General features: G+C 42.5%; 2 protein-coding genes, 1 long non-coding RNA gene and 1 pseudogene across 8 annotated transcripts; 2 read left to right on the top strand and 2 right to left on the bottom strand.

Moving 5' to 3' along the window:
- The first annotated feature begins 38490 nt into the window (after positions 1-38490).
- On the top strand, positions 38491-39534 carry LOC308550082 (glutamine synthetase pseudogene; annotated as a pseudogene). The gene has a single exon. The product of its transcript is annotated as a glutamine synthetase pseudogene (transcript).
- An 88-nt stretch (positions 39535-39622) lies between these two features.
- LOC308557367 lies at positions 39623-41529 on the bottom strand. The gene is made up of 3 exons (XR_013998820.1): positions 41430-41529; positions 41038-41178; positions 39623-40453 (listed from the first exon to the last, which is right to left on the bottom strand). It is a non-coding gene; the product is annotated as an uncharacterized lncRNA (long non-coding RNA).
- An 84-nt stretch (positions 41530-41613) lies between these two features.
- SRP14 (signal recognition particle 14) lies at positions 41614-53629 on the top strand. 3 transcript variants are annotated; one of them, XM_081119781.1, is made up of 7 exons: positions 41614-41707; positions 41851-41923; positions 42360-42472; positions 44751-44783; positions 45504-45567; positions 47147-47224; positions 50133-53629. In XM_081119781.1, the coding sequence occupies exons 1-6, from the start codon at positions 41684-41686 to the stop codon at positions 47176-47178; spliced, it is 339 nt and encodes a 112-aa protein (XP_080975907.1). In that variant the 5' UTR covers positions 41614-41683; the 3' UTR covers positions 47179-47224; positions 50133-53629. The 3 variants fall into 3 exon arrangements, with proteins under 3 accessions (XP_080975907.1, XP_080975908.1, XP_080975909.1); XM_081119782.1 differs by lacking the exons at positions 47147-47224; positions 50133-53629 and having other exon boundaries at positions 45504-45926; XM_081119783.1 differs by lacking the exons at positions 44751-44783; positions 47147-47224; positions 50133-53629 and having other exon boundaries at positions 41617-41707; positions 45504-45926.
- EIF2AK4 (eukaryotic translation initiation factor 2 alpha kinase 4) lies at positions 46455-136463 on the bottom strand. Of its 3 annotated transcripts, XM_081119752.1 has the most exons (39): positions 136092-136463; positions 121388-121500; positions 118489-118591; positions 114076-114228; positions 112511-112591; positions 110953-111101; positions 109049-109164; positions 105279-105436; positions 103552-104087; positions 98538-98644; positions 97753-97910; positions 94863-95299; positions 94116-94185; positions 91322-91405; positions 89295-89417; positions 87388-87492; positions 85475-85532; positions 84288-84367; positions 81536-81637; positions 80226-80279; positions 76827-77063; positions 75539-75614; positions 75021-75142; positions 72171-72220; positions 71044-71212; positions 69598-69714; positions 68095-68160; positions 65023-65193; positions 64512-64646; positions 63012-63119; positions 62257-62385; positions 60697-60783; positions 54094-54206; positions 51354-51412; positions 50167-50264; positions 48882-48950; positions 48309-48353; positions 47082-47200; positions 46455-46544 (listed from the first exon to the last, which is right to left on the bottom strand). In XM_081119752.1, the coding sequence occupies exons 1-39, from the start codon at positions 136233-136235 to the stop codon at positions 46487-46489; spliced, it is 4959 nt and encodes a 1652-aa protein (XP_080975878.1). In that variant the 5' UTR covers positions 136236-136463; the 3' UTR covers positions 46455-46486. The 3 variants fall into 3 exon arrangements, 2 of the variants coding, with proteins under 2 accessions (XP_080975878.1, XP_080975879.1); XR_013997596.1 differs by lacking the exons at positions 46455-46544; positions 50167-50264 and having other exon boundaries at positions 47157-47200; XM_081119753.1 differs by lacking the exons at positions 114076-114228; positions 118489-118591; positions 121388-121500; positions 136092-136463 and adding an exon at positions 113942-113999.
- Positions 136464-137512: the final 1049 nt, after the last annotated feature.

The following is a 137512-nucleotide window of genomic DNA, read 5'->3' as shown; positions in this document are numbered from 1 at the left end:
TCTGCATTTGTATTCTGTATAACAAACTATCCCAAAATTTAACAGCTTAAAACCACAAACATTTATTATCTCACAGTTTCTGTGGGTCAGGGATTCAGGAGTGACAGCCCAAGGTGACAGCATGCTGAGAGTCGGGTGTTAAGGTGGAGATTCCTGGAGCACCCATTTAGTTTACACAAAGTCTGCTGTACAAGCTCAGTGTGTGTGTGTGTGTGTGTGGGGGAGGGTTGTACGGGGGAGGGAGAGAGACATGTACATGGTGATATAGTGCAGCAGGTGGTCTCCTGCCCTCCACTCAGCGAACATGCGCTGCCTGTAACGAGTGTGACACAGAAACATGCAGGACGGCCCTTCCCTGGCCTCATACCACGCCAGCATCTTACCACACTCAAAGATAGGTTTTCTGATCCAGTATGGCCCTGACTGCCAGTGGTCTCCTCTGCTGCTCAGCTGAGGCAACAGAGCTCTCTTCCATGCTGAAGGAAAAGCTAGCTGGCTGGGGTTTCCTGAGAAGTGATATGTTTGCTTGTGCTTCATGGGTATCTGAAAAGACTTTTAAGGACAGTTTTCACATCACGTGATTTTTGCCTTACAGGAGGTCTTGGACCCAGTTCCTGTGGAAAATGAGACTCCATTGGACCACTAAACCCAGTCATTCTGCCCTTAATCCCCTGCTTCCCAGGAGAAGTGTGTGTCCTCCTAAGTGGGAAGGCTCAGAGTGGAATAAGAATTGGAATTGCCCTGAAGGGAGGGTAAGAGTAAGCAATGTCCTGTCTGGCTGGTGCTTTTGCTGCCATTCAAGAGTCCCCTGGCTCCATGCTACATTGCAGGTGGATCTGGCACTAGCATTTGAATTAACACCAAGCTCTGCCTGTGAGAGGAGACAAGGTCCATCGCATGAGTCAATAGCACTGGCTGAGCCCCTTATCATGAGCAAGACACCACCCTATACCCATGCACAGATTTTAAAGAAACAGGCCAGCCTTGGCCACTGTGGCTCAGTTGGTTGGTTGGAGTGTGGTCCTGTACACCAAAAGGTTGCTGGTTTGATTCCCGGTCAGAGCACATGCCCAGGTTGTGGACTCGATCACAGGAGGCAGCCAATCAATGTCTTGCTCTCACATCAATGTTTCTCTCTCCTTCTCTCCATCTCCCTTCCTCTCTCTAAAAAAAAAAAAAAAAAAAAAAAAATCAATAAAAAATATTTATTAAAGAAAATAAAATAGGCTACAGGATCCCTGCCCTCAAAATTATATCCTAAAAGAAATCCAGTTGGTATGAAGCAGTGGAAACCCCACCTGGAAACCCCACCTGACTAGGATTAAGGAGACACTGTCACTACCTGGCTGAAGGACTTTAGGCAAAGAAGTGACTTTACCTTTCTGGTCCTTGGTGACCTGTAAAGTGGGGTAGGACTAGACTGCGTATCTGTGAAGAATAAATAGTACAAAAACTTACAAACCCACCCTGGCTGGTTAGCTCAGGGCACATACGAGAATCAACCAATGAATGCATAAGTGAGTGGAACAAGAAATCAACGTTTCTCTCTCTTTCTCCCTTCCTCTCTCTCTAAAATCAAAAAACCCCTTATAAACCAAAGCCTATTCTTTCCTCTTTCTGCTCCTGACTTTGCTCATACCCCAAGAAGTTACCTCTGCCTCCTAGACATTTCGCGCTCTGAGTACCATGCAGGAGGGCAGTGCGATCTCTGGATGCACCTGTGTTTCTTATTCTGCATTCTGGATTTCAGAGATGCGTGCTGCTCCTTCAGCATACTCAGACTGAAGCTGTGACAACTGCCTGGTGCTTTTGGAGACCTCCCCATCCCCACACAGACAGGGTATATGTGGCCACAGTTGTCTTTGCAACCCTGCTATCTTATCCAGCTTAAAGTGGGTAATGAGCCCTGGAGGGTTTGGCTCAGTGGTTAGAACATCAGCCCACGGACTGAAGGGTTCGATTTGGGCCAAGGGCACGTACTTCAGTTGCAGGCTCCATCCCCAATCCCCGGCCCCAGTTGGGGCACGTGCAGGAGGCAACCAATCAACGTGTCTCTCTCACATCAATGTTTTTTTTCTCTCTCTCTCCCTCCCCCTTCTACTCATTCTGAAAAGCAATGGAAAGAATATCCTCAGGTGAGAATTAAAGAAAGAAAAAAAGTGGGTAATGAGCCTGGGGGCCATTTCATAAACTCAGGGAGGAAAGGAGCTCTTGAGGAAGGTGTCTCAGGATTCATGCTGAATGAGCTGGTGGGAAGCAGTCAGTCACTGGAGGTGTAGGAGAATGTGGCCTGTTGCCCTAGGAGTCCCAGGAGCTGTCAAGTGCAAAAATCTGGGCACTTTGGGCAGCCCAGATAAAAGGTTCTTGTTTTTCACCTGAGTGAGTCCAGGATTCTGCCCAGTGACTCAATCTTTGAAGTGGAGAGGGTTCAGTGCCTGGTGGCAACCTCATTTCTGACACATCATTACATTTGCCAAGTGCCCTTGAGCATCAGGCACCGATTTCATAGGTAGTGTGCACGTGTGTGCACACACACACACTCAAGTGGACTGGGTACTGTTTTTTTTTAATTATGTGACACAATTTTTTTTTTGGTTAATCCTCACCTGAGAATAGTTTTTTCATTGATTTTTAGAGAGAGTGGAAGGGAGGGAGAGGGAGAGGGAGAGAGAGAGAAATGTTGATGTGAGAGAGACACATTGATAGGTTGCCTCCCACACATGCCCAGATTGGGGTTGGGGGTCAAACCTGCAACCCAGGTACATGCCCTCAACAGGGAATTGAATCCAAGACCCTTCGATACTTGGGCTGGTGCTCTAACCGCTGAAGCACACAGGCCAGGGCAGACATACAATTTTTTATTTAATGTTATTCTCTTTAAAATTTTTAAAATTAATTTTAGAGGAAGGGAGAGAGAGAGAGAGAGAGAGAGAGACCAATGCAAGAGAGAATCACCGATCAGTTGCCTCCAGCACACCGCACATGCTAGGACCGGGAATTGAACCAGCCACCTTTCCATGTACTAGACGACACTCCAATCAACTGAGCCACACCGGCCAGGGTGGAGTGTTTTAAATAGCAACCACAGAAAAATCCATCAGCCCCAAGTCTGGTAGGTCAAGCCTGGGGTCAGTGAGGCTCCTGCCAGCACTAGGACTTGGTACTACATCAACATGCTGATGCTAGCTGTCATCCCAGCAGTGATCCCTCCCTGAAATGTAGAGAAGAGCTGGTGACATTTTGTCAACTGGGGAAACTGAATCCACCTGTAAGACTAGATTTCAATCCATCAGGACTACCTTTCACTGCTGGCAGTCACCATTTACTAGTATAATTATCACCATTTTCATGACCAGTAAGTATTAGTGTGTGAATGGCTCCGTGCATGTCTAGATAGACTAAAGGCTCCTGGTGGCAAGAACTGGTCTGCCTCATTCACTACTGTATCCCCACCGTCCAGCAAAGAACTTGACACTTGCACAATGCTCAGAAATCTTTGTGGAAGGAAGGAGTGATGAGTTACAATTGGAGAAATGGGGTGAGTACTGGTGTGATGTTCAGCAAGGGATGCCACCCACTGCCACGTTTATTTCTGAACTACTCCTGAGGAGTCTCATGGATCCAGGCTTTGAGTGAACTTTGTTTCCTTTTCTTCCCCCTGCCAAAGTCTGAAAGTCAGATTCTGCAGACTTTCAGGAAATTTCACTTGCTCACTTCAAAAACATTCAATTTGCAGCAATATGTGGGCAGAGGTGGGATTGGGGAAAGAGCACATTGGCACTGGGGCAGGTGGGCTCTGAGCAGTGTGGCATAGTGGACCAGGCTGAAGACCACCTGCCTCACTCAGTATTGACCATGAGCAGAGCCCAAGCTCACCAAGGGCCCATGGGTCCCCAGCACCTTGGTGAATGATGCTGCGGATGGGCTGCTGATGCCTGAGAGTGTAGCCAGGGTGGGCTGAGTCAGCAGCCTGCCAGCTTCCCTCTTGCAGTGCTGTGCCAACCACTATCCTCCCCCTTGCTGCGCAGGGCCAACCAGGAGGAGATGTGGTCCAGGCTGCCCTGCTCTCTTCTCTGGTTTATCCCAGCCATCCAAGACGAGAGGGGGAGGAGCTGGGGGGAGCGTTGGCACAGGAACAGCCTGCAGTGTTTAGATGTTAGGACTCCAAGGAAGTTCTATTGGATTATCTATCAACCCCCACCCCCTCCCAGACATTGCTTTTGCTTCCAGTTGCTTCAGCCTGCCTCGTCTCAACACTGGTTACAGGAGTGCCTGTATTTCTTTGGCAAGCCAAGGAAGCTCTATTTATTTTTTCTAAGTTCTTTACTCTACCTACCATGAGCCACAGACAGAAGCTCTCCCCATGGAAGCCTCAGAGCCTGACACAAAGAGTTAACCTCCCTCCAGTGGTATCCTATCAGACCCTTGAAACCTGTGTCAGCGCTCTTTCCCTCTCCCCCTGCGTTTAGCCTCGGGACTGCCAATCGCTTGCTCCCTGCACACAAAGGCTCCTCTGTTTCTGGCCAGGCTGGAGTCACATGCTTTCACTCTTAACCCCAGAGCTTTAAAACTAAACACCCACCCTCTTTGGCCCCAGATGACCCTGTTTACGTCTGCTGAGCCAATTCCAAACAGCAACAGTAGTGAAAATTCTGTAGGGAGAGACTGCTTGACTATCGTTGTAAGAGAACAAATCTTCACTTTGTATAACATGAGGACTTTAAGATGTTTTGGGAAACAACTCAGAGGAAAAAAATACAAGGAAGCCAGCAACTTGCCCCAACTTGTCTATTTTCTAAAATATCTCTTTCCAGAGACCCCAGGGGCTCAGGTTAAAGCTCTCAAGAAACAGAAATGGTGAGCAGAATTTTAATGGTCGAGAGGAAGAACATTCTGGATTTTCTTATTAAGATCCTACTATGTTTAACCCTTAAGAAGAGGGATATTTTCTTTCCTTTTTAATTAGTTTTTTTTTTTTTTTTTTTAAGGATATTCTCTTTGCTCCACATCACTGAGGGTAGGAACGAAAGATTCCTTTCTTTGGTTTAGGGGACTGACCTGTGAAACTACAGGGGCTTCTGGAGAGGAGGTCTGGACTGTTCCAAAGGTCTAGGTCAGAAGGACTTGTGTTTCTGTTTTTCCCCTAAAGATTCCTTTTCTTGCTTTAGCCCATGTTAGCCATGAAGGAAGTCAAGTTTCCTTTGATTGTTCTTACCCTGATCAAAGTGGTAGAAATTGAAGGGAAAACACCAGAGTCCAAAAATGCTGGTAACATTGGAGGCCCCAGATTAGCTATTTGTAAACAGTTCAGATAACAGAAATGATCAAGTGCCTGTTGGTTTCATGTTCAACCCCAAAGAAAGAAGTGGAGCCAAGCAAGCCAGTGCCATGTCCTAGGGGTCAGTGAAATCCCTTAGGCAAGAAATAGCAAATAAGTTTCATCTCTAGTGATGATACCGAGAAACTGGCAGCCACCTATGTTGGGGAGGATTCTCATACTACCACCTCTTGGTTAACAGAAAAGAGTGCTATGACCAATGAGCAGTGTCTGCTGGGCATGGGAAGAGGAAATCACAGCATATATTTGCTATCCCTGCCCTAGTACAATGTCAGAAAGTTGGATTCTGGTACATATGTTAAGATAAGTAGAAAACAGGCAGTTCCAGAGAGGAAATGGTAGACAGGATGAGAGAAGACAGTAATTATGGCAGAGACAGTGGTGCTTGCTAAACATTGTATTTAGTCCTTCATGTTAGGTGGACCATGTGACAAGTTCTGAGCAATAAAACATAAGCAGAAATGGTGTGTGTCACCCCCAGGCTGGGGCAGAAAATACCCTTATGCCATTCTATACTCTCTCGTCCCTTGTTCCATTGATTAAGGAGGCCTCTTGTTCCAGATAGTGCAGGTACAACATAGTGTAACTTCTGTCACCCTGGGTCCTGAGGATTATGTGGAACCAACCTGGAATGAACACAGCCTAAGAGAGAAAATAAACTTTTTTGTGTCCACTGGAATTTCAGAGTTACTTTATTACTGCAGCATACCCTGCCCTATCCTGACTAATAAGTATAGTAACCAAAGGGGAACAGTTTTTTTTTCCTTTTTCTTTTTTTTCTGCCCATATTTGAGATTATTTCAAAAATATGAACTAATAGAACCTTAAAAATCATTTCCGGTGTGTATATGAGTTGCCTGTCCTAAAAATGCTGTTTGAAGTAGTAATTACAATCCTGAAAAATAGTGAAAATGTATTTATTTTATTTTAAAAAATATGTTTTTATTGATTTTTAGAGAGAGAAGAGAGGGACAGAGGGATGGAAACATTAATGAGAGAGAAACATTTATTGGCTGCCTCTTGCACACTCTACTGGGGATAGAGCTGGAAACCTAGGCATGTGCCCTGACTGTGATTCAAACTGTGACCTCTTGGTTCCTGGGCCCACCCTCAACCACTGCACAACACCAGCCAGGCTGAAAATGTATTTGAAAGTATAAGCAATATATAAATATGAACTATTTTAAACATTAGTACTAGTACTTACTTTAACAATATTACCATCACTGCCTGGGGCCAGAGAGGATGGTGAGAAGGCTCACAGACAAAAAGGGGAAGAAAGGGCTTCAGATTTATGAAAACACTAATGTTAGGGTACTTGTGCTAGAGAAATCCAGATATAAAAGGTAAAAGAGACCTTGACAATTTAATCATATGTCAAAGGACTTCTTAGGGGGGAAAAATGCTGATTACCCCCTGATTGCAATTAACAAGTATTTCCATGCCAAGATCTATTCACCAACCTCTTCCAAAATGTTTGTACAGATGGTTTAGTTTACACACTTGTTAAACACAGAGCTTGTTGATCAGTTTTCTTATTTTCTTCTCAACTGCTATTCTTCCTTATTTCCCATCACAACTCACTCTTAGTATCTGTACTACTATGCAATTGCCCAGTCTATTTTCTCTGCTCTGCTGGCGACTTCCCATTCCTGTATTTCAGAGCCCTGTGAAGTGCTCGCTGTGACTATAACCACTGAAGGTTTTGCTCATGGTTCTTAAGCTTTATACATCTTTGTTTCTCTGATTATTTCTTTGGGAAACATTTCTCTAAGTGCAATTTCTGGGTCAGGGATATAAGGAACACTAGCTGCTCTATTAGATTAGCCTCCCCTCCCCCCAATCTTAAAGACTTAACACAAAAAAAGTTTATTTCTCACTGTTGTCTACTGAGGGTGTTTGGTGGGTGGCCTTTGATGTGGTGGTTCAAGGATTCAGGCTCCTTCTAGCTTGTCACTTGGTCAACTTCACAAGTACCTTCAAAAGCCACTATAGGTGGGGAAAGAGAGTGGAAAAAGCACATCCGCTTGGAAATGACACACACCATCTTCATTCATTTTCCGTTAGTGAACACTAGTCACATGGTACCACACTTTCTGCAAGAGGAGCTGGGGAATAGTCCCTGGCTGGGGGGCACCTCTCGGCATCACCTGCACACTATGGAAGGGTGCATAATTAATTGGTGTACAGATAACATTTCTGGCCACAAAAGGTATTCCATGTGCATTAATTCTGCAAGGAAAGTCCCGGGCAGTGTTGGGTTGCCAGATTGACTAAGACAGCTAAAATTCCTTCCTTTATCGCTAGACTCAGTGAATCACTTTGATTCCAGTGGTGTGATTTTTGTGCTCTGTGTACCGCTTTCTCTTCCACTTTTACCCAGTATCTTGGCAGTCTTGCTTAAGGGGGTAATTTTCACCCTACTCCTCTTCTCTTTTGGGGGGTAAGAATTTTTGCTAACTGCCCTCATGTGCTCCTCAGTTTGCCCTTTTCCTGCCCCAGGGGCCGCCCCCCTTTCTCCAGAGCCTGAACAGATATTCCTCTGCCAGCTGAGTTTGCTCCACAAGGGCTCTCTCTGGAAACCAGCCCTCTTTATTCTTTGGGGATTTAAATTTTCAAAGCATGTTCTTGCTGCCTCTCGGCCTTCTGTTCACCTTGTCTCCTGGCCTGCTTACAGTCCTACCTATTTAGTCTGGTCCCCAGGTCTGGGGAGATGCCCAGTTTGTCTCTAGCTGGCTTCAGTGCTGATCTTGAAGGGGAGACTTGGAGCCCTTGGGCCTGGAGGCTCTTCTGCAGTGAGTGGTCATGTCTGGCATGGGAACAACAGGAAAGGCACTTCTACCCCCCGGGTCCTGTAGACTCCTTCTAATAGTTAGAGGGGGAAGAGGGAGAGCAGAGATGGAGGAGCTATGCTAACTGTGTTTACACACTTCCCTGAGCACTATAGCAGGTTTTCTGGGGCAGTTAGAATTGACTAAACAGAGTGCTGAGCAACACTACTGCCTTGGGAGAACCAGAAAACTCCCAGTTTGGGTCAGATTGACTGCCACACATTCTGGAATTGGAGGCACCCTTCTTAGACCACTGGGATCCAAGGTTCTTCCCAGTGAGCAGTCTCAGCCACCAAGCTTCCTCCACTGGAAGGCAGCAGGTGGGGCAAATTTCCCTTTGTCACAGGCCACTAGGAGGTATGTCCAGGAGAAGCAAATTATGAACAGTCCACCACCTTCTTTCAGAATTGGTGATGCAAGTGCTCTAATGAGAGCTGCTAATGTTCTAGCCCCAGGAGCTCTCTTTCCCTGCTTCTCCCTCTCCAGTCCTCTGAGAGTCTAACTCCACAGTGGGGTGCTCGCAAAGAGGCCCCAAAGCCAGGCAGTTGGCTGACTTCTGACCTGCCTTGTGCTTCAGATGCCACCCCTTCCCCCCACACATACACACACCTGCTTTCAGGATAACCCTCATGAATGGACCTTTTTTGGTGGGGGAGGGAAGAAGAAAGACCAATTTTCTCTAGAGAGGTGGGGCAGGAGAGCAGCCGAGAGAGAGCTGCTCCATCTGGAAAGGAAACCAGAGAGGAAGACAAGAGTCTCTGAACTTTTCCCACTGAGCTGATAGGAAAATTGCAAAAACACCCTCCGGCTGGATCAGGATGCAAAGGGAGCAACCAGGAAGGCATGGCTCCTTTGAAGGTTCCCCGCTCTGCGTGAAGCGGGGCTTCTGGAGGGAATGCCAGCTGGAGTGAGGAGCAAGCCTGCCTGCTCAGACGACCCCACACTGGAAACAGGCCCAGTGGTGCTGTTGTGTTCCAGGTGGTCACCAGAGCCACACAAAAGGGGGATGTAAAAGTAGATGCTGAGGAGCTGGCTGGGGGTGGGGGGTGGTCAGGAGAGGAATTCAGGGTGTTCCGAGAGGGAGAGTTAAGAAAGGAAAAGGCCATCCAGGATCCTGGGGAGACTGTGCTGGTGAGGACCAGCAATGGCCCAGAAGGACCAGATCAGGAAGGTCAGTGCTGGCCTCAGGCAGAGGACTGATAGGGTATAAGCAGAATCCACTATAATTTGTAGGACTCAGTGTGAAATGAAAATGTGGGCCTCCTGTTAAATAATTATAAAGAACCCTGGCAGGTATGGCTCAGTTGGTTGTGTGTCATCCTGTGCACCGAAAGCTTGCTGGTTTGATTCCTGATCAGGGCACATGCCTGGGTTGCAGGCTCAATCCCTGGTAAGCAGCCGATCAATGTTTCACTCTCACATTGATGTTTCTCTCTTTTCCCTTCCTCTCTCACTAAAAAAATCAATAAACTATTTTTAAAAAATTATGAAGAACTTTAAGATGGCAACAGCAGAGTATTAAACCAAGTGCAGGCCCTAAGCACAGGACCCTCTGGCTGCGGCTGCTCAGGTCACATGTGTGTGAAGCCAGCTCTAGGCATGAGGTTCTTTAGTGTGAGAGGTCTTCAAGCTCCTGTGTAAATGATGCCAGAAGGACGAGTCCAGGCTATAGATGTGAAGGCCAGGGGTGAAAAAAATTCAAACTCCCTGAGTCTTTGGCTTTAAAAAATATTATGGAAAATAAAGACTCTCCATTAACAACACATTTTTAACTTTTTACAGGCCTTCACATCTCTAAAACCATATAACAAAGGTGACAATTTTATGAGCCAAGTTATGCATAGCACGTTTTATGTTCCCCAACGACCTAAGTGTTTTTTGTGAGTCCTTAAAGGACTCTAAAAAAGTAAGTGTAGAGAAGGAAAAAGAATTGTCTGTATTTCTTTTTATTTTTTAAAAATATATTATTGATTTTAGAGAGAGAGGAAGGGGGAGAGAGAGATAGAGAAACATTGATGTGCGAGAGAAACATCTATCAGTTGCCTCCCATAAGTGCCCTGACCAGGAATTGAACCCATAACCTTTTGGTCCATGGGACAACATTCCAACCAACTCTGCCACTCAGCCAAGACAAGAATTGTCTATATTTCTATTTATCTATCAAATATCCATATTTCTTTTCCTTCTTTCCCCTTCCTCCCTCCCTCCCTCTCTCCCTCCCTCCCTTGACTGGGAATCGAACCTGAGGCCCTTCAGTGCTTGGGCTGACACTCTAACCACTGAGCACACCAGCCAGGGCTCTTTTTTTTTTTTTTTTTTTTAATTGATTTTAGAGAGAGAGGAAGGGAGGAGAGAGAGAGAGAAAAAAAGTTAATCTTATTTGCCTCCAGTATGCACCCTGACTGGGTATTGAACATGCAACCTGGATATGTGTCCTGACCAGGGATCAAACCCTCAACGGGACAACAACCGAGCCACACTGGCCAGGGCTATATTTCTTTTAGAAAATCATCCCTTCCACCATTCTTTCTTTTAGTCCAAAATGTCTGAACATTTCTCATCCCTAGTCTAGACCAGTTTTGTTTCTTGTCACTGTGTCATCATTCAGGTTGAAGGCCACAATTCCCCAGTGTTGTTAGAGCTGATGTCATTTGGTGGGCCATACATTCATTCTCCCCACCACTACCCCCCCAAGTCCCACTCACCTTTAGCTAGTCAGTCATTACACACATCAAACACCCTTTGAGAACAGAGCTCATGGGAAAGCATAAGATCTGGTCCTAGAACTTGAGGAGGGAAGCAAGGGAAACTGAGGGTTGAAGGAAGGACAGGAAGTGGCATGAGACCTAACTGCTTTTTCTCAACTCTGGGGTGGTTCGTTTCAAATGACCCTCTCACTCCCTGGTTCAACTTCCCTCTCTGAGTAATGGGGGGTGGGGGGATTATAACTGCCTTTTGGGATGGGATACATCTCCACCTGCAGCTCCGAAGATGTAGGGTGATCAGGCTAGAGCAGGCCCTGACCTCCCTGCTCTCCACTTGTGGCCTTGGGGAGAAGGGACTGTCACTTTGGGCATGTGGCCAGGTGTTTTCTCGGGAGAGATGTACTGACCATCCCCTCAAATTTGGAGACTGTTCCCAGTGGAATGATTTGTGTCCCTGATGTCAGGCCAAACCTGCAAAATCTTTGCTCAGCAAGACTGTGAGACCATGGATCTCCTCAGGATAGACTGAGGAGCCAACTTGAGAGAGAGAGATGTGTGGTAATGAAGAGTTATACTATATATACTACATTGCCCAGGGGAGAGTATCCAAGGAGAGTCTGGGAACTAGAAGTAAGCTTTAAAAAGCAAAGACTTTCCTTTCCACCCAGCTAAGCCCATGTTTGTAAACTGAAACACGGATATCTTCTTAGCAGAGAAGTGAAGGGAACCAAAATTTTGTCACCTTGAAGCTGCCTTTGGGATATTGATTTTAAGCCATTTATTAAGAAAAAAGACTCAGAAAGAACCTTTGACCCTCCCTCCTTTCCTGCCCAAGAGATTCAAACAGAAAAACCTGCTTTAGGAAGGGAGCCTTGGCTTCATGACCCTGCGAGTCTTCATCCTAGCATCAGTCAGGAAGCCCCCAAGCCTGTTAGCTAGGTACCCACTGTGTCCCGCTGTTGGAGTTGTCTAGCAAGAATTTTCCTGCCATCCACATCCAGCTCTTCCTCAACTGCCTGTAAATCGCCCGTTCTTACTTTTGACATCTAATGCCCTGCCCTCTACCCTTTTCTCCTTTGTCCAAAAATGTCATATATAAACCCACTACTGCCTCACTGTCTTTGGAATTTTCATGCTTATTTGAATTCCCATGCACATGTATTAAAATTTTATTTTCTCCTGTTAATCTGTCTCTTAATTTCATGATTAGCCCGGCCAGAAGAATTTAGAAGGCGGGAGGAAAAGTTTTAATTTTTTTTAGCCCCCATAGAAGCTTAGGAGAGCCCTTCAGGTTGACTCCCCTGCCTCCTGTCCCATTCCCTCCTCAGGATGGAGTTGCTGAGGTGCAGCACTGCCCAGTGGCCCCGCAGGGTTTTTGAGGGACAGGAAAAGAAAGACCTCATGGGGCCCCAATCTGGAGACGAATTCAGGCCCCTTCACCTGCTCTTCCTGCTGACAGACACCAGCCAAGCTTAGCAACCTCCGCAGGTTCTCGGTCCTCGCCGCTGCCCATCCCCCACCCCGCCCCAGCCCGGGGCTGCGGGGCCACCGAGCAGCCTCCCGGGCAGCCGGGGACAGGAAGAGGCCGGATCGGGGGCAGTCCCCCGGGGAGGGCTGAAGGTCAGGGCCAAGAGTCGGGGGGCTCACCAGGCGGCCCCTCCCCACTGGCCGTGACGGCGGCCCGCTGGAGCCCGGCCAGCGGGTGGCAGCGGGCGCCCGGGGCAGGCCCAATGCCCTCACGGCCAGGGTGACTGAGTCTGCCAGCTGCGGGGCCCGCCCGTGCCAAGTCTGCCCTGGCTCCGTCTAGTCGTAATCGATGCTGGCGCCAGGCCAGGCCCCCTGCCAGCTCCGGTCACACTCGGCTAGCGCGCGAGGCCCAGCCCATTAACTCCTCGCCAAGGCCCATTGTCTGGGTCCCTGCCCGGTGGTTTATTTACTCCGGGCCGGACTGCTGGGGCTGCATGGGGGGCGGGGCCGGGCGAGGGGGGGCAGAGCCCGGGCCGGGCGGGCGGCGGGGGCGGCGGGCAGAGCCCCAGGCTGGGCACGCTGGGGAGGGGTTTGTTTGGGTCTTTTCTTTCTTTCTTTCTTTCTTTCTTTCTTTCTTTCTTTCTTTCTTTCTTTCTTTCTTTCTTTCTTTCTTTCTTTCTTTCTTTCTTTCTTTCTTTCTTTCTTTCTTTCTTTCTTTCTTTCTTTCTTTCTTTCTTCCTTCCTTCCTTCCTTCCTTCCTTCCTTCCTTCCTTCCTTCCTTCCTTCCTTCCTTCCTTCCTTCCTTCCTTCCTTCTCTCTCTCTCTCTCTCTCTCTCTCTCTCTCTCTCTCTCTCTTTCTTTCTTTCTTTCTTTCTCTCCTCCCTCTCTCTCTCTCTCTCCTCTCTCTCTCTCTTTTTCTTTCTCTCTCTCTTCCTCTCTTCTGCCCTTCCCGCGCTTCCCGCCCTTCCCGCCCTTCCCGCGCTTTCCGCCCTTCCCGTCCTTTCCTCCCTTTCCTCCCTTTCCTCCCTTCCCTCCCTTCCCGCCCTTCCCTCCCTTCCCTCCCTTCCCTCCCTTCCCTCCCTTCCCGCGCTTTCCGCCCTTCCCGCCCTTTCCGCCCTTCCCTCCCTTTCCTCCCTTCCCTCCCTTCCCTCCCTTCCCTCCCTTCCCTCCCTTCCCGCCCTTCCCGCCCTTCCCTCCCTTCCCGCCCTTTCCGCCCTTTCCGCCCTTTCCTCCCTTTCCTCCCTTTCCTCCCTTTCCCTTCCTCTCTTCCCTCCCTTCCCTTCTGTCTGTCTTTCTTTCTTGTCTGTCTTTCTCTCTGTCTCTCTCTGCCTCTCTCTCTCTCTCTCTCTCCACATCACAGATTCCCTGTTTAAGTCAGAGCAGGAAAAAGGCACTTCCAGAGGCCACCCCGGTACCTTAGGGGTAGGAGCAGGCGCTCCTTGGAGTCCTTAACTTCCAGATAGTGGCCATCAAATCCTTTTTTTTTTTTTTAAGTTGGCATTTAAAAATTTTCATCACAAGCTTAAATAGTTCCAAAGAATATCCTTTCTAGCATTTTATGAAAATGGATTTTTTTTCATTTCTATGTGCCTTTATTTGATTATATATTACAGTCATTATGAGAATTCAAAGAAAAATTAATATTGATATTTTAAAATAAAAATTTTAATATCTCTTTTAAATGTCCAAGAGAATATAAATATCATAGCAAATTGACATCCTTCATTATCCATTTTAAAAACTGAGAAACATGCCTGGCCGAGCGTGGCTCAGCGGTTGAGCGTCGACCTAGGATCCAGGTGATCGGAGTTCGATTCCCGGTCAGGGCACATGCCCGGGCTGCGGGCTCGATCAATGACTTTCTCATCATTGATGTTTCTATGTCTCTCCCTCTCCTTTCCTCTCTCTGAAATCAATAAAGATATATTTAAAAAAATAAAATAAATAAAAATTGAGAAACATACTAATTCTTTAACAGCTAGAAATTTACATTGGTCCTTTCCTTCCATGAGCTTGTATTTCCATTCCACCCTTATATAAAAGGTTACAGTTTATCGTAATGTAATACAGTTTTATGATTGAAAATCTTTTATTGAGTAATATGTATCAATACAATTTTTAGTTAAAACTTTCTTTGTAAAGCTCTGTTAACAATTTTTGTTATGATTTTAGTTGTTACAGTGTTTAACACTCGATTGATCAGAACAATATAAATAATTGTAAAATTTGATAAACAACTATTAAACATAAAAAGTAAATTTTTATTGGAAATACATCTCTTAATAAGATGGGAAGGGCATATTTTCTTCCCAATTAGTCCATGCATATGTGGATGACTATTACTTATTGCTAGACTAAAGGTTTAGCATTTATTTTATTGCCATGTTTTATTTCTATAGAGTAAAACGTTCAGAAACATTGTTCAAATAGATGATAGATAGATAGATAGATAGATAGATAGATAGATAGATAGATAGATAGATAGATAGATAGATATAGATAGATGATAGATGATAGATAGATAGATAGATAGATAGATAGATAGATAGATAGATAGATAGATGATAGAAAAATAAATGGAAACCAATGAGTTTTGTTACAGAAATGCCATTCAATTCTTTGAACTTCTTCCAAGTTATATGCCTAATATTATCAAATTGTTTTTAATGATGTATTGACAATCTGATTAGTGTCTCCTTCAATTTTGTTGAAAGCAAAGAATTGGAAACCACCTGACTTACAAAAAGACTTGTTTACTCCATCTTAGAGTGACTCAGAGTTCTTGCCCACAGTGGGGGTCAGAATAGATGAGAGGGGCCACTTTCTCTTGTAAAACCCTCTATTTCATCAGGTATGAAAGGGGATGCCTTGTCAAAGGCACCTATTTAGAAAGATCACTTTGAAGAAAGAGTACAGAAAATTGAGGATCAGAAAATGGGTTTCCTTCAAATTCTCTTGACTTACAGTCCCTTTTGAGCGCTCCTGGGGTACAAGACCCCAATTTTACGACTAACACTGGAAATTTATTTGAGAGCCAGAACTTAAATTTTGACTCCTCTGCTAGGAGTGAGTTCCAAAATAGATATGACTTAAATAAACAGTTGCCTGGCATCCAATCAATCACCAAAAAATTGAGAGGCAGCGCCCCCAGATATTTGTACACTTATAACTTATATTACATGTACTACTACTGTCAACCCTTATGTTATGTGGATTCAACTTTATTTTAGATTTTAAAAACATAAAGTTTAGTTTATTCCCTACCCCCAGTGCATTGTATTGTAAACCTTTACAACTCTGTGCTCTAGAGTTTTTACTCAAAGTTGTTCTCAAAGCCCAAGGGAATGTGGGGGGAGGGGGAGGGAATGTGGGGTGGAGAAGGAGGGAATGTGGGGTGGAGGGGGAGGGAATGTGGGGGGAGGGGGGAGGGAACGTGGGGGGGAGGGGGAGGGAATGGCACTGGAACCTTTAAAAGCCTGGAGCTTCCAGTCCCTCAGTCAATATTTACTAAGATTGTGTGCCAGGCACCTTGCTGGGTTCTGAGAATACAAAATGATAAATCTCCTGTTGCACAACAGTGTGAACATAAATTAACACTATTGAACTGTGCTCTTAATAATGGTTAAGATGGAAAATTTTATGTTATGTGATTTTTTTCCACATACACAAAAAGACACAGTCTCTGCTCTTAAAGTGATTATAGAGTTTAGCGAAGGAAACATAGAATTTGCTCATTTGTTTATCTGGCAACTTTTAATTAATGGGATGCCAATCATGCCCAGGCCCCGTGTGGGTCCTGGGGAGAGGCCTATAAGTAAAACCAGGCATAGTCCGTCCCTCAGAGAGCTGACGGCCCGTGACCAGGCGGGAATGCGCCCCTGCACTGCCCAGGACAGCACCTACTAGCCTAACACGCGCGGCTGTTTAAAATGAAATAAAATGTAAAATTCGTACTCCAGTCTCACTGGCCACATTTTGAGTTCTCGGCAGCCACAGGTGGCTAATGCTACCATGCTGGAAACACATGCACAGAGAACATTTCCATCCTTGCAGCTTTTAAGCACTGTGTGTGGTCACCACAATGAATGGAATGTGCCAGAGCATCATGTTGGACCATTGTCAGCATATCCAGTGTGACGGTGGCAATTTGTAAAAGGTTTTTCCTCCGGGTGGGTACAGCTCCATGCCAGGGATAAGGCGTGGGGAGCAGAACGTGCTTCTGCACCTAAGAGAAGTCAAAATCTCTCGAACAGGGTGCGTAAATCACCATGTCCTAACCAGGTCCCTGGAAGTGAAAGAGCTGGGAACTCTGAATTCTGGTCTAATCTAGTCTCCCACCATACTCTCCCACCAATGTGGCATGTGGCCTTGCTAATCTTCCCTATCTCTGCACCAGCTAAATTCCCTTCAAGGCCCAGGTGAAACATCACCTCCTTTCTCCCCAAAGCCTTTCCTGAGCCCTTTATCAGGCTAATTAACATTTATTGAGCACTTATTGTATTTGTGTTATGGACAGCAGAGCGTGATAGTGCAGCCACAAGATGAAAATGGAGTCTTTCAGTGTGAGTGATTTTAAGTCCCTAACCACATGGCCAGCATAGTAGCTTCACCATCGACAGCACACATTCATCAGGCAATAGAAAGCTCTAGGATCCTACACATTCCCGCTCCCAACCTGCGTCTTCTGGAGAGCAGTAATTGTCTGAAACACCTTTGTCCCCATCTCCTGCCTCATGTCACACATGAAAGACACCAGGAAAAGATTCATTGAAGGAGTCCACCCTTCATACCCCAATTGTCCAACCTGAGAAATGGTGAGGCTAACACCAGCTGACAATGACTTAAAGGTCTCTAGAGATTCTCTAAAGAAGCTGGAATATCAATAGCCACTTACCTGGCATAGTTGTCAAGAACACAGAGATGTAGGTAGGTCTCACCCTTCCCATGCATCAGAAGATCCACCTGGTGCGGCTGATTCCAGGAAGGGTGGCTCTTGCTGCCTGGGTCCTGGAGTGATGGAGATGCATCTCAGCAAAACACTTGCTGCCTGCATCTGGCCAGCTGCCTCCTTGACCTCGCAGAACCCGCTCAGAGTTAGACTGTGATTTCTTCTGTTTCACAGCTGGAGCTTCAGGCAAGGCAGCAGGAAGACTCATCCCTGTGCTGGTGCTGGGGATGCCATGTGGCCCAGTCAGCTTTGGAGAGGGGCCTAGGTTCAAATCCTAGTTCTGACACTGGGCAAATAACTCAACCCCTCTGAGCCCATTCCCATATTTGTAAAATGGAAAGTAATATCTGCTTCACAGGTTGAGGGAACTAAATGACAATAAATCTCTAATGTATGATTTAGAGGTTAAGATCCTGGCACTGTTGCTTCCTGGCTGTAGGCAAGTGACTTAAATGTTCTGTGCCTCTGTCACCGCATCCCTAAGGGAGAATCATAGACGTTAGTTTAGAGGGTCTTTGTGAGGATGACTTAGTGCCAGACACATGGCAAGCACTCAGTGAATGCTGGCATTTATTGTTTCACTTTTCAACAAGGGAAGTAAGCAAGGTGTTCATTGCTATCCCTGCCCAGTAGGTCAGGAAGGATCAGATGCATCCTACTCCAGGACTTCAAGTCCCTGGCCAAAACGTTGTTCTGGCTGGTTCCCTGGCCAGGCCCCAGGCTCACGGAACTGCTGGCTGGATAGTGAACAGCCCATTCCTGAGCCATGACCGCTGGCTTTTTTTCCCTCCAGAGGGCCTGGGGAGCCTCTCCCAGTCAGACTGTGGCTTTGTCACTTGTCCCTGCTAGAGTCTTCCCCACTGCCTGTGGGAAGTTTCCTCTCCTTACTCATGTCTGAGGTTCACTTCAATGCCTACACCCTTGGTTGCTTGGGATTAGAGTGGCATGGGACAGTACAAGAAACATTTTGGAGCCAGAGAGAATGAGAGCATGCCTTGGTTCTGCCCCCCAGCTGCCCTGACAGCAGGAGAGTGGTTGATATATAGGGGGCCCAGCAGGAATAAAGCCTTGGCTAAGTGGTACAGAGACTGAAGAGAAAGGAGTTCGTGGAAAAGAGAAAGAGAAAGGCCAAGATTTACAGAGCTAGAAGAGACTCCCTTTCCTTTCCATTTTATACATAATGAAAATGATGCCATTTTTGCCCAAAATGATGTAACTATTTGTAGGAAAGTTTGGGACAATCATCTAGCCTCTTTAGTGTCCATTCAGCTTTCCTTCTGATACCCAATGCTGCCCTCGCCTCCCACTCTGAACAATCGTTGTCTGGCAACATTGCTGCCTCACTGTCACATACCACCCAAGGGCCCAGGCTGGAGGAGGGGTGTAGGATGAGACCTGTTACCCACCTTGCTTTGAAAGACCATCATGATAATCCTATCGCACCCTGCATCCCTCTTGTCCCCAGTCACCACCAGACACCTGGGGATCTTGGTTGTTCCCATCCCCCAGCTTTTCACTCCCTTATAGCTCTGCAATGCCTTAATCCAACCCATCCTTTCACTTTGCTCTCTAGAACTCATGGTTTATCATCATCAAAATCTCCCCATATACCCAACCTTCTTTTTGAGCATTCCTTCACCTTCCTGCTCTAATGGAAACCTCTCTGGTCCCCCAAACACAACTTTCTCGCAGCCACCTCCGCAGTGGTGATTTCTTCTCCTACATCCCTCATACTAATGTGTCTGGAGGCGAAGCATTATCCTCCCTGCTCCTCATGGCTATTTCTAGGATGTTCTCCTTCCTCATGCTAAAACTCTGTATCCTTTGAAGGCCATGTCATGGGACCAAACCAGTCACAATCCCTTCTGGACATTTACCATCATCCTTTAGGCCATTCCCACTCATTCACAGAGTATTCTAGTGCCTGGCTCATGATCTTCCTCCTTACCACCACTCCATCATTTTTCAAGACCTTAACATTCATTCTTACAGTCAACAAATATTGCTGAGCACTTAGTGCCAGGTACAGTTCTTAGAATTGAGAATATAAGAGTAAATCAAAGAAAAAATGTCCCAGCCCTCAAGGTACTCACATTCTTATGGGAACAAGAATGATTAACAAATACATAAGGGCTGCATAATATTGTGTTAGGTAGAGATGCTTCAAAAAGAGAAAAAGGCAGGTGAAGAACTAGTGGGGCAAGGGGATAAAAGAGCTATCTTAGAGACTACGGGCAGGGACAGCCATCTACAGAGATGACCCTCCCAACACCCACCACTCGTGGTCTTTGACCTCCTCTCTCCACCAGTCTTCCCACCTCCCACCCACTCTCATGGCCATAACCTATAACTTAGCGCTTCTAAACCCCCCACTCTCTGACCACCACTTCCTGTGTTTAGATCATTTACTGTTCTTTGTCTCCTTTGGGACCTCCAGGCCACTGAACTCACCCTTTTCACTGTCCATCAGCCCCTCCATCTCTTCATTAACCTCCCTCTCCAGCTTGATTCTGTGGCGTGTGACAATGACCACTCCTTTGGCACAAGCCCTCCACTTTCTGGGCCCTTTCCCTTCAGTTGGACTCTTCTGACACACCTCAACCTGCTCAGTCCCTGCGCCCTACCTACTCTGCACCTGCACTGAGTAGCTGAACATCACTGGGGAAAATTCACAGCCACGCTGACTGGCCGCACTTCGCATTTCTGACCACAAACCTCAAGTGGGCACTCAGCTTGCCCAGTAATCCTGCCGTGTTTCTCTACTAAATTCACTGCCCCACTTTCCAGATGACTGTTTCGCATCTTCTCCTCTCTTTTCTAGCCCTCAACACCTCCTCTTTGCTCCCCACTGTTAGCAAAGGACCTTGTTTATTATTTCTGTGAGAAAATAGACGCAGTCACATGAAAAGTACCTGTCTTCTCACCATCCGGTTTCCTCAGGTGCCTGCATCTGTGTCCTACTCTCTCTGCCTTCCTTTCCTACAACCCATGGCCTCCTCTCAAAATCCGGGCCAGCCCCTCCTCCACTTGTGCGCCAGATTCCGATCCCTTCACTTACTCAAGGACTGCCCCAAATCACCCTTTTCTTTCCTGCACTATCCAACTGCCCCGCTCTACCAGATTATTTCCTTCAGTGTATACATGTGCTGTAATCTCTCTCATCTCAAAAACAAACTCTCCTTTGACTCTATAGCCTGTTCAGCTCCTGCCCTGTTTCCTTCCTCCCACATGCTCACCCCCAGTCCCTCTCAGCCACTCTAGCCAAACTTTTGTCTCTGTCACTGCAATGAAACTGCACTTGTCCAAGTCCTCAATGACCTCCTGTTGGCACATCCAAAGGTCAGTTTCCTGTCATCTCATTCAGCCTCTCAGCGGCATTTGCACAATAGAGAAATTGCTCCTCCTTGAAACACTGTCTTCACTTGGAGTCCAGGACTCCTTCACTGGCTCCTCCTTGTCTTCATCTTTAAATGCCAGCATGGTGTGGAGACTTGTTTCCTGTTTACAGTCTCTCCCTGCTCAGATCCCATCTAGGCCTTTAAATGCCATCTAGAGGTTGGGATCTTTGAGGCAATGGGGAACAGAGTAGAGAATGAAACAGCAGTTCCAACTCCAGAACCCCTGCCTGGACGTGAACCCCTGCTTTGCCCCTGATGAGTGGTGACAGTGTTATTAAATAACCTTTTGTGCCACAGTAAGATGGCATCTTACATGCAATCTCCCAAAAGCAGAGTCTGAGACAAAGGCTTAGGTGTCAATAGTCTATCTGGGAACATGACCCAGGGAGCAGGAACGAGGAGAGGAAGAGTGAAAGAAGGCTAAGGGGTTGTGTTAATGAGTTGGCCTCTTCTATGAGTGACTGTTGCTCAATCCTGCAGGAGCTCTCCTCATAGGATTGCGGGCCCTTAGCATACATGATCATTTGCGTGGTGATGACTCTGACCCTGATATCTTCCCTGCCTGGTGGGCATCTCAGAGGCCTATCATGTCCAACACACAGCTCTGATTCCCTGTTCCTCCTCTAGTCCAACTCCTCCTTCAGTTGTCTTCGTTGTGATTTAGTGGCCTAGATTCATCTCTATCCCCCACCCCTCACATCCAATCTACTTTTAAACTCAAAATATACCCCAGCCTGACCTCTTCGTTAATTTCCATCATAAAGCGACCAGCCCTGGCCAAGTCACCATCCCCCTGCCTGGCCCATTGCAGCAGCCTCTCAACAGTCTCCGGCCTCTGTTCATGCCTCCCTACAGTTTATTGTCCTGTTACTCTCCTGATTAAAGCAGCCTTGCAACAGCTTCCTGTTATCATTTTTTATAACAGCTTTATTGAAATATGATTCACATACCATGTAATTCACCCATTCAAAGCATACAGTTCAGTGGCTGTTTAGTATGTTCACAGGCTTATGTGACCATTACTATGATCAATTTGGGAACATTTTCATCACTGCCCATTTCCTCCCAACCCTCCCAGCCCTGGGCTAATCTACTTAAGAAATGAATCTACTTTCTGTCTCTGTGGATTTGCCTATTTTGGACATTTCACATAAATAGAATCATGTAATATGTGTCTTTGTGACCAGTGTCTTTTTCCTGTCATTCTTAAAATAAGAACCAAACTCCCTTGCAATAGTCTGGAGCCCACCAGAGGCTCCCCAGTCTGGCTCTCCCAGCCCATCTCCTCCATCCTCAGCAGAGCAGGGCCCCTCCTTCGCCCTCAGGCAACCCTTGCTTGGCTCTCTCTCTGCCTCAGGTCTGTGTATGGGACACTGCTTCTCATGATTCAGGTGTCTGCCCAAATGCCACCTCCTCAGAGAGAACTTTCCTCTTTTCCATAACCCCTCCCCACTGCCAGCGCCTGCCCCTTCCCCTTACTATCAGAAATATTTATGTTTGTTTCCCTATTTACTTACTGGATCTCCCCCTTTACACCTCCATAGGATGGGGATTTTGTCCTGTTCACACTTGTATTCTCGGCACCTAGATCAGAGCTGGGCACATGGTTGATGTTTGGCATTTGCTGCACAAGTGCTTGGGTGATGCTCCTAGAAATCCCATTGAGGAGTTTCCACAATTCTTTCCACCCCCTAGAACAGTGTGAGACGCCTTCAAAGTTACAAGTTCTTCCTTAGGTCTAATGAAGCCCCAGCATGTTACATTCATTTTCTTTTCCTGCTGGGTATGGTGGTCTTTACGCATACATGTCCCCCACAACCACCACACACCAGCTAAACTCTCTGCCCTCAGGCTTTCCTCATAGATTCTCTTCTGAAGTCCCTTTGCTCTCCTAGGGAGAATACCCCACTTATCTCCTGTGAGGGTTACCGCTCCAACACAAATAAAACACCACGGCCTATTTGCACACCATCATCGGCCAAGCTCCGGGCTTCTGCTCTGCACTTGGTCTTCTCCCTACCTTGCTTCTTTGGAGCCCTGATGTTGCCTTCTTTCTTCCTCTTTAAAAATCTCAGCTTGGTAGGAAGATGGGCCTTTTCATACATTGTTGATGGAAATGAAATGGCACAGCCTCTGTGGAGGACAGTGTGGAATATCTTTCTAAATTACGAATGCACAAACCCTTGGACCCTGGGTACCTGTTCACATCTGAAAGGATACATCTGGCCCTTTGGGACAAAGGGCTGGAGACTGGCCACCTAGTGCGGTCAGTAGAGGACTGGTTTAGAACAAGGAGCACTGTGCAGCTGTAAGACATAGAAAACCCTCAATGTGCGGATACAGAACAATCCCCAGGACATATTGTCAAGAAAAACCATGATTATAGTAAACTACCTCTTGAATAATAAAGAGAAAAACTAAGAAAATATATTTACATTAAAAAATACTGAAAAGTTGGGATCTTAGGGGAAAGTTAGGAGGAAACTTTATTGAGATTTTATGTCATTTTTGTATGTGACTGTATTACATATTTAAAAATAAAATAAATAAGTTACAAACATATTTTAAAAATCACAGTCTTATTTGGGGGCTGCTCATCTTCTAAGGATTCTAAGATCTTTCTTTTAAGAAATTGAAAGTGCTCAGTAGTCATGGTTGGGAGCAGATAGTAACTTCTGTGATGTTGGCTGTGACATCTGGGTGTGGCCTGTCAGCTGACAAGAATGGGACCCGTTTTATTCATCAATGTGTTCCCAACACCAGCACAGTGCATGGCACACAGTAGGCACTCACTAAATATTCATTGAATGAAAAACGAAATAAACACATGAATAGAAAGATTCCTAAGTCAGTAATGGAGCAGTTCAGTCTTGGCGAAAAGTCCAGACTGATAAAAAATTGTCAGGATGGATGAATGTGAGCAAGGAAGAAAATGGCAATGCTGTTTTTAAGTCAGAAATCAGAAGGTGGTGCTCCAGATGTGCGCCATAGCTCTCCCAACAGATTTCCGGGAATTTTCTAGACACCTGGGGTCTGGACAATCGTAATGAGCAAATGCTCAATAGAGTGTAATAACAGCAATAAAGCAAAAACAAAAACAGAAACCAGTGAAGGCAGGATCACCTTGGGCCGTCTCATCTAGCCCAGTCTCTCCGAGCTTAGTGCTCTTTCACAGGGCTTCGCCTCCCTATACCAGCGGGCAAACCGGGAGCAGGGGCCAACTCCCAGCCACACTGCTTGTGGCCACGTGGCGCTGCTGAGAGCCGGCCAAGCACAAGTCTGGAGTACACAGTGGACTCCTGGCACTGGCAAGAGTTGTTGGCATCAGTCATACCCCTTTCGGAGTGTCAGGTTACATGGAAGCCAAAACCAAAGCTTGCTCAGTGCCTGCCCTGCACGCACCCTTACCTCCTCCAGGCCTGGCTGCCACCTTGCAGCTGGTCTCTTCCTGAGGCAGGGGACTGAGGACCGAACTGCAGCTTCTGCTGAGCCCTCTCCTCCTCCTCCCCACATCTGACTCAGGGGTTTTTGCAGATGGGTAGCTCTGTTTCCTTTCAAGCCTCCTTTGCCAAATTGCCCTCCCTCTTTCTATCCTGGTGGGGGTAGCTGTCTGAGGGGGAACATGGCTTTTTTGCAGATTGGAGGCCACCGAAGCCCTGAGCAGGAGGCCACAGGGCCTCACAGGGAAAGTGTTAAATTGAAGCAATTTGCCTGGAGCTGGATGTGAGATTAGCCAGAGCCCTGCGCCCTGTCACCACCGGGTGCCTGTCAGATTCCTGCCTTCCCATCCCTCCGTCTCTCAAGCCCTGGCTCTGGTCTCAAGTGATCACCCCTTGGCTGTGACCTGGGGTGGAGCACCCCATGAAGCATCAACCACATGTTCCCCTGAGATTTCAGTGCATGCCCAGTGGCCAAAGATGGGGCAGTGGGCAGGCTGTTATCAAGGGGTTGAACCTGGGGGCCCTGCTAACTCACTGTAGGGAAATGTCCCAGCAGGGAAACTCCCACGCTTTTTCTTCATTGCCTCATAATGAGTAGTGTTCAGAAGTGTCTCTTGAGCACATATGTCTGGCCCAGAGGGCAACTGGGTATCTGCCCAGGCTCTGTGACAACCTACCCTTGTCTAGGCCAGACAGAGAACAGAGCCTGCCAGAGGCCTAGCATTGAGGGTTCAAGGTTGTCTTGACCAACAGAGGCCTGGCCCTGCCAAATCTCACTTCCTCCTGTTCCTTCCTGTCCTTCCCACTCACCTCTCATACTCAACTCACCCTCTCCTTCAGGAGCTGCACTCCCTCCCCTCCCACAGGGCGAATGCCAAGCCCACACTAAAGAGGCCATCCTTCCAGAAGCCAGTTGAAGTTGGAGCAAGGGAGGGGTTGAGAGGCCCTGCAGAGGGGGTCTCTGGCCACCTCCCAAACTGGAATCTCTGCCTTTGGCTTTAGCGAGAAGCCCAGCAGACCCTTCCCAGGACTGGTCACTCAACCGGAGCACTCCTTGTGGCAGGTCCAGGTCAGAGGGCAGCAAGACCCTCTCATGCCACCCCCAGCAGCTGGACCCTGGTGAGGAGCCCCTCCCAGACGCCTCAGGCCATGGGGCCTCTCAGGTTCCCTCAGAGGGAGGGGGCTGCTGCAGAGCCAGCTGCAGCTGTGGGAAACCACACACCGCAGCCTGCAGGTGCAAGGGGCCTGGGGGAAGGGGAGAGGATTAACTATTTCTTAGGAGCAAAGTCTTCTCCATTCTTCCATTCCCGAACTGTGGCTTCCCCACGATGCTGGGTACCACTCTGGAGAGTGTGGGGTGGATACCCGGCCACAGAAAAGCCAAAGAACTTGTGATCTAAGGATTCAATTGACAAGCCCCTGCCTAAGAGGCCCTGACACCTGCAGAGAGAGAGAGAGACTAAGGCATGGGCTCTGACTCTGGCCCAGCTTCGGAGGCCACTGAGAAGCCTTGGGAATCATGTCCCTTTTCATGTCTGGCTTCCTGTTCCCCTGAGCAATTCCTTGTCATGGGACCTGGAGGAGGGTAGAAGGGAAACTCATCCTCAAGTGTGGCACTCACACCCACCCGGGTGTGCCCACTGAGGACCAATCGGAGGCCAAGCCTCAGAGGCGGGGTGGGTGGCTGAGCAGATCTGTTCCCATTCAGCCCAGGGCCTCCAAGTGGTAACGATTAGTGGCAAGTAAACCATGGTTTGGACACTGCTCTGGGGTTGTCAAAGGGCCTGGAAGTCATTCAAAGGGAAAGCTTTCACTCGGTTCCCAGAAGGGCTCCTTTCAGCTATGCCTGTCCCCAGGGCTTACTGCAGTGCTAATGCTGCCCATCTGCCTGCCAGTCTGCCTGGGTTGGTCTGACTTCTCACCCTGCCGTTCACCTGCCTGCTGGTGGAGTACCCACCAAGAGCAGTCTTCCGGCAAGAGGCCCAGGAGGCCCAGGGTCCTATGGGAAAGGCCAGCCTTTCCCTTGTTTTGGCCTCCCCCTTCCCCCCAAGTATAACTCATCCTCTACATTCTTGATCTTTCCTAAATACGAGAAAGGTAACATTTCCTAGGAGGAACTGAGTTCATTCTGCACACATGTCTGAGCACCAACTACTTCTCAGGCTGTGCTAAGGCTTGCAATGTAGAGACGCGTCCTTGCCCTGGAGGATCAGTCTGGGGGGGGTAGACATTCACACTATTCACAAAGATAGACAGTTGTGCTCTTCCAAGAGAGAGACATTCACACTCTACTCAGAGAGATGGGGCCTCTGGGGAGGGAAGGCACCAAGCTCCTCAGGGACAGAGAATAGGACAGTGATGATAATGGATGTCTGCTGAGAGCTCACAAACATTGTACAAAACACATAGTGCTGGTTGCTTTGAATGAAGCAGAGTGAGGAAAGGCGAGGTGCTCGGGATCAGACTGGGAATGTTAGAACAGGAGTCACAATATAGGGCGTTAGGGGCCTGACTGACCCAAAGGGCTTTGGAAATTTAGAGCCGGGTTGCTTCTCACTGGGGCAAACAGGGAAGGCTTCTGGAAGGAGGTGCTATTTGAACAGGAGGAATGTCAATAGGCTGAGTTGGGGGAAGGCGGACCTATGTCCTGGGGGCCTTGGTGCCAAAGCAGAGACTGGGGGATGACTCCTCCTTCTGGGTCAAACACCTGGGAGGAAATTAAACATATAAAAAGGGTGAGAGATTCTACCAAGATACTAAAGTGAGGGAGTTGTCTCTACTGCTTTTCCTTTGCCTCCACTTCCTTAGGAGGGAGCCAGTGATTCCTTCTTCTCTTATCCATCAATTTCTGACCTTATAAGTTTGTCCCATCCTACCTTTCCATCCTCAGCTTCCCCTTCTGTGCCCCAGTATTTTATATATATATATATATGTGTGATCTTTGTCCCCTTTATCTGGCACAGCACTTCATAAACACTTGTTATTTCCTGAGTAATAGCAGTGTCTTTGTTATCCATAACCAGCCCTTTCCACCATACCTGAGTTTATGCTAATGAATGACTCAGGTGGGCCCTTAGATACTTTCAAGTGAGGGGCTGGCCACCTGGAAAGACTGTGGGAAGGTGTGATTAAAGGGTTAGAAATTTCATCCCCACCCCACTCCCAACCTCTGCGGGGAAGAGGGAGACTGGAGACTGAGTTTAATCACATAGTCAATGATGTAATCAATCAATCATGCCTATGGAATGAAACCTGGTATGACAACCCCCAGCACTGAAACTCAGAGAGTTTCCTGGTAGGTGAACACGTGATGTGCTGTGAGGGTGACACACCTGATTCCTTGTGGAAAGGGCCTGGAAGCTTTGCACCCCCTCCCCCCAGACCTTCCTTATATGCCTCTTCCCCTTGGCTGATCCAGAGCTGTATGTCATAATAAAACTCTAATTGTAAACACAGCGCTTTTAGTGAGTTCTGTGACTTATTCTAGCAAATTATCGAACCTGAAGGGGCGGGTAGTGGGGGCCAAGTCAGACAGAAGGATGAGTGGCCTGGGGACCCCATTTGCATCTGGTATCAGGAGTAAGGGCAGTCTTCTTGTGGACTTTGCCCTTTAACTTGTGGGATCTAGTGCTAACTCTGGGTAGTTAGCATCAGAATCGACACTGAAATGAACTGCAGGACAATTGGTGTGACTCAGATGGTGTCAGAGATGTGTCAGTAAACCAAAGAAAGCTCCTTACAACCTTCCCTATAAATCACCTGCTTAACCCCTTCTCCTGCCTGAAATGTCTCCTCCCCTTCCATGTTCACTAGTCTCAGTTTTTCCAAATCCTTTTTTCCTTCAAAGCAGCACCTCCTTCACAAGCTGGTACTAGAGGTGCTGCTTTGAAGCTCTTCCCTGTTCGCATGACCTCCCCCACCCCCACCCCCCACTCCCCCGTGGCCAGAGAGCATGTGTTCTGAGGAAGGGACCGAGGTGCTTGGAGTGCCCTGAGAAAAGGGCTTGCCTGCTCTCTGCTCCTTGACTGACAGAGGAGAAGGCTGCGCTGGAGGGAGGAGGGCCCTGGCCTGGCCGAGCACTCCACGGAGACGAAGCCTCTCCTCCTCGCTTTTTCCTCTGTGCTGTGAGAAGCAGTGTCTTGGGATGGGCAAGGGTGGGAGGTGGGCTCTGCGTCTCCCAGCACCACTGACCTTGATGGTAAATACAGAGTTTTGGCATCTTCTCTATTGTGATTGCCAGTGCTCACTCAGGCCAACAAACACACACCCTCTTGCTGTGCATGTTCGCCTGTGTGTACACACACACACTGGAGCGTGCCAAGCCTAAGCTGCAGTTGAGAAGCAGCACACATAGGCTTGGTCTGGCCTGTTTCTCCTCTCCCTTAGCTTTTTGCCAACATTGGTCTTGGCAGTGTGCAGCCCTGCAGACTAAAAGCCAACGGAGACTGGCGTGTTCCCCTCTCCCACTTGCTCTCACCCTTCCTTCCACTCTACACACTCCACATGGTACTGCAGCTGCCTCCAAGAGCCTAGGGTTTGGGCTCTTTTTTAAACAGCCCAGAAAGAGTCTATTTCACCTAAACCACATGGATAATCTGGTGGGAGGCTAGGCCTCTGCCCCACCCCACTGGAAGATGACCAGGTAGACTCATAGCAGCTAAACTGGGCCCTTCTTCTCAGGGGCTGCTGGGGCCTGGGAGGCAAATATGGGGCTTTCAGAAAGTGAACGAGAAGGCATTTAGGAAGCCCACGGCCTTCTGCCATATCCCTGCCCACGGGGAAGTGGTCTGAGCTGCCTGGCCTAGATCCGGCCTCAGAGAAAGCCTGGCTCCTGTGATATTTGGAACTCTACCTTCCCTGCCTCTTCCAGTCTCACCCCTCTTACAGCCTCTCCCAGCATACCCCCAGTCCTAGAAAGATAGGATTTAAATGGTTGTGCCCAGTTTATCTATAACTGTGGCATGGGAGGTTTGGTCCCCAGCTGAAGGAATTTTAAGGAGCAGCTGAAGTGAGGAAGAACGTTGGGAGGGCTGGGATCTTTCCTCCCTGGCACTACCACACCCACCTCTCTGCTCTTAAGCACGTTCCTTGTCCCAATTCCTTCCGAATTGGGGAGGGGGCTGTGACTGAGGAACTATCTGGGAGGATTCTAGCTCTTCACCAAGTGTTGGGGAATCTTCTTCCATAAAATTATCTCTTCTTGAGGTATTCTCAGTCCGACAGACCCACATCTCTTTATCATGGGGATCTGGGGAAACAAAACCCACTTCAGGTCCTAAATTGAATCTAATTCCATTTTATCTAGACCTCAATCAGGTTCTCATCTTAGTTTCTCTCCCAGGTACCCCAGCCCCTGAGAGTCACTTCAGCAACCTGAAAGCTACCTCACAACATTGGACTCACATTTTTAAGCTGGAAGGCACCCTTGAGCTCATCAGTTCCAACTCCCCATGTTACAGGGGAGGAGACTGAAGTCTACCAGTGGGAAATGACTTGTCCAAGGTCACACAGCTTTTTAGTGGCAGAATTAAGATGAGAACTCACTTTGACTTCCAACCCAGTGCTGTTTCCACAAAGCCACACCACTTAGCATCCCCACTCAGTTCAGAGTCTGGGACCTAGGGATGAGGTCTTTATGAAGGATCAGTCCCTGTTGTAACCCCACCCCCTGAAACACTCTTGTTTTGTGTTCCATTGACTCAGTAAAGTGCAGCAGGGCTCTGGGGTGGGAGGAGGCCGGGGTGAGGGGAGCTGCTAAGCCTTGTCATGGCTCTGCTGGGCTCTCTGCGTGGGCCGATGAGGGCTTGTCCAAACGGACCTGGGCGCAGGTGTGGGCCCTTTGTCCCCAGAGCTTCCTGAAGAACAGTTTGTTCTTCAGGGGCTACAGCCGGGGTAGGAGAGTGATTGACACCATCACAGCCCTGGAGTCTGCTGCAGCTGCTTCCTGTTGTCAGAGGGCTCCTCCACTGAGGGGCTGAGCTCCCTGGCCCTCCTTTGCCTCCGCCTAGCTCTCTACGTGGTCACCTGCCTCAGGAGGCCAGTGACTTCCCATGGACACAGAGGAAGACCATGTTAAGGACTGAGAGCTGAAGAAGGACATGTCTCCTGACCAGGCACATTCCCAGCCTCACTGCTGTGCAAACAGTGTCCTGTCCCCTGAACATGCATGTTCATTACTGCCTCATCTCCCCTTCCCTGCCTGGAAGACTTTTCCCACTATCTCTGCAGACCTGAATTCTCCCCATTCTTGGGGCCCCCTCAGCCTTGTTCACAGTGACTTACCCCTGCCCCCACCCCCACTTGGTCCTAGGCTTGTCCAGCATGAGAACGTGGGCCCCAATCTCACACTGCCTCATTTTGTGGTTTGACATTTCACCTGGGTTTGTTTTGTCTCCTCTTGAAGGCTTAAAGACAGGAAAATTTGGGTCCCTAACCACTGCCTCTTACTTCAAAAAAGATCCCTTAGGGAGCAGAGCCCAGAGCTGAACTATTGTAAGGGCATAATAAATCCTCGCTGAATGTCCCAGTGTCTCTGTCTTGGTTCCTGCCTAAATTTCGGTCATGCCAGACTGGGCATGGAGGAGGAGGGCGATGGCTGGGGCTTCCTTCTCCAGAATATTCTGCTTGGCAGTCACGTTGCCTCATTATAGGAAGCTGACCAAGGCCTTGCCCCTCTCCAAGCTTGCTCTCAGGTTCCCTCTGACTAATAATGAGAGTTGTGGGGCTGGTCTGAATGAACCACCTCTTGTCCTACAAAGGAGTGTGAACGCTTGCAGGTGGATGGCAAGGGAAAGGGAAGGCTGGTGGGTACCAGCAAGGCCTCCCCCACGTCCTCTCCAGGGCACCCTTCATAGAGCACTCATAGTGGGGCTCTCCAGCCTTCATCTCCCTTCCACACCCCAAATCTCATGTAGGGCCTAGTTCATTCTACCCAGGGGATCTGAGAGGGGCTGGGGTAGGGGTAAAGTGAGCAGTAACCCTGGACTCTCAGCCCAGTGCTCTTCCCCCATTGTGGAATGGCCTTGGATGGGGGCCAAGCAGGAAGCTGCCTCCTATAGCCTCTAATGTGAGTCCTGGAGCCTGGGGTGTGAGGATGGACCTCAAGCTCTTTCCTTCCCGAGGGAGGGCTGAGGCTAACACAGAGCCCACTTGCTAGGAGACAGACTGAGCTGCCCTTGGCTGATCATGAGGGGCCTATGCTTTCCCTTTCGCCCCCTGTCCCAGTCCCATGGGGCTTTCAGAGGTGTGTGAAGGGCAGTGGAAAGTGCATGGGCCTGGGGCTCAGGGCTTCCAGCCTCTACTCTGCCATTACCAAGCTTTGTGAACTTGGGTAAGTCACTTCCCTTCCTGGGTCTCGCTCAGTTTTCTTTTCTTTTCTTTTTTAAAAAATATATATTTATTGATTTCAGAGAGAGGAAGGGAGAGGGAGAGAGAGACAGAAACATCCATGATGAGAGAGTCATTGATCGAGCCCACAAACCAGGCATGTGCCCTGACCAGGAATCGAACCCTGATCACCTGGATCCTAGGTCGATGCTCAACCTCTGAGCCATGCCCGGCTGGGCTCGCTCAGTTTTCTTACTTTTTGGTAACTAGGTGGTAAATGCTTGGTCCGAAAGATCTTGGAGGCCTCCTGCAGCTTGATGCTGTGACTCACTGAAGTCAGTGATTCATGGATGTTATTAGCAGGACTTGGCTCAGATCTGACGAGAACATGTTCATTGTGTCTGTCTAGGTTCCCTACATAACTCTGCATCTGCTGGTCCTAGAGCAGTGGAGTGGCTTCCTTGGCCAATCAAGGATGAATGATGACAGGGGCCAAGAGATGAACAGCGTCTGTTACTTTTGGGAGTTAGGACACCTTAGTAATTTGTGCAGAAACTCTGGCTTTATAATTTCCTGTCTTTGACTTCTGGGCAGGAGATTTAAAATTCTGGGACCCCCTAATCAGCATGAATAAAGGGGCCTTTCCTCCTACTCACTACCCATGGAAGTGGGGGAAGGAGGAAGGCAGGAACAAGACAGAGTTCTTTTTGGGTTGGAGGGCAGAGTTCTTCCAGCCTTACTGGGACTGTTTGAGCAGTAACAATGCCTGCTTTTCTTGGTCTCAGTTTCCCCTCTGTGGTGACCCTCCTCTTCCCAAGTTTCACCAAGGAAGAAACCATCACAGGGGAGGACCTGTGAAAGATTGCATGTGTCCTGAGTGCCACTACCCAGTTCTGTACACGCTGACCTTCTAGACATGTGGGGTCGGGGCTGTCCATGGGGGTCCACCTTCAGATTCTTTTCTTTGTTTAATATTGCTTAAGTTGCCTCCAAAAATGGAGTGTGTGTGACATATGTAACCATTTGTCATGAACATATTAGCATGGCTTCGCTCCCAGATGGGTTGCTCTGCGCAGTTAGCTGAGGTTAGAGAGAGATTGGGGTTTTGGTGGGGGTGGAGAAGAGGGGGTTTCGGAGAATGGAATGTTTGTACTCAGGGCAGTGCTTGAGTAGGAGGGGAAATAACAATGAAACCTGGCCTTTCACCATGCTTTCTCACTATAACAACCCACAGCAGTGTGAGGAAGACACTCCTACTTGACAGTTGAGGAAATGGAGGCTCATCGGTACTGAAGAAGTGACATTCTTTCAGAGACACAGCCGGAAGGTGTGGGGCCTAGAACCCAGGACTGAGGACCCAGGAGGCAGGATTTGGCCTGTGTGGTGGTGGGGGTGTGGGGGTGTGGTTGGGATGGTGGTGGACAGGGGCTTGGGATGCGGATCCATATCAAGGAGGAGGGAGAGGAAGATGAGAGGTGGAGAGTGGACTCCCAGGTTTTTCTACTCTGCCTAGGCCTGGCCTCTTTTCTGACTTCCCACCGCCTCCCACAGCTGAAAGGCCCTGTGGCCAGCCTGGGGTCCCTCAGGTTGTGCTCATTTGCTGTTGTTTCCCAAGGCACAGAGACAGCGCAGCATGGTTGTTGGCTCTGAAGTCAGTGGGCCTGGGGTTCAAATCTCTACTCCACCCCTTACTAATTTTGCGACCAGAGGCGCGTTGTGGGTTCACTTCTGGTGCCTCAGTGTCTCTGGCAGGAAAATGGATGTAAACACCGCTTACCTCACAGGACTATTATGAGAGCTCAAGAAAGAAGATATTTAAAGCACTAGTAGTGGGCCTGGCACTTAGTAAATTCTCAACAAATATAAGCGAGCTATTATTATCTGAGAAAAAATTCAGTCTCAACGCAGGTCTCCATCATCTTCTCGTGACTCCAGAGCCTAGAGCTCCGCGGCTGGCACGAGTGGGTGCTCATTTAGTGCTCGTTCAATGATTGAATGAGTGATAATATCCCTTAGGCAGAAACTTCTAGCTGCAGCAGAAATGACTTTGAGAAATAATGACCACAACCTTGGGTATGAGTATGGTCCAAGGTAATGGGACAAACGCTCTGGGAGCCTGGGGCTGCCCGCAGCTGCGCTTGTCCGGCGAGGTCAGGGCGTCCCCTGCTGGCCCCGCGGAGCGCTGCAGGCAGGGCTCCCGGGTGCTCCCGCCTCTCCGATGCCCGCCTGAGGGAGGGCATGATGGCCTACTTCCCCTATTTCTCTGTGAACAAAGGGAAGGCCAGTGCTAACCACTGACACTCGTGGGCTGCAGAAACTTCCCTAGGGCCCCCTGAAGGGGCCAGGACAGAGAAGCGATAGCTCTTAGAAGTTTGGAAGTGGAAGTAACTTTAGCAATCTACTCTAAGTCCTTAATATAATGGCGAAACATAAAAGAAATGCATCTATTTTGTGCCTACTATGAGCTCTTTACATACATTGTCTCACTGAAACCTGAAAACAATCCTTTGGGGCAGGTACTGTGCAGAGGAAAGTTCAGGTAAGTACCTAGCTCAAGGTCCCTCACAAAGTCAGGGACCAGCAGCAAACCCAGGCTCCCTGACTCCCTGTCCAGTGCTCTCATGCTGTCTCTCCAGGGCACTAGAGCTGGGACCTAAACCCAGAAGTTCATCCCTAGGGGTGGGGGGTGGCAGAAGTCCCTGGAGCCCTGTATCTCCCAAGAAGACACATGGTGAACACTTGTTAATCAAGTGACTGATAGAAAGAATAAAGGAATTGGTATCTTGGAGTGTCTGGGTGGATTCAGTTTAAGGAGTGTGTTGCCATGGCTACAGGGAGGTTATTCTCTCACTCTGGGCACCCAGACATCTAGGACACACCCTCAATTCCCTCTGGCCACCCCTCTGGCCTCCTCTAGGATGCCACCACCAGAGCTAACCCCTTCCCACAGAGTCAGGAGGTCTCCAGGCCTTAGGACCTCACTCCTGACACCCTGAACCCAGACCTGCCAATGCCATTCCCTGCTGTGTTTCCATGACACTCTCCCTCCTTCCTTCATTCTGAGCTGACCCTGAAGTCAGCACACTGGGCTACAGTGAGGCAGTTCAGAACCCGTGGTGCCCCTCAGAGTGAAACTGGAAACCAGCACAGTATCTGGCAAGGTGGGCACTAATCCATGCTTGTTGTCATCGTGACCTGCTTCTGTAGAACGAATCCACCTTCAAAAATACCAAAGGGAACAGCTGCCCTGGCCAGTTTGGCTCAGTGGCTAGAGCGTCGGCCTGCAGACTGAAGGGTCCCAGGTTTGATTCCTGCCAAGGGCACGTACCTCGGCTGCAGGTTCCATCCACGGCCCCAGTCGGGGCGTGTGCGGGAGGCGGTCAATCGACGTGTCTCTCACATCAATGTTTCTCTCTCTCTTTCTCTCTCCCTTCCACTCTCTCTGAAAAGCAGTGGAAAAATATCCTCCGGTGAGGATTAAAAAAATAAAGAAAAGGAAAGGGAACAGCCAACTCCAATCTAAGGGACTGGGGTGTAATAATGTACACTTTAGCTCACTTACCCCTCCCCAAGACACAGTGAGGTAGGCACTTGAATTATGTCCCCATTTTACACATGAGGGAATTGAAAGACAGAAGGATCTAAGTAAATTTGGAATAAAGAAATTAGCAGGTGTTCCAATGAAAAACCAGGCACTGTTTAGAGCACACCCTTCTGTGCCATCTGATTATAGCTTTTCATTTCCTTTGAGCTAGTTTGCAACCCTATAGATTGTAGAGAACTGATGGCAGTGCTAAGGATCAGTCTATGAATATGCAAATGATTCTGTTCAACCTTCCTCTCTAGTGAGAAATTCAATTTTGCTTCCATTTACAAATTCATTTCAATACTCCTGATCTATAAATGGTCTGTTCTTTCGATTCACCTTGAATGAGCTGTAACATCTCCCAGGTTCCCTCATTAATAATAAAATAAATAGATCTTAAATATGTGTATGAGGGTCATTTCACCTTTTGTAAAAGGGTGACCTTTTAATAGAGGTGATGTAATTCACTTCCAGTCACTTAGACAAGGAGAGGTAGAGCTGGGATTCAAACCCAGGGAGCCAGGCGGCATCTGTGTTTATAACCATCACTCTATAGTCCAGACACTGCAAAGCTTAAGTGCATTAGAGTAACCACAGCTGTAAATTAATCAACTCCCACCTAAATAAGACCTTTGAACCTAATTCAAACCCTAGCCCTAATTAAAACCTAATAAATTCAATTGTACTCTGAGGAAAGGACGCCTGTGACCACAGCGTTCTGAAGAGATGATCTTAGGTGGTACAAGCAGGACCCTTCTCCAGGCTCTTAGGCCCCAGGCCCCTGGGGAGTGCGGGCGTTCTCTCCCGGGCCTTCCTGCAGCAGCCCCGCACTTGGGGGGGCAGCTAAGGCTGGCCAAGCAGATGCAGGTGCTCTGTGCTGAGGGGCTCCCGGTTGCTGGGTGTTGCTCCCCGTGCTTCCTAGGCCTTCCTCGGTGCTCGCCGAAGGCCCCAGGAAGTGGGAGGGGATTTGGGACACATTTTCATTTCCCAGTTCTCTTAGGGTGAGTGAGGGAGAAGGGGCCAGAAGGCACTTAGCTCCTGCGACTTGGAGACTGTGACGCAGCTTCCTGCCTCACATACTCCGCTCCAAGGGCCCAAAGCCCCAACCTAGTTGCAACGTGGGGTTTTGTGTGCTTGACATTAAAATTTAACCATGTCTTACTGATAGACTCTCAGTTTCATTGTTCACTGAGCTGCCTTTATCCCTGACTGGTCATTAACAATCCATTTTTTTCCTCATTGGGGAATTTATTTTTGGATCTCTATTTTTAGAAATTGTTTTGCTTCATTATTGCTTTATTCATTTTTTTAAGTTTTTAAATCTAAAATTATAAATTTAACCACATTATTTTGTTCCATAGTACTCATTTTTATGATTCCTTTTATTTATAGCAAATGATACTGTTTTTTCATTTATGATGGTGATATTAAATAAAGGTTAGTGTAAAATGAGTGAACCTGTAGAAAAATGTTAACTAAAATACAGTAGCCAAAATAAAAAAGGTGGTATCCAAATGATGGAAAGTGGCTGGTCTATAAATAATAACTCTATTTATTACTGTTCATTGGGAATTCATATGTGCCAGCCCCAATGCTATGCCATCCACAGTAGCACTGTCCAGTAGACTCTGTGATGACGGGCATACTCTATCTCTGCACTATCCAGATATGTGATTATTGAATCTTTGAATTGTGGCTATTGGGACTAAAGAATTGAATTTTTTTCTTTTCTTTTAATTATATAAACTTAAGTATTCATACTTGCCATGTTAGACAGAGCAAGCCTAAGAGTCTCAATTATAGTGTTCTATAAAATCTTTATAACATTTATGAAGTATTATTGTCATTTTGCTGATAAAGAGATTTAAACCTTCTGAGGTTACTTGAGGTCATATAACTGATAAGTAGTAGAGGTGGGATCTGAACCCAGATCATTCGACTTTAGAACAAGTGCTCTTTTTGTTGTTGTTAATCCTCACCAGAGAATTTTTTTTTAGTTGATTTTAGAGAGTGGAAAGGAGGGAAGGGGAGAGAGAGATAGAGAAAGGAAGAGAGAGAGAGAAGAAGAGACACACACACACACACACACACATCAACTGGTTGCCTCCTGCATGCACCCAACTGGGACCGGGGATCGAGCCTGCAACCCAGGCATGTGCCCTTGACTGGGAATCAAACCCAAGATGCTTTGGTGAGTGGGCCAATGCTCTAACCACTGAGCCACACCAGCCAGGGCCAGAACAGCTGCTCTTAATCACTTCCCACAGAAAATTAGAGCCCAAAGAATACTCTGTCAGTAGTTGAATTGTACTGGGCCAGGGATGATGCTAAAACTGGCAGACTTGGATACTGCTATTACTAGAGTGGTTTATTCTGTCATAGACGGCCTTGAGATATCACCCAGGGGCCAGCATAACTGTTAATTCTGGAATGGAATTGAGGTGTGACTGAGACCATGGGAAGCACTGAGATGTGTCCAATTGAGAGTAATCCTGATGAAGCTCCAGATGAATCATGGCCTCCAGGCTCTGTTCTCTTATAGGGTAGGACCATTTCCTTTACTCTGGTGCCCCCAGCACCAACCCCATGGTTCCAAAGAATATCACTCAATAATCATAGAAGCTCAGAGCAAAATCATCATTTAGGCCAACCCTCAGATCACCTAAGCATTACAACTGGTTCCACTTAAATTCATAATGTTCTCTGACAATCTGATAACACATCTCGAAAATGTTTACTTTCGGATAATTTCATGCTTTATTTCAAATGTTCAGCACCCTCTGCCCACGTTTCATCCTAGGCTGATGATCTTTTGTAGCAGATCTATGCTGGCTTTTGGTTCTCCAGGATCTGAACCTATTTGTAATCCCCCATTGTGTGGTTCTTGGTGAAAGGCAAAGAAAATAAAAGGGTCAGAGGGTCAGAAGTCAGAGGGGTCACTTTCTCACCCGAGCTTAGGACTTAGACTCAAGCATATGACCTAGGGTTGGCCAATCTGGGACTCCCAATCTGGGAGTCCTGAACTAGAGAGTTCTGACTTCTGAACTAGAGAATCCAAGGCCCAGGGCGCTTTAGAGGTTATTCATAGTGGTGTCATCGAAGAGTGGTTCTGTGCGGGCAGCTTCATCAGAGGAGTTTTCACCAGGCTGTTCCAGTCTGTGCTAGTCCCGTGGCATATGAAGATGACTCTCCAATTTTTATTTATGATGTTTATCTCACCACTGAGCTCCAAAATTGTATATTCAGCTGCTTAATAGTTCCACTTAGACGTGTAACAGGCATCTCATATATTACTTGGCCAAAACAAAAACTTTTTGCTTTTTTACAAAACTTTTTACTTCCTGGCAGAGCCGAGTCTGAGTAGCGCCCCAGCCTCCTCCCTCCTCTCCACACCTTGCTCTCCCGGCCTGCCTTCCCTGCCACCTGCCTGTTCCCCAGAACTTCTTCCACTATGGCCACCCCGGTGAGTTCCCATTTGAACAAAGGCATCAAGGAGGTGTACATGTCCATGCCTCAGGATGACAGAGTCCAAGCTATGTACAGGAGGAGGACTTCAATGCGAGATCTGGACCCTGGACAGTGAGCCCAAGTGTACAGAACAGTTGCCCAAGTGGAATTTTGATGGCCTTAGTATTTTAGTCTGAAGGCTCCAACAGTGACATGTATCTTGTCCCTGCTGCCATGTTTTGGGAAGCTTTCTGCAAGGACACCAACAAGCTGGTGTTCTGTGAAGTCATCAAATACAGCCGAAAGCCTGCAGAGACCAATTTTAGGCACACCTGTAAACAGACAATGGACTTGGTGAGCAAAAAACACTCCTGGTTTGCAATGAAGCAGGGATATACTCTTATGGGCACAGATGAACACCCTTTTGGTTGGCTTTCCAGTGGCTTCCCTGGGCCCCGAGGTCTATACTATTGTGGTGTGGGAGCAGACAGAGCCTACGGCAGCTATATTGTGGAGGCAGGCCTGCTCATATGTTGGCATCAAAATCCCTAGGACAAATGCCAAGGTCATGCCCACCCAGTTCCAGGTGGCCTGTTTCATTTAGCACCGAGGATGTGAAGACTGGAGTGACAGCAACCTTTGACCCCAAGCCCATTTTGGGAACTAGAATAGTGTGGGCTGCCACACCAACTTCAGCACCAAGGCCATGGGAGAAGAGGCTGGTCTGAAGTACATTGAGGAGTCCATCCAGAGGTGAGCAAGTGGTACCAGTACCAATCTGAGCCTACAATCCCAAGGAGGGCAGTGACAATGCCCAGTGCCTAACTAGGTTCAAGGAAACCTCCAACATCAATGGCTTTTCTGCTAGCTTGGCCACCCGTAGCACTAACGCCCCCAGGCTGTTGGCCAGGAAAAGAAGGGTTACTTTGAAGGCAGGTGCCCCTCTACCAACGGTGGTCTCTACAGGGTGACAGAAGCCCTCATATGAATGTATCTTCTCAACGAAACTGGCAACGAGCCTTTCCAGTACAAAAACCAAGTGGACTAAACTTGCAGCCATTGAACTCCTTCTAATTCTTCAGCCACTCCCCCCTCGTCCCCCTTTCAATTGTCATAATAGCTGTAACTCAAAGGGTGGAATATCAAGGTCTTTTTTTATTTCTTGTGAAAAACAAAACAAAACAAAGCAAAACAAACATTTTTACTCCCTAAGTCTTTCCTATCTTAGCAAATGGCACCATCATCCACCCAGTTGCTCAAATAAAAAAAACCCTATGATACATCTGTGATTTCTCTTTTCCTCTTAACGCTCACATCCAATTCAATGTGAGTCCTGTTGACTCTACCTTCAAAGTACAGTGTCTTCACTTAACACTGTCTATAGGTTCTGCAACTTTAAGCAAAATGACCTATAATGAAAACAATTTTACCATAGGCTAATTTACATAAAGATGAGTTAAGTTCCTAGGGCATGTCATCAACATTATAATGAAACAATGTTTGAACAAAATGACATTATTTGAGGACCTGCTGTATACCCTAATCTGACTGCAAGTGTACGACCACCTGGACTTTTGCAATAACTTCTGTGGTTACCTTGCCCACCCCCCATAGACTGGGTATTAGTCTATGTCCCAATACCCAGAATTTGTGAATATGCTATCTTAACATGTTTAAAGGACTTTGCAGATGTGGTTAAGGATCTTGAGATAGGGAGGTTATTCTGGATTATCCAGGTGGGCCCAGTGGAACCATAAGGTCATTATAAGAGGGAGGCAGGAGGATCAGTCAGTAGTAGGAGATGTGATAACGGAACCAAGAGGTTGTAATGATGTGAGGAAGGGGCCACGAGTCAAGGAATACAGGTGACTTCTAGAAGGGCAAGGAAACAGATTTCCCCCCGAAGCTTCCAGATGGAACGCAGCAGCCCTGCAGACACATCGATTTTAGATGTCTGACCTCCAGATCTGTAAAAGAATAAATTCATGTTGTTTTAAGCCACTAAGTTTGTGGTGAAGGAAGCTAATACAATCCTCTACAGGGTCTCCCTGTTTCCTGCCTTGTCTCTCTCTACAGGGCATTTCCCACACCACAGCGAGGGAGGTCTTTTAAAAATGTAAATTAGATGGTCACTATCCTGTTTAAAGCTTAACAAGAAGCTTCTCTTTGTATCTGGAACAAAATCCCAAACTACCATGGGCATAGGCCCCACATGACTACCTCTCCAAGCTCTCCATACTCCTTCACTCCTGCATTCCCAGTTGTCTAAAACATTCTGTCCCCATTCAGCTCAAAGTTCTCAGAAAGATTTCCCGGACCCAACTTAAAGTAGTTCCCTTGTTACTCTCATCGGCATCGCCCTGTTTGCTTGTCTTCACAGCACTCATCATTATCGGAAGCTATGCGTGTTTTACTGTTTATTTCTTCACTACTCCTTTCATCCAAGTTCCAGGCAACTAGGAGCTTAGCTTGTCTTGTATTTGCTGGATCCCCAACTCCTACAACAGCGCCTGGCGCAGGCTCACGGGTTCTCAGTAAAAACCCATCGCACCACTGAGCTCCTGGCGCTGCAGGGGGCCGAGGGGTCCGGTTGGCTGCAGGCAAAGGGGGGCCTGGCACACAGGTCTCTTGACTGAATCCAGAGGTAAAACGAAGACCGGGTTCCAGTTCCTCTTGTTAGAGGCCACTCAGCCTGGTCAGAGAAGAGGGAGAGTTCAGAGGGCTGCCACGGCGATTCATACAAATGACGATAATGATAATGAAAATAATAACAGCTAACGCTTATCCGGTACTTCCTATGTGCCAGGCCCTGTTCTAGGTATTTAATATAAATTCATTTACTCTTCACAGCCAGTGAAGTGGACACTACTCTTATCCTTACTTTACGGATGAGGAAACCGAGGCATTATATTGTTAGGTAGCAACTATAGGTTTCTATCAAACCTCCGACTAGGACGAGAGGACGTCTGACGGGTGAAACCGTGGACGGCCCACAAACCGTTTGGCTCCTTCCTCCCCCGGTACTGGACCGGGCGCCCCGAGCGCAGGCGCGGGGCAGGAGGGGCGGGGAAGCGGAGGCAGGGATTGGTGGAATAGAGTTGCAATCTAAAAGCGGAAGTCCTCCCCCAGCCTGGCCGGAACTTCCGGCTCCGAATGCTTAAGGCGTAAGCCGACCGAGAGGAGTCAGCGGAGCTGGGATGGTTCTGCTGGAGAGTGAGCAGGTGGGGTCGGAGTTGGCCCGCCGAGGCAGGGAGGCCGTTCGGGGCTTCGCTCGGGACCTCTGTCTTCTTCGGTGGGTGGGATTGGGACCTGACGCGGCGGGGACTTGGGGCTGCTTAACGGGGCCTGGTTTGTTGTGTTCCAGTTCCTGACGGAGCTGACCAGGCTCTTCCAGAAGTGCCGGTTGTCAGGCAGTGTGTTCATCACCCTGAAGAAGTGTAAGCAGCTGTGGACACGGCAGAGCCGGAAGGGACCTGGGAGGCCGAGCGATGCCCCAGCCTGGGTGCCCAGTGTCTGGGAATCATGAGCCGAGTCTGCGGCGCATCCCCGCCTTCCCTTACTTTCCTCCACCTCGTACTGGACACATTCAGGGCAGAGGGACCGGAGAATATTAGGGGTCGTGGCGGGTGCGGTTCCGGTTACAGTGGGGCCCAGCATGTCATGGCTCTTCTCCTGGTCAAGGATCCCAAACCCCGCCACTGTTAGTGGAAGTAGCAAGCACTTTCCCTAGTTTGGCCAAACTGGCGATAACGTTGGATGAGGTGGTTAACAGAACTAGAGCAGTGCGGGTGGATTAGGTATCCTCTTCTGATTTCTTAACTACCTGTTAATAACATCTGTGGCCGTGTTCACAGGAATGTGTTTTTCTTGCAGATGATGGTCGAACTAAACCCATTCCAAGGAAAGGTTCAGTGGAGGGGTTTGAGCCCTCAGACAACAAGTGTCTGTTAAGAGCTACTGATGGGAAAAAGAAGATTAGCACAGTGGTGAGTTGGGTTTGTAACACTACAGTTTTGGAGGTTAAAAACTTAAACTTAACTGAGTATGCGGCATATCTGAACCAGGTTATTCTCTCTTTTTTCTTTTAAATAAAGGCAAGTTACTCTGTAACTCCCCAGCTGTTTTGGGATCAGGGCTCCCCCCCCCCCCCCATCCTCACCAGAGGATGTTTTTATTGATTTGAGAGAGGAAGGGAGAGAAAGAAACATTGATGTGAGAGAGAAACATGGATCAGTTGCTTCCAGTACGTGCCCCCACGGGGGATCAAACCTGCAAACCTAGGTATGTGTGCTGATTGGAATCAAACCCACAACCTTTTGGTATATGGGATGATGGTCTAACCGATAGCCACCCGGCCAGGATGGGATCAGCGCTTTCTTTTATTACCGTAGTAGAAAACTCAAGAACAAAATTAAAATGAAGGTAGAAGTCAAACACTTATTCTGTTGAAATTTTTGTGGAAATAAAATTAGCAAATTGGTCCTTACTCGTAGTAGCACTGTAAGAGCAGTTGGCATAAATATATGATTACTTATGCCCTTAACTTACTGTGCTGGGCCTTCCATGAACAATTTCTTGTAACCAGATGATGCTTTTAAGCTGGTTATTCCTTTTCTTTGTGGTTCACATAGTAAGCAGGTAGCTATATGTAGGCTTGGTACTTGAGAAAGTATAAATTTAGAGCTCTAATGTTCCCTTTCAAGGTGGAGGCTGACTGGTGGTAAAGCAAGAGACTCCCTGGATTCTGAATGAATACAGGCATTACTTCTTTTTTAATCCTCACCTGAGAACGTGTTTCCATTGATTTTTTTTTTTTTAAATATATATCTTTATTGATTTCAGAGAGAGGAACATCAGTGATGAGAGTCATTGATTGGCTGCCTCCTGCATGCCCCCAACTGGGGATCGAGGCTGCAGCCCGGGCATGTGCCCTGACCAGGATTTGAACCTTCATCTCCTGGATCCTAGGTCGATGCTCAGCCACTGAGCCACCTTGGCCGGGCTCCATTGATTTTTAGGGAGAGAAAAACATCGATGCAAGGGAGAAACATCGATTGGTTGCTTCCCGTATGCATCCCAACTGGGGATCGAATCTGCAACCTGAGTATGTGCCCTGACTGGAAATCAAACCCACCACCTTTTGGTGTATGGGACAACGCTCCAACCAATTGAACCACATCAGCCAGGGCCAGGCATACCTCTTTTTATTGTGCATTGCTTTGTCGTGCTGCCAGATGTTGCATTTATTCCAAATTGAAGGCAAGACCCTCCACCGGCAAAAAGGTGGTGACTGCCTTATTGCGATCCTCGCTTTACTGCGGTGGTCTGGAACCAAATTCAGTGTTTCTGAGGTATGCTTGTACTTCTTTATTCTGCTAGGGCTGAACCAGACTCCCCTCCCAGTATAAGATATTCATGAGATTGGAGATCATAATTAGCTGATGCCTCCCTTTATCTTGAGAGCACATTTACAGTAAAGCTTATGTGGTTTTAAAAATAAAGTTGGGCCCTAGCCGGTTTTGCTCAGAGGTTAGTGCGTCAGCGCTCAGACTGAAGGGTCTCAGGTTTAATTCCGGCTAAGGGCACATACCTCAGTTGTAGGCTCCATCCCTGGCCCCAGTCGGAGCGTGCAGGATGCAACCAATCAGTGTGTCTCTCTCGCATCGATGTTTCTCTCTCTCATTCTTCCACTCTCTCTGAAAAGCAATGGAAAAAATATCCTCGGGTAAGGATAAAAAAATAAAAATAAAGTTGGGTATCACGAAATACGAAAACCTAAGGAATTTTTAGAGGTAGAATTTCTTGTTGTGGTAGCTTGCACTTTGCTTAAATAGGCCTGCATTAATGGAAGGTAGGTTTAAAAGAAGATGGGGAATAGTTTAAATGTATCTTGCACAAAAAATTAGTACTTAGCCCTTTCACATCTCTCAGAACCCAGGGAGAAAAAGTCAGTGCCATGTGTGTAAGAGATTTCAGTAGAGGTGAGAAGCATAGCTTCTTTAGGAACCTGCTTCTGCCTCTTTCCCATCTTTGTACAAGTCTCATGTGGGAAAAAAAAGTCCAGAGCTACTTTGCTTATACCCCAGGCAGAGGAAAATGGAATAGAGGAATAGCCTTTAGTGTATCATGAACCCTGAGGTTGGGAAGAAATACTTTAACAATTAGGATGTTGTCTTCATGAGGCTTTTGGGTTGTTATCTATGGTGAGGCAGGGGATTCCTACATGGATACTAGGGGTCACCGTTTTTCCCCCTCCTTTTCCAGGTGAGCTCCAAAGAAGTGAATAAGTTTCAGATGGTGAGTTTCTGCTGTTCCCTATGTTCCCTTTCTCGGGGCAAGAGTCAGCATAATATTGAACACTAGGTTAAAATTGATATTTAGGTTCACTGCTCTCCTATGTTTTACCAGTAGTTTACGAACAAAACCTGCCAGGCTGTGAATTTTACTCTCAACTCTGATACTGTCTTCCTTTTTAGTTTTTATAAGCTAGATTTTGCCATCTTAGGCTTCAGATACGCTCTGCCTATAGTAAAGTTGAACAAAAAGTTGCCTGTGTTTATCCCTTTTTGTTTTTTTAAAAAATGTTTTAATTGATTTCAGAGAGAGAAAGACGGGGAGAGAGATAGAAGCATCAATGATGAGTCATTGATTGTCTGCCTGCTGTATGCCCGCTACTGGGAATAGCTCCTGAAACTGGGGCATGTGCCCTGATTGAGAATCAAACCCTGACCACCTGATTCACGGGTTGACACTCAACCACTGAGCCATGCCGGCTGGGCCCCTTTTTGCTTAAAAGAGAAAAAATGTGTAACTCACTGCGGGCGAGTGTTGCAAAGCTGCTAAAATGTGAGCATGTTTTCCTCTTACACCATTTTCCTTTAGTGGAAGTGTCCCATGGTATATGCTTCATTAGGCAGACTTTCTGATTTTGGCTACACGAAAACCATTATGGAAACGGGGCAGCTGCTCCACCAGTTTGTAACTCTTCCCACTAAGTCGTGCCTTTGTGTCTTTTAGGCTTATTCGAACCTATTGAGAGCTAACATGGATGGGCTGAAGAAGAGGGACAAAAAGAGCAAGAGTAAGAAGAGCAAAGCAGCACAGTGAGGGGCACCGGATTCCCTGTTCTCACTAACCAACCACCGAATCGCTATTTTTCCTTTGGTTTTTCCTTTTGGCCACACAGCTAGGTTTCTGGTTCCCCTACATTAACTGTTTTCATGTGAGATTAGGGTCATTTTGGATGGAAGAGCTGTGATGTTATAGGGTAGTTACAAGAAGCCAGTTTATCTGAGATCTGGCTAATTGGTCTGTGTTGCATAGTTGTACATTCCTGGATTACCATTTAAAGTCTCTGCAGCCGTCTGTGAAGACCAATGTAGTTTATCAGCACTGATATCTCCTCTTTTCCCTCCCCGTATTAAAAGTTTCTGGCAATGAGTACTGATTCTGGAATGATGGGATTATGAAGAGGCTTTAGCCCAATCTTCTAGGTTATTGGAATCAAAACCTGAAAATTTTGTTATCTCAAGGCTCCTCTTCCCAACTGGCTATATAACTTTATCATTATAGTTCCTTTAGCAAATTTGAGTGAGTTCTCATTGCCAAATGAGAGTTTGCTTAACCTCCTTAGGATAAGCATATTACCAAATTAAGAATAAAGATGACAGTTAATGCTATTTGATTTCTTTATGCCCTTCAGCTTGGACATTTTCATGTGCTCAGGCATCGGGACTAGGGAGAACAAGGCTGTTTTCTTCTAGCTCCACAGAACCTTTAGTGTCAACAGATTTGCGAGTAAAAAACAGCAAATATATGAAAGCATTTATTCCAAAAGATAAATTTATATATATATACACATATATATATATTACACATGAAAAACACAAAGTTCAACTTTGTGTGACAGCTTCTTAGAATGTAAAGTTAATTTAAAATTACAGTGAACGTACAACATTTTATAGTTCCTATCTGAACAATGTAATGACTGTTCTGTAGGATTAAAATAAGATTCTGTAGTAGTCATCTCTGTAGCTATACAGGAATAGCACGGACACCCTGCAAAAGAAGAGAAAAGGCAGGATCAGTATAATGGGTGAAGAACAGGGTTAATAAATAATTATCTTTAGAGCACCTAAATGTAGGGGTTTTGTTTAATCAAAAACAAGATGGAAGGCCAGGGATTAACATTACACACGTTTTACAAGCTGTGACTGATTGGCAAAGGTCTGCAGTGCAAGGTCCCACTCAAAGAGACCACCTTTCGCTTCATAGGCTTTGCTGTTGCCTTTTAAGCGGAAGGTATCAGCTGGCTTCTGACATGAGGACATAAAGCAAAGTAGTCACAGCTGTTTTCTATTATGTAAACATATTTCTAGGCGTTACCTGGGTGATTAAAGTTATAACTGGGACAGTTACTCCTGGGTCCTCTGTTTCATTATTGACAAGATTGTGACTGATTCAGTCTTGAGTTGCAGTTCTAACAACAGCTTATCAGCCATCAAACCTCAACAAGACAATAAACTATGTCACTTTAAAACCCCTCCTCGAGTTTTAACCCATTTGGAAATCTGCGCTGCCCAAGTGATAACTTACTTTTTTTCTACTTTGATGTTATAAATTTCATCACAGACTAATTTCAGGTATCTTTGCTTTGGCAGGCGTGACAGCAGCTGCTTCACAGTTGTGTTAAATGCCTGTTCATCAGCATCCCACTAGGAAAAAATTGATAACAACAGGTACTAGGGTTTATTAAGTGGCTTTTTCTGGGTCACTATGAAAGGCCAATGCCATTCCCCCCTTTGAATATACTGAAGAAATCTCATAGGGAGGTACTACAACTGGTGGGCAGACTGTTGGGGTTCGTCATTTGAAGCATCAGTTTTCTTTACAACAGACCACCTTATTAGATCCTGATTAATGATACTGCAGCTGCAGTGTGCTGATGTGACTTTAGACCAGTCATTTCTGCCCACTGCCTACTTTGTGCACACCACCTCTGATGTGCATCCCTTTGAATGGATCATAAAGCAAAGCATTGTCAGTACAGTGGTATATGCTTATTTACAAGATAACAAAGTGTAGTATGAAATGTTCTGGGGCAAAGTTAATTTTTCATCTGATTTAATCTGTGACTAAACACTCTGGATAGACAAAGTATTTGATATGACATGTTGGAAAACCACCTACAGCTATGATAAAGTTCTTATTTGGTTATTTGATAATTAGGGTATGTACCTGTAAAAAAAAAAAAAAAAACCTAAATTAATTTCATTTTTACAAAAAGATCTTCCATATAGTTCCAGTTCTACAAATGAGCTTTCCTAGTTGGAATGAAGGTTTGACGCAAAAGAGCACATATATGATTAAGAACATATATTCTACCACTTTGCCTACGTTCAAATCCTGGTTCTCCTATTTACTGGTTGGGTGACCTTGAGTAAGATATTTAACCTCTCTACTTCTGTTCTCTGTAAAATTGGTATAATAATGGTACCTCTCTCTTGGGGTTGTTATGATTAAATGAGTTTAATACTTGTAAAATGCTTAGGACAGTGCCTGCCAAAGCCTGACACAATAAAAAAGCACTAGGTATTTGTTAAATATAACCTCTGAAATTTAAAAGTCACTAGACAAGTATGATTCCTTTAAAATCTGATTTAGTAATATATGTGTCACATAAAGGAATAATGTTATCAAATTCCTGCCACTGCCAGAAAAAAATACCTAGTATCACTAAGAAAATAATGCTATTTTCAGTTTTCCTTTGGCAAAGCTTTGGAATTTTAAAAACTATAATGCAGAAGACTTCGTTTTGCTTACCTCTAATGATAAAAATTGTAAGATTGTTTCTTTGGGTAGATCCACCTGTCAATACAGAGAAATGTCTGTCACCTGTCAGAGAACCCACGGCAGCACATCCTGACTTGTGACGATGGTGTCACTGGAGGGAGCCACATGTTGAGTAGGGCCTGCAGAGCCTGGGACGATACTGTGCTGTAGAGCAGACCTAATGAACCTCACATGGATAGATCTCAGCCCTGGCGAATGAATACTCCTGGTTCCCACGCGCTACACACACTCCAAAGGACTGACAATGCTACCTGCACTCAGTGTAGGCTTAGTGAGGCAAAGGCCTGAAACACTTAGAAAAATGATTTTTGTTTTCACTTCCCCTCCATCTTTCAGAAGAAGGAAGTAGGAGAAACAAACACAAAACCTTCAGTCTTCTCCCCAGTTCTTTACAGATTTAGGTTACATGTGGTTCACATCAGTGAAAACAGGCTTGTACCCCAATACTGCTGACACTGAGCAAAAAAGCCCCAACCTCTGAGGAAAACTACTTTGACAGTACAGACAGAAGCCATCCTCAGAAGATTAAAGAAAGCAACTTACAGCCAAAATTTCAATTTCACTGCTTTTCTGATGTAAGTTGGCAAGGGAGGTCTGAAGTCGGGTTTGTACCTAACAAGAAGAAAACATGTCAGAATTCAGAACCTGTCAAACCAAGGCATCTTTCTTGCCATTTTACATCCTATTCCAGAACAATCACTGGTAACAAACCAAAGCCTAAAAGGGATCCCAAATATTACCCTAAAACTTGCTCTTAACCCACCTCAGAAAGATGTATGTGTATCCTATTATAATCTCAGGAAATGAGATTTTATAGCCTATCTTTATAATTTGTTTAATAATCCACCTAGTTGCTGATTTTTTATAATTTTGAAATGACACCTAGTAAAAGTTCAGTGTGGTGAAACAGAGCACGTGGGAGCAGGGAGATTTCAGTATTAAGCTAAATTTGGAAAAAGGGGAAGGTGACAGCAATGAGAACATGGAACTGAAATATGGTAGAAAGATGTGAAAAATGAGATTCCACCCAACATCCTGAGAAACAGCTAGGAGAGCTTACAAAAACGAGGTAACCTCATCTTTTGTATTTCAATCTAATTACATTTCTAAAAAAATGACTGCTAACACTCACCCTCTTCCTAAGCGGTGGGGTCCTGACTGGGCTCATTAGCACTGTCCATACTGCCCCTCCCATTTGGAATACCCTAACCTCCCCCCTGCCCATTTCAGTCCTTCAGGGCCCACTGCCGTGAAGCAAACACTGATCTGTCTCTCCCACATGTCTGTAGTACACCCCAACACTCAAATATATTTAATTCAGCATTCTGTTACTTAGTCTCACCTATTCTCCACGTATAAAATGCATATGCTTCTAAGATTATAAACTCTTTGAGGAGTGGGGCCATGTCCTATGTCTTATATATTTTGCATGGCACTTAGCACAGAATCAGGCATATAGCACACACCAAAAATATGTATGCAATGAGAAGCCTGCCTCAAGTCTTGGGAATAGATCTCTTCTGCTTTGTTACTTAAAGCAAAAACAAACCCCATCTGCCATCAGAGCCAGATCAGAAAGTTTTGCTTAGATCTAATAATTGTGACAGCTGCTTCTAGGTGCCCACAGTCCACACTGACACCTCTTTGGAGGGGAGATGGGACGAAGTCCTGGCACCAGAGAGATGCTTTGTGTTGATGAAATGTTCAGAAGTCACCAAGTTAGGGAAGTGGGAAGGAAACTATTTTTCAGGAAACATTTTTATTTTCCTTTCCTGTTTTCTTCCTCCTTTGTAGCTCACATCAGAAAGCCTTGGAAACTGCCATGTACCTGAGTTTCATACCGCCGCCTAGTGCTGGCTGACAGCTTCTCCGGGGCTACCACACTCACAGTGGGAACAACTGCTGTTCCATGGATTTCAAACAGGCCTGAAACAGAGAGTTGCAGAATTCATGGCCTTATCTGGTCCTATGTTGTGTAACACAGTGAGAGGACAGAGATAATAGAATCCACTCTGGGGTGACTCGATGGGCTAGATTATGTCTGGGCCTTGTTTTCTCTCTGCAACTGCCTGCACTTGCCCAGGGAGAACCCAGAACCTCAACACCCAGAAGTCTTGATGCTTCTTTTAAGACCAACAGCCTTCTCTCCTCAGGTGGGTGTGGAAAGTGACAAAAGCAGAGGGAGCAATATGAGTCACCAAAGCGTCACGAACCTATGAAAAAATCAAACATTGTCTCTGAAACTCTAATACTTCCTTAAATTTCTCAAAGTACTTAAAATCTGATGGTGGGAGAGAGTGAATGCTAACAGAAATGAACCAAAAAGACCCAATTCTGTTCAAAGCCAAATGTGTCTTCTTGTGGACTTAATTAGGGCATTTCTTTTTCAGTATGATAAAGGTGATGAAACTAAAGGCTTAAACGTTGCAGACTGACTATTTCAAGCCAGAACTCGCCCATGCAGCTGGCTACTTTGGTCAGCAAGGTGTTGAAAACTACTTAAATTAAAGTAAGTGCAGATACAAGTTATTTTGTGACCGGTCAGCAATGTTTGGACACACAAACACATGTATACCCGTGACCAGTAGGCAGGGTGTTCTATCACCACTGTTCCCACTTGGATTTCATGAAAACAAAATGTATATAGTGTCTTCCCCAAGTGATTTCAAAATACTTTCCTTCAATCCTCTGTGGGGAAAATTTCCAGGAAAATTATCCACATTTAATAAATCTATACCTAAACCAAGCTGAAGAAAGATTAAACCACTTGTAAAAATAAGTCAGTATGATAAAGAATAGCAGGATCAGAAGTCACCAAATGCCCAGTCATCGTCTTATTTTCTAAGATGTGAGTTTCAAAACAGGGATAAGTTCCATTTGGTACAATTAATTACATATATGTTACTTTAAAAGTATATAGTTGATGCAACAAGGAGTTAGCCACAGTCATAAGTGCTTACAGCAAACACACACATAAAAGCATCATTATGTTTAGATTATAATTAGTGATTATACCTGAAGCATTAGAAAACGACCCCTTCAGGTTTTGTACTGCAAGATTATCGGAAGCTTCTCTAAAAACAATCAAAACAAAAACAATTAGAAAACAGTCAATAAGCCAAAAGCAACACAGATTACTAAAAGTGATCTATACTTAAAGTGAATCAGTTTTTCTATGAAATATAAAAATATTTCATAAATACTGGTTATTAGTGAAAAACAAAAACAACTAATTTGCACTTAATTATGCTTTTAGTCAAGAGCAGGTAAAAATGATAAAGGATGTCATTTCAAATTAACAAATGTCTAAAGCCAACATTATGATTTATTCAGCTGCGTTTGAAATCCTGGCTCAATATAAGAAGCTAATTTCAATGAAATGTAATGGGTTTTCTTTCTGTTCCCCTCACAATACAAGGAAACATTAGCAAGGGCAGGCCCCACCTTCATTATGGCAGCAACCTTGGCAGTCACCCACAGGAGAACGTTTAGTAAGTAAGGAGATTCTTTAAAAAGCTGCGAATGGATATTCTTTCAAAGACTGTGAATTAATTTATAGTCTTTGAGAGACACAATAGCACTCTATCTTGGGAAAACAGGGAAATAATCATATGAGAGAGAAGATTTTAAACCTTTCCTGCTAAAACTAAATCCCATCTGGCCTATTAAGTGTCTTCATAATGTTCACGTACTCTCTATTAATTAGTTGACTTTTTTGTTTTCTAAACTTTGATTTGGATCTGCAACCATACTACCTGGTGACTTAAAAAAAAAAATTCCCTTGGGAAAAGCCTGATGATGAATTTATGCAAGCTGGGTGCACATGGGAGGGGGCGGAGCCAGGGATGGAGAAGACAGCAAAAACGTTTATTTCATATAAGCCAGGATTTCTCACTCTTGGCACTATTGACATTTTGGGCCAGATAATTCTTTGTTGGGGGTGGGTGGTCAGTCCTGTGCACTGTGGAATGTTTAGCAGCATCCCTGGTGTCTACTAGATACCAATAACACCCTTAGTTGTAACAAACAAAAACGTCTGCAGATATTGCCATCGTGTACCCTGGAGGGCAAAACTGAGGCTGATTGAGAACACTGAGGTAAGCCAAAAAAGGTAGAGTATTATATTTTCTGATTATGAATATATTTATAAGAGTAACAGATATGTAGAACAGTTTAAAGAAAATTAAGATCCCTTGTAATCCCAATAACTAGAAATAACTACAAGTTAAAAATGTGGTACATCATTCCAGACATTTTTATATGTATGGGCTATGTATTTTGGTTGAAACAAAAATGGGATCATACTGTACATCCTATCTGTGGACATACTTCCATGTCAATAAACTGGGCTTTATTAGAATCATCTTTTTTTTAAAAAATTTCCCCCCTCAAATATATCTTTATTGATTTCAGAGAGAGGAAAGGAGGAGAGAGAGTTGAAACATCAATGATGAGAGTCATTGATCGGCTGCCTTCTGCACGCCCCCGACTGGGGATCGAGCCCGCAACCCAGGCATGTGCCCTGACCAGGAATCGAACCCCGATCGCCTGGATGCTAGGTCGATGCTCAACCACTGAGCCATGCCCGGCCAGGCAGAATCATCATTTTTAAAGACTGCACAGTATTTCACAGCATAATCCAAACAATCATCTACCAATGAATATTATAATAGAGATTCTCAAAGTGGGGTCCAGGGATCCCTGGAGGTCCCTGAAATCCTTTCACAGGGGTCTACATGGTGAAAACTTTCACAATGATCCTAAAATACCAATTATACTTTTTATTTTCATCCTCTTGTGAACGTGTAATGGAATTTTCCAGAGACTACATAATGTGCTGCATCACAACACATTAAATACAGAAGCAGGTATGACAACCTAGGTTCTTCTATTAAGGCATTAAAGAGATTAAAAAGATCTAAAACAATGCATTAACAATATTTGCAAAAATGTGAAACAATGCCACTCTTCTTACTAAATTTATTTTGTTTTGGATAATACAATTACTTTCCATTAAAAATATGTTATTTGGGTTAGCATGTAATGAATTTATTACTGTTATTTAAGAATAAGTATTTAAAGAATGTTTACATTTTAATTTCTAACACAAATTATTGCTAGATCTAACCCACATAAACAAAGCTCTTCAAGGTCCTCAATTTTTAAGGGTATTAAGGGGTTCTGAGACCAAAAAGTTTGAGAACTGCTAATATAAACAATGCCTTGCTAGACATCTGTGTATCCATCCCTATGGAATAATTTTCACTATAAATTCCTGAAAGTGGAATTGCAAAATCATTTTATTTTTATTTTTTTAGTTTTAGTTCTAAGGCTTTTAAAACTTACTTTATTAACTTCCTATCCAAACAGTTGAACCAATTTACATTCCCATCATGAGTATATGAGATCTCTTCCCAGAACATATTAGACCTTTCAAATACATTGACAAGACACTATGGAAATTCACTGATTAAAAGACCAAATAAGATAATGGCAGACAGAGTTTGGCAGCTTAGGCCTTTCAAAATGATAAAATATTCTTTGATATGTTTGGGAACAAATGTTGAAAGCAGGATATGACTAGTCATATAATTAAACTGCTGAGTTATTCAGAAGCAACAGAAAGGTTCACTGAAAGTTATACAGATCTATCTTTATTTCCAAAAAGGGTCAAACTGACTTCTACAGTAAACGTGCCTGTGTTCTATATAGGTAGTCCCAGCTGATTTTCTGGGCTGTTGTTTATTAAGGTTACCTGATAGTCCTTTCATCACTGACTTTAGTCCTCAGTTTCTGCACAACGTGGTCCACAAGGTCAGACTCCAGCACACGCTTCTCTGTCTGCCTCTCCTTCTCAAAAGACTTAACCTTAAAAAGAATGAAACAGATCCATCATTTCAGAATCCAACAGGCTAAATCTGAATACTACAGTAAGACAAGACAACAGTTTAGGTTGGTGGTTCTTAACCAGGGGTGATTTTGCTCCCCACAGGACATTTGGTCATGTTCAGAGACATTTTTGGTTGTGACAACTGTAGGGGCATCTAGCGAGCAGAGGCTGGGCATGCCGCTAAACACCCTACAATGCACGAGACAGCAGCGCCCACAAAGAATTTTCTGGCCCACGATGTCAAAGTGTGGCTGTTGAGAATCCCAAGTCTAGGCTAGAATAGCTTATCATAGATGACAGAATTAAAAATGGCCAAGACAAACCAGCTCCAATTTCATTTCCTTCTTTCACATATTCTTCCCCTTAGATATCCTCTGGTCAGTTACCACGGTTTCTACAGCTCCTCCCTCTCCTTTCCAAACCCAACTCCTGTCGTCCTACTTTTATGGTACCTGCCATTTCATCTTGACTACCATGGCCAGCACTCAGCCTTCGCTTGGGACAGCCCGATATCCTTCCCACCACTATTCCTGTCTTCAATTTTCCCTCCATTCCATACTACACATCCCTGCAGGTTAAGTTTTCTCCTATACAATTCTTTTTTTTGTTTGTTTAATATATCTTTATTGATTTCAGAGAGAGGAAAGGAGAGAGAGAGAAACATCAATGATGAGAGAGTCACTGATCGGCTGCCTCCTGCACCCCCCCGACTAGGGATCGAGCCCGCAACCCGGGCATGTGCCCTGACCGGAAATTGAACCCCGATCGCCTGGATCCTAGGTGAACGCTCAACAGCTGAGCCACGCCCGGCCGTGCTCTCCTATACAATTATGATGTCCCCTTCTGTTTAAAACATACACTGGCTCCCCACTAGTAGCTCACTGAAGTCCAGATTTCTTGGTTGGGAATTTTGGCTCTTCATGATCTGGCTAGAACCATTCTCTCCTGCTGAAGTCCCCTTCTTTACAATCCTTCTGTTTTGCCCAAAACAGATTACTGAGTGTAATACCAGAATAGTTCTCGGCTGGCCTGCCTCTATCTTTCAGACACTCTCAGAAAGAACTATCATTACCTTTGCTATTCCTTCTGCTTAAAAGTCCCTTTCAGCACATACCTACATCCTGCCCATCCAGGAGGATCCAGCATAAATCCCACCTCCACCCTGAAGACATCCTTGCTACCTCTGAAATAATCTGCTACGCTGGTGAACCCTCAGAGAACTTTCTGTGTAAGACTTTCATGGCACTTAGCATTTTCTAGGTCATAATCATGCACAAATGTCTTATGTTCTCTACCAGATTACAGGATCCTTGACAGCAGGGCATGTGGCTTAAATGTCCCTGTATCCTCCATGGACCTCAATTTAATCCCTCCCACACTGAATGCTTACAATGCATTTGCTGAATGGATGAATAAAGTGATGCCTTGCCCTTCAAATATGAAGATGATGCTATCGACACATGACTAACAGAGGCAGAATCAAGACTAAAAAGAGCTGGAAATGCTGGAATGATGTTGAAATGAAGAAGATCACATTGAATGCAGATAAATATGAAGTCCTGAAATTAAAGGCCTCATTGTAGAAGGCCAGCCAGACATGGTAATAACTGTGAAAAGCCTACAGGGTTTTAGTTGATGACAAATTCAAAGGAACCACGTGGTTACTAAGGGTTCACTTATAGGCTGTATTAGGAGAACTATGGTATCTGGATTGAGGGAGGTCAGAGATCTTTCCCATTTATTCTGAACATGCTTAGAGCACTCTGTAGAATTTTAGTATCACATTTAAAGACAGACACTGACAAAGTTAAGTGTGTCTAGAGGAGGTTAAGAGGGTCAAGGATCTGGAAACCATGTTATGATGAATGGCTTAAGTAACTGCAATGTTTACACCAGAAAAGAAGACAGTTAAAGTGGCATGGCAGCTGTCTCCTAAAATTTACTTGAAGGTAGTTGAAAGAAGGAGGAAAATTAGATGTGTTACCTTGATTATTCCAGAGGGTAGAACTAAAACCAGTGAGTGTAAATTTTGGGAGGCAGATTCTGATTCAAGTTTCTAAAATGTCATAGCAGTGCATATGACACTGGAATTATCCAGCAGAAGCTAGTCAGTCATCTCTTGGTAATACTGCAGGAGCAATCACTGCTCTGGAAGAGGCCTGATCAGTGGAACTTAGGGCTATTTATAATTTTGTGAGTAATAAGCAGACCGGTAGTGGGAACTTCCAAATCTGTCCATGAAGGATTAACTACTACAAGAATTTCCCTTCTGCTTTAAACTCGAAAACCAGATAAAACATAAACAATAGTTTTCAGACATTGGGCAATAAGCAATGGAGGACTATTCTCCTACAAGTGCCCCAGGTTATTGTGTTGAGGAAGTCTGCAGACTGCAGTGCTGGGGAGGGGTACCTAAACAGAGACCAGGAGTCTTGCTGAGTTGGAGGGACGGCCTGAAGTTTAGGCAGGCCAAGTTGGCTAGAAATTGTGGGGCAGAAGACCAAAGCGGAGAGAGCTACACACTCATAGAAAAGGAAAGATTTCTGAAGCTCTGCAGAGGAGTCTATTCACATCTTTGCCAGAGAACTGACCTGGCATGGGTGACAGGAAACCATCCAAGGCTGAGGTAACACCCACCAGTAATAAGCAGGCGTAATAATTTCTGGAACTCACAGGAATGGAAATAGTTCTCGTTCTTACCAGAGTAGAGAGATCTCATAATACATAGGGCACAAGGCAGAATCCTCCAAAGGGCCTTGCTAGGGACTAAATTGGGGCAAGACTAAAGGCTGCCCTGAACCTGCGCTAACAAAGCTTAAAATCAAGCCTGGAAAGGATCAAACAGAATCCAAGCATCCTAACTACATCCCAGAACAAAGGTCAACAGTGCTTATAGGAACCTAGAAAAACACAGCACCAAAAATGTAAAATTCATAATGTCCAACAACCAATAAAAAATTAGGAATGCAAAGTGGTAAAAAACATGACTCATAACCAGGTGAAATATTAATACATAGAAATAGACCCAGAAATGACAGAGATGATGGAATTAGTAGACAAGTACCTTAAAACACCTATTTTAAATCTTATAAAAAATGTAAAGCAAATAAGAACAACAATGAGAAAAATGGAAGACATAAAAAAGGACACAAATGTAACTTGTACAGATGAAAACAAATACAATATCTAAAATAACAAATGTATGGGATTAACAGCAGATTAGAGATTAAAGAAAATATCAGGGACTGATTCAAAATAAAGCAGAGAGGGGATAAAAACCCAGTAAAACAAAAAGAGAGTCTCGATGGGCTATGGGCAATATCAAATGATTAATATACTATAATCAGAGTCTCAGACAGAAAAAGGGGAAAGGGTAAAAAAAATGTGAAGAAATAATGTCTAAAAATTTTCCAAATTTGATAAATACTATATACATCTACAGGTCAAAGAAGCCCCATGAAACAAAGAATACCACGCTGATGCACATAATATTCAAATCGCAGAAAACCAATGGCGAAAAAGTCTTAAAAGCTGCCAGGAAAAAACAATACATTATATTCAGAGAATTAAAGCAAACACTTTAAATCAGGTTAGGAGATAATAAAACACATCTTCAAAGTGGGAAAAGAAAAATTTAATTCTTGAATTCTATACCTAGCAAAAATAACTTTAAGAAAGTGAGCCCTGGCCCGGTGGCTCAGTAGGCTGGAGCATAGTCCCATACACCAAATGGTTGTGGGTTCGATTCGCAGTCAGGGCACATACGTGATCAGTGAGAATGGGAGGCAACGGACTGATGTTTCTTTCTCACACTAGTGTTTCTCTCTCTCCTCCCCCCTTCCTCTCTCTCTAAAAACATGTCCTGCAGTGAGGATAAAAAAAAAAAGAAGAAAGAAATGTGACATGAAGACTTTTTCAGACCAGTAACAGCTGAGAGAATTATCACCAGCAGACCTACACTAACAGAAATATTAAAGGAAGTTCTTTAGGAAGAAGAAAAATTAAATCAGAATGACACTTGGCTCAACACAAAGGAATAAACAGTTCCAGAAATGGTAAACATGTGGGTAAATATAAAGGACATTTCCCCCTTATTTAAAAATTACTTTAAAAGATAACTGACTAATTAAAACTAAGATATTAACAATGTACTATGGGATTTATAACATAGATAGCAAAAAACATTTGACAACAATAGCACAAAAAATGAGAGAGAGAGGAAATGGAAGTATTCTGTTGTAATATTATTTTGTTGCAATATATGTGAAGGTACATATTCTTTTAAAGTACAATGTGATAAGTTAGAGATGTATACTATAAACCCTAGAGAAGTCACTAAAAAAAAAAATCCCACCAAAAACAAAGAGTTATAGTCAGTAAAATCAACAGTAGAGATAAAATGGAATAATAAAAAATAATTTAAAAGAAAACATGAAAACAGAAAAAAAAGGGAAAAAGAACAGATAGTAAAATGGTAGATTTAAACTCAACCATTTTAATAATTGCCTTACATATAAATGGTCTAACCACTCCAGTTTTTGAAAAGGCTGGATAAAAAAGCAAAACTCAAATAGTGACTATCTCTGAAGGACCCACTTTAAATATAAAGATAGAGTTAGGATGGAAAAAGAAAAGCCATGCAAACACTAACCAAAAGACTTCAGAACAAGAAATATTACCACGGATAAAGAACATTTCATAATGAAAAGGAGGTCAATTCATCTAGAAAGTATAAAATCCTAAATGTGTATTCACCAAATAACAGATTTTCAAAATATATGATGCAAAAGTAATAGAATTAAAAGGGGAAATAGATAAATCTACAATTATAGCTTCTCAGAAATTGATAGAATAGACAAAAAAGTAAAGATATAGAAGATTTAAGCAATGGTATCAGCTAACATGAGCATATTAATGTTTATGAAACACTCCTCCTAATAATGTAGAATAACATTCTTTTGAAGTGTACATGAAACATTTACAAGTCCACATTTTGGACTTTAAAACCTGTCTCAATAAAATTTAAAGGACTGAAATCACACAGTATGCTCTATGGCCACAAAGGAATTAAACTAGAAATCATTACAGAAAGATATCTAGGAACTACCCCAATATTTGGAAATTAAAACACGAACTTCTTAATAACCCATAGGTAAAAGAAGAAATCATCAGAAAATATTCTGAATTGAATGAAAATAAAAGTACTATAAAAAAAAATATGTGGTATGCCACTAATGCAGTACTTGGAGTGAATTTATAGCATTAAATGCTCATACTTAGAAAAGAAGAAAACCTATAATCTGTGATCTAAGCCAGGTGGCCAGCATTTTTTTTCCTGTAAAGGGCCAGATAGTAATATTTTATACTTTTTAGGCCATACACTGTCTCTGTCACATACTCTTTTACTTTTCTTCTTTTTTTTAACAAAGAATATAAAAACAGTTTGCAGCTCACAGGCCATACAAAAATAGGCTCTGCGCTGGATTTGGCCTGCAGGTTGTAATCTGTCAAACCCTGATCTAAAGTTCTGTCTGAAGAAACTAGAAAAAGAATAAACTAAATCCAAAATTAGCAGAATAAAGAAAATAATAAAGAATGGAAATCAATAAAATAGAAGGCAAAAAACCAAAAATTAGAGAAACCTCAGACACCAAAAGCTGGTTCTCTGAAAAGACAAAAGTGATAAACCTCTAGTCAGGCTGATCAGGAAAAAAAAGATGGAAGACAAACTACTAATGTCAGGAATGAAAGGGGGATATCACTACAGATCCCACAGATAGTGAAAGAACAAGGGAATATTTGAAAACTTAACTGAAATGGAAACATTCTAGGAAAGATACAAATTATCAAAACTCACTCATGAATAAAGAGGCAACCTGAATAGCTCTATATCTAAGCCCATGTGGCTTTACTGGCAAACTCCACCAAATATATGAGGATGAAATAATACCAATTCTAAACAAAATTTTCCAGGAAACAGAAAAGGAGAGAACACTGTCCAACTCATTTTATGAAGCCAATATTACCCTCATATTAAAACCAAAGATATTATAAGAGAAAAAGAAGAAAAATGTTGATTTTGATTTTTTCCTTTAAAAACATAAATAAAGGTTATGAACTCATAGTTCTGAGCATTTTTAGTTAAATGCAACATAGTAAGCAGCCAGAGGATATGCCAATTGGCAGTATCAGCTCTAATTATTATTCTTATTTTCTTAGATGGAAAAAGAAAACAAGGGGAAAAAAGCAGGAAAAAACTGTAGCCAGTTATTCTATTTTTTTAAGCTCTAAGGAATTGTTTAGATCCTCTCTTCCTTATTTCATATTCTCTCCAATAACAAGCCCAGCAATTCAGAGGGAGAGCAAAGTAATGGATTTCCACCCATATGCAGGTGGAAGCTGGGTGCTCCACAGTTAACACAGTTTTGGAAATCTATCGAATTGTGAAAGATTTCCTCCAGTCTTTACCTTGACATGGCTTCCTTCTTTATCTGAGACGAGGGCAACATAGGTGATTTCATGATGTCTGCAATATTCCTGTAATTCCTCTTGGGACTGAAATAAATAAATAGTGTATGAAATAACACAGAGCACCTGGAGCAGCTTCAAGGAATTAAAAAGAATGAAAACACTGTGTTCAATTGTATTCTCAAAGTGAACATGCTGACTTCAGGGGTTATAAATATTAAGCAAGAAGTGTACAGAATTCAAAGGCAGAATACAACCTCTTTTGCTTTCATTACTTTCACTATTGTCCTAAGGGGCCATGGGCAATCCGTGTGGTCAGGACACAGTAAGAGGTTTTCAGAAGCTTCAAATTTTGATGGAAGGTGCCAGAAATTATACAACACAACAAACACACAGCCTGTGCGGAAAGCAAAGGCAACAGAAGAAATAGTGGAGGGTGAAAAGCAGAACTGAATCATAAAGCAAAGAATAGCAGAGCAGAGAAGCCTACAGGTGGGTGTCACTGTGCAGGACTGATGTCATCGTTACTGGGCTTATATTTTACGGCAACACAGAGCACTTCTCTAACAATTTATGAAACAAGTTAACAAATGGAAGAGATACTGCACTTTCAAATGGTTAAAAAATTATCTCTTAGCCTACTCTGATATGATGTTTTATATAACACAAAAATGGACAGCAGTAGCTTCAGAAACAACTTGGCAGGTGATGTGAAAGGAGCAGGAGGGAGGGCGGGGGTTCTGTTTCCCCAGGCATCTCTTCAGGCTCTGGGGCACCTTGGGTGTGGGTAAACATGTGGACAGCTTGGATGATCACCGAGGGGCAGTAAGAAGTTACTTATCTAAAGGCCCCACATTCTAAAGGGTAGACAGGTATTCAATCAGCTATGGGAGGTCTGACGATATAAAGCCACAAACACACTATACACAGAATGCCTTTGGGAAGTGTGGGAGGCTGGATAATGGATTGCAAAGGTGTCTATGTCCTAATCCCCACAACCTGTGAATATATTACCTCCTATGGTACAAGGCACTTTGCAGATGTGATAAAGTTAAGGATCTTGAGATGGGGAGATTATCCTGGATTATCTGGGTGATCTCTGTGTAATAACAAGGATCCTTGTAAGAAGGAGACAGGAGGTCAGAGTTAGAAATGTAAGGGCAGGAGCACAGGTTGGAGAGGAAAGGAGGCCGTACACTGCCAAGTCTGAAGATGGAGGATGCGGCCATGAGTCAAAGAATGTATGCAGCCTTTAGGAGCTGGAAAAGCCAAGGAAATGGACTCTGCCCCCAGAAGGAATGACCCTATTGAAACCTTGAGTTGAGCCCAGTTAGTAACTGATTTCACACTTCTGAATTCCAGAAATGTAAGCTAATGAACTTGTGTTGTTTTTAACCACTAAGTTCCTGGTGATTTTTTACTGCTGCAATCAGAAACTAACGCAGGAAGCAACTGTAACCACAGAGATAAGAGTCTGAGAACCCAAATCGGTAGAGGATGATTTGCCATGGAAGCCATGACTATTAGCACTCCATTCACTGGTGCTGTTTGTCTCATTACCTGTGACCAGTCATACATGATTTCTGCTGTGATTCCCGCCGTCCAGAGTTTCTGGGTTATGTTGATGGCCCTGGACATGGACATCTGACCAACACTTACAACCAGGAGGTCACAAGAGCTTATTGTAACCTGGATCAGAAACAGAGTGATAACATTTAGAAGAGCCAGACTATAGGCATGTAGGTGGGACCAGCACCAGGAAGGAGGCAGCACCCATGTGAAGACTGGCATTTTGAAATCTTGTACAGCAACATATGTGTGGAAGCCTTTATTTCAAAATTATATGGTAAAAAAAAAAAAAAAGCACAATAAAAAACTTTAATATTCATCTTTTAAGATAGAAATTATTTCAGCTACCCTAAGTCATCAATCAGGAAGATACTTTTCCTTTTGGAAAACTAATCTTACTTGAAACACAAAGGAAAAAGAACCATTTTTAGGTCTGTAGAGTACAGCAGGATTTCTGAACAAGGGGCTTTGATATAAGCCTGTTAAACAACTGTAATACCTCACACCTACATAGCTCATTGCAGATAAGAGTGAGGCTAGAAAAGGAAGGATGGATTGTCTGAGGTCCCCTGGCTAGAGACTAAGGACTGAAATGCAAGGACTCACACCAAGTTTTAGGCTTGTCTATCATGGCAAAGATAGTCTCCCTAACCCTAGTCTATCACTGCTGCATCTGGGGCTCCATGTAAATGACTACAAAATAAAAGACAGCTCAAAGCGCACTGGAAAGCAAAGTCAGAACTTACAGGTTCTTCCATGTTGAGGACAGCAGCAGATATCTTGTCTATAGCTATGCTGACCCCAATGGCAGTGGGAACTGGCCCCAGAGCCTGTGGTCCTCTAAACTGGGGAATCTGCAGAGAAAGACACACAGCTCTGGTTATGAAAGAGAAGAAACTGCAATTCAGGAAAATGTTATATCTAGAACCACACTGTTCAATATGGCAGCCACTAGCCACACGCGGCTTGAGCATTTTAAATACAGCTAATCTGAACTGACATATGCTGTATGTAAAATACACACTGGTTGTAAAGATTCAGAATAAAAAAAGAAGGTATAATTGCTCAATTTTAAAAATTTCAAATATTTTGGTTATGTGTTGAAATAATATTTTGGATATATTGTATTAAACAAACTATATTATTAAAGTTAATTCCACCTGTTTCTTATTTTATAATACTAGGTAATTTAAAATGTAACATATAGGTTCTGGACCCAAGATGGGTAAGTATACTTCTTCCTATTCCTCCTGCTAAGTACACCTAAAAATCCTGGACACTACATATAAAACAAACGTAAGAAGATTCTGAAATGGAGAGAAGGCGGCAGACTGGCCAGGAACCCACAGGACACATAGCTACTTCCTAGGTTTGGTCTTTGCCTCATATATCCTGGATTGGGTGCTGGAGAAACTGGCAACCCAGACATGCCAAGGGGAACCAACAAAAAAGCCTGATGAAAACCTGCTTTTTCTAGCTAAAAGACCAAAAAGAGGGCAACCCAGCAGGACAGGAAACTTTCAGACAATTAACTGCCCTGTTCCAGTCAAGACATATCACAACTAAACTTCAAAATAAAGACAAAGAAAAAAAACTCTTTAAAACTAAAACTATCAAGTGAGACTCACTTTTCCTATAGAGAAAAATTCAAATAACAGCAGATTTCTAATCAGAAACCAGAAATGTTGGGGAAATACAACAGACTTTCTTCTTCTCTTGAGTTTCTCAGAGTTTGACTGTCAAAGTAACAAGTATAACATTGTCTGATGTAGATCCCAATGTATACAGAGGAAGTATTTAAAACAATTACATTATAAATGGGGGGTGGGATAAAGGGACATAAAGGCAGCCAAGGTTTCCACACTTCATTGGTGGTTACGGGAATCTACACTTGGATAAAATGGCATAGAATTATATGCATACAGTAAGCCAATGCCCATTTCCTGGTGCTGATATTAGAGTTATGCCAGGTTTAACCATCCGAAGAAACTGGGTAAAAGGTACACAGACCTGTCTGTACTATCTTTGTAACTTCCTGTAAATCTAAAATTATTTTAAAATAAAAGTTTAAAAACATTACAAGTGTGGTTCACAAGACATTTCTATTCCTAGATAAAAGATATACAGGTGTTCGATTATACCACTGGTTTCATTTTCCTGTAGGTTTGAAAGACTTCAAAATAACAAATTGAGGGGAAAAATGAAATTAAGCTAGAACAGATCAATGAATCCAGGGCCAGCCTCACCAGCAGGTCGTATCTGCCCCCGGCTGCAAGGATTTCAGAGATAGCCCTCTGCCTCCGCCTGATGAACGCCACAAACTGGAAGATGATCCCGCTGTGCTGCTGCACTTTGTAAACCAAGCCCAAATTGATCAAGACCTGTCAAGTAAAATGCCACACGAACAGATCAAAGGCACTGTTTTCCATCAATAGCATCAGAACAATCTATTTAGCATTCAGTAAGATCTGGCACGAAGTCTGTTTCGCTATAGCCCGCCAAGCAAGAGAAACAGCTGTGTTCTCTGAGGCTAAATGACATAAGAATTGCTGCACAAAAGGAATCGTGATGCTTGCACAGCGAATTCTGATTTAAGCCAAAATTATTACTAAGTATCAAATGTTCCAAAATGTAGAAAGCAGAGCTCTTCTGGAACAAGAAAACACTTATTAGCATGAATACAACAAACCCCATTTCCCTTTTGTGCTGTTATTAATGCTACAGATCTGTACCACCAGAATCAAACAATTGCCAAACCTGTAACTTTATGCCAAGTTTCTTCAACAGTCCAACAACCTCCTCTAGATCTTTTAAGCCATACTTCACCAGCTGGGCAACACCCGTTTTTTGTTTTATTAATGAATTTATTGTTGGTGTTAAATCTTGCAAATCTCCCTTCTGCTCAATAAATTTGTAGAGTCGACACAGCTAGAAAGCAAAGAGGCACAGTCAGCGCGCAGTCGGCGGCAGGGAAGACCCTCTGCACAGCGTGTCCTACACCCAGGGGAAGCCGTCAGAGCCCGGCAGCTCCAAGGGGAGGATTTTGTAGCTGAAGGTTATTTTAGCCTTCACCATAATCCCCGATGAGGATGATCCTTTCCCAACAGCTCTAAGGCACCTCCCAGAAGTGCTTCTGGCGCCTCCTCCCAGTTCATTCTTAGTCACACACTTGCTCAGTTAACGCTGACCCCAGCCGAGCAGACCTTGGCTCTAGCAGAGCCTCCATCATCTATTTTCGAGCCAGTGTTGCTCCCCTTTCTGTCCTCGCTCTCACGAATTCCCATACTACAGGCACACACGGGGGAGGGGGGGGGAAGGGAGGCAAAGTCCGACTCCTTCTATCTGGTACCACAGCCGATCAGCCAGAAATCCCCCTCCTCCCTCTGCTGCAGGGATTACTATTTGTAGGGGGGATGCAGCCCGGCTGTCATCTCCTGCAGGCAGCCCCCTATCTTTCCTCCCCTCCAGCTCAGACCCCGACACCAGCCCCTAGCTCTTGCCAGCGGTACACCCCGTCTCTCCCGGGACAGGGCAGGGCCATGCGGACCCCTCTGTGGGCCAGGCACCGGCGCTGGCACAGAGCAGGTGAAGAGGAAAGGACAGGATCATAGGACCAGGGAAAACTCTCGGACCGAAAGTGGAAACCATTAAGAAACAAAACTATAGCTATTTTAAGGCTTTAGGCGAGCAGAACCTGGTTCACCTCTAAACTGGCACCTGGAAACTAAGAGTTGAATGAACAGTCAGCTTAATATAGTTTAATATAATAATAAGTTATTTATATTTCTTAAAATATCCAAAGTGTTAAAAACTCCTACAATTCCTTTACTAAAGATAAAATATTTTAATTTTAAAATATTTTAAATTTAAATTTAATTTAAATAAAAATTCATTTAAATTTTTTCTTTTTAATAAACATTTCTTCTCAATAAATTTTAACATTAAATTTCCATATTAATAAAATACCAATAGCATCAACATCCCCAGGTTTGGGTCCTTGACAAACTCCTCGGCACTATGGACAACTCATAGTATCTCTTTGGGCCTTGGCACCTCATTTGTAAAATAAGAAGACTGGGCCAGGTATTTGAAACTATTTTGTAGAATTCCTACTCCCCTTTTTAACATACTTAGAGTTCCATTTTTAAATGAGAGTACTAATTATGTTTATTAGATACTAATTGTTCCATTTTAAACTAACCAAACACATAACTCTGAATTAACGCTTATCATCATCAAATGACCAGTGGGTAGAGATTTAGCAAAAAAAAAGCCAATACTTTAAGCAACCAATGCTTAGCTTTCATGTGCAAGTGTGAAATAGTTTTGAAATGTGACATCAGACCCAAGAACCTTTTGGGCTTGAACCGTCAGGTAGGGAATTACTGAATCGGGCCTGAACAAATTCTTTTTTTTTTTTTAATATATCTTTACTGATTTCAGAGAGAGGAAAGGAAAGGGAGAGAGAGAGATAGAAACATCAATGATGAGAGAGTCATTGATCGAGCCCACAACCCGGGCATGTGCCCCAACCGGGAATCGAACCCTGATCGCCTGGATCCTAGGTCGATGCTCAACCACTGAGCCACACCTGGCTGGGCCTGAACAAATTCTTTGTGTTACTTATACTCAGGGCTATTTGTGCACACAGGTATGAGCTGTGCACGTCTATGGTATTATGTAAATACCGTTTTTTGTATTAGAATATTATGCCATTGGATCTCTTTGCATATCAATATCTCCTCCAATATTTAACATTTAAAATTTAACCTGGCTGAATTTCTAGAGCTCCCAGTGCTACATATCTGCTTTACTTTCCCTGCCTGCAAACTGTAGGAGTGGTTTCTTTACATTGTAGTCTACGTGTGCCCTGTGAAAGCTGTTTTAAAGAGCTGAGGGTAGATACATGCCGCATGTAACCCCTCATGTCTTTTTAAAGGCCAATACTAATTAAGAATTGAAAGTGGTCTGTAGACTCTTCAACCCACTCCTTTCCATCCCTAGCACCCTGCCTGCCACACTAAGTGTCCAAAAGACTGAGCGACTCTGCTTGACCTGTGCACAATCACATTTTAATCCATCCCATATGTGAATTCTGCTGATCACAGGATGATGTCCATCCAAGGGCTACAAGAGTTCTGGAAAGTTTTTTAAAAAGTCTCCCTTCTTATATAAATATTCAGGAAAATGGAAGAAGTCCCTGTTGTGTTCTGCTTTTCAGCAGCTCAGTTAAGTGTGGGTTACTACGCCAAAGATCTGGGTCCCATCTGATGCCTGTAGAAAGAATACAAACCAGGTTATCCCATGAGGTGTTCATCATGGCCAATGAGATCAAATGCAAGATTTTAGGAGCAGGAAATGTGCCAGGGAAGCAAGAGCTTCAATTCAGTTCTGAGGTGTGAGAAGACCCAGGTGGGGTGGGGTGCGGGATGGGTGGATATCCATGAATCCGCAGAGCTCTGTGCCTCATTCTAGTCCCACAGAATCTATTTCAGAATAGGATAGCTAGTACGAGGTCTGCTCAGCAGGAGGTGCTACCAGGCACGGCCTTTACAGGGAGTGAAAGAGTAGTTCTGGTCTAGTGATGGAGAAAGAACAGGATGATTACAGCACATTAAGCCACAGCATGGAGAGGCTTTCTTTGACCACAGCACTGGTTTCCCTCTTCCCTTAATCCCATGTTGCCATGGTACCTGTTAACACTCAAGGGAAAAACTGTCTGTGAGGTGCAGAAGTGCTGCTGCCTCACTGCAACAAGAATTTGGTGACATTTTCTGGTATCACAAATTCACAGAAAGAGCTGTAATAACACCATTAGAAGGTACTTACACTATTAGGAGACAAAGACAGATTGCAAAATTTAGCTTCCACTTCTCTCCTCGTCAGCTTTTCTGTCTAATGTAGAAGAAAAAGGTAACAATGAGAGTGACCAAATGGCCCTAAACAAGATACAATTTCTAGGATAATTCTGATAAGTACAGTCTTCATTTTGGACAAACTGCTCCTAATCATGAAGGATGTATTAATTCTGTGATTTACAAATTTTCCCCCCCATTTCACATAAAACTATAACTAACATTGTTTTAAAATTTGAAAAACCCTGACATGAAAGAATTAAAAAAGGCAACTCAAGAGTTGGATAGGCTTAATAAGGGTGTTTCTGTTTGGGTTGGGAGGGAGTCACCTGGTATGTGCTCCCCTAATAAAAACCACGTACTGACAGGCTCAGCATTTCATACCACGCTGGCAGTTAGGCTGACCTGAGGCCCCTCTGCAAGACCCCTGGGGCTTCTGCCAGTGTCTGACTGACATCATACAGTATCTGTCACTGCTGAACAGCAGCAGCACTTTTGGGGGAGGAGAGAACCACTGGAAACAAACAGTAATGTCAGGGGCCTCGAGGTATACTTGCCAGATGCAAGGAAAGCTAGTTAAGCCTTTTGGTGTATAAAACACAACCACTGCTTGTTCTGCCTTAACTACAGACCGGTACTGTTAGTGACTGAATCTCCTCGATGCCTCTTATTTATTATAAAAACAATGTTTAATATGAAAAAAAGTTATAGAAGATAAGCAAGCATTCACTTCCATCCCAGCCTCCGAATATCACACTATTTAAAAGTTTCAATGTTTTCCCTCCAGGCTCTGCACATACTATAGAGTAGTTGATACTACGATGTGGCTAATTAGGAAGAGGAACTGGAGGTGCCACTGCCCCAGTCCCACAGGAAGGAGGCGGTAAATGAGGCTCCAGCAGATTTAAACCACTCTCCCCCAATTCAGCTGATCCAAATCTGCAAATGACTTGACTGATAAGCACAGGTAGGTTGAAAGAACGAGGGCAGGACATAGCCTTTTATTCTCAATATTGACACTCCCTTCTCTTGGCCGCTGTAAAATAAGTATAGTAACAGCACTTGTGAGGATGGAGTGAGTTAATCCATGTAAGGAGATTAGAATAATGCTCGCCACATGGGTAGGTCCTCAATAAAGGCCATTATTGGCAAGTATCAGGACTGATTTTTTTTGCCTCCAGAAGTAGGTTAGTGAAGAACTTTATTACCTTGCAAATGAAATAAGACAATTTGATCTTTTAAAATCAGAAGTTACCCTTAAAAAAGCACCCTGGAGGTTACCACTAGTACAAGGCTTAGTCCAGAATAAAAGCTCAACTTGTTAACTGTTGATATAATCAGAGAATTGGTTCTTTTACCTTATAACAATGAGGAAAGGAGATAAACTCCCAAGTCAGTGCTATGGTTACATCAGTAAGAAAATGTCCATGAACTATTCTTATCCTTCAATATTAAGTCAAAGTAATTAAATGCTTACCACGGCATCATACAGAATAATGTAGACCTGGCTGAGTTTATCTTCCGGGATCCCACAGTGTAAGAGTATTGCTTTCAATAACATGGTGTGGTTCAAGTACACACTGTAATTTCTTTCCTAGGATATGCCCCCAAAAGAGATTATTTTAATTATAAAAGCAATATAGGTACATGACCAAACCTAGGGTCTTACCACCAATTTACGATCCTAACACCTGAGAGGACTGAACATGAAGGATTGAATTTTAGCATATTGCTTTCTAGCTTATTTTTTCATATACATTCCTTTTACATTGTTGTAATCAAAGAGTAAAGTATATTTTAACACTTTATTACACACACCAAAGATACTTTGGCCTTCAGCTATGTTAAAAAAGCTGAGCAAATTCACAGATTTCAAGAGGGAAAGGATCTGGTTCAATGGCTGGTGAAATAGCTATTCTTGCTTTCGTCCACACAAGCCAATTAATGAGTGTTCAGAGTCATGAGCTGTGTGCTGAGCTAGGTGCAGTGGGGCATGCAGAAAAGCAGCCACATGGGTTCTGCCCTGAAAGAGCACATACTCTGGGCGAGTTCTGCCTCAGGGAGCTCACCCTAGCCTTTCCCTTCCCCCCCCCCCCAGGTGTTACCTTTGCCCACCCCCACCTCATGCTCCAAGGGCCCTTCTTCGGCCTCTGTATACCTTGTTTCCTGAGCCTACGCAGCCCAGCTGGCTCACTTCTACTACTTCTATAACTTTCTAAATAAACTTTCCCTAATAATTTGAAAAAACAAACAAAACACACACTCTGAACAACTGACAACAAACACAACTCAAGGAAGTAGGTGATATCTCCTCTCAAGTGCTGTGAGAGTTGAAAAAGAAAGGTTTGCTAGCCCATTAGTGGAGGAGCAGTCAGGCTTCCTTGGGGAGAAAGGACCCAAACCATGGCTGGGTACTGAAAAGTCTTTCAAGACAAGGGACACCGTGACTGACAGCGCTGCGGGGGGAGTGAACAGCGCAGGCGCATGGGATGGGGAGGGAAGGCCCGAGGACAGCACACCCTTGTGCCAGTCTCCAGTGGCTCTGGAGCAGACAGACATGATCAAAAGTGACATTGGGGAGCTGAGAGATTGGGTGTAGGAGGCAGCCACAAGGACTCTGGAGAGGCTAGAATGTGCTGAAAAAGCATCCCAGGAATCTTAGCCTAATTTCTTGCATTTTGGAAGAATGGGCAGAAAAACAACACCCTTCTCCCAAAACAAAACAAACAAAAACAAAGGCTGTTCACGTCAAGGCTGAGGTAAGAGCCTGAGGTAAACATCGAACTCTTCTGTCACTTTAGTAAAAATGTGGTGCACTGTCAGCACACACTGAGGAGCAGTCCTGCGGCCGGTGCCCCCACCTCACGTTGGATGGGAGGACTCTGGTGGGATAACCTCAGAATATTAGAATACGGAAAGGAACCTGAAGGGCCGGAAACTCCTGGATGATTTCATAGATGGTATAGATGACTTCAGCAGTGGGCAGAGAGCTGTTGGTGGTAGAGGTGATGATATCAAAAGCACATTCCAGAAGTTCTTTGGGATGAAATCGGTCTAACTTGCGAGGTCTGAAGACACGTTCTATGCAGTATCTGGAGAGAGAAACTGGATTTCTAAGGTCATTGCTCACTGGGAACAAATATGCATAAGAAATCATTGAACAAGATAAAAGTAACAAATATGAAAACAATCAGTGGTATGACCAAGAAAGCTTAAAGACAGATTTGCCCAGAACAATCTTGCCTTGTGATCTAGGTTCCAACTCCTAGCCTTCGCATTACTAAACTACAAGGCTTATTTTTTTTTCATTAAATGTCTGAAACAGAGATGAAATTACACACAAAAATAACTTTACCTTAAGCGCTTGCTTTCTACAGTGATACCCACACCTTAGAACTATGACTATTAACTTCACTTGCAGCTGAGAATAAAAGCATGTTAAAGAGCTTTGATTTCTTTTGAGGAAAGGAGCCTTAAGGTAGGATACCTCGTTGACAACAGTACTGCTCCAATTTAGGAAGACCGCGGTGTTAGACTCCTGCGGTATTTGAACGTACAGAAAATACCCCCCATGCTAAGTGCACGGAGCTCCTCAGTGTTCGGCACTCCTGCTTGGTTCACTCCGCTGCCCTACACACAGATTTTGTTCAGTTACCTGTGTAGGCAGTTTTCACACAGGGACCATTGCCCATTTACCCCTCCAAATATATTTTAAAAGGGGCCATCTCTGATCCAAGAACAGCCAGATTTTTTCCCCCAAGCCACTATTTGTGAAAATAATTAGTTATGTTGCTTGGGGATATTTAGAAGTCACAGAGTAGACTGTAGGAGCTTCAGGGTACCTACCTGACTGCTACCGTCCTGAAGGGGAGGCTGACTATCCTCACCACTTTATAGAAAGGGCTACTGTGCCTGGGTTTTTATGATCATATTCCAAGCGCAATACTTTAAACCTCAAATTCTTTACTGTGTAAGGATCACAGAAAATAAAACATTCTTTCTGGTTCCCCCCACCCACACCCACCAAATGAAACCTCCATTGTTTCTTACCGTTTTAAGTTCAATATATTATTTCTTGCCACATATCTTGCAAAAGGAACCTGAGAAATAAAGTTGCAAAGGTCAATGTCAAGATGTGCCAACTAGCACACTCCTTTTGGTTTTTAAATAACAGCTTTATTGAGATATAACTCATAGACCATAGAGTTCACCCTTTTCAAGTGTACAATCCAGTGGTTTTCAGTACATTCACAAAGTTGTGCACTGCGTGTCATGCACAATCCTTAAAATGTTCCTGTCAGCCAGCAGCAGACCCACTGCTGGACAGACCACCAACCATATTCATTGTGGTATTTCTTTGGTTTTTAAGTTTGAGAAAAATCACTTTTAAATATACTCTGGAAAATTTTATTATGCCAAGTTAAAATGAGTGCAAGTTATTTGTGAATTTTTAAAAAGTGTCATTTATGATATTGCAATCAAAATGGGTATGCTCTCTTGTGGTGAATTTCCTAATGTTCCTATTGATCTTTTAGGAGAAATTTGTAATAACTACCAACTAATAATCATCACAACTTGTAAAACCATTTTCAGATTGCCCCAAGAGATCTGAAAGCATCATTAACTAATGGGTCAGATTCTAAAGGGAAATTACTTTTTATCTTTTGTAACTATCAGCTCACAGAAAGGGAGCTCATGTTTAAAATCTACACTTTAGTCTCCTAACATCTAGAGAAGAAGTGGCCAGTTTTATTTTTTTAATCCTCACCGGAGGATATTTTTTCCATTGCTTTTTAGAGAGAGTGGAACAGAGAGAGAGACATGGATGTGAGAGACACACATCAATTGGCTGCCTCCTGCACATGCCCCAACTGGGGCCGGGGATCGAGCCACCAACCGAGGTGTGTGCCCTCGGCTGGAACTGAACCCGGAACCCTTTAGTTCAAGGGCTGCTGCTCTAACCACTGTGCCAGATCGGCTAGGGCAGAAGTGGTCAGTTTAAGTATCTCTATGTAAATGTCTGTACTTCTACCCTTTCTTCAACAGAGCCCAAATGTCTGATATGCTATTTATTCACCTCTCACTCAAAATAATCCAAAATCATTTTACTTACTGTATGAGAAAAACAAGCCAAGAATATGGAAGACATTTTTTCTTAAACCATAAAAGCAAAACATGTTCTTGCAATAAGCTACACAATACAGATATGAAAAAGAAAATGCCTTGATTCCATACCCTCTCCAGAAAAATAGTTAGAGGCTCAGTGTATTCTTTGACACTCACTCTATGGTGATACAAACAAGCTGGTGTTCGTGGTCATTCACATATATGTGAGCATGTTTATACCGCACACACACAAGGTATTACAAACATACAGTGTACCTTATGCATACACTCAGTTTTTTGTGTTTGTTTTTTTTTAAAGTTTCTTTCTTTATAACAAAAATGGGATCATACTAGAGTTCCTTTGAAACATACTTTTTTCCCCAGCCAACACTATACCATGGACATTTCTACAGATCAAATATAGATGTGGATATACCTGAGTACATATATATATATTTTGATCTTATACCTCTTTAATAGTCCATAGTAAATTATTCAACAATTTTACTATAGATGAACATGCAGTTTTCAATTTTTGACCACCAAAATAATATAACAATAAACATACTTTTAATATTCACACACCAATGTATTTTTATTTTCTTTAAATCAATTCCTCAAAGTGGAGTTGCTGGTTCACAGGGTATAGTTCGTGTTTCAAATTTTTATTTTGTTTTATTAAATACTTTCAGATTACTTTTCTAAAGGTTTAGCGATTTACATTCCCATCAGCAACATATGAAAGCACCTATTTTCCTACACCCTTGTCATCTCTGGATATTAAAAATTTTAATAGTTTTGCCAGTCTGATGGGTGAAGTGGAGATGCCTTTGCTTGGTATTTCCTCATTATTAGTGAGACTGAACATCTCAGAAGTTTATTAAGCCCTGTGCATTTTCTTTTGAGAATTGTGTGGTTATATCCTTTGCTAATTTCTCTACTTTTCAGTGCTTTCTGTACATTAGGAGTGTTAAACTCTTGTCTGTCTTATGCATGTACAGTGCCACAGATGGGCTTGTCAGCAGCCAACCCTGTGACTGAACAACTGGTAAGAGTGTCACGTCAAAAGGAACCCTGGGGATTGAAAGGAAAGCAAGCATGAGTAAAATTCAGCACACCCAGTTAGCAGAGACACTGCTGTTATAAGAATTTAATTGTTCTTGCCCGGCCGGGCGTGGCTCAGTGGTTAAGCATCGACCTAGGATCCAGGCGATCGGGGTTCGATTCCCAGTCAGGGCATATGCCCGGGTTGCGGGCTGCAGCCGATCAATGACTCTCTCATCATTGATGTTTCTCTCTCTCTCTCTCCCTCTCCTTTCCTCTCTCTGAAATCAATAAAGATATATTTAAAAAAAAAAAAAAGAATTTAATTGTTCTAGACATCAACATGATAGGAAGTTACCAAGGATCTACCCAGGAAGTAGAGAAAAAACTCCACTTATTATTTGTCTCAATTGGCCTAGTTAACTTGCTATGGTCACTCAGCAGAGCTAACCTTGAGGTATAGACATGGCACCTGCAAATATGCAGGGTCCCAGTTTCTAGGGCCAAAAGCACTTGTGCGATTAGCAAAGTGCATGCACACAGGGTCAAAGGATTACTAAATTCCAGTAATGCTCTCACCCTGACAACTTCATCAAGAAATAGGTTCCCTAAGGGTGACATTTAGATTATAAGTCCAGCCTAAACAAAACCAAAACCAAAAAGATTGGTGGGGGTAACCTTTTAACAGACGTGCCACCCCCGTGACCAGACATGGCATCCAAACTGCCAGCAGAGTGTGCCCAGCCTCACCCGCAGGTCGAAAGGAAGCATCACCAGCATCCCGCTGTGGTCCATGAATAAGGCGGCTTCGTTGTGCTCGTATATTTGCCTATTTCGGGGGAGCAGTAGTGGGGTACACAATTGGACAGCTCCTACACCAAAGTAGAGAAAAATAACTAATCATCAGGTTCTCGTTCTTCCTAGGAGGCAAGTTAAAAAGAACACAGACCTGACAGTGAGGTCCCCTGCTACAGGGACTGGGAATCATCATCAGTCTGTGGTCAGTTCTCAATGGAGAGCTCACCTAAGGTTAAGTTTGCAAATCTAGTCATATTTTTGACTCTACAAATCAGAAAGTTTGTAATATTAAATCTGTTTCTCAACAAGCTGTATTGTAAAAATAAGCTTAAATTTCATGTTAGTTGTTTGTAATTGTATTTAAAAGTAAAATATAATTGCACCCAAATCCATTAACAGTACTTTTTAATGTACTTTTAAAAAAAAGAACATCTTTTGAGAAGGCATATGGTTTTTTCAAAAGGACGTACCATGTCTTTTAAAGATGCGGACAATGGTTTCACACACATGCTGCTGTATCTTGGCTGTACGGACTGAAAAGTTGCCCTAAAATAGAACCAATTAAAATGTCATCAAAGCCTAATCAAAAGGATCACCTAAAATATTAATCTGTGGCTTGCAGTCGGAGTTATATTGCTTATTCTGAGGATCACAGAAGAGATGTCAACAAGTCAGTCCCTTTTTGAACAGGGAAGAGAAACCACAAGTGTTACAATGCGTCTTGCTTGAGGAGGGCCAGCTAGGTTCAGAGTCCAAGCTCTTAACCAAGTTGATATTTGCCTTTCAGAGAGACAGCTGGTCAAATACGCACATTCACCCTGAGGACTCTCAGGGCCACTGTGGGGCAATCAGACAGCATCAGGCCCTCTCCCACAAGCTAAGGGATTCAGAGTGGGCCCCTTGAAAGCCAAGTGGCATTTAGATATTTTGTAAAGAGCTTTCCTTTTCACTTGTTTCTTATTGGAAAAGTAGTACCATCTCACTAGAGAAAATTTAGACACAATGGATAAGCAAAAAGACAAGAGTCACCCATAATTCTGTATCTTTCTAATATTGACAGCCAGCAAAATCTGTTTGGCCCCTAATATCTATACTGATCTCCTACAAACCTTATCATTACTTCCTCTGCTACTCTTTTAAAATTATATCATATTTTAAGCATACAGAAACATACAGACAATATAACAAAAATCTGTTATTCACCCACTCAACTTTATCAAATTTTAATATCTTGCTATATTGCTTCAGATCATGTTTTTTTGTTTTTTATCCCCTCTCCCTCCCTTTTGTTTTGTTTTTTAAAGAAAATGTTGACTCCCAAACCTGGGTGTGCTTTAGAAACCACCTGGGAGCTTTTAAACAGATTCTTGAAGTACCTCACACCTGAAGATTCTGTCTCCAGAATGGATGCAGGGTCTGGGCCCCTGTATGGTCGACGTGCAGCCAGCACTGGTAGATACTACCTGATCAGTAACTGAACTGGTTGGTTGTCTTTGGCTCTGGGCAGCTGGGCCAGGGCTCAGTCTCTAATAGTACTCCTTCTAATCTCTTGGGTGGGTGGAAGGGGGGTGGGTCAGAAATTCCTTCAAGTAAGTGATAAAAAGGGTGGTTCTTCCCAGACTAATGCATATGCACACATCTCGAATACACAGACCTCAGATTAAGAATTTATGTTAAAAGAACCATGAAAAATAAGAAACTGACTTGATCCTTCTATGAACCAGGTGAAGCTCTCTATTGAGCCTGGCTTAAGCCCACCTTCAGTATGTCGCTGTCATAGGTGTAATCGATGGCAGGCGGGATGCGCTGCGAGAAGATCTGGGCCATCATGTTGCGATAGGCCTTCCCGTCCACGTTGGCCAGGGTGTGGTGCAGCACCTCGTGCAGCTCCGACTCCTCCATCTGGGGCGGGGGCAGCAGCTCGCTCTTGAGCAGTTCCGTGGCTGTGGGCCGCTTTGCTGGATCGTGGTTCAACAGCCAGGAGATGACAGACTTCTGTAACAAAACCCAAGCATACACCGGTGATCAGAAGCAACAGGTGATGCTCAGGAATTCTCCTGACAAGCTGGTGGTTACTTCCAGTCAAAGAAAAGACACCACACTTCTTGCACTTAGTGGGTACGTTTTCATTTCTGGAAGTCTTTGAATTTGTCATTCCCCTCGCTGTACTTCAATACTACCATAGTGTTGTGTAACAATGTAACATGAATATTTCTTAAAAGACAGAGGCTCTTTTTATATTTTAGTGACATAAACGACCCCCAAAATCCTCAACAACTAACTAGAAGCAGAGCTTAGGCCTTCTAAACACACAAAATAGTGTATCAAAAAAAAAAGTGAGAATATAAAACAAATACTTTTAGATGTCTAATTTTAGTATAAATTATAATGTGTAGTAACTTAGAGCAGTGTAAAACATGTTTTCATTTTTTCTTCTCCATTTATGTTACCTGCATTGATAGCATTCCCTTGAATTCTCTAGATTTATGTTACACTCTATCGTCACAGCTACCACCGCATTAAGCAGGGAACAATGGGAAGGTAATATAAACCTTCGAAAGGTTCCTTAATGATTCCTTAATTCTCTTGTTTACAATAAGGATTTACAAGGAATTACAGGAATATCTGAGATCAGAAAAATCTCAATTTTTAGATGAATCATATTAAGCATTTTCTAATTATATATCTTTAATATATGCTCCCCTCACCACCCCAATCCCCAAACTCCTACCCCAGGCCCAGGCTGAAATAAAAACAGGTAATTGCTTTTCGTGTAAAGAAAGAAACTGACATGTCACAACTTTTATGAAAAGTTATGTTGAATTAAACTGGTAAAAACAATAGCCTGAATTATTCAGCAAAACAGACCCCATTACACTGCTTAATTTCTGTGCGTGGCGAGCTTGTGTTACACTCATCTATAAGCATTTTCTATGCTGCCCCCTTTCAGGTGAAAAGCAGTGACTGTGATGTGGGAAGTGGCAGTGGTGGTGGTTTGGTTGTCAGTTTTATACAGTCCAAACACAAATGCTCAAGGGTGCCCAGTAAGTACTTGTCGTGATGGAGAACAATCACGTTGTGAGAATGGTATGGACAGTTGCTTTCATGTTTGTAGTTTAATAAAGTTCCTGAGCCGCCACAGCTGCCAACATGTGGAAATACTGAGTAAGACTGACCTTGTTACAGGGAAAGGCTTTGAAATGAACACTTTCTTATGACATCCAGAAACACAAGAAAAAATAATAACAAAAGAAGTAGAAACACGACTCAATGTATTTTCTAGTGGTTCTTTACTAATTCAATAGATGAGGCAGAACAGGTTCCTCTAGCTATAAATGTCATAATAAGCACTACCGAGTTACAGGTTGCTAGTGCTGATATATAAATAAAGGGTATTGAGTCCCTTTATTTTACAAGTGAGAAAAACGAAAGTCTAGAAAAGTGAATTGTCCACCCAGATACATAACCAATTAGCAAGAAACAGCAAGTTAATGCCATGTTCTAGCTAGGTTTCTATTCTCCTATTCCCCACATTAATACAGTTGTACACTGCTTAAAAACAGGGATACATTCTGAGAAATGAGCCCTTTGGCAATTTCATCATTGTGAGAACATCACAGAGTGTACTGACACAAACCTTGGTGGGGACATCTCACTACTATAATTGTGCATGCTGTACTTTTATATGCCTGGCAGTGCTATAGGTTTGTTTACACCAGCACCACCACAAGCTCATGAGTGTTGCACTGAGCTACAATGTTAAGATGGCTATGACAGCCCGGCCGGGCGAGGCTCAGCGGTTGAGCGTCAACCTAGGATCCAGGCAATCGGGGTTCGATTCCCGGTCAGGGCACATGCCCAGGTTGCGGGCTCGATCTATGACTCTCTCATCATTGATGTTTCTCTCTCTCTCTCTCCCTAACCCTTCCTCTCTCTGAAATCAATAAAGATATATTTAAAAAAAAAAAGATGGCTATGATAACACTAGGCGATAGGAATTTTTCAGCTCCATTATCATCTTTTTTTAAAATATGTCTTTATTGACTTCAGAGAGAGGAAGGGAGAGGGCAAGTGCCCTGACCGGAAATCGAACAGCAATCTCCTAGATTCTAGGTCAATGCTTAACAGCTGAGCCACGCCGGCCGGGCTCCATTATAATTTTTTTTTTTTTTAAACTTTTAAGAAGTTCTTTTTTTTTAATGTATCTTTATTGATTTCAGAGAGAGGAAAGGAGAGGGAGAGAGAGAGATAGAAACATTAATGATGAGAGAGTCACTGATCAGCTGCAGCCCGCAACCCGGGCATGTGCCCTGACCGGGAATCGAACCCCGATCTCCTGGATCCTAGGTCGACGCTCAACCGCTGAGCCACGCCCGGCCGGGCTCCATTATAATCTTAATGGGAATGCTGTTGTATCTGCGGTCCATTGTTGACCCAAACATTGTTATGTGACACATGACTATTACTTAAATAAGGAATTTTACCATAATTATAACTGTTAAGAAAGTCGGTTTAAGGAATAAATGTCCATATGACAAGAGTATTAGCCACGGAACACTTCACCAAGACAAACAAGCAACTAAAAAGTGCACACCAGAAGTACAATACATAAATTCACTAATAATTATTCTTTTATATTAGCTGGATGCCAATACTAACCTATGATGAATTACACGCACACACTCAGATATTTATAGCATGGAAGAGAAATTATTTTCCTTTAAAATACTATAACTTCAGACTATCTGATCTTCCCCTTCACAATCTGAGCTACTTGAACCAGAAAACAGAACAAAATTATAGTTTTAAATTATTTTTCTTTTCTTAAACTCCCAAGCTTTCTCTAAAACAGTGAGCTGTAAAAGCATTCTCTCTTTTTTTTTAACAGCTAAGGCAAGGTTCCAACTAGCACTCGAAAGCACAATGAACCACACAAAAGAATCCTGTACTTTGTTCATTTTCCGTGCCAATCCCTGGCACTTTTATGGTGTATTTCAAGTCTAGTAACATTTTAAGTGCTTTATCTTTTGATTTCCCCCCCTACGTTGTTCCCAGGACACAAGAGAATGAGTGACAGAAGATTACTAATTGAAAAAGAAGAAAAATAGTAATTAAAACCCAAGTGTGAAGACAGTATTTAAAGCATCAGAAAATTACCTGCTTTGTATGTTCTCCATCATCAAAGTCTTCTGGAAACTTAGGCAAAGTGGGCTAAAAGAATATTACATTCAAATTAGCAAGCGCTTGGCAGACTGCCACAGTGAAAGCATTTATTCACTAGAGGTAAGATACAATTCAAATACAGAAATGAAAATCTGCTAACAAGGGAACACTGAGGTGCCACCTTCTTGAAACCCGATGCCCATTCTTCCAAGTACATACATATTAATATACACTTTACCCAAGTGACAGCCTAGGTGATAGAAAGCACCTTATATGAGGACAAAGTATTTAAAAATCTAACGGTTTCAGAAAATGAGAAAGTAGCTTTTATGAAAAAAGGCAAAAATACCAAACCATCAACACAGAGTAACAGAAAAATATTAACTGAAACCTCTACTTCCCCCAAAGTACTCACCTTTCTGGTAAATAAGACCCTAAGTATAACATTAACTTGACAGTTTAGATATTCTTGAAAAGGGAGAACAAACATGACTTTTGACTAAAGAAAGGCACTTCATCAAGTCAAGGGAAGGGCACAGCAATCACTTTATTTACTCCCCTACTTTATGAACAAAGCTGTCCACGCTATACTGGCAGTAAAACAATTCAAACGTTTTCCAAAACACTAGCTCTGCTCGGGAAGGAAAAGGAAGACGCTCGATCCCTCTTGCTCATCAATCTAAATCCCAATCACCCTCACCCAAACCTTACTCTCCACTTTCATCTTCATGCCTACTCTAATGAGCGTCCTTGACCTCGCACACTGTTAACATTAGTCCCTTTTTAATGTGGGTAATAACAGAGGCAAGGATTAATCCCAAGAACACAAATGGAAATTTCATTGGGGGAAAAATTCAAGTGGCTGATATTTTCCCCAGACCCCTTTTGACTTCTGGTTAAACCTTTTTAGGCACCAGCTGGAACCTTTAATTTTTAGAAGTAAATATCCATTATCCTTATAACCCATCCTCACTGCTGTGGCTGTATTGATATTATGCAAAAACTCCTGGATTTCTCCTTTGTTTTAAAATATAAGAGTAAATCTCTCAGGATCATTTTTAAAAAGCAACTATAACCGAGCAATTTCTCCAAGTAAGATTTCTAAAAATAAACAAAACTGGGGAGTTTCTCATCACTGGAGGTATGTAAGAGGTAGATTTCTACTTATTAGAAATATAGAAAACTATAGCAAGGTTGCTTCCTCTATATTATAAATATCAGAAAAATATCCTGCACTGAATTCTGATGTCCATGCTAAGGTCCAGGTTATTGGAAAATGATGCACTAAAACATCTGATACATACATCTCTGAGTTGGTTGAGAACAAAGATCCTTTCTGAGGCTGTGACCATGGGGTGATAGGACATCTCAAAGAAGATGATTCCCAGGCTGAAGAGATCCACTTTCTGGAGAAAAAAGATTTGTATTTAGAGATTCTTAATATGAAATATTATTTACCAGGGAATTATTTCATGAGCACTTTTAACTGGAATTAAAGTCTGCACAAGTGAAAAACAAGCCAATTAAATAGAAAAAAATTAATTTCTTCTAAAGAAGCATAGGTATACAGTATAGATGAGATTAAATATTTGGCATGACGTCTCAACATTTTCCTTGAAAACTGTGACTGGTTTAGCTACATACACAGACAGAGATAACCACTGGCCAACCATTGAGGATAATAACTAAAGAGCAAGGACAACCGAAGTTTGTTGTAAGAATTTGCTTTGCATCTTTACTAATCTCAAAGTGAAACACAGACCAAACTCTGCAGTTAACAGCAAAGATCAGCTGTGGATTGCAAAGCTACTACCAAAGAGGCGCAGGAATGGTACACAGAAAGATGATGTGACATATCCTAACGAAATAAAGTGCAAGTAATGAAGAGAAAGGTTGAGAGGGAGCTGCTAGAGGGAGGATGCTGTTCAGAGGGCAGTGTGCCTGAGGCAGCCGAGCACAGCGGCTGAGGGGGAGCCTGCTCGTGGGCACTGCACACAGGCACGGCAGCCACTTCCAAGAAAAACTCCTGAATGAATTTGGATTCAAGGATCAGCAGGAGAGCCTCTCTAATGATCACCAATGACCCCTGAAGTCTTAAAAGCAAACATTCAGTGTGGCACTTCCTACACGTGCTGGCTGTAGAAAATGTGGAACCCACAGAAAAGCACCGAGAATAAAATAGCAAGTGCTCAGTCCCACCACCCAAGGACAGTTACTGTTGGTGTCTAAGACACTCCCACTTCGTGCTTATTAAAATGTATACACACACGTACACACTATACAACTAGAGCCAGTGCTATTCTTTATAACTTTTATCCCCTTAATTTTGTGAGAATATATTTAAATACTGTATCATTTTCCTAAAACAAGCTTCTAAAATATGATTTAAATGACATACAGTATTCAATTACGTGGAAGTGACATAATTTATTTAACCAGTTCTCTATTTTTAAACACTTTCGTCACTTTTCACTGTTATAAATAATACTATGGAGAATACCCTTTACGCTAATCTTTTTGGACCACCCCGGTTGTTTCCTTTGGGTACATTTCAAAAGGTGGAACTGATGCGCCAAAGAGTAGAGTCCTTTAAGGATTTCATCATGGTATTCCAACCTGCACTCAGAAAGATGACAGAGGTCCCCTCCCACACCCGCGGTGTGTGCATGTCCATCTCCCCTCGCCCTCACCTCACTCTCCATGGGTCTGTCAGAGGTCTGTCTTAACTTTCTGTCACTGCTAAGTGCTCCCTGTTGGAGCCAAACCCGGTCTTGTGTTTCCACTACAAGCCTAAAAATATGTTTTGATGTGAAATGCCTGCCTAATATATTTTAAAAATTTAGCTCTACAACTCTTGCCCTAAGTGATCTCATCCAGTCTCATGGTTTTAAATCCCATCTCTGTGTGCTCATGACTCTCAATTTTATACTTCTTACTCTGGCCTTTCTTAGTCTTGAGCCCGAGTCTCTTGCCACCTGCTGGACATCTCCAGTTGGATTTCTCATGAGGCATTTCAAGCTTAACATCTCAAATGGAATTTTTCTGCCATTGTCTCCTCCTTCTCCCCCACATCTTTCCTCAGGTTTTCTCATCTCATTCAACTTCCCTTCTCCCAGCTGCTCCAGGCAGAAACCTGAGCAGTGTCCTGTTTTCCTCCCTTTTCCTCACCCAAATCCACTCCATGAGGAAACCCTGTGAACCCCTGCCTCCTCAAATGATCCTGTATCAGCATGCTTCTCCACACCTCACTTGCTGCCGCTCTGGTTCCAGATACCAGCTGCTCCGGACTTCTGCAAAGCCTCCAAGCAGCAGCGAGACTGAACTCTTGCTCAAGATCCTTCAGTGGGCCCTGCACATGGCCCTTATCACAGCTAAGCTGGCCCTGCATGATCTGACCCCTGCTGCCCTTTCCGGATTCACTTCGTGCCTCTTCCCCATTGCTCACCACACTGCAGCCACACAGGCCTTCTCTTTGATGCCTTAATCGTGCCAAGCGAGTTCTCATCCAGTCTTCTCCTTATGCGTGCTATTTCTGTGTCTCCCGTTTTGCCTCCCAAACATGCTCCAGCCTCCAACTCTGCAAGGTTTGTCCCTTCTCTTTTATCCTAAAAGTCACCTTCTTAGAAACCTTTCTCTGGTCCAATGTAAAGACAATGTCCCTATTATTCTCTGGTCAATGGACTCCTTTTCTTCTTAGCTTATTGGATGAGCTCTTGGAAGGCTGGAATAAGATATTTATCCTATTACTTGACTGCCTTATTCCCTGTGTTCTTGGGGCATGGCCTGGACCACGGTAAGTTCAAATCTTCTTTGAATGGATGGAGAGACTGTAAGCTACCTCTGCAATAATTGTGCCAGCTTCAGTCACTGTCCTTGGGCAACCCATGTCCTGTCTATAGTGTAGTCATTCAATATACATATGGATATATTTCAAGTGAATAAAATGTTCCTGACTATTTCAGCTGGTAACTAAATCCCAAATGCCATGACCTTGATGTTCGCACTATTATCTCACTCTTGAGACCTTTCTTTCTCTCCCCAAAGCTTCCCCTTTACCTGGTTGTATGCAGATTTGGTGCTTCCTTGGACCTCTGGGCTTACATACAGAGCAGTGCCAACCATCCCAGTCAAATGACCTGCATGGAAGAAGGCGAGGGAAGGCTTTCCAATAATAGGACTCACAGAGAAGGCAATTTAAAAAAAAAAAAACATTTAAAAAAAATTGATTCCATAGAGAGGAAGGGAGAGAGAAACATCGATTGGTGCCTCTTGCACATGTCCCGAGTGGGGGCCGAACCTGTAATCTGGGTATGTGCCCTGACCGGTAATCGAACCCACAACCTTTTGGTGTATGGGACAATGCTCCAACCAACTGAGCCACACCAGTCAGGGCTCAAATTTGTATTTAAAAACAAAAAAAGTTTCTCCCGATACGCCAAAGTTGTGGGTTCGATCCCAAGTCAGGGCACATACAAGAATCAACCAATGAATGCATAAATAAGTGGAACAAATTGATGTTTCTCTCTCTTTCTCTTCCTCTCTCTCTCTGAAATAAATCAATAGCAAAAGGTTTCTTAAGAATGAGGCATGATCTGTTAATTGTTCACACTACTCACAGGAAGAAACAGTGTGCATTTCATAATAAATCAACACTAAGCCATGTATGACCACACACTCTGTTCCACATAGGATGTCTGCTGCTGCAGAGGAGAGGCGGTCCAGACAGAAGACCCAATAGGCCCTGATGTGACCGCACATTTCCACAGGGGTCTGACAAAGTATAACTGTCTATCCATGGGAGTCAATACTCTAACTGAACCTCTAATTTCTTGACTTTCTGAAGAAAATTAATATAATAAACAGGAAAAAAATAATTAAAGCATTTTCATAATTTTGTTAATGTAATGATTAATTATAATTTGCCTTACAATAAAATCTTTACGAATGAAAACAGGATTCGAATTAAGAAATTTTATACTGTAGGGCAGATCTTATGTTAAGCATTCTTATCACAAAATAAATTAATAATAATAATAAGAGGGCAGAAGAAAACTTCTGGAGGTGATGGACGTTTGTGGTGTAGGTGACTGTGAGGGTTTCCTGGGTGTCTATGTATCTACAAAGCCCTCAGGTTGTACACACCACATATGTACAGCTTCTTGTATGTAAAAATATAAGAAGAGAGAAAAAAAGAAAAATTGTGGTCTGCTTTTTTATACATGAATTAAATATACTGGATTTACCTGAAGGGTCTGATTTAATTAAATGATCTCCTGATGCATCATCTTGTTTGCCATCAGCCTAAAAACACAAGCAAGCCAAATATCATTAAAATGTTATATTATTCTATCAGAATGGCTTATTTGTGAAGACTGAATGAAAAATATCACACAGAAACCAGAATAATGATAATGTGTGTTTTCTGAGCTTTAAAATGTTTTGTTTACTTGGCCCACTAATGCAAAGGTTACCAGAAACCAAACAAGATCAAGAAGGAGGGCAATTCACTATAGAACTGTTTCCTTCGTGACAGAAGCCCCTGGAAACTCACAGAAGCCAATGCGAGAACAGAATCTATTTACTAGGAAGGGTAAGAATACACTAACCACCACCACCTCACTTTCTAACCTTCCCATTCATCTGGGTCAATTTTCATTCTTTTTTCCTAGAAGCTGGTCACCAAATCTATCCCACTATCACTGCTAACACCTCTTAAGTACCCTCACCTTCTTCCACTGTATCTGTGACAGAGCTGCCTCACCTATTACCCTAAACCACTACTTTGCTGACATCACTCCACAGGTCACTATTACAAGCACCACCATTGATACTAGCAGCCTTAACATTCTCGGTGCCAGGCACTGTCCACCTGCTTTACCTGTAGTCTTATTTTATCCTGCTGACAACTCTCTGGAGTGGGTACTAGTATTAGGCACCTTTTACAAGTGAGTTTCATGAGAGGTTAACTAACTTGCCCAGCGTCACACCACGAAGAATTGGCAGAGATAGGATTCTAGCCCAGGTTCGTGGGCCTCCAGAGCTGTGCTCTTATCTACCTCACTATATGAGGAAAGCAAGCGCTAGCTTGCTTTCTGGAAATTCTTGAGTTTGGGGATTAAGATCCCGATCATTTAGCCCTCTCTTGGTCTTAGCACTCTTCAAAATGTCTTGTTCTGGTCAGGGCCAGGTTCTTACGGCCCCCCTTCCAGTTCCTCCCTCTCTGCTCCTTCTAATTCAGCCTCTATTTACCATTTATCTAAATGGATTATTTACCATTAATCCAAATCCTATTTTCTCTGACCACCCTTAAAATTAACGACATTTACTACAGATTTTGGTACTTAATAACTGAGGCTTCCGATGTCAAGTAAAACCCTTCCTCTGGCACTCAAGGTCTGCCGCCTACAAGACTCTCAGCCTCCCAGCAGCCTCTCTCACTGCTCTCCTGTACCTCATTCCAACCACCAGACGGCACGCTGGCCTTCAAACAATCGTGTCTGTTCACCTCAGGGCCTCTGCTTACGCCATTTTCGATGGAACCTCCCATCCTGGTGTCACCATACCCTGCCCTCAAGCTTGGACTGCTCGACTCCCACCCATCCTTTAAGGCACATTTGAAATGCTGTTTTCTTTATACAACCTTTCTTGGTCCTCCTAACCGCAGGTAAATTTCCTTTTGTCTTTTACTCCTCTATCATTATTCTGCTCACTTCACATTATTTTAGCTTTGTGTATTAAACAACTACTCTACAATGTGTGAAGAATACACACTTGTGGATTATGTGTTGTCTAGGAGTGATGTTTTATGTTTTTTGAGTCTTATTTCCTTTAACTAAAAGCCCCTCAAGTGCAAAGCACCTAGCTCAGTGCCTGGTGTGGTAGACCAAAATACAAATTATTTCATAAAGTACTGTATGCTTAGTGACATAATTATGTCCTAAGTCATGTCCCTCACGTGGAATGCACTGACTAAAATGTATTCAGTTTCAAAGCGTAAAAGATCATTCACAGCGCACCCCTTTGCACTTGTATCACTTTCCGGGGATCACACAGCAGAGTTCAGTGAACTCATTACTATCCTGTGTTCTGACACTGCCATGACTATCAAGACATGCAGGTCAATTTTCAGGCACAGTGTAACTTTAAAAATACTCACGGCAAAGGCTAGATGGTCTGTCGCCAAACCAAAATCACCTATTTTCACATGGTCGTCGGAATCCAAAAAAATGTTGACAGGCTTCAAATCCCGGTGAATCATTCCCTGATGGAAGAGAGCAAAGAAACCAAGTTTCCTAATTTGAAAGGCCAATTCAGTGACAAAATTGGAGGAGTTTTCTCCCACAGACCGTGCTGGTCCGGGCTGTTGATCTTCTGCAGTGTCTCTCGACTGTCCTGTCAATGACCTTGCCACAATGTCCCAGTCTACCGCAAGCTCCTCTACTAGGTTCGCAATTTTCTTTCTCTGATGCATCACAAAACCCCTGCTCTGGTCAGGGAGACACACACTATTTTCATTCCTTCTTCCATTCCTTTTTTCACACTATTTCCTCTGCCTAGGAAATTCTTGCTTTTCTCCACTCATTTGAATTGTACCAACATTTTCAAGTGCCAACACATTTTCATGAAGCCTTCCACAGTAATTCTAACACTTCAACTGTGCATCCCCAGCACACACGGAAGGTGCTCAATGATTACTTGATACAGGAATGTGCTTTCTCCCCTTCCTAATGGCATTCTCCTAATGCTTATTGTTTCAGGTACTATAACAGGAGATAACTAAATGCAATAAAAGTACGCTGTGTGATCCCTTTTACCTTTACACGAAGGTGAATTTTGGCTCCCTCAATAAACAAGAAGTCCTTCTCAAGTATGGGGTTTATCATATACCCATGCCTCTCTGTATTTCTTGGTGTGGCACAATGTTAGACACCCAACAAATGATTAGCAGATACTGAGCAAGTTAGATCAAGAGAAGAAAGCACACAGGCACGGTTGTAAGACCCCAGGATGATATCACAGTAATAAGAGTTCTAGTGACCCTCATTAGAACTCAATTTTATTTTCAGCCTTGCAAATTCTGCTTACACCAAATCATTTACAAACTAAACATGTGTAAATTATAGTCCTGGCTTTTTAGTAGTAATATGGCACAGTATAAATATTTTGAGGTTAAAGAAAATTGAGGCGAAGGAGATAACGTATTTATACTGGCTAATGCATTAGACAATTCCACTTTTTAAAAAGTAATAGGTGTTTTATCCTGAAGCTAGGCCCATTAGCATTTACATTGCAATGGCAATTTCTAGCTTTATAATGGCATTTTATACATGTGGCAAACCGTGTTACTCAAAGAGTCTCATCTCTGTCCTTGCTAGATGACTTTCTGGTTTCTCCATGTTCCTAGGAACGGTGACACTGAGTCACAATCAGATAACTTGGCATGTGTCAATCACACTCTCACTGTCTTCTAAACCACTCTAGGAATCTGCCTCACATTCCATGTATGTTCATGCATGTCCTCCTAACCCAGAGGTTGGCAAACTTTTTCTGTAAAGGGCCAGAAAGTAAATATTTTAGACTTTATGGGCCATAGAATCTCTGTCACAGCTACTAAACTCTACAGCTGTAGCACAAAAACAGCCATACGCAATATGTAAGCAAATGAGCACTGCCCTGCTCCAATAACACTTTATTTATGGACACTGAAATTTAAATTTCATAGAATTTTCATGTGTCATAAAATATTCTTTTGATTTTTTTTAAAATAACCATTTAAAAATGTAAAAGCCATTCTTAGCTCACAGGCCAGGCCCTACAAAGGTGGGTTGGATTTGACCTGTGGACACAGTGTGCTGGTCCTTGTTCTAACCTTCAATATTTTCTTTTAACTTTGATAATTTGTACTTTCTTCTTTTGACACACTGTTCTAGTTCCTATAAAAACAGATTCTTTCAATATACCCATAATTTTCCATTTTCCTCCAATCTTATATTATTTGATTTTATTTGGTCCTAAATTTTATATAAAGAGAAGTTTCCAGATATGAAATGTTGTAAAGTTTACTTTCTCATGGATATAAGCCAATCCATCCAGAATCTCTCGAAAAAGCCTCCAGAGTCTGATGGTGTCCTGATACAGTCCCTGGTCAATGGTATCGCGTAAAGTGCTCTTTTCACAGTACTCCATCTACGGACAAGAACAAACCAGGCAGGATTTGATTATACAGAGTTTCAATTAAGGGGGACAATTGCAATTAATGTAATCCTTCATTTTAAAACAATGTGCCACAGGTTTCAAATTTTGATTTTTTTTAATTGAAAAAAGAAACCAAGAGTATTAAAAAAATTGGGGAGGAAATATGCATAATCTTTGTATCCTAACATAACCAATTTTTCATATCACTATTCATTTAAAACATAATTTACTTGTTTAAAATCCCTGTCACAAATAATATAAAAAACTGAGAAGTATAATTTTATTTATTGATTTATAAGACTGTTTCTAAATCCAAATTTTCAAGGACTAATTAATGATGTCATTACCCTTTCTCATTTGTACATTAAATTAATGACAGTGACCTTCAAGTCTAGAATAAAACACTATAAATATAAAAACATTCCAGAAAGAACTCTATCTCACCCCTTGAGTGTACTGATGTATCAGAAAACAATGGAGTATGGAGTATCATTTAAATCTTAAATCAACATGTAGCATTTGATTTATGAAACTAGACTATATGTTTCAAATCAGTTGAGATTTCTCATGAAGGAGGATTTTATTGTTTTTAAAGAAAGGAAGATCTCATTTTAAATGAGAGGAATATCCTCTCATGATCAGAATAACCATCTATGACTTACCCTCCAGGCCTCACATTGGCCTCTGACTCCCACCCATGATCCTACCACACCTCAGATGCATCTCTTCTATGTACTTCTGTCTCATAATTGTTTAGAGAATAATGGCATGTAGTAGATACTCAATAGTTAGTGGTTTGGGAGGCAAATGCTTTATTGTGTGTGTGAGTAGTATCTCAAAGATGTTTCTGTCAGGCCTGGCCAAGTAGCCCAGTTGGTTAGAGCATCATCCTGGTATGCCAAGGTTGCAGGTTTGATCCCCAGTCAGGGAGCATACAAGAAGCAACCAATGAATGCATCAGTAAGTGGAACAACAAATCAATGTTTCTCTCTTTCTCTTAAACCAATAATAAAAAGATATTTCTGTTAGGGAATACCAAAAACCAGTTCCAATCCCCAATAAGTCTCTTTTGAAACACAACACTTGTCTGAAACTGTCAAGCTTATCTTCCACATGGTATCGTAGGGTTGAAGATTTGCCTACTTGCAGATATGACTGAATATACTAATAATGACCCATGGTCCTGTTCATTTGAGGTAGAGGCAAGTTTTTCTCTTCAGTCTGTGGCTGTCCCTCTACTAGCAGAGCTCACTGCTATCCAGAATACCAGTCCTCAGGCGTGGGAGCAGGCCAAAGCCAATAGGCTCTTCTTCAGTCATTGGAACAGGTTTGCCTGTGGCTCTTGTCCCCCAGAGGTTCCAGGACAAGCCAGTTTGCCTAAAGCCATGTTGGTGTTTCTTCCGCACACACAAGGATGTTTGTGCATCTTATCCTAACTGTCCAGATTCAACTTGTTAGGCAAAGTAGTTTCCTACGTGCACAGCCTAGCATTTACGGAACTCAGATACGGTTCTAATTACTTCACATACATTATTTCACTTATGCTTCACAAGTCATTGATACAGCTATTATTTAACTTACAGACGGGGAACCTGAGGCACAGACTGCTGAAGAACTTTGCCTGAGCTCACACGGCTGTGATTTGTAGATCCAGGATGTGAACTTACACAGCCTGAGTCCGGAGCCCAAGGGCACCACCCTATGCCATCTCCTGCTATGGGTACAGGAAAGCATGAGTGAGAGGCTGAGGGAAAGGGCCCCCCTGCTGCAACTTCTCTAGCCAATTCACTTTTGGTAGTGCCAGTGAGTCCTGTTCTGTCCATTGTCTTGCTCTAGTCTCCTGAAACGTACCCACCAGCAATTACTGGTCACCACACTGCATGCCAGGGCCTCACCTGGATATAGAGGTAGTGCACAGCTTCAGTGGTTGTCGATGACTCACTTTCATGGCAACTGTTCTTTCCATTGCAGTCTTTATCCTAGACCAAGAGGAGCACACAAGAACTCAAAATGGAGCTAAAATCAGACAAGGTCATCATTGTCATCAAGTCATTTGTACCTGCCCCCCACCAAATACATGGCCATCCCGTTGCCTTAGAGGGGAGATTAGTGGGCAGAACACAACCACTGTCCTTTAGCTGCTTACAGCATTCAAAAGGCAATTTTGCTTTTATCTGAATCTGCTGTATAGTTTCCAGGTCTGTCACTGTATAGAATAAGTGAAAGGGAAGATGGAAAACAGGTAGGTATTAAAGGTGAAATCTACAGAAAGACTCCATGTCAAGTCAATTCTTTCTTACCATTAATATCTTTCTATGGCCCTGGCCAGTTTGGCTCAGTGGTTAGAGCACTGGCCCAAGGACTGAAGGGTCCAGGGTACGATTCCTAGTCAGGGGCATGTACCTCGGTTGTAGGCTCAATCTCTGGCCCTAGTTGGGGTGCATGTGGGAGGCAACCAATCAATGTGAATGTGTCTCTCTTACATTGATGTTTCTGTCTGTCTCTCTCCCTCCCTTCCGCTCTCTCTAAAGAATCAGTGGAAAAAATATCCTCGGGTAAGGATTAACAAAACAAAAAATCTTCCTATGGATAAGAAAAGCAGACTGTGTACAGGCTAATATTTTAAGATTTCAGTTTTACTAGAATGCCTTCCTTTGGAAACAGAAGATTAGAAATTCATCTTTAGCTAAAACAATTTAAATGGACCATATGACCAAAAACATACTGCCCTTTGGGCTACAATCCTGCAGGGCAGGTTCTCCACTGCCACTTACAACCCCTGATTCTCTCAGCCACTTTTCCACATGGCTAGTCTGCTTGTCCCCTTCAGCTAATTTCTAACTCATGAACCTATTTTCAAAATATTATTTTCTCTTCTAATAGACGTAACTAGCCCACCCCCCAGCCTGGGCATAGGCAGCATTTGACCGTGTCTTGTTTCTTTTTCTGTCATTAGTGTCTTTCTTCTGCTCCGAATTGCTTGCATGTATTAACCAAATATGCCAGTTCAAAATATATTTCAAAACGGCCTCAGTAAGTAAAAAGAAAAATTTGCCATTTGGGCCTGAGGCCTTGACCATTTCTGACGTACATTTTCTTTGTGGAAGCATTTTTCAACATTTTTCCTTTATTAAAGAAAAAAACTCTGATCTGGAAACAATCACATCCTGCTCTTCAATCATTTGTATACTCTGGGGGTTATCTGTAGAAGATTGTTAATCTCCTGGAGGCTTCTCCCCATTAATTAGAATGCCCGTGGGACAGTGTCCTTAACGGAGCAAAGCCAGGATTGTAAATCTGACGCTCCCATCATAATCAAATGCATAACTAATGTTAAAACCAGAGTACGTTTGCTTTAGCAACTTAAAGTATTTATACTATTATTCCTGGTTAACTTTATAAATTTAGATCGAGAGGACAATTTTAAGGGTTATTTTAAAAAAAAGAAAAGTACTTGTAAGAAACACTGGCTATCCAGTTACTAGGCTCAGTGGTTAGAGCGTCAGCCTGAGGACTAAAGGGTCTTGGGTTCGATTCCAGTCAAGGGCATGTACCTTGGTTGCAGGCTCAATCCCCGGCCTCAGTTAGGGTGAGTGCAGGAGGCAACCAATCAATGGGTCTCTCTCACATCGAAGTTTCTGTCTCCCCCAGTACCCCCCGCACCCCTTCCACTCTCTGAAAAGCAATGGGAAAAATATCCTAGGGTGAGCATTAAAAAAACAAAACAAAAAAGAAAAAACACTGGCTAATGAATTCAAACCTCCTTCAAATCAATTTAACTGCTTACCTAAAAATCTATATGTAGACTTTTCTTTATCTACTATGAATGCCCCTTATAATTACTAATGATTATATTTTTATTTCTGGGAAAAAAGTCATCGAATTCAACCCCCAGGTGCAGAATGCTTCTCTGCATCAACAACTGAGGCCCTAGTCATTAAAAAGCTTCACCCTGGACTCCATGCACCAGCATCAAGGGACTTTGCTGGCCTGGGCAGAGGAAAACACCAGAATTAAGTGGGATTTCAGGCCTGGAGCAGTGTTTTTCAAACTTTTATGACCATGATCCACATGAAGAAATAAATATATTTTACACCACACCAAGTATACCTATTCATGAGAGACAAGTTCCAGAGTTTACCTTTATTACTGTGATACATTTGGTATTCTGCACTGCTCTCTAGAGCATTAAGAATAAAATAAATCTGGTTGTGATTCTCGAAACTGATTTCATAACCTGTTACAGAGTCATGGCTCAGTGTTACAACACTGCTCTAGGAGATGGATTATGAAAATAAGAAATCAAGATTAATTTATGTGAGACACCTACTTAACCCTACAATTAGGCTGTTCAGTTACTCAATTTACAGTCAATCCTCACTCCTAACCATATAAAGTTTCCCAAAATCCTCAAGAAAAAGGTTTTTTTATTTTTTAAAAATACTGGGAATTAATTTATTTCTCTTTTCTAAAAGCAAGCATGTTTTATTAGGTGGATAAATTAAGTCCTACAAATAAACATGTGACTAGCATATATTATAAATAATATTTTAAAACCGAAGGTTCTATATTTGCATACCAGATTAAGGGTTTACTGTTTTACCTGAGGTTTGTAACACCAAACGTTAGTTTTCTTACATACCCACCCCATGATGAAGAAAATTATGTAATTTCTATTTATACATCTACCTGATTATGGCTTTTACTGTTCTCATCTTCATTGTCAAAGATGATATCACTTTCAGAATCTGAAGCAGGTCTTAAAAAGAGAAATAGAAAAATACTAAAGCAGCCAAAATCCCTGTTAAAATTTTGAAAATCAACACTTAATGACTAGAAAGCAAAGTCTAGAGACACGGTACCATGACCCTGCAGGCATAAATCTGTCCAAAACACCATGCTGATTTGTATTCCAATATAGGATGAAACACAGACTCGATTTAAATGAAACATCGGCCTGAGTAACTTTCCTGAAAAAAATTTAATAGCTAAGAGTTAAGATAAACTGTATCCAACTGGATACAATGAAGTCAAGTCATGAAATCAAATTACTGGATTCTGAGATGAGTAACTATAGTTTAGGATCATAATTATGGGTTTGGTAACCTTTTCTGGAGCTGCAGTTGGCACTATATCAAGACTCCAAATCAGTTCTTCAATGTTCCACAGAGTTGGAAGCTCTTATCTAAAAGAATGACCTTTTCAAAAGTCTATTAAAGGTATTAAGATGAGGTACTGGAAGAAATTTATATTTTTCCATTCTCCTGGGCCTGGATTTTGGAGCTCTTCTGAAGATAATGGGGAAAACCCCCTCTGGACTGCATTTGGTTACCCTGTAAAAGCGGGTTTCATATTTTGTTGTGCATTTTAACTCGGCAGACTGGGCTGGCCGAGTCCCCTCCTCCCGGGGCGGGCCTGGGCGCGCCGTGTGCTTACAGGAAGGACTGCGAGAAGACGCCGTCGCGCTCGTCCTCGTCCTCGTCGCTGCTGGAGCCCTGGCCCGAGGCGGGGAAGCGGGCGCTGGCCGAGCGCTCGGCCGAAGTGCTCCACTCCACCGAGCTGGTGATGGGCGGCGGCGCGGCGGCCTCCACGCTGTCCGGGGTGTCCCTGTCGCTGTCGCCCGCCCGCAGCCGCGGCGAGGCTCGGCTGTCGCGGGCCCGGGGCTCCGTGTCCTCGGTGCTCTCGGACGAGGTGCCCTGGCCGGCCGGCCGCTCGTGCCTCTCAATCCAGGCGTTGTAGTAGCGCACGATGTTCTCATGGTGCAGGCGCGACAGCAGCGTCACCTCGCCCTTGATCCTGCGGAAGTGCCTGCTGGCCGGGTTGATGGGGATGCGCTTCACTGCGTAGCAGCAGCCGTCCAGCTTGTTCTGCACCTGCGGCGGGGCGGGGCGGGAAGGGCTGGCACCGCCGTCGCTCGGAGCCTTACAGACGGGCGCCTGCGGCGTCACCCGCCCCCGGGGAACCCCGAGTTCTGGGTGAAAGCCAACAGCTGCGGCCGGACGCAGGCCGGAAAAAGTCCCGACTGCCCCAAACTTAGCAAACATCTCACCCCAAACCAGAGGTACTTAACTTGCTAAGAGCCCCTGAGGAAAACCATCTCCACTTTAACAATTACTTTTATTGACAATTACATCCCTGCTTTTCCAATATCACATCTGCCATGTAAATTTCTGAGTACACCTTGTTTTCTTAACCTTGTTTTAAAAATAATTATTTTCTGAAGTCAGTGTAAGGTTTCAGAAGACGATTTCAGTTTCTTATGTTTTTTTTACAAAGTCACTAAACACAAACTAAATTCCAAAAATGTTGGCAGACCTAAATGAAAATTCTAATTCTCAACTTATAAAGCTATGTGAACTTAGACTAATTAATATTCTTGACACTTCATTTTCTCATCTATAAAACGGCATCTATCCCACTTTCCTTACCTCAAAGGGTGACTATAAAGATTAATTGAGCCCTGGCCAGGTGTCTCAGTCAGTTGGAGCGCTGTCCTGTACATCAAAAGGTTTTGGGTTCGATTCCGGATCAGGGCACATACCTAGGTTTCAGGTTTGATCCTGGGAGGCAACCATTCAATGTTTCTCACATCACTGTTTCTCTCTCTCTCTTTCTCCCTCTCTCTCTCCTCCCTCCCTCCCTTTCTCTGTGAAATCAATGAAAACATATCCTCGAGCGAGGAATAAAAAAATAAATAAATAAATGAGATGATTTGGATAAAGCACCTGTATCAAGGCTGCACAGAGAAAGGTGCTTAGTAGGTAATAGCAGTTGGTATTAACACAACTACTGTCCACTGATTTTGTTACAAAGACTGAAGATTTACCACTGATATGTACTGAAACTAGAACAGTATCATTAGGAACACAATAAAATACAAGAACAATACAAGTAAAAGTTTCAAAGGCAAGTCTCCTTATGCTGGGCAATTTCATTGTGCAATTGGGTTGACTGAAGTACCTTTTATAAAATTCCACTCACCAGAATATTCTAGACCTAACCCTGAAGGTCAATTGAGGTAATGAAAATCAACAACTTGGCCTGGACAGAGGGAGAAACTAGTTGATTACAAAAGGCAAAACAGCACAGCATTCTCATGTTTGGTTCATAGGTTTCAATTAGACTACCAAAACACTACTTCTAACTCAGCTGGTGTTGCTCAGTGGTTGAGTGCCAACCCATGAACCAAGAGGTCGGTCACTGGTTCGATTCCTGGTCAGGGAACATGCCCAGGCTGGGGGCCTGATCCCCAGTAGGGGGTGTGCAGGAGGCAGCCAATCGATGATGCTTCTCTCTTATCGATGTTTCTATGTCTCTAAAATGAAAACATATTTAAAAAAACTACAGTTTGAGCTAGAGGGATAATATATACTTTAATCATTCACTCCTCTTAAATAGAACCATGACGACCTGATCAGCATATCTGTCCACAGTATAGCTATTTAATCACCTAAATGTAATGTCTATAATCTCAAGAAGAAAGTTGAAAATTTCCCATACTATAACATCCTTTTGAAAAATCTGCTTAAGATGGTCTTTCTGTCCCTGATCACCACAGAAAAACTAATTTAATTCTTTTTTTTTGGTATAAAGGGCCTTTCACAGTAATAATAGTAATGTTTCCTAATAACACTTTTATCTAATAAAAATAGATATATGCCCTACTTTCTGATCTGTAAGATGAGTTATATCTTAGATGAATTTAATAATACTACATTAATCTGGGCCTCCCAAATTCAAACAAAATACTTAAATTATATAAAAGCAGCTGAAATCTCTTTCTCAAGGGGCAGATAATAATAGAAGTCACCCAAATAGACTGGACAGAAGGGAACACCTAACAACAGCATACCTTAATAATGTATCGCTAATTCCCCATCTCAGTAAGAGCTGGAAAATAAAAGCCACCAAGACCATCTGGGGCCATTTCCCAGTTGGAAGTCCATCTTAGTTCTAACCTTGCAGCCCTTTTATCTACAGCAACTCTGAAAGCAAATGGGAGAAAAAGAGAAGAATTTTCTTTCTGAACCAAAGCACACAAAAATGTTCTTTGTGTAAAGGTCTTGACTCCACTTGGGCTGCTATAATCATGTGGTTTTCACATTAATACACTGCATCAACCAAGGGAAGAGAAATGATGTGTTCCTAATGTGTCCAGTGTAACTTTAAATAAAGCCTTTAACTCCATAAAGGTGAAGATGAGCAAAGTTTCAAATGGCTGGATTCACTTAACTCCCTGCTCTCAAAATAGAAGTCAAGTCCATACGTCTACAGAAATGGAACAGAGCAGGAGCTCTAAAAGGGACTGGGGAAAACTCTATCACACCTTGATGACAGCTCCAAAAGCTCCTTTGCCGAGAAGCTGTAATTCTTCAAACTCATTGAAATAGCGGGAAAACTGCCTCTGGGTCTCACTGAAGAATGCAGCACTGGGTAGCTGGTTGCTAGGAATAACAGTTTCGATGTAATCTTGTCCTCCAGAATCTGAGATAAAACAAAAGGCAAGAGGCAAATGAGACATGAGAAATACAGGAAGAGCTACAATATCCAAAGACGATTTGGGCACTGGAAGAAGGGGCCCCAACCAGTAGTTTGAAAAGGTATTTCTTACCTGGAAGACCCTTTCATACTTTCCTCACCTTGTCCTCTTTAAAGTAGGTAGAAATATATAATTAGCCTGAGTTTACGGGTGGAGGTAACTGAGACAGAGAGTAAGGAAACGACTGGGCGATTGGGTCAAAACCGAAACCCAGGTCTCCTAATTCATCCCAATCTCTACTGACATTCCTTAATATGCTACTTAAGTAGCAGCAGGGAAATCCAGTACACGGTAATAAGGGTGACTTGACAAGAAAGGTTACTAAACACTAAAGGAGGCTACACCGACGGACACTCCATCAGTAGAGACTGGAAAAGTATTTTGATTGAATTTAGGGGACCCAGGATGGCAAAACAGTTCCAGGCACACAGGGAACATTAAGTGAATGGATTTATGTATAGCTCAGTATAATTTAAATCATTCATGTAGTCCCTTCCAGTTTTAGGTTTATATATACTTTCAAAATAATTTATGTCAAGCAGCGTATCAAGAAAGAATGGTAAAAGACTCACCTTCAGGAGTTTGTTCCAGCAGAGGCATTTTTGGCTGAGGATTTATAAAGCTGTGTTTCAATAGCTGCTGAGGACTCCATCTTTCCTTGTCATCCAGGCAAACACATCTCAGTGAGAGGGAAGAAAGAATCTCAGTAACATACAAAATACATGCTAAGCTAGTTAATCTAAAGCATTTACCTATGGATTTATCTTCTAAACATACACATTAGAGAATTCATATTACTTATGGACCAAAATGCACTCAGAAGTAAATATAAATTAATAAATATTCTTGCAAGATTTACATGCTAAGCACCAGGCTGGGTACAAATGGGGAATTGAAAAAATATACACAGTAGTCCTCCCTTAGTTTCAGTTACCCACGGTTAACTGTGGTCTGAAAATACTAAATGGAAAATTCCAGAAATAAACAGTTCTTAGGTTTTATATTGCACACCATTCTGAGCAGAACTGTTCTGCTCTGAAATCTTTCACCATTCTGCTCTGTGAATTCATCCCTTCATCCAGCATATACACTATCTGCCTGTTAGTCACTTAGTGTCTGATTCAGTTATCAGATTGACTGTGCTTATGTTCAAGGGACCCTTATTTTACTTTATAATGCATAAGAGTAGCCTATGTTACCCACCTCACTTCATCCCATCACGTAGGCATTGTATCATCTCATATTATCACAAGAAGCGTGAGTACATACAGTACCATAAGATATTTTGAAAGAGAGAGAGACCACATTCACAAAACTTTCATTACAGTCTATTGTTATAATTGTTCTATTTTATGAATAGTCATTGTTGTTAATCTTTTACTATTCTATATATTAAACTATCATAAGTATGTATATATAGGAAAAAACACAGTATATATAGGGTTTGGTACTACCTGTGGTTTCAGGCATTCACTGGGGGTCTTGTAATGTATTTCCCTTGGATAAGGGGGTATACTGTAGACTCCAGAGGCAGAAAGACTTACCCTCATAGAAAGATTTTGAAACTATCTAAAATAGTACAGGTATGCTATGAATTTTCACTCTTATTAACAGTTCAATGACTTGCCATGCTAAACCACACCTTTCAGGGACCAGTCATAATGCTTTCCAAAGGAAAAGCAAATCAGATAGCTCATGTAGGGTGGGGGCCCAACATGATAAACTTTAGATAAAGCCTATTCATTATAGTATGAAGCTGGTAACAATTAAGAACTGCTTTTTAAAAGTCCCATGCTTTATCATATACCTTCTTTTAATTCTCATTCTTTGAGCTTATTAACTTACTGTTTATTTTTGTTTTTTAATGAATGAAAACAAGTCATACCTTTAACCCTGTGGTTCTCAAACTGGGGTCCCTGAGCAACAGCATCAGTATCAGTATCACCTGGAAATTTGTTAGAAATACAAATTCTATTCCATCCCAGTCCTAGTAAATCAGCAACTCTGGGAGTCTGGGCAGTAATCTGTGCCTTAACAAGCTCCCCAGGTAGTTTTATTGCAAGATAAAGTCTGAGGACCACTGTTCGAACCAATCTAATCTGCTTGGCTTTCATCACAAATGACCCAAGTAACACCACTTGGTAGCACTTGACCCTAATTATAAACAATGTATTTAAAAGAATCAACCATCATTCTGAATTCTGGACTTAAAATTTATACCTACATAAAGTGGTGACAGCAACTATCATAAGTGGTAATATTTTATTTTTTTATATCGCAGCACTAAAAAGTAAAGCGCTCCTAATTTAATACATTGAAAGGGCAAGAAAAGATGGTAATAAAAGCATATGGATAAGATACTTCCCCCTAAATTTAAAATTAATTTTTAATTATGTCAGCAAAACATGAATACCTCTTCTTGCAAATACTATGAAAACATTACTGAAAGTCTTTGACAACCATCCAAACAAAACATATAGTTTTGTTTTGTGGATACTGAATTTTTTAAATCACATCATCCTACTCATATTATTCTTCAATTTGCTTTTATCTTTTGACCACATAAAATATTCTGCACCAAGTTCCACTGTGGAGGTGGGGTAGAGGGTCCCCACCAATAAGCAATTCTTCAACACTAGCTGGGTGTCCCGCATTTGAGCTCAATTCTGACACTAGTTGCCTAGAGAGAGCATCAGATCCCACAAGCTAAGGGTTCAGTCTTACAAGAATGTCTCCCCAACACCTCTTTAGACATCAATCTCAAGCCCAGGTTGTCACCTGAGCTTCTGACCTTCTAGTATAGATCAGAGGTTCCAATGACCTCCCACCTGAATTTGATTAATTTGCTAAAGAGGCTCACAGAACTCAGAGAAATATTTTACATACTAGATTACTGGTTTATTATGAAAAGATGTAACTAAGGAACAGCCAAAGGTCACGTTATTAACATAATAAGGGACACCTTTGCTGCTGTCAACACTTAGGAAATTCTAAGGGTTTTAGGAGCTAGCTGTGCAGGAAATAGGAACAAAGACTAAATAAAGCATATATTTCTTATTACAAAGCACAATATCATACCATGTGTCTTAGAGATTCTTCTAAGCCAGTACTTAAAGATCTTTTTAAATTTTACTAGAATTTATTTACACATACTCCTACTGTTGGACATTTAGATTATTTCCAATTTTTCACGGGTACAAAATGCTGCAATGAACACTGCTATCCACATCTTGTTGGGTTTCTGAAGTACCTTATCAAATCAACCCAACTATGACAGTAATGTGATTGACATCGCAACAAAGCTGAATCAAGAAAATTATAAAGCCTATCTAGAATGAATTGTATCTTCAAGAGATCTCAGTTAAAAAGATGAAATTCTCTGAGCCAATACTTTTGGCATCACAGTTGCCATACGTAGCAGAGGTAAATGCTAGGTCCAGCTTTGAACCAAAGGGATGAAATGAGTGGAAAGTTACACATTAGGTTCATAGTTCCCACTACTGAGAATGGAGATAACAAGCCCTGACTCAGCACCCCAAGGCTCAGGTACTACTGAAAGTACTCTGCAGGCGTGAGCTCATTTAATCTTCACAACTGGGCGGGCAGAGCTATTCTCATTTTACAGGGAGGAACCTCAGGGCTGGGCATTTAAGTCACTCAGCCCCTAGGGATTAGAGCTGGGATGTGAACCCAGCAGTCTGGCTCCACAGTTTGGGCTCTTTCCCATCACAGAAACTGATTTGAAACAAAATTTTCTCGAAAGGATGTTCACCAATAAGCAAAAACATAACTACAAATGAAATGTTGCCATTTTTTCATTGTCTGTGAGTGACTTTTTTCTTTTGTTAATAGGGGGCTAGACAGCAAAGGTGGTAAAACGATACTGTGCAGGCTTTCTTAACCAAGCACTGTCTACGAAAACCACTCTAGGAAGAGAGGAACATACAGAATATTCTGAAGGACAACCATGTTAACAGAGTAAGAAATAGTGCAGAGCTCAAGTTCAAAACTGACAGAGTGTAGAGCTATTCTCTAAGAACTAGGAAAGTTAGCTACTGAGTCGGTCCTTTTGCCATTTAGTATGAGAGATGTGTTCTACTTGCACTTCCTAGTGCTATTTTAAAAAATACATAATGCTATTGCTAACCTTCAATGAATTATTCTTGAGGGATGACAGAAAGCTAAAGATGCTTTACTATTTTTTTGGTTAATCCTCACCCGAGGATATTTTTTCCATTGATTTTGAGAGAGGGGAAGGGGAGGAGGGAGGGGGACTGGAGGAGAGAAAGAGGGGGGAGAGACATTGATTAGTTGCCTCCTGCACGTGCCCTTGACTGGGAATTGAACTTGAGACCCTGCAGTGCACTGGCTCTAGTCACTGAGCACACCAGACAGGGCTAAAGGTTCCTTTTGAAGAATGAAATGAGTCTATCGCCACATTTCTTTTGATGTAATTTTAGCCAACCACATCATCAGTATTTAAATACATACTTTTAAAGTTCTAGGGCATTTAAGATAAACCACAGAAGATTTCTTTAGCAATCTTAAGATGTTTATATACTTTGAGAAAACATAGCATAAGAATCAAAGTTGGCCCCTTTCCACAACTGTATGCGTATCATGTCCACTTCTATTTCATGGTACACAGAAACTATCTTATTTAAAGATAAGTGCAACCATTTTACTTTGTAATGGGTAAGATGAGTGACAGGAAATAACACTGATTAGGTCAGATGGCAGTTAGGATAGGCGGAAATAGAAAAAGATATGTGAAGGGTAAAAGAAAAGAAATGTAGGGGGTAAATGAATTAAAATGAATGGTTGGGAAAAAGAAATAAAGTGAGAAATAGATTGTTAGAAAGTGAAGAAATCAGTCCAGGTCAACCTGCTGGGAAGTTGGACTAGGGGAGTATCTAGAAAAACCCAAACTTAAGGGATCTTATTCCCCGTTTAATAGAGAAACAGAGAACCTGTGTCTGGCTTGGACTCAGAACAGAGGCAGGGCTAACCTAGAAAACACTGAATGGAAGGAGCTGCACGAAGACTGCAGGCCAGAGGAAAACCTCTCAGTAAGGATTCTTTTGGTTCTGTAGTTAAACGTGCACCTGTAATTCATAGATGTTGAAAATCCTCCAGCTAGAGCAAGAAAGTCATTTGCACTCTGGGGCTTGGCTGAATGAGACATGGCTAATGAAGAATGGTTAAGAAAAACACGAGGCAGAATTACTACTCTCCTAAAGCTGTTTTCTAAATAGGAGGCCTTGCCTTGGACCCCTTGGGAATACCTGGGGCATTTCCCCCGTAGCCAACCCTATTGACTTCCTAGAGCATACCAGGCAGTCCCCAAAAAGCAGCTTGAAAATCTAATATTAAGCCCAAGTGAATTTAGGAGAATGTGGGAGTTAAGGGAGTAATAAACATAAGCAAGAAAACAACACAGGTGGCTGGGAAAGGACTGGAGAACAAAGGATAACTCTAGTCCAGCTGCTCACCTTGCAATTTACGCACATCACTTAGACAGTTAGCACTCAAGCACAGTAAAGGTACAGGAGTAACGTGCAATCAGAGAATCTCAATGATACTCACTTCTTTAGAAAATCTTGAAAGTCAGCAGGTAAGTCACTCGGGATGGTCACAGGGTACTCTCTACATTCTTGCCCTTGGCTGAGGGAGAGCAGCAGCAGGCCAAGATGCCAAACATCCCCTTTCTTCCCTGTTTTATAAGGCAGGGCGCTGTCGCTGAAACGAACTCGGGTTTGCTCAAACACATCCTCCTTGCAAATGTCTGCTAGGCGCTTAGAAATGCTGTAGTCCGTAATCTTGATGGTGCCCTCTGCGTCCACCAAGACATTCGATGTACTCAGAACCTTGTGCACCACGGAATTGCTGTGTAAATAATCGAGGCCCGACAAGAGCTGAGCTGTGTACCTGCGAAGCTGATGCACAGGGATGGGGCCTGAGTGGCTCAGGTGTGCAGCAAGGGAGACCCCATTAAAGTGCTCCACCAAAATGTGCACCATGATGGAGTTGTCTTGCTCTTTGAGATTCATTGCAAAGTAGCGAACTACATTGGGATGGCTCAGTTTTACCAGCGAGTTGAATTCTGTTTCTGCCCCTTGAATCTGATAAGAAAAGAAAAAAAAGGTAATATTGGGATGATCAGCATTAACTGGTGTTTCACTTCAAAAGTGAAATATTTAATAGAAAAACATACTTTCAAAGGATAAGAGAAAGAATATGCCCAGAACTGACTCCCCAAAACCATATGGTCAACCTAATAGTTCATAAAAATGGGAAAAATTTAGTTAATTCTCAGCTTCTTTGATCTCAAAACCTAGTGTTCAAATACTATAAAATTAGTGAACAGCTTTTAAAATTTCTTTTGATAAGGCCACCAGAGAAAAGAAACCTTTTTTTTTTTTTTTAAAGAATATGTTGTTTTTTTAAAATATATCTTTATTGATTTCAGAGAGAGGAAGGGAGGGAAAGAGAGAGAGATAGAAACATCAATGATGAGTCATTGATCAGCTGCCTCCTGCACGCCCCCGACTGGGGTCGAGCCCGCAACCCGGGCATGTGCCCTGACCGGGAATCAAACCCTGATCGCCTGGATCCTTGGTTGACGCTCAACTACTGAGCCACACCCAGCCAGGCAAGAAACATTAATTTTAAAATAATCCTTTCTGATTATAAAGATTCACTGTCAAAATTTTCATAAGTACTAATACAAAAAAAAAAAACACCCACAAAAGAAAAAACAATAAATTATCTATGTGGTCATCACCCAAAGACAACTGTTATGATTTTGGTGTAATCACTTCTAGTTTTTCTTCTATCAGAAACACATATACCTTCTAAACACAAAGCTTTACCTACGGTTTTAAATAACACTGAAATATGTTATATTAAATGTTCTCTTTAAATTCAGTATTATAAATTACTCTAAAATTTTCCAGTCCCCTAGAATTCATTTTTAAAGCAATATTTCAAAAGATTGCAAAAAGTATGATTATGAAGTACTATTTAGTCCCTGCTGGAGAGATCGCTATTATTGCCATAATAGAGGCTGAGAAAGGAGATTAAGAAAGCAGCTGCAAAAGCTTGGACCATGTTGTGAAAGTTCTGAAAGAGGCAGCAAGAAGCTGAGGAAACTGGTAAAGAAGGTGCTGGTCCCCCACCATCTCTTTGGATAAAGAGACCTCACACCACTCTGATCATCTTTACTAGCCAATCAAATGTAGCGATATTTGGCTGGTCATCTCCTAAAGCTTGAGATTAAGTCCTTTGCTCAGTGAGCCCTCTTGGATGCCTACCTGCTTTTTGCACTTATCAATCTTCTCTTTTTCTTGACTGGTAAGAAAAGGACCAATTTTTTTCTGCCACTGAAGGACCCACTCATACAACATGACGAAGCTGCCAGTGGCTGTTTCCAAAGCATTGTAAACTAGTTTTCCGAGCTGTTCATCACAGGCTGTAAAAGAAAATGTAATTAACTTTCACTAGTACATTTTCTGTGGGGATAAAAAAAGAGTGGCTACGTATACTTTCGTTTGCCAGTGGAGGCCATGTGCTACTTATGAAAAATAGGATTTCATATAACACATGCTCTTTTGTAACTAAATTTTCATATTTAACAATATACTATGAGCTCCAAAATATTAATTACTATAGAGGGACAGAATCAACACTGAGATCTTAGTATCTGACAAATGTTTTCTTCTAGTAACCAGGATTCAATGTTACTTTCATAGCCAGTTCACCTCTGATGACTGCCTCTCGGTGCAATAGTGTAGCCTCACAAAGCTAAATACCAACTCATGTGACAGGAGGAATTTGGAAATATGAACACTTCACCCAGGTTACTCCACCAATGTACATCAGCATGCACAGTATATATGGGTTTCAGTAATCTGGAAATTTGAAAACATCAATGATTTTCTAAACACAAAATCTGAATGTATTCAGTAAATACAAACTGGCTAACAGTTTCGAGGGAAGGAACCAGAATGACAGCTTAAATTTGAAGCTAGAGAGAGAGATACATTTATTTAGTGATAGGAATTTGGTTTTCACTTGTACCTAGAGAGCTAAATTTCCGTAATACCAAAAATTTTCTTATAAAAACCCATATTTTCTTTAAAAAAAATGTTATTAAAGTATGTTGGCATACAATATTATATTAGTTTCAGGTGTACAGCATAGTGATTTTGACATTTGTATACCTTGTGAAGTGACCACCACAACAAGTCTAGTAACCATCTGCCACCCGGAAAAGTTACTATGATAATATTGGCTATATTCACTGTGCTGTACATAAAAATCTATATTTTCATTAAAGATGATAACAAAAAATTAGAAATAAAAAGAAACATCACCCACATTATCACCATTTTGTTTTATTTCTCCTCTAGTTTCTGCTACCCTTTTCCCCCCCGTAATTTACCAAATCATAGCATATATAACAGGGTTTCTCACCCTTGGCACAACTGACATTTTGGACCAGATAATTCTTTGTTGAGGGATTATCCTGTGCACTGTAAGATGTTTATTAGCAGCATCCCTGACCGCTACCCACTAGATGCCAATAGCACCCCCACCCTAGTCTTAACCATCAAAAATGTCTCCAGACATCATCCTAGGGGACAACGTCACTCCCAATTGAGAACTATTGATATACAGTATTCTGTCTTTTTCTCGTTTTATAAATAATAGCTTCCCATGATGATGTACTGTCTTCAAAAGGAAAATAATTTTTTAAAGAAACAGTAATAGTTTTTTTCCATTAAAAAAATGAAAAGTGAAGTAACCTGTATATGTAGGACATAGTGGCCTTAGCAAAAATTCTTTGAGAAATGTGGCTGAATTAGCTTACCTAGACTTTTTATCTGAGAAGCAGTTTTTATTTCATAGAAATGCTGACAATTTAAGAAAGTTTAATTAAAATGATCTGTTATGCTAATCATAAACAACTCCTTATATTCTTAGGCTAAGGGGAAAACACTCTGATGTCTGAAAATCTGTCAACCAAAGGAAGCAACCTGTGCAACGTGGGATCTAAGCAGCACACATTGGAGACACAGATATCAAATATCTTTGGGATAAAGTGTGACGTTATTATATAAAGCCTAACTACATGTGTGCATTATGCAGCACAATGTCTTGCAGTATTTCCTGCCCCAATTGGGGCTAGATGGGTATTTCATAATTGCTGGGGGTTTTTGCTTTTTATAATTTTATTATTGCCATCTTCTCCCTGTCACCTTTGCATGATGGGATTAACAAAAGGGACAAAAGAACAAACTATAATGAGGCTGAAGGAAAATATGTTACCAAAAGAACTCTGACTGATTCTATTATATGCTCACAACGATCATCATTTAAACAGTCTACAGTGCTATATCCAGAAGGAAGTTCTAATAGCTTTAAACTGAAAAACAAGTGCTAATTAGTTGATCTTTTATAAAAACATTTCACAGAAAATTAGGACATATTTTAAAAACTAGATCCGTTGTGAGAAAACAAAATAACTTCTGTAGTTGTTTTATAAAAAACTTTCAGACTGAGAATGTGTCTCCTGATAAGGGTATTAGCTAAGGTGAATCTGTCTAATGGGTATCGATGACAATAGGAAACCAAGTTAAGGTAATAAGTAGTTAGATTAATTTCCCTTCCTGACCTCCCCAGATTACTAAAGTAGTGAGTTTTATGTTGCCAATTCATGAGTCTGAAATGCCCTAAGTCAAGGACAGTCTCAAAAACCAAAGCTAATCATCTCTACCAAGGTCTTGAACCTGCCCAAATTGTTGCTTTGTCTGAACAGGGCAGGCCTTGTTTATGCGCAGAATTCTGTATAGTTCAGGCAGCCAAGGTTAAGTGTCTAGTTCACAGGCTATTCAGATATTTGGTTTCTTCTCCCTCTACCTGCTGCCTGCTTCCTGGCAGCTGCCCTGCTTATTTGTAATTCCTTAAAGAGGAAGGAAAAAAGACGCTAAAATAAAGCAAATCCAATTTAGGCAATTTGGCTACCTGTTAGCTGTGATAAGAATATTCATGGAATTAAAAATTAAACTTGGGTGTGCTCTCCCTGGGGCCAGGGTGGGGGAGGGAGGGGGAGGGTATGCCCGCACCTTTCCCTCCCCCCTCCCCTTACCTTTGCCTTTCTCTCTGCTAAGCTCCAAGGGCCCTTCTGCCTTAGTAACTTGTTTCCTGAGCCTATGCAGCTCAGCTGGCTCACTTCTACTATCTCTGTAATTTTCTAAATAAACTTTCTCTTATAATTTGGAAAAAATTAAAATTAAAATTAATTGTCAAATTAATTATATGCAAGTGATTCCTACACCATTAGTGGCTATATTGGTATGGCTGGTAAAAGATGACATACATTTAGGGCAAAGGAGTAGATACTGAAAACTTGATTTTAATATAAACAATTCAAATTCCAAATTGCTGAACCAGCTTCACTCCAATCAACCATCAGTAGACAAAACTTCTAAATAAGATACAGAAAACAAAATAGGGAAAAAAAGGAGAGAAAAGAAAGTGGTTTTCCTAGTCAGGTACAACATGCCCAGCAGGAAAATACAAAGCGGATGGATATCAACTTAAGAAAATAGGACTTGGTCATTAAAGGTCACAGGCATTAATGAAACTAATGTAATATTGTACGTCAACTATAACTGAAAAATTAAAAATTATTTTAAAAAAAGATCATAGGCATTAGAACTCATTTTGTCACATATATTTCATCAGCAATAAATGGACACAATGCAAAATTAGAATTCATAATATTTCAACCATTTTGGTTTCAAAAAGCTCAACTAATTATAATGATGGCAAACTTTAAATTATCTTTCTGCTAATAATATCTCCAAGATCCTAGGTTTTAATTTCCATCTTACAGAGGGGAAACCTGCGTGACTTCTTGTTCTGGTCATTAGGAATGGCAACTAGAATGACTAACTATTGGCTTACTAGTCTTCTTTGGACTGCATGGTCTAAAGGACACGGTGTCTATTCTACCTCGTTTCCTCATGATTAAATTTTGTCTTTAAAAATTTTAAATGAAGTTAGCTAGTTTACTCACCAATACATTTTCCTTTGTGCACCATGAGCTGATCAGGATTACCCACAGAGAAATGAAGGATTTCACAAGAGCCAGGAGAATCTTCACTACTACATACAGAATACTGCCGCTCTCGCCTTAAAAATAAATTTGGACAATGATTATTTTTTTCAACTTCTTGCCCCCTCATTTTCTCCTGTTTACTAGCCCATTCATAGTCTAACATCTATCTCTACTGGGAATTTAGCTTACGGGGCTAACGGGAAAGTTGTTCAATTCTCCCATTCCCCATTGAGTTCTCCACATGAACTCTACAAACCCCCAACTCTAGATCTCTGCTGTCCAATATGGTAGTCATTAGTCACATGTGGCTATCTAAATTTAAACTAATTAAGTCAAATCAAAAATTCAGTTTTTTGCCCTGGCCAGTGTGGCTCAGTAGTTGAGTATTGTCCCATGCACCAAGAGGTTGCCGGTTCGATTCCTGGTCAGGGCACATGCCCGGGTTGTAGGCTTGATCCCCAGTAGGGGGCCTGCAGGAGGGAGCCAACCGATGTTTCTCTCTCTTTCTCCCTTCCTCTCTCTCTAAAATCAATAAAAACATTTTTTTTTAAATTCAGTTCTTCAACTGTAGTAGTCATATTTAGGTACTCAATAGCCACAAGTCATTAGTGGCTACCATATTGAATGGCATTAATATAGAACATTTCCATCATCATAGCAGTTCTACAGAGATTTAGCTCAACCACATTGACCCCACAATCTCTTTATTCCAGATGCAAATGCATTTCTGGAGAAAGCTGAAAAGCAGCGGGTCTGGAGCACTACAAATTCCTGGTCTCCAGTTGGGTTCCCAATCACTGAATGTTCATTTATTCTCTTTGATAGATACTCTGCCGTTTCCCTTCTTGACTTTTCTTAAACACTCAAAGCCCAATTCCTCCTCCTTTCTTTTTCTTTCTCTTTTCTATTTTTTCCCCCTGAGTATTCAAAAGAAAATTCAGCTCACTTAAATGGTAATGATTTCTAAGCTAATTTTTTTTTCAAGTCGGTAATTAGGGAAAGAACTGAAATGTTTCCTTCTTATAAACAAACTATAACCCGAAAGTTTATATAAGTCTTCAGTTTGGTACCAAAAATGTTTCTTTCCATAGAGAAAAGTGTTGGTTTTAAGTGCTGCTTAGATTCTCAAAAGAGATAGTTTAAACACGTAACAAAGCTGAATTACAACACTTACATTACTTGATCACCCACCCACTCACCCATAAATGGATTCTGTACTAAAATTTATTTCTTATCCACAGGGGTCACCACAAATATTCAGGGACATCTCAGTTTTTCGGTGGAAAAGGACAAGGAGAAAGAGGTAGTATCTTTCATGTGACCCGTGGTGACAGGGAACAAGCCAGGAGGCCGCCTGCATGGACAGGGAAGCCCAGGGTCCTCAGCAGCCACAGGAAGCAGCCCTGGCAACAAACCGGGGCTCTAGTCTCAGGTAAAGAATCACCTACACTGGGCCCGTCGGGAAGCATTCCCCACATCTGGGGCGGGGCCTGAGGAGTTACAGTGTGAAATTTGTCCAGATGATGATTCCGATGGAAGAAAAAATTTTAAATAAATTATTGAGTAGTTAAGACCATTAAAAGTCAGATCAAACTGCATTAGAGACAAGATTATGAAGTGTGATAGGCTATTATAAAGGTGAATGAGCAATAAAGCTAGTTTAAATATACTTAGGAAGTGTCAACAGAAAGTGTTAAAACAAATGAAAATTTTGTTTTATACTGCTAACAAACAGTATATTAAGATATATAGGTTTTGAAAAAGTTATTAAAACTATCTGAAAAGTCATCAAATTTCACTCCAAGTTGTTTTATTCCTTCTACATCTTTTATTCTCCCAGATCAGAAATCTCAAGGACTTACCTGGACCTTCCAGAGGAGCTGGTCCGATGTTTACCATTTCCTACGAAGTCGGGAGAGCCTCCATGTAGCATGGTAGCTGTTCTGTGTCCTCCTGGGTCCTTCCTAGAGGTATGATCTTGGTTTGAAAAACTAGTAATTTCCAAACGTTCCTAGAAAAAAGAAAAGTAAACCTACTTTAGACACAGGTGATAAATGGAAGACAATCATGGTGTATAATTATGAATTCAGTAGAGAGGTCACATTTTATTTAAACTGAATGCTTTCAAGTGTAATAAAATTCAATTCAACTTTAAAAAATTTAATGTCCTAGAAAAAACTCATGGACACGGACAACAGTGTGGTGATTACTGGAGTGAGTTGGGGGTGGGGAAGGTGGAGGAGGGTAAGGGTGTATAAATGGTGATGGGAGGAGACTTGACTTGGGGTGGTAGACACATGATAACAGTGTACAGATGATGTGTTGTGAAATTGTGCACCTGAGACCTGTATAATTTTGCTAACCAGTGTCACCCCAATAAATTCAATAAAAAGGAAAATAAATAAATGAATAAAAATAATAAAAATGTAATGGTCAAATAGGTACTGGTTCAGGAACTGAAGGTCAGATAACTCTTTCAACAGAATGTGAATTTAAAATGGAAATGCTAGAATCTTGAAATATGCACAAAAAGTCAGAAAGAAGAGCGAGAGGAAGTGAACAGAAGGCGGCATTCAAAGAGAGAGCAAAGTGGCAGACAGGAAGGCAGATCGGGCTAAGGCAGGGGAGCTGGTGGGAACAGCAGTATCATCTTACATTTGTACACGACTTTGTACTTTCAGAGAGGGTAGTACATTTATCTGTGGGAATAATTACACGAGGTGGAAAGGGATGCATCATAAGTCCCATTTTAGGGGATGAGGAGAGCAAGTCACAGAGAGTGTCACCTAAAGGTCACAGAACTTGGCAGTAAAACAGCCAGCGCTTTAAGCCAGGTGCTGCTTACTCGTACGCCAGTGCCTCCTCCCACTACACCTCACAGTTTCCTGTACGTTAACTGCCATAATTCTAGAAAACAGAATGAGGAAAATTTTCTCTAGATTTCTCCAGACATGCATAACTGGCTCTTTTATTGAGCTGGACACAGGAGAAGTACAGGAAAAAGGACTTTATTATTTTCCGCCCCTGCTTTTTAAGCCTGCTCTGTTAAACCCTTTTCCATCGCTGAATGAAAATCTCAAGCACAGCCGTACGGTTTCCATTCCCTCCTCAGTATGAACAAATTGCTTTATTTTCCAAATATCAAGAATTCCAGTTTGGGTTAATTATCAAAGCTTCAGTATCCTCTCTCCCTCGACTCATTTGATAAACTACTATAGTTGCATAAGCCGAAGTCATCTACAGATACTACGCACTTACTTTTACACTTTGCGTCCTGTTGGGGGATTCTTCTAGTGCTTTGTCTTAAGCTTTACTACTGACAGTAACACAGGAGGGGAAAATATCACCAATGGCAAAAAAAAGATTTTATGTTTAACAAAATGTAAGCTATTTTAGCATGGCAGACTTGCTACAGAGTACCTGCTTGGCCATCTCTTTCCTTTTTTTCTCTTCTTTGATCTCTTCTTTCCTTCTCTGAATCTCATGAAGGATTTCACGTTGCTGAAAGAAACCATATTGCCATCAAAGGCCAATCTTTGAAACCTCTATGACAAATTAATTCTCAAATTACGAAAGCTCTTTGTGAATTTACAAAATTCGAGCCCTCCTTTCCTAAGAGACCTGAATATATGGAACCTCAGTACAAACTGTAGTTTTATCAGTTTTATCAATGGGCATTCTTAAGCAATGGGCATTCCCATTTAAATAAATGTGAAGACTGTGTGGGGAGCGACACTACCCCCTACTCTTCATGTTTCCATGTGGAGGGACTTTCACTACAGCAACTCTCACATCCTCCCACTTGACTTAGCCCCTCCTCTTTGGTGTCTGCCTGTCTTTGGAGAACATGCACTTGTGCCTGCTTTCTGCTGTGGGGTCCGGGGCCGACCTGGAGGACAGTGGGCTGAGCTGTCCTGGGCCCAGGGTGCACCAGCACCACCCCCGCAGCCACAGACAACCAGCTGCATCAGTATTAAAGTGGTATTTTGATCCCCATCCAATTGACTCACATTTGTATTGCTCAACTGCGTCTAAATTTAGACAGGGAAAAATAATGTGCTTTTAGACGTCCCCTAAAATTTAAGGTTTTAATATCAAAACCATTAAGACATTCACCAAAAACTATAACAGCAATAATACAAAATGAAACAACATACTCCAAACTTACAGGCAGTTACAGCAGTACATCAAAACAAGATTGTTAGCTAAATATTCACTATCTTCCAATGAAAGTGTGCCTTCCTCAAAACAATGACAATAAGGAGCTTTAAATTCTAAGTGGTAATGAGGGTGCACAATTAAATAGGAGATAAACAATAACAAAATTAATGGGACCCACAGAGATAGTGTGAACATCAGCACAGAATGAACAAAATGAAGAAGAAAAAAAAAAAGAACCAGGAGTAAGACTTAAGAAAAGCAGGAAAAACAAAACCCTAGGAGTAAACTGTAAGAAACAGTAACATCTGTAGGCACAGAACTAAAAGCCTCACCAAGTTAAAAACTGAGAAGGAAATTTAGATGTGTATATTAACTCTGATAAAAGGATTTAAAAAATAACACAGGGTATCCTTATGCAAATAAAGAAAAATTACAAATGGTTAGTAAACATAAAAAAAGTTCCCTCTCTGCCTTTTGCTACTCATTTGGGCATGAGATACTTGCTCCACAGGGGAAGAAGAAATAGGCTCTAAAACTCAGTTCCTGTACAGCTCTCAAGACACTTGGCTAAACTGCCTTCTTTTTACTTTTATTTAAAGGCCTGGACTAAGGGCCCTAGGGGCAGCACTGATGTTTGATGGAAGGGAACTGCTCATAGAATTTCTCAACACTTAGGGCCAGTCTACTCACATGGTTCCACAGTTCTTGAATCAAATTTGAGCAAAACTTAAATATAGATAGGTGTGTAGGTGGAGATAGTCACAACCTATAGAAAGAAGCTCGCAGTCGTCCAGGCTGGCTGCCCGTGGTGACAAGGGTCTCACCTCCTGCTCCTCTTTCCGCTTGGCCTCTAATAGCCTCTGCTGCTCCTCCTGAGCCTGCCTTTCCAGCATTTCTTCATGAAAAGACTTGGGAGGGGGCTTGTTATGCTCGGTGAGAAATGATTGCACGTAATAAGCCAGTTCAAATATCATCACCTAAACATGGAGGTGAAAATAAACCACAAATGGTCAAATAATGGGAAGACAGGGCACATAGGAGAGACTACATAAAAACATGCGAGCAAATCAGCCAGCCACTTGCAGTAGCGATATGCATTTTGACATCACATATTCTGAATTAAGAATGCAATTTGATCACAGCAGGAAAAGGCTTTTACAGGACTCATCTCATAGTGTTACTATCAAGACAAACTGCTAGATTAATAAAAAGCTTCACTTGTCTTCTGTAGTCCTGTTCCATTTACTGGCATTTTCTGTAGAATAAATCTGATAAAATATTTTCCTGTACAAATATTTTGATAAAATGTTTAAGGCTGCATTAAAAGAAAAAACTACCTTACTAACTAGAAAACCTGTCTGCAAAATGGCAGCTGAGCAGACAATAATCATTGCTAACATCAGAGCTTTCATCTGTCCACACTGCATACTAAAAATAATTCTATTGGGGATCAGGAAGCTGATATTTAAAGCCCGCATTATGTCCCTGCTAGTAATGGGCCAGTAGGAGGCTGATCAATACCTAGAAGGCACTTCATTCACACTTGGGGAAGCATTCAGACAGTACCAGGAGGAAAAAGGCCTTCCTCTCAGACACTCATGTGACCACAGGAAGCCACCTTCCCCTGCTCCTGGGAGTCACAAATCACACCGGAGTTGGTGAATCAATAGAAAAGGGTTTCTGGGAGCCCACACTGACTGACTACCCCAACCCCAACGAGGTCAAGAGTGCCAAGCTCCTTCTGCACATGAGAACCACCACACTGATATTTCTTTTTCCTCAATTATACAATGAAACAGCTTAAAAATTCTTATTTCAATTATACGTTTAAAACATCTTCTAAAGGGACTTAACATGATGATAAATAGTAATAGAAGTCATGGTACACAAGAATATAAAGCTAACTGACTTAGTGTTTACCTTCTCAGGGAGTAAATGCAAAGAAACCACAGCTATTGTTAGGGAAAATTAAAGTATTTTTTATAATATCAGAAGTTGTGACATTCACTGGATATACTTTGATTTGCAGTTGAGAAATACTAGTCTAGAGTCTAGGAGGCAAGTTCTTTTAAGCCCTGGCCCGGTGGCTCAATTGGAGTGTCGTCCTGTACACCAAAAAAGGTTGGCAGTTTGACTCCCAGTCAGGGCACATACCTAGGTTGTGGGTTCCATCTCCGGTTCAGGCGAGAAAGGCAATCGATCGATGTCTCTCTTATATCGGTGTTTCTCTCTCTCCCTCCCTTCCTCTCTCTCTAAAATCAATAAAAACATATCCTCAGGCGAGGATTAAAAAATAAAGAAAAGCTGGGAAAAGTAGGCAGTTTCTATTATGTTAAAGAGAAACCGCTTCTATACCAGAGAGGAGCCAGGAGCCAAGTGATGGAGGGTTTTTCTTTTACCAATCTGTTTCATTCACTAGCATTTTCTATACAAACAAATCTGATAAAATATATACTAGAAGAAAATAAAAACTACTTTCAAAACTGGCAATTGTCCCTCTCTCCCCCCATCTCTACATGGTTCATTATCTTGCTTCCCTTAGGCTTCTGCTCAAATGTCACCTTATCAGAGGCCTCTCCTGACCTTATTTACAACAGCCACTCTCACTCTCACAATACACATCTGTTTCAGTCAGAGCTCTCCAGAGAAAGAGAACCAACAGGGGTGTGTGTGTGTGTGTGTGTGTGTGTGTGTGTGTGTGTGTGAAGAGGTGGAGAGAGAGAGAGAGAAAGAGAGAGAAAGAGAGGGAGAGGGAGGGAGAGGGAGGAGGGAGGGAGGAAGAGAAGGGATGGATTCGTTTTAAGGAATTGGTTCAGAAAGAGAGAGAGAGGGAGGGAGAGAGAGAAGGGAAGGGATGGATTTATTTTAAGGAATTGGTTCAGAAAGAGAGAGAGAGGGAGGGATTTATTTTAAGGAATTGGTTCATGCAACTATACAGTTATAGAGCCTGGCAAGTCCAAAATCTGCAGGGTAGGCTAGCAGGGAAGAGTTAATGTTGCAGTTCAAGTCCAAAGGCCATCCATTTCCTGGCAATTCCCTCTTCTAGGGAGGCCAGTCTTTTTCTATTAAAGCCCTCAACTGACTGGATGAGATCTACCTACATTATGGAGGGTAATATGCTTAACTCAAAGTCTATAGACGTTTTCCCAAAGATGACATATAAATGCCCAACAGGTACATGAAAAGATGCTCAACATTACTAATGACCTGGGAAATGCAAATCAAAACCTCAATGAGATGTCACTTCAATCTCTTAGACGGCTATTATCAAAAAGACAGATAACAAGTATTGGTGAGGAATTGGAGAAAGGGAGCCCTTGTGCGCTGTTGATAGGAATGTAAACTGGTGCATCCACTATGGAGGCTCTTCAAAAAATTAAGACTAGAACTAACATATCATGCAGCCATCCACTGCTCAATATATATCCAAAGGAAATGAAGAGAGGATATTGAAGAGATATCTGCACTCCTATGTTATTACAGCATTATTTATAATAGCTAGGACATGAAAACAACCTGTGAGTTAACAGATGAATGAATAAAGATATAAAATATAAACATATAATGGAATATTATTTAGTCATGAGAAAGGACATCTTGCTGGACCTTGAGGGCATTATGCTAAGTGAAATAAGTCAGACAGAGAAAGACAACTTTTGTAGGATAGCACCTTATATGTGCAATCTAAAAAAGCCAAATGAAAAATGAAAAAGCCAAATCCATAGAAACAGAGACTAGAATAGTAGTTACCAGAGGGTAGGGGAATAGGAGAGATATTGGTCAAAGGGTACAAAATTCTAGTCGTAAGATGAATAACTGATAGGGATCTAGTATACAACATAGTGATTGTAGTTAATAATATTGTACTATAAAGAGCAAAAGTTTTTTTCAAAAGATTCATAAATCGTGAATTCAAGAAACCAGAGGATTCTGTAGCTGAATTTTCAATACAGTTCCATATTATTTCTCAGTTAGACATTAGAGTCACCTTACACTACAAAGTACTTTGGAGTAATTCCCAAGGCCTAGTTTTTTGTCTGGGCTGTTCTACAATCACTGGCTATACCCCAGCAATCACTGAAGTTTGTAGAAACAACAACTCAAATGGGCAAAATGTTTAGGGCCAAAAAGCATCTTGGGGGCCACACTGTGGCTCACTATGTTGTAGAACACAAGTGAAAATTGTCCAGGCACTTTATTAGAGATCTGAAACAGAAACAGAGACCTAGGGCTAGTTCTTTTTTTTTTTCCAAATATGTTTTTATTGATTTTAGAGAGAAAGGTAGGGAGAAGCAGAGAGACATGGATGAGAGAGAGAGACAGAGAGAGAGAAATGTGATGGGCTGCCTCCTGCACGCCCCCTAATGGGGACTGAGCTAGCAACCTGGCATGTGCCCTAACTAGGAATCGAACCGGAGGAATCGAGTCAGCAACCTCTGGTGCATGAGATGATGCTCAACTGAGCCACACCAGCCATGGCCCTAGGGCTAGTTCTAACTTAACTCTTCTCAGTTTTTACAAGATGGAACAGTTAAGCATGAGCTGCCTTGTGATTTTACACAAAAGTGAGGATTATATGTAAAGGGAATTGGTCTGACCTAAGAAGCACACAGTAATAATACTCTACCTTAAGAAGTCACCTATTCTAGCCCTCCAGAGAGAGTCGTGTCACCCAAGGGAGAGAGAGTTGTGTCACCCAAGGGAGAGCTCAGATAGACCCTGATGTGCAGAGGATTAAGAAAGAGTTAGCACTGAACTAAGACTAAGTGCTTGGGTAGAGAAGAGGTATTGAAGGACTAGACCATGTTATTAGTTGCTGACAAGGAGAACAGTTAGTTCTTCTGGTACAGAGGAGGCGAAGTGCCAAAGTTTGGTCAGAAATCACTTTCTGCAAACATTTTCCAACATAAAGGTTCAAACCAAGATCAAGTCATGGGGCCAGGTCCAAAGTGTGCAAAAAATATGGCCAGGTTCATATGAACTGTTTTTGGGAAGATTCTTAAGTATCAACAGTACCATCTATACACACTCTACAATGTGTAAATTATAAGTTATGTAAATTAAAGAAATACAAATAGCAATGTACTCCTTTGTAGATATCAGTAAGAAACAAAACATTCTAGTCAAAACTGGACTTACGGTACAATGGAAAAAACTTGAAGCCAAAGAAGAGGCAGAAAGGCAAACACTGGTGAGATTTTACTGTGCTCTTATAATTCCAGTTAAACATATCTTACCTCTCCACAATGCTTTTTCGCCACTTCATCCAGGTGGGATTTTAACAAATTAACACTTTCATTTGACAGACCTTTGGCATTCTTTAACTCTATTTCAGGAACTCTGGAAAAGAAAAGAACAAAAACCAAAAACCAAAAAGGAGTTACTCTAGAAAGTGTAACCTGTTTGCATTAATATTTGCTAAGTTCCAAGCACTAAGCCTGGGGATGTCATATAGGGCTCATTTGTGAACCTCCCTCTATACCCCCAGCAACATTTCCTTTCATCTCAAAAGGATTTCAACTACACCCCAGCAACTCGGCTGACACAGTGCTCACGATGGACTCACCTGCAGGCTGTGGGGAGCGAGTGGGCTGGCCAGTCATCAGTGTGGGCTGTCAGATGCCCTGATCCCCAAGACTTACTGGGGCTTGATCCCAGGATCTCCCTAACTCCTCTGTCTCTGATTTCAGCTTCACAATCTGATTAAAATTTTACACATCAACTACTATTTTACCACCTTTAAAAAAAAAATCACTCTAGCTCTGTGTGTGACTCCAGTGTGGTAGCTTAACCATGCACTCCCTTTTCTGGTAATGCTCGACCCTGGCTGGCCCACAACATCAGTTAACCCAGCTCTGACAGCTCACCCGAGAGGCCAAGTGCTTTGATCAGTCTAGTATTCCCACAACATGCTTTGTCCAGTCACTCACCCCGATTGTAAACGAGGTGGAAAAATGCTCACTCACTCGTGTAAATCTAGTCCTGCACACTCTGCAAACTCTGCCTCTTCCAAAGATGCCTAACTCACACCCCTCTTCATCCCTGTAGAGCACAACTAAGACTCAACACCGTCTACTCAAGGGAAATACACAGCCAGTCCTCAGGCTTCCTTTTATTCCCAACCGATAAACATCCAATAACAATTCACTATGATTAAATAGGCTTTATTTGATTTTATAAATCAAATCTTTGAACAAAAGATGACTCCACTTCCTACCAACCATTTCTGAGTAATTCATGGTGTTTTACTTTAGCACACCCTTTACTACTCATTACCTATGGGTTTTCTCAATGCTTGAGTTACAATAGGTTGCTACCATCATTATCTATTTGAATAGATGGGAATCTGAGAAACTAGGTTATATATATGAGAAAAAGAGTAAAAGTACCATATAGCCCTGCTGAGCCTATGTGTGTCCATCTAACTCAGGATTCTCTTACAGTGGCATCAAGGACTATTTTGCAGAAACGGAAAGTTCCTGCACCATATCATCTCAAAGGATAGGAATGTTCCCCAAGTCAAGCCTGACATAATTTTTTTTTAAATTAAGCAGTTATTATGTAGCAGTATTAACAGAATAGTGAAAACTTCATCTACAACACTAATTAAATTTTAATAAAACTTACCAATGTTCTCTTTATGCCCTAGCCACATAATTCATAATTTTATGTAGCTAATATTAGAATTTTTACTTTTTATAAGCATTTCCATGTTGTTTTTAAAAAAATCATCTCATAATACTTTTACCAAGTGGACACATCAAGATTACCTGAATAGTTCTCTGGTGCAGTAGTTCTCAACCAAGAGTGACTGTATCGTCCTCCAGGAACATCTGTCAATGTCAAGCACCATGCCCCTCCTACATTCCTCACCTATGTATCTCTTCCATGTGGCTGTTCCTAAGTTGTATCCTTTATAATAAACTGGCAGTGGTAAGTAAATTGCCTTCCTGAGTTCTGTGAGGTGGTTCTAGCAAACTATTGAACCCAAGGAGGGGTTGTGGGAACCTGCAAATTTATAGCTAGCTAGTCAGAAGTACTGGTATTTGCAACTGGCATTTGAAGCCTTGTGGGACTAAGCCTTAACCCATGGGGTCTGCAATAACTAAGAAGAGTTTGTATCAGAACTGAATTGAATTGTTGGACATTCAGTTGGTATCAGAAGAAGTAAAACCTAGAGAGGCACTATCTTATTCTGCTTTCAGAAATTTAATTATTCTTTAATCAATTCATTAATAAACTTTCTGCATACCTACTTACCTACTTTGGACACAGTGTTGGGGCAAAAGAGGGTCACTAACTTTAAGGAGCTCATCTTGAACTATGTATATTTGCATATCCTCCATCACCTCTTAGGATAACAAACTCCATAAATTTACCACCCTCTGTGTAAGGCAGTGCTTCCTTTTATTGTCACTTTTCTTCACTGATTCCCTGTACAATAAGACCAAACCACAAAACATCATCCAGGCCGATCTGCCTTTCCGTGCGGAATGTCTGGGGGAAAGATTACAGGAAACATGTATGATACTTCAGAAAAAGAACTTGAGTCCTGATTGCTACTGCTTCTGCTCTATCAGTGCTTCTCAACCAGAGGTGATGTGGAAATATGTGGGGTTCTGTGGTCATGTCATTGGCTAGAGAACAGGCCTGGTAATCGTGGGTAGGAGCCAGGGATGCCACATGCTGTGCAGGGTGACTCTAAATCCCTGCTCTAGAGGGAGTCAAGTCCCATTCGTCCCAGAAGGCTACTCTAAGTCCTAAGGTTGGTCACACTTAAAAACTGAGTACACAAGCTACCACTCCTTTCTCCTTTTCTTCTAGACTGTTCCTCTCCTCAGTTTATAAAGAACTAAACAAACAAAAGCTAACATATCAGAAGAAGCAAACAACTGGTCATGAAGCAAATATTAGTATCTGTAGTATCTATTCTATAACTAGAAGCTGACTGAACAAGAGGTAGGTTTTATGAAAATGTCTATTGCTGGTATAGTTTTAATGAAATACAAGTGATAAGAAATGAGATTTTAAATGGAATGGCGGCAAGAAGGAGAAAATACTGTTGAATTCAACCTGTTTTTATGTGGTCGAAACCAAGAACTGAAATCACATCATAGCTATTTATAATGTACTCACACATCTGGATAGGTTGGTGGGCATTTAACCCTCAAATCCACTTTTACATATACTTCTTCACCAGCCAGGCCCTGGGGGTATAGAACTAAATTGATTTCAGGGGGCTCTTTGACCTAAAAGAGAAAAAGAAAAAAACATATATATGTTTTAACTCTAGAGAGCCAATCATTAATGATTAAGATAATGATCATCTTAGTTCAAAAGTTCTACTTTCTAAATATTACACATAATATCTGATACAGTTTTCGGTCATATTTTCCTAAAGCATAGTTTAAAAATAAAACCTGTGCCAGAAAGAATGTATTTTCCTTTTCAAAGTTACCTAAGGAGTGAACTAAAATGTTCTTTGTAGCTTCCATTCATTCAAATGTTATTGAGTGCAATTACATTTGAGTGCTGTCCCAGAGGCTGGGAGTACAGGGGTACTTTAGACAGACAAGGACCCAACTACCTGATGCAAACCTGAAGACAGATGAATACCTTCCAATAGTGGTGAGCGCTGTGAAGAAACGGAACACAGTGGGGCATGAAGAAGACATTCAGACAGGTGGGGGTCAGAGGATATTTCACTTGAGAGGTGGATACTAAGAATAATAAGTGAAAACCTTCACATGGAAATCTGAGAGCTTCTAAAACTATTTATGCTTTCAACCCACTGCTTTTCACCAAATAACTACTCTACTGTCCTTTTATGTATTAAGTATACTTTTCCAAAAAAAAGACTTGAGGCGGTTTCTGTTATCTTTATATCATGAGAAAGGGGAGGCTGAGGGAAGAAACATCTACTCATATGGTCCAGGCACTTTACCAACTCTGCAAGGTAGGTGCTGTCTCTATTTTATAAAAAATATTTTTTATTGGTTTTTCTTTGTGGAGAGAGGGGAAAGGAGGGGGAGAGAGAGAAACATCATCCATCAGCTGCCTCCTGCACGCCCCCTACCAGTGAGGAGTTAAAACGGCCAGGCAGTTTAGTGTTGGGGACCCTCAGGAAAAAGGAACCATGCAAAGGTGAAATGTTCTGAGCAAACAGGAAATGAGAAAAACAAGTTTGCCCTACAGAGAAAAACAAGTTTGCTCTACACCAGATCCCCTAAAGTGGGAAACTAAAGACAAAGAGGGATTGGCTGTTACTCAGGTAGAATTCTTAGAATGAGCCAATGAAGAACAAATATAGGAAATATATAAACCCCTAGACTAGTGAGCTTTGGTGGCAACCCCTTTTGGGAACCCTCTCACACGCCAAGAGCTTTGCTTTGTTTACACAATAAACCTTTGTACTCTTTCCCTTACTCTCACGTTGTCCATGAATTTCATTCTTCCACTCCACGAGACAAAGAACCCGGTAAGGAGAACATTTGGTCTCACCAGGGATCAAGCCCAAAACCCAGGCATGTGCCCTGACTGGGAATCAAACTGGCAGCCTTTTGGTGCACAGCATGACCCCCAACCAACTGAGCCCCAATGGCCAGGGCTGCGCTACATCCATTTTATAGATGGAGCAGCTCAGGCTCAGGATTTCAGTTTCTTGCCTGCAGATATACAGTGACAAGGCTGGAATTCAAATCCAACTCCCAAACCTGTGTCTTTTTCATCAGCCTGAGCTGCTGTGATTGGCTGTTGCCTTAACTTTATCTTAGAAGGTCCAAGCAGCCAGGGAAAAAAGAGACATATGACATTATTTCACATTTTACAAAAAAGAGAGAGCATAAAAATTCTTTTAGAGGCAACAAAATACAACACTAAACTCAAGCAGAAATTTTTAACATGAACCTTACATATGGCACCCTAAATTACATGATAAAGTTCTCATCAACTATGTGTATAAAATATGTAAGCTCAGGTTTTTTTTGTTTTCTTTTTTTTTAATCCTCACTGAAGATATTTTTTCCATTGCTTTTCAGAGAGAGAAGAAGGGAGAGAGAGGGAATCGTCGATGTGAGAAAGACACATCAATTGGTTGCCTCCCGCATGCACCTCGACCGGGACCGGGGATCGAGCCTGCAACCGAGGTATGTGCCCTTGGCTGGAATTGAACCTGGGACTCTTTAGTCAGAGGGCTGACGCTCTAACCACTGGGCCAAACGGGCTAGGGCTGTAAGCTGTTTTTATATGGTTTTATAATAATCTTTGATAAAAAGCTGTGGAAAGGCTCCAGGAAAGCACAATTCTGTGAATGTCGTCCTGGGGAGGGTTAAACATCTGTGATCCATAAGTGGATTTCATCCACTCATTCACCCATCGTGCCTTGTCACTGACACTTATTGAGAGCCAGCTGTCAGATAGTGTTAGCAAACAGAGGTGAGAAAACAGACATGGTTCCAGTTGTTACAGAACTTCCAGTCTGGTGGGGAAAAACAAACAATACACGTGTAAGTTCAAGTTTAGAAAGTACTATTGAAAAGATGGTGTGATGCCCTTGAAGGGTGACAGAATAGGCCATCCCAAAATAGACCACTTTCGCATAAGGATTATTTTGTGCTAAAGGTGCTTGAAAACAGCAGCAGGTACAAGAAGGGCACTCTGACCTCCTTTTTTTTAAATATATCTTTATTGATCTGAGAGAGAGGAAAGGAGAGGGGGAGAGAGAGATAGAAACATCAATGATGAGAGAGGCATTGATCGAGCCCGCAACCTGGGCATGTGCCCTGACGGGGAATCAAACCCTGATCGCCTGGATCCCAGGTTGACGCTCAACCGCTGAGCCACGCCCGGCCGGGCTGACCTCCTCTTTTCTTCCTAAAAGCAGGAGATAATATTTCCATGTGAAAGATGCCCTCCTATACCAGGAAGAGGGAAACATTCTTATCACCACCGACAGGGAGTTGAGGCCAAGAGAATTATGTGCACAGATCTTGTTAAAATAACTCTTATCGCCCGGCAGGTGTGGCTCAGTGGTTGAGTGTCGACCCATGAACCAGGAGGTCATGGTTCAATTCCTGGTCAGGGCACATGCCTGGGTTGGGGCTTGACTCCCCAGTTGGAGGCGTGCAGGAGGCAGCTGATTGATGGTTCTCTCTCATTGATGTTTCTATCTCTCTATCCCTCTTCCTTCCTCTAAAAAAAAATAAAATAAAAACATACTTTAAACAAAGTTAAAATAACTCTTCCTTTAGTCTCCTCATATATTTTACTTACTTTCCCACAGTTGCCTCTCTTTGTTCAACCTACTATATAAACACTTTAGGCCTAGCCACTTCTTTGGGTCCTCATTTTTCTATGGGGCTTCCTATGTACATATAATAATCTATATGCTTTTCTTATGTTAATCTGTTTTATGTTAATTTAATTCTCAGACCCAGCCAGAGACCCTAAGAGGACAGAGGCACAGTGTTGCCTCCCCTACACTGTACTTAGAGAATGTCTGGTGGTGGGTAGGAGGGAACACGCTTGGAGATGGTTATCAGGGAAGACCTATTTGTGATGTTGCACTTAAGCTAAGACAAGCCAGAGACCAAGCATTCCAGACAAGGGAAAAATATATGAGAGACTCAAAGCAAGGAAGAAATTGGTGTATTCCAAAAAACAAAAGGAGACCAGTGTGTCTGGAACACAGGAGAGATGGGGGAGGCCAGGTGAAGTGGGGGTCATAAGGAAAGGCTGGATCACAGAGGGCCTTGTCAGGCAGGTTAAATATCTGTCAGGGTTTTAAGATGGGAATGGTATGATCTAACATATATTTTAAGAGATCACTTTGGTGGCTGAGTAAAGAATGAACAGGGAAGAGTAAGAGCAGAAGTCAAAAGCTATTAAGATGATTCAGCCTGTGTTGCTAGCAAAGGAGAGAGAAAAATCTGAATTTAAGGTAAAGCTGACAAGAGACTGGGCCTCAAGGGAGGAAACTGAAGGAAAGTATCTTGTCACACATGCTCCTTGAGGCTGAGCAGGATGAGGACAGATGGCATCCAGCGCTGGGGTAATGCGGGGACTGTAGGTGATCTTGACGAGAGTGGCTTCTGTGGGCACTGAATGCAGACCCTAGTGTGATGGGAGCAAACGCTAGGCGAGGAAGAGAACACAGCAAGTCTAGGTAACAACCCCTTCAAGGAGGTTTGGGTTAGGCAGTAAGGGGGCACAGGGAACAGGGCCATAGGCAGAGGGGGATGACAGAGACAGACTGGGCTTTGGTATTTGACAGGAGATGTGGCTTGTCTTCCGTGTGACAGAAAAAGCAGGTAGAGCCTGTTGTCCCAGATACTAAGGTTGCAGCTTCGATCTCCGGTCAGGGCACATGTAAGATTAATCAATCAATGAATGTATAAACAAGTGGAACAGCAAATCAATCAATCTCTCTCTCTCTCTGTCTTCTTCTCTCTCTCTAAAATCAACTAAAAACACACACACAAAAAACAAGTAAAGCATGGTAGGTTTCCTCTGAGGCACCTTCAAGGGGCAAGGGTGAGACTGAGCTAACAGGGCCCCAGGCCTCTCGGTCCCCCTTCAACCAGGGCAGGTCAGCTGTTACCTGCTTTATATATTAGGGAGACTTTCTCATAGGAAGCATTTTCGTTGCTAAAAAGAAAAGGAAAGACTATGGCCTTGACCAGTCTCCTTAAATAGACTCACTTTTGGAAATTTGCAAACAAAGCTGATAATGATATAATGAACACTATGTACCAGAGAGTTTCCACAATTACCAATTTATGGCCAATCTTGTGTATCTATAGGTTGCCCTTACCTCCAACCACCACCTTGGGTTATTCTGAAGTAAATCCTACCAACCAGTCTTTGTTGTGTGTGGTATTGTTACTCATTTTCTATCAATCCAGTGAAGCAGAGAGGTTATATACCTCCATTTTAGATATGTAAAAACTGACAGGCTAATGAGACAGATACAAACAAAATTTCACTTGTGTTTTCTTTTTAGAAGATCAAATCTTTACAGGCTTTCTCATCTCATAGGCCACAGATTTTAGAGAGACATTATGATCACCAACATAAATTTTGTCAAGAAAATACTTTTTTGTTTCCTCTTTACTGTATATATCACTTTAGAAGATAAAGAATATTTTAGTGCTGAAAGTAGGAGGAAGTAAAAAAATACAGTAGAGCTCAGTCTTATCCTAAGAAGGATCAATTTATCTTATGCTAACATACCTTCACTTATACATTATTCTGCCTTTCATTTTCTCATTTGGCTGTTGACCAGTGAAAACTTTATTTCTGAACAACAAATGAGAATACTGCTCTAAATCCGTATCAACTGATAGCTTAAAAGAGGCAAAAGTAATAAGGTACGAAAATGAGGAGAAATGCCATACAGATAGATGGTCTTAAAGTAAAATATTCAAAACCTGGCAAGCCCAATGTGAAAGAGGTAAGTCAAAATGTTAAAATGCAAGCAGACCACCTAGGAAAAATTGCAGATCTTCTGTTTTGGAAGCAACAAAGTTGGAGTAGTGCCCTATAGTTGGAAAGAACAAGAATCATGTAAATATAAGAAGTAGACCTATATCAGAAAGCTGTATAAGTAGAAACTACAAATGCAAACCAAAGGATAGGCCTTTCTTGGGCCCAGCAGAGAAACAAATTTGTAACATACAGACAATATATACCACAGGAAGTGTGTTATCTCTTCATATATAAGATAACAAGTCTGGTTTAACATTCTCTTTCATCTTCATGTAGAAAGTGAAGAGTATATCTGAATGTAACTAACCTTCTTGGGAAATGGTACAAGTGGGGCCTTCACTTTCTGCCAGAGTCTCTGAAAGAGGAAGCAGGCTTCAGCACACAGAGGCCTATTGGGGGACCACACATTTTGAAGATATTTTACTAAAGGGAATGCTTTAGGGTATTTCTGTGGACCCTGAGAAAGAAATAGCCACTCAGGAGGACTCCTGGTGGCTAACTGGGCTCAAAATTTTGAAAACAGAACCTAGTAGCTATTTCTACAAAGGGGCTGCTCATGCAAACAGTAGTTCACAGAAAAGCCTCTAATGACCCCTATGCCTCTGCACTGACCTCCCTGGCTGTACTGTTTCTGCCATGGAGCCAGCCCTTACAAGAGTTCCTGGAATTCTGTTTCAGCAAATAGGATTGAAGCTTTCCATCTATGGAAGCTACACAGCCATATCCCCCAGCAACATTTTCACCAACCAATCAGAGCATCTCCATTCTGACCTATCAGGAAGGTGCCTTTCAGACCAATCAAACTTCGAGGATTTGGAGTCCTCATTTGCATGAGGACACACTAATCAGAGGCCAGGAATGGGGACCTCTGTCTATGTAAACCAGCTCCCCTGTGGCTCTGGGAGTGCACTTTCCCTTTCCACTGAAAGCTGAAACACAGAAGGTGGTGGGGAGTGGAGCAGCACAGGCCAGAGCAGACCAGCCTGAGAAGAGGAGAGGGCCGCATCAAGAAGCAGAGCAGCCAGGCCGGGAGTGGTTCAGCAGTTGAGCGTCCACCTGGGATCCAGGCGATCAGGGTTCGATTCCCGGTCAGGGCACATGCCCAGGTTGCGGGCTCGATCAATGACTCTCTCATCATTGATGTTTCTATCTCTGTCTCTTCCTCTCTCTGAAGTCAATAAAGATATATTTAAAAAAAAAAAAAAAGGCAGAGCAAAGCTGTCTAGCTTGAGAGGGGCCTGGCTCCAGGGCAGCCTCACAGCCCTGCTGTTTTCACACCCTGCTGTATCACAATTAAGCTGTTTTGCACTGAACAAAGTTTCCTTTTTCAGCCTGAATTGATGCCAAAGATCATCCCTTGACATTTCTTAACAATAGAACTCCTGATTTTTTTAACTGGATACATTTATCAGACCTCTTTGCATCTAAGTGTAACCATTGAGTTAATTTCTGGCCAATAAGATGAAAGAACTAACATATAGAGCTTCATTCCCTTTTCCTTCCAGATGGCTGGAATGCAGGTATGACGGAGTTCAAACCGTCATTTTGAACCATGAAGGTCAATGGTGGAACAGCAATTTAGAAAAAGCCCTAGACTCTGGACTTTTACATGCAAAAAGCAAACTTTGTAGTTTTCTGTCACATGTTGTTAAACTTAATCATAACCAATAAAGGCTCCCTATGGGAGGAAAACAGTGAGGCAACAGTGATTTCAGGGATAACACAATCTTTGTCAGGTTTTTCTTAAGTAAACTGAGAGACTCCCCAGTATGTGAAGAAGCTTTTATGCAAAACATGTTTAGAATACCAAGCATTAGCTCATATTAGGGCATTCAAGGACTCCTGGAGCTGAACATATCTTGATTAAAAATGATTTAACCACCAAGATGTGTTGGGGAGTGGGGTGGGGTAGGGCTGCTCATGGGTTTAGAGGATAACTAGTCACCAGAATTCAGTACTGATAAAAATCTTTGACCTAACCTGCAAAAGGAAATCTTGAAATAGTTGCAGGCAAATAAACACAAAATAAGGGGTAACTGTAATGCCAGTAAAAAGGCCTTTCTTTTTCTGTGCAGTGGCCTTCCATGATTTATGAGAAGCATCTGGTAATTAAAACCCAAGATTACTGGCTCCTCTGATTCAAACAGCCCCTCTGTTCAAACTGCAAGACAATCTAAGCTACTCTCAAGGTATATTCTTGCATCCCTCTCCTCCCTGCTGTTTTCACAACTCAGGGATAATTCACACCAAGGAGTCTCTAGTCAGTAGAAAGTTCCCTTCCACCCTCCCCTTCAAACAAGCCTCTTTTAAACTCTTCATAACTTTTGCTCTAAGCACATTTTATGGGCTTGGGAAAAACAATGATAAGACACCTCGCTAGGACATCTGCTGGACTGTCTCCTGGAAAGCAAACAAAGTAAAACTTTTCAAGACAACCTCCCTGGTATCTGCTCAACTTCAAGACAACCCAAACCCCTCCCTTCTTTGTCACCTAGCAACAGTACCTGCTTAAAAGCAGGCTGGCCCTTTTGTTTCTGGCCCTTGTATTGATTAGCAATGCACTGGCCCTTTCTCTTCTCAGAGAAAGTAAAAATAAACTTTCCTTCTGTATCTCTTCTTTTAGTTGTGAAATCTTTCCCAGCCCATATCACTGGTCCAAACCCTAACAGTAATCAAAATTTTTTGAGAGCACTAAAGGAGAGGAAAACACAATGAATATGTATCAGCTCCAAAATATACAAAATCCTACTTGAGAAAAAAAATTGTTTGGAAGACTGAAATGCAAGTGACATGTAAGCCGCATAAAAAGTAGTAATGGAGAGAAGTAATATCATGGTAAGATATGAGTTAAATTTGCTTCCTAATGGGATCATGAAGCTGGTACTCTCCTGAACTGTTATAAAATAGTCCAACAAATCCTCAAGCATATAAAGAGTGAGAGAGTAATGTAAATTCAGCCCTACATAACAGAGGTAATACTCATTTAGAATTCATAAAAAAAACCCAAAGCTCTTCAAGAAACAAACCCCAAGGACTTTAAATTACCCACAAAGAATTAGGAACACTGGCACAAAGCACACCTCTTAGAGGAGCCAATGCTGTTACAAATCCCTGCTGCTCAGTATGAATGTGCTTTCCTCAGGCACTTTCTAACAGGCCCAACAAAATCAACAGGTTTAAGAATGTGTCTATTTCTGTTAAAAGTACTGGAGTAAAGGATAAGACTAGTAAAAACTGAGAATTTTATCAGCCATTTCACACAGCAGCAAATTTTTTGGTTCCAAGGTTAAAGCATAAGAATTACAGCCCATGATTAAGCTTCACCTGCTTACAAGATAACCAGCAGAGTGAGGATTAGGTTTGGGAAATTAATTAAAAATACCAACACAATTTTTCATTGTAAGCAATGTAAGTATACATCACACTACTAAAATGTATTCTTAAAAATGGTTAAGATGGCCCTGCTGGGCAGCTCAGTCGGTTAGAGTGTCATCCTGATATGCCAAGGTTGTGGGTTTGACCCCTGGTCAGGGCATATACAAGAATCTGCCAAAGAGCCCTGACCCGTGTGGCTCAGTTGGTTGGAGTGGCATCTTGTGCACCAAGGGGCTTCGGGGTCAATTCCCAGTCAAGGCACATACCTAGATTTGGGGTTCGATCCCTGTTGGGGTGTGCAACCAATCAACGTTTCACTTTCACATCGATGCTTCTCTCTCTCTCCATCCCTCTCTAAAATATCTTTGGGTGAAGAAAAAAAAAAAATCAACCAATGAATGCATAAGTCAGTGGAACAACAGATTGATGTTTCTCTCTCTCTCAATCTAAAAATCAATAAATAAAAAATATTTTTTAAAATGTTTAAAAAAATGGTTAAGATGGTAACTTTTATATTATGTGTTTTTTACCACAATTATATATTTTTTAAAAGTTACACAATTCAAATCACTTTCAGATGTTTGGCGTAAAATTGTTACCTAGGATTCTGCTAATATCATCCTTAAATTTTGATAGCAAGATTTGGCTCAACATGGCCTCTTGTTTCTTAGCTGCTTCAGATCTCATACTCTGTAACTTCTATGGGGAAGAAACTAGTCTGTGAGAAAATAGAACAAATCTAGAAATAAAGTAACATGCATAAACTGGGTAATCTGGGCAAACCTTTGGTTATAAGTTTGTGAAGATATCAAAAACAAAAATGATGATAGTAAAAGCTCAGAAAATAGAAATTAGATAACATTCTTCTAGATTTTATGTTTTTAAAATTCAACTTATTTAACCTAATAGGTTGCCCATCCCCCCAACTACCAATCATTCAATTTATGAGCTTTGTTTGTTTGAGATTTCACATATAGGAGAGATCATTCAATATTTGACTTCCTCTGATTTTATGTTAAATGCCTTATTCACTGATTTTTCTCCCCTTTTCCTAAAAATGAATACTTTCTGTAACTGATCTTGTAAATATTATCGAGTTCATTCACCTCTGCTCTCAAGTGTGTCAAACTAGCAAGAATTTTTAAACAATGTTCGATTCCTTAAAAAAGCTTAATAACCTACAGCTCCATTTTAAACAAACATTAAAATACTCAGAATCTGGAAAAGGGGAAGGGATTAAGACATACAAGTTGTCAGTTATAAAAACAGTCACGGAGATGTAAAGTACATCATACGGAATATAGTCAATAATATTTTAATAGCTATGTATGGTGTCAGGTGGGTACTAGACTTCTCAGGGTGATCACTTCATGTTATATAAATGTCTTATCATCTAAAACTAATATAATATTGTATGTCAACAGTAATAGAAAATTTAAATAATGAAAGAAAATAATATTCAGAATCTGAATTCTCCCCAAATTAAATACATGTAATGTTATTCCAGTAAAAATGCTAACATAATTTTTTGAACCAGGCAAGTTGATTTCAAAGTTTATATGGAAAAACTAAAATAAAACTAGTCAGGAAAATTCTGTAAAGTAAATGGCGACCACACTAAATACTAAGGCTTATTATAAATCTATAATAATTAAAGCAATGTGGTAGCAGTACTTAAATAGATTAATGTGACAGAAGAGAGAATCAACAATAGACCCAAACACATTTGGGAATTATTTCATTCAATAAAGAATTTGAGAGCTTTTTACCAGGCACTTGGCATGTAGCTGTGAACAAACACACCGATCCTGTCCTTATGAAGCTACCAGTCTCAGATAATGTGAAAGTAGCGTTCCAAATTAGTACAGCAATCCCCCCTTATCTGTAGTTACACTTTTCAGTTTCAGTTACTTGAGGTCAACTGTGATCCAATTCAACTATTAAGGATCCTCACTACCCTGGTCGACTAGCTGAGTTGGTTAGAGCATCATCTGGACACCCCAAGGTTGTGGGTTCGATCCCCAGTCAGGGCACATACAAGAACCAACCAATGAATGCATTGAATGCATAAATAAGTGGAACAACAAATTGATGTTTCTCTCCCTTCCTCTCTCTCTAAAATCAATAAATAAAAAGAAAAAGTAGCCTGGCCAGCGTGGCTCAGCAGTTGAGCACCAATCTATGATTCAAGAAATCGTGGTTCAATTCCCCGGCAGGGCACAAGCCCGGGTTGCGGGCTCGATCCCCAGTGGGGGTGTGCAGGAGGCAGCTGATCAATGACTCTCTCTCATCACTGATGTTTCTATCTCTCTCCCTCTTCCTTCCTCTCTCTGAAATCAATACACATATTTAAAAATAAATAAATAATAAAAAATAAAAAAGGATCTTCAACTATCAATATCTTCATGGCTTGATGACCCAGGATCTCCCCAAGCAGATTACTTCCCTTCTGACATCTTGTCAGAAGATCAATAAAACTATGCCACAATGCCTATGTCATTCGCCTCTCTTCATCTCATCACACTTTATCTCATCATGTAGGCATTTCATCACCTCACATCATCACAAAAAGGGTGAATACAGTACAATATGGTATTTCCAGAGAGAAAGACAGACCACATTCACATAATTTTTATTACAACATATTGTTATAACTGTTCTATTTTATTATTGCTGTAACCTCCTACTGTGCCTATTTTATAAAATGAATTTTATCATAGGTATGTATAGGGAAAAACATAGTATATAGGGTTTGGTAGTATCACAGTTTCAGGCATTCACTGGGGGTCTTGGAATGTATTCCCCTCAGATAAGGGGGAACTACAGTACTAGAAAAAATTGAAAAAAAAAAAAATCATTGGTGTTAATATAACTGGCTAATTGGGAGTGGGAGAGGACAGCCTAGATTCATACTTAGATGGAAATAAGAACTTTTAAAAAAAAGTTATTTCTGTATTTATTTGATAAAAGTTTAAAAATAAAGTCTTGAAAAAATTAAAAGAAAACCTCAAAGATTTCAATTTTTTATAACAATGAGCAGAAAAATATTTTCTAGAAATAAAACAATCTACAGGGACCATAAAGCAAAAAACAGGTCATTTTGACTATATTAAAGTTTTAAAAATTGGGTTAATTACATAAATATCAAAATGCACATGGTCAATTAGGGGAAAATATTTGCAATATATAACTCAAAATGCTAATTTTATTAACAAATAAATAGCTCTGACACATGAACAAGAAAATATACAATACAGTGGAAAAAATGAACCAAAGAACATGAACAAACAGTTCACAGAAAAAGAAAAATTCATTGCTTACAAACAAAGGTAGCCTACATAATACTAAGAAATAAAAATGTTCATTTACTTACTGGCAAAGATGAAAAAGTCTGACATCTACCATATTGATGAAAATGTAGGAAAACTACTCTCACACGCTACTGGTGGGACTTGAGACAGAATCAACCTTTTGGGGAGGGAAGTTTGCAATAGCCATCAAATTAAAAATGAGCAGACCCTTTGCTGACATGGGAAATTAGCCAAAATAGTTAAATTAGTAAGTGTATAACTCTAGAGACAATTATATTTTAAACTAGTGGTTTCCAAACTTAATATGTAAAATAATTTTTAGCATTCACTCCCAAAATGTTTAGCTATTTATAAATGATATACATATGCTACTAAATTGAAATCTACATTATAACACAACCTCCAAAAAGAAGTTTTAAAAACTTCAGAAGTTTAAAAAACCTGAAGTTTAGTCAGGTCAATAAATTCTGACCTGAATTTACTGGCAGCAAATTTGGCCTGAACTGACACAAGGCTATTAATAGTCTTTATTTATCCAGGTTACACATTTAGTTGTTTGATTTTAGATGCTGCCCCTCAACTTGCCCCAAACACACACTGAGGGAGGTGTTAGGTAAGGTATGGCATATGCACAAACGAATGTGAATGGAAACACTTCTGGACTGCGAAATCCGCCAGGCCTCAAGAGTTTTGGATAGAAGACTGTGGCTGTGTAACTGTTCCCTGAAGACTGCAAACAGCAGGTGATAATAAGTACTTGCTGAATAATACGCTCTGATTCATCCTTATAACCATCAGTTGTTTGCCTGTGGGGCCTATGGAAGTGCTGAGGATATGTGCCCTGTGCATGGTGGACCACAGATGGCTATCTGAATTCTTCTGCCTGACCTTTATAGTTTTTGCTTAGTCTTCTGTCTTGTTAGAAAGGCACAAGCTATAAATTCTGGGATTGATATTCCTACTTATAGCAGCTCCATTCTCCCTTCAGCAGCCACTGGACTAGATAACTAAGCATATATAAAATAAACAAACTGGCTCTGAATAAAGTCTTAGGGCCTTTGCAGTGAGTCCAGGTGTGACACCTATTTTGGATGCTTACTGGGCCTACTTGCTGGTTCTCAATGTTTAGGAAAAGAAATTACCAGATCATCAGAAAGTTATGTTATTTTATTATAGGCATAAGGGGAATATTTACATTTCAGGTTAAAAGTAACTCTTCAAATTAAACACTACATAAGTAAGTTCCCTGAGGGCAGGGGTTTTGTCTTTTGTCTAGGGCTGTTCCCAATGACTAGAAACAAGATCCTATTTGTTGAGGAAATAGTGGATGTGTAGATAAGGTTGTGTCAAAAAGATGCTGTGAAATGTCAGAATTAAACGCAGATGAAGGGCCTTGGCCAGTATGTCTCAGTTGGTTGAGCTTCTAACCCTATACCAGACCATGTACAGAAAAGTCGAGGTTGGATTCAGGGTCAGGGCACATGCCTGGGTTTTCTGCTCAATCCCCAGTAGGGGGGCTTGCAGGGGGCAGCAGATCTAGATCTATGTTTGATCAGGATCTATTATACACCTGTAAAGTTTGACATGTGATTGTTGTTGCTGTTCTCTAAGAATGTTTTGAGAATAGGAAGAGAGTTTTGTTTTTTAATGCTCACCAGAGGATAGTTTTTCCATTGACTTTTTAGAGAGAGTGGAGGGAAAAGAGAGGGAAAGAGAGAAACATCGATTAGTTGTCTTTGGGGGCCAGGGATCTAGCCAGCGACAAAGGCAAGCACACTCGACCCAGGATTGAACCCATGACCTTTCCATCCCGGGGGCCCACACTCTAACCATTGAGCCAAACCAGCCAGGGCAGGAAAAAATCCACAAACATATTAAAGGCAGGTGAAGGAAAAACTATCTTTTAAATGGTAATATTCAGAGATCTAATCGTTCGGTAGATAACTCTTCAAGGATGGAGGAAAAACTGTATCAGCAGCTTATAATGTGACTTAACTTACTTTCAGACAAAAAGAAAAATAATTTTTTAAACCAAATGCCATTTAAAAAGGTCTAGACTCAGCACACGCCCTCTCCGTTGCAGCTAAGATGAATGTATTCTAAACTCTCTGCCAAGTGCCTTATTGGAAGGTACAGGAAAATGCCTCCATACGGGAAAACACAGCGAGCATGCCTGGGAAGTAAAGTCTCGAGTACTTTACAGTTATGAACACAACGGAGAGTGAAGAGAATTTTTATTGAGTTCATCAGTAAGGTCTGTACAAGCGCCCAAAAAGCGTTCCCAGAACAAAGTTGCAATGGACCCCTTTGAATGCGCTATTGTATCAAACTCAAGGACTTTCAGGGGGGAAAAGGCGCATGACTGGAAGGAAGCAGGGAGGTTACGGGGTGTCAACTCAAGTGCTAAGTAAGAGAGAGGAGCTGACGTGAAGAAAAGACTGTGGGCGAATTCAGCCCGGGGGGGGGGGGGGTCTGGAGACCAGCCGAGCCGCTGAAAGGACAAAAAGTGAGCGTGGCTGCATTTGGGGGAGATGAAAGGACTGCATAATCCTGAAGGGGGTGGGAGGCTCGACTCCGGCAGGGCGGGGCCGGGTTTGGCCCGGGGAGGCCGAGCGGATGGAGGCTGGGCCACAGCAAGCCAGCCCGGACTCCACGAGTCAGGTTCCTACCGGTCCGCACGCGTCCGGCCGCAGGTCCTGGAAGTCGGCGCCGTAGATGGCCTCTAGGGCCTGCAGCTCATGGTCCTGTCGCTGTGGGTAGCTCTCCTGCGGCTCGTCCCGGCCGCGACCGGGAGCCCCACGACCCCCAGCCATTGCAACGCGGCGGGCACGGCGGGACGGCCCGGCAGTGGCTGCGGCGGGCCGGGGCGGGGCTCCAGGGCGGGGATCCGCTGTCTGGAGTGGCGGGTGGGCCGGGAGCCACTCGTGGGAGGGCTGTTGCCCCGGCTCCACGCCTGTGCGGTCAATGGGCGGGCTGTGGGCGGGGCTCGAGCGGAGCGGGCCCGGGCCGGGGCTCCACGCCAGGTCGGTCCATGGGCGGGGCGCCGTGCCGGGGGCGGGGCGCCGCGCCGGGGGCGGGTTCTGGCGTTCTGAGTAGGCGGCCGCGCAAGTCTGCCTGCGTAATGTGGGAGAACCAGAGCAAAGGAATCTGGAGGAACGCGGAAGATCAAATCCATCAGAATGGAATGATAACGCCAAATGGTACAGTTTTCACGAAATGTTTCTTTAACAGAAATGCCTGCTGGAATTCCTTCACCCTGGCTTAGGTAGTGACACGAAAATCTTAAGGGACAGACTTTGATGGGTTTTCAAGTCATAGGATCACCTAAAACTTTCCCAAAAGTGATGACCACTACTCCCTTTCCCCCAGTTTTAAACTCCCAAACTCATCCCCTTAAACCACAGACTCAACATCCTATGTGTGCTCTCTGTCCCTACATTACCACCTTTAGGGATCTATCAGTTGCAATTTCAATTGAAAAGTCTTTCCACTCAGGCATCTCCATGAACTACAGTCCCATGAAAAGAATTATGTTCCATGCCCAATAATGTGAATTTAGGGATCTTTCTGAAATATTCTGCCTCCAATTATCTTTTTTGGACTTTATAAAATTATCTACCCAGACACTGTCATTGTACTTTAGCTTCAGTCACTTACTAAGGCTGCATGTCAATGCAGAATAATCATATTACCTCGTTAGGTTTAAGTGACATTTTCTCTGTCTACCTTACTTACCCCTGTTCTGTTTGCTAGTTAATAATCATTTGGGTATCTTGATGTCACTTATCCACTCAGTTTTGGCTGGATAACACAAATGTACTAATTTGACCCAAGGCCCTGTTAAACCATCTTCTCTCCGTGAACCTACTCTTCTTCCAGTGATCCCTGTCTAGATAAATGTCACTACTGGCCTCACATCGGCCCAAGTGAACTAAGTATGAGCCTGGGTTCCCTTTTTCTCAACTCTCACATCCAGATTGTCACAATTTCTTCAATCCATCCACTTCACTCCACCCCACTGCAAGTAATTTAGTTCAGGCCACCATCATCTCTTCCCTAGAGGCCTTGAAAACCAATCAGTCTTCACTCT

The sequence above is a fragment of the Miniopterus schreibersii genome (assembly GCF_964146895.1).
Source record: "Miniopterus schreibersii genome assembly, chromosome: 1".
NCBI classification, from domain to species: domain Eukaryota; kingdom Metazoa; phylum Chordata; class Mammalia; order Chiroptera; family Miniopteridae; genus Miniopterus; species Miniopterus schreibersii.
This window is presented reverse-complemented; position numbering and strand designations above follow the sequence as displayed.

Coding starts and splice junctions, on each gene's coding strand:
- SRP14 (XM_081119781.1), top strand. CDS start 41,684: ATGGTTCTGCTGGAGAGTGAGCAG. Junction 41,708..41,850: donor TTCTGCTGGAGAGTGAGCAG/GTGGGGTCGGAG, acceptor GTTGTGTTCCAG/TTCCTGACGGAGCTGACCAG. Junction 45,568..47,146: donor GAGGGACAAAAAGAGCAAGA/GTAAGAAGAGCA, acceptor TTGCTTTGGCAG/GCGTGACAGCAGCTGCTTCA.
- EIF2AK4 (XM_081119752.1), bottom strand. CDS start 136,235: ATGGCTGGGGGTCGTGGGGCTCCCGGTCGCGGCCGGGACGAGCCGCAG. Junction 68,161..69,597: donor TTATTCTGTATGATGCCGTG/GTAAGCATTTAA, acceptor CTTCTACATTAG/ACAGAAAAGCTGACGAGGAG. Junction 64,647..65,022: donor AACTTGGCATAAAGTTACAG/GTTTGGCAATTG, acceptor TTTACTTGACAG/GTCTTGATCAATTTGGGCTT.